This window comes from Plasmodium berghei (assembly GCF_900002375.2).
Source record: "Plasmodium berghei ANKA genome assembly, chromosome: 10".
Lineage (NCBI taxonomy): Eukaryota > Apicomplexa > Aconoidasida > Haemosporida > Plasmodiidae > Plasmodium > Plasmodium berghei.
Window position 1 is genome coordinate 1 of NC_036168.2, and position 111478 is coordinate 111478.

Below are 111478 nucleotides of genomic sequence, written 5' to 3' on the forward strand. Positions count from 1 at the left end.
ACCCTGAACCCTGAACCCTAAACCCTGAACCCTAAACCCTGAACCCTGAACCCTAAACCCTGAACCCTGAACCCTGAACCCTAAACCCTGAACCCTGAACCCTGAAACCCTGAACCCTAAACCCTGAACCCTGAAACCCTGAACCCTAAACCCTGAACCCTGAACCCTAAACCCTGAACCCTAAACCCTGAACCCTGAACCCTAAACCCTGAAACCCTGAACCCTGAACCCTAAACCCTGAACCCTAAACCCTGAACCCTGAACCCTAAACCCTGAACCCTAAACCCTGAACCCTGAACCCTAAACCCTGAACCCTGAACCCTAAACCCTAAACCCTGAACCCTGAACCCTGAACCCTAAACCCTAAACCCTAAACCTAAGTTACCCGAATCAAATAATATTCAGTATTTAATCATCAATATAAATTAAAAAATATATAAAGAAAAATAATTCTAATTTTATATGCTCATTTTAATTCATTATTACAAACAAAATATATTATGAAAAATTACAAATATTCTTATATTATACCCATTTTAAAATATATTAATTTTATATAAATTTACACTTCTCAAACTATATATGTGGGCCTATTAAAATAAAAAAATAATTTTAACAATATAATGTTATACCTTTATGAAAAATAAATTAAACCATATAAACCATTTCTACTTTATTATTCGAAAATTAACAAAAAATTTAAATAATTAAATTAAAAAAAATGTATTAATATAATTAAAATTTCCATTATTTATTATTCATATATTTATAATACATTTTTATTTTAAGATATATAATTAAGTGTAGGCAAAAATATAACAATTACCAATTTGGGGATAATTTATAAAAGTTGTTATATATGATTAACCAAAAATTATCATTAAAATACAATATACCAATATTATACATTAATAATATTTAATTTATATGAGATCATCAAATTTTAATATTAAATTTTATGATATATTTTTTATTTACAGTATTATTTTTATGTTAGTGTTTATACATATTTTATGTGTTCAAAATTTAGTCTTTATCTAGAGGTTAAAAATTCAGGTTGTAAGACATTTTTTTTATATTTTTTACTTATATATTTAAACAATTTATTATTTATATATATTGTTTAATAAATATGAGATCAATAAATATTATCAAACTTTACAAATTTTATTAAAACGAAATTCTACACAAAACCTGGGCAGCATCTTAATCTGTGTTTTATATACATGGCACTAATTATTTATTCTAAAACCGAAACATGGCGAGTTTTTATTTGAATTATATAGTAGTTTTTAATTAAAATCACTATTGAATTTCTGCATGAAAAAAGTGAAATAAAAATGTCTTTATTCCGAATTACTATTTCCCTTTATTTACATATCATTCTAATTTTTTTTAATTCGTGTAAATTTTTTTGGCCTTTTAAATTTTTGTCAGCACACATTTATCTTAAAAAAAGTTATAATGCAATTATTAAATTTTTTATTTATATAAATTTAAAAAAAAATGAAAGTATAATTATTTAATTCCCTTTTTTTTATCTACACACCAACAAATAAGTTGTTAATTTTTAATTATTGGTTATAACTGTAATTTTTAATTTAAAAAATTTATTTAGTGGAAAATAATTTGTTTTATATACTTGCACAAATATTTTTTATTTATATATAAAAATGAAGAATATTATATTTAAATAAAATGATCGAAAAGTAAAAACTTAAAATAATTAATGTAGAACAAAATTAATATAAGAAATAAAATAAAATCAAATAAAAATATCAAAAATATAGAAGAAACATATATATAATATATTTTTTTAACTCAAAAAAATGTATTATATTTAACCATGAAAAAATATATTTATATTATTAGTTTGGCTGCATTTTATATTTTCTCCGGTAATAATAGAGATCTTTAACAAATTATTTCAATTCGTAGGTTTACATATTATATTTAATATATGTGTATGTATTAATTATGCAAATTTGTATATTCCTATACTAATATTATTTAATTTTTTTCACAATTAATATGCAGATATAATATGTGGAACCCAAATTAAGAAAAATAAAAACAAACATGCCCCAAAGTCAAACAATTATAATCCATACCATAATTTAAAAGAAAGTGATTTTAATAATTCAAACTTTTCAAATGAAAAACAATATAATAATAAAAATAATTTCATTAATAATGAAAAATATATACAGCCATATTTAATAAATAATAATTCCCTTCAAAATAAAAAAGACATAAACAATACAAAACTCACATTATATAATGAATATAATAAGACAAATAATCTTGGTGATTTTAGAAATTTTAATCATGAACATGAAAAAACAAATAACAGGCTAATTGAAATTAATAAGTCTTTTTTACAAATAACCTATATATCTCAAATAAATAAAGATACATTAAATACGGTCGATACTATATATGGTGTAAATGATGATGAAAGTGTATTGAGTTTTTTTTATAAACCTCTATATTCTTCTGAATATATTCTAAAAATATTAGATAAATTAAATATACCTCAATCCAGTGATAAAAGTAAATTGAATAATGATCGTAATCTGGTTCTTGATGACGTCATACAAACAAACAACTCGTGCAATGACAAAAAACAGGAATTAATAAATCAAATTGACAATATCCACAATCCTTTATATAATTTTTATAATAATCCTCCAATGGATGACTATAAATTATATACAACATCAAAAACAAACTTTGTAAATTGTTTAAAAAGTGAATTTGAAAAAATAAAAGAAAAACCAAATAATATTATTTCATATGAAGAAGACGTATATAAAAAGAACTGTAAAAATAGCAGCAAACTCAAGAATCGTCCTCAGAATAATTCTGAATGTTTTAAAAATGTGATGTATTTCGGTTCAAATTATAAAAGAGATTGGGAGGTTCCCAAAGATAACGAAACAATTCCATTTATAGATTTTCTAATAAAAGAATTAAAACAAAACAATAATCTAAAGACTCTTGTAACAAAACTAGAATTTATAAAAAAACAAATCGAGGATATTAAAAATAAACACAATAAACACATAGAAATATGTAAAAAAGAAGAGGATTCTGTGAAAAAATGTATCAACACCATTAATAATAATAATAATAATTGTGATAAATATTTTAATGAAATTAAAAAAATAGCCGAGTCATATAGTATTATGCGTTATAATAATACAATTATAGAAAATTTAGAATCAATACGTATTACTTATAAGGATTCCTTAATACACTTTTTTAAATCACTAGGGAATTTATTAATAAACAAAGTAGATTCAGATGGAAATATAATAGAAAACGATGATATTTATAATTTTAGTTTGGTGAAACCCCAATCTACATTTAAATCACTAGAAGATGAATTCCATAAAGTATTTGAAAACAAATGGGAATTTTATAAAAATAACCAAAATCTTGATAAATCCAAAGATATAATGAAAAATACAATATCATTAATTTTACCACTTATGGATAAATTTAAAGGTTTGAATGACTCTATGTTAAAATTAAAAAATAATGGAGTTACAAACAAATTTAATATTACTTATCAAATCAAAAATAAATTAAATGTGTATACTTATGATGAAAGGAAGAAAGGGTTTGAAGATTCTCTCGAATTAGCAAAAACTTGGGAAACGAAAAAAACCGAAATATTAACGAAATTAAACGAAGAAAACGAACAAACTGTTCAATTGGAAAAAGAAATTAGAGATTTATTTAAAAAATATTTAGATGAGGTGGCTGAAAAGAAATATGTAGAAGACTTAAAATTAGAATTAAACAAAAAAATAAAAGACATATCTGAGAAAATTGAATATGTTAAAAAAGCAGTTGACTTAAACAAAGAAATAGAAAAAAATAAGAAATACATTGATGAATTATCTAAGAAATCACCATATCAAATTACCAAATATATAGAAAAAAAAAATCCAATATATAATACAATCAAATCATATTTCGATCAAATTTATGTAGGTGATATTGACCAACTTTATAATGAAATGTCCTCTGTAGTTCAAGAAAATATCATTGATAATATAAAAGACAAAACGAAACTTGAAACTTTAAAACCAAAAATATATCATGTGTATAATAAAATCCAAAACATGGAAACTGAAACAGTTAAATCACATCTAAAGAATATAGAAACTAACAAAAATAAACTATCAGAAACAATTTTGGAGATAAAAAAATATATATATGGAGATATTAGCAAAGATCTAAATAAAACGTTAGAAGACTTTAAAAATAAAGAACAAGAACTATCAAATAAAATAAATGACTACGCTAAGGAAAATGACCAATTAAATGCATATAAATCTAAAATATTAGAAATCAGAAATCATTATAATAGTCAAATTAATATAGACAATACAAAAGAAGAAGAAGCCAAGCAAAACTATGATAAATCCAATGAACATATGAAAACAATATTAACTAACGAAGATGAAATATCAAAACTCATTAACGAGGTAAAAAGTATGAAAAACGAACTCTTAAGTAAAGTAAATAAATATATTGATTTTGACAAAGATTATAAAGAAAATGTCGACTCAGAACACAATAAATTTACTGAATTAACAGATAAAATAAAAGTAGAAGTTTCGGATGAAAAATTAAAAAAATATGAAAAAAAATTTAATGATAGTAAATCTTTAATTAATGAAACAAAAAAATCCATTGAAGAAGAATACCAAAACATTAATACCCTTAAAAAGGTAGATGGGTATATAAAATTATGTGAAAGGACTAAAGAGTCAATAACAAATTTTCGTAGTAAACAAACTACATTAAAAGATAAATTAAATCAAAATATTAATACAATAAAAGAAATTGATTCAATAGAAAAATCTTATAAAGATAAGTTTAAAAATACGTTGATCAATAAAATTAATGAGTTAGATAAAACATTTAAAGATGCCTCTTTAAATGATCACGAATCAAATAACAATGGATTAATGGAATATTTCAATAATTTAAAGGCAAATTTAGGAAAAAATAAAGAAAACATGTTATATCATGAGTTTGATGAAAAAGAAAACGCCATTAATAATATTATACAAAAAATCGAAGACATAAATAAAAATATTTCAAATATCGAAGCAGCAATTTATACATCCATTTATAATATTAGTGAAGAAATAGAAGATGAAATTGGAAAAAATATAGAATTGCTAAATACTCAAGTACTTAAAAAGGTAAATGAAAACGTAACAAATTTGAATGAAATAAAGGGAAAATTAAAACATTATAATTTTCGAGATTTGGGTGAAGAAGAAAATATAAAATATACTAATGAAATTAACAAAATTAAAGATGATATTAAGACTGTAAACCAACAAATCGATAACCACATAAATAAATTAGAGGATATAAAAAAAAAATCAGAAAGCTATGTTGGTGAAATGAAGGCACAAATAAATACATTAGAAAAAGTAAAAGGCACCGCAATATCTAACGATAATGTAGAAGGAATAGAAAATAAACAAAAAATCATAGTAACCAAAATAGACAAAAAAAAAAATATATATAAGGAAATAAATAAATTGTTAAATGAAATATCAGAAATAGAAAAAGATAAAACTTCGTTAGAAGAATTAAAAAATATAAATTTATCATATGGAAAAAGTTTAGGCAAACTATTTTTGGAGCAAATTGATGAAGAAAAGAAAAAGGCTGAACATACGATAAAAACAATGGAAGCATATATAGATGATCTTGATAATATAAAAAAAAAATCAGAAGAAATAGAAAAGGACATGAAGATAAAAATGGACATAAATAAGGAAATGGAAGTGCTTAAAATATCACATGATGACGAAAAAAATTATCACACTAAAAGTAAGAATCATGAAAAAAGTATTTCTGATATCCATGATAAATCTTCAAAAATTATACAAGAGTTTTCTAAGGAATCAGATATAAATGATATTAAAAACAAGTTACAGGAAAATGTTTCAGAATCTCAAAAGCATAATAGTGATATTAATCAATATTTAAGCAAAATTGAGAACATATATAATATTTTAAAATTAAATAAAATCCAAAAGATTATTGATAAAGTAAAAGAATATACTGATGAAATTGAAAAGAATAATAAAAAAATAAATGATGAATTAAATAATTCAAAAACACTAATTAAAAACCTCGAAGAAAATTCAAGTTTAAAAGAATGCCAATCGAAAATAGAGTCAACCGTAGATGATAAAGATATTGATGGATGTATAAAGAATATTACAGATATAAAAACTTATATTTTAAACGAAGAAAATAATATCAACACTTATTTTAAAAATGCCGAAGAGTATAATAAAATTGTATTATTAAACTTTAATAATATAGAAATGGCGGATACTAAATCGCAATACATATTAAACATTAAAACAAATAATGGCACAAATAGCCATGATTATAATATCAATGAATTGAAAGAACACAAACATAAGTCTAATGGATATAAAGATGAGGCTGATAAAAATACACAAACAATCAAAAAAAATAAGGAATTATTTGAAAAATATAAACAAGATGTAACCGTACTTTTAAATAAATATTCTGCATTAGCATTAAAAAATAAATTTGATAAAACAAAAAAAGATTCAGAACAAATCATAAAGGAAATAAAAGAAACACACAAAAATTGTATATCGCAATCAGACAAATCTGAACAAAAAATGAATGAAATAAAAAACGAACAAATTCATATTGAAGATGAAGTCGCTAACAATGATAAATCTAATAAAGCAATAACAGATATTAAAATATCCGTAGAGCCATTCGAAACAAAATTCTTAAAAATAAAGGATATAAGAAAAAAATCAGATGGTTGTTTAAAAGAGACCGAAAATATAGAGAAACAAATATCAACTTTATCTATAGATAGTCAAGAAACAAAACTAAAAGAGAACGGGGATAAATTAAATACCCTTGAGAAACTTTTCGAATCTCTCAAAAACCAAAAAAAAAATATTGAAGACCAAAAAAAAGAATTAGATGAAGTTAATTCCAAAATTGAAAAAATAGAAAGCGATGTAAACCAGCATAAAAAAAATTACGAGATTGGAATTGTAGAAAAAATAAATGAGATCGCCAAAGCAAATAAAGAACAAATTGAATCAACAAAAAAATTAATAGAACCAACAATAAAAAATCTAATATCATCTTTTAACACTAATGATTTAGAAGGTATTGACACTAATGAAAACTTGGAAAAATATAATAAAGAAATGAATAACATATATGAAGAATATATTAAATCATACAATCTAATAACAGATTATTTAGAAACGGTTTCAAAAGAATCCATAACATATAATCAAATTAAAAATACACGAATCACCGCACAAAGTGAACTCTTAAAAAATATAGAAAATGTAAATAAAGCCAAATCCTATTTAGATTATATAAAAGGAAATGAATTTGATAGAATAGTCACATATTTTAAAAACAAATTAAATACAGTGAATGATAAGTTTAAAAACGAATATTTAAAAGTTAACGAAGGGTTTGATAATATTTCAAACTCTATTAATAATGTTAAAAATTCAACTGATGAAAATTCATTATTAGATATACTAAACCAAACAAAAGAAATATATGCAAATATTGTCAGTAAAAAATATTATAGTTATAAATATGAGGCAGAAAACATATTTAGAAATATTTCTAAATTAGCAAATTCTTTAAATATTCAAATAAAAAACAGCTCTGGGATAGATTTACTTGAAAACATTAATATAGCTATATTACCTTACTTGGATTCCCAAAAAGAAGATACGCTAACCTTTATTCCATCTCCCCAAAGCATATCAGAAACATATACAAAAATAAGCGATTCTTACAATATTCTTCTTGATATATTAAAAAAAAGTCAAGAATTGCATAAAAAAGAACAACAAACATTAAATCTTATACTCGAAAACCGACGTTTATATGAAAAAGTCCAAGCAACCAATGAGTTAAAAGACACATTAAGTGATTTAAAAAATAAAAAAGAACAAATATTAAATGAAGTTAAACTACTTTTGCATAAATCTAACGAATTAAACAAATTATCATGTAACTCTCAAAATTATGATACCATTTTAGAATCGTCAAAGTATTATCAAATCAAAGAAAAAAGCAATAATTATAAACAGGAAAAAGAAAAACTTGGGATAGATTTTGATGTAACAGCTATGGAAGAAAAATTTAATAATGATATTAAAGATATAGAAGAGTTAGAAAATAATTACAATTCTTCAGAGGAAAATAATAACAATTCTTTAGAGAAAAATAATAATATTTTACAATCTAAAAAAAAACTAAAAGAACTAACTAACGCATTTAATACTGAAATAAAAAAAATTGAGGATAAAATAATAGAAAAAAATGATTTAATTAATAAATTAATAGAAATGAGAAAGGAATGCCTACTTTTTACATATACAACATTAGTTGAGACTCTTAAAATCAAAATAACTGATTACTCAGAATTCATAACATCTGCAACGAAATTTTCAAAAGAATTTTTAAAATACATTGATGATACTTCCAATACTTTAAATGATGACATAGACGCATTGCAAATAAAATATAATTTAAATCAAACAAACAAATATGTAAAAAGTATGTTTGCAGATGCAACTAATGATAATAATAATTTAATAGAAAAGGAAAAGGAAGCAACTAAGACAATCAACAATTTGACCGACCTATTTACAATAGATTCAAATAATATCGATGCCGATACATTACACAATAATAAAATACAAATGCTTTATTTCAATTCTGAACTTCATAAATCAATTGAATCCATAAAACAACTTTATAAAAAAATGCATGTCTTTAAATTATTAAATATAGGTCACATTAATGAAAAATATTTTGATATATCCAAACAATTTGATAATATTTTACAGCTGCAGGAAAATCAATTAACAGAAAAGTTAAATAGTTTAAAGAAAATTGGTCAAAGCATTTCTGATAAAAAAGATCAATTCCTTCATGCACTAAGTGAAACTCCAATTCCCAACTCCAATACACTTAAAGAGATATATCATGATATTGTTAATTATGAAAGTCATATAGATGAAATAAAAAATATTAGTAATAAAGAAAACGAAAATATAATCTTATATATAGACACAATTACCAAATTAAAGGAAAAAGTCCAAAGCATTTTAAATTTTGTTACAACTTATGAAAATGATAATAATATAATCAAACAACATATCCAAGACAATGATGAAGATAATGTATCAAAAATTAAAGAAACTTTAAAAACCACAATTCAATCATTTCAGGAAATTCTAAATAAAATAGATGAAACCAAAGCTCAATTTTATGGTAATAACAATATAAATAATATTATATCTACCATATCAAAAAATGTAAATGATGTTAAAAAACATCTTTCTAAGGATTTAACTATAGAAAACGAACTCATCCAAATACAAAAGAGTTTAGAAGATATTAAAAATTCTACTTATGAAATCAGAAGCGAACAAATAACCAAATATATCAATACTATAAACAATTATGTTGAGCAACAAACTAAACAAATCCAAAATAATCCAAATAAAGACGAAATAGACGATATAATACAAAAAGTCGTCAATTATAATAAAGAATCAGAAATAAAATTACCCACCATTATAGATAATAAAAATAACGTTACATCAATAATTTCTCATATTAACAAAGTAATTAATTTAATAAAATCAAAATATAATAACAATAATAATGTATCATATAATGTTGCCAAAAAACATGAAGAAGATGCCAATATCATAATTCATGATTTAGATACGAGTCAAAACATGGTTAATAATTTAATACAGAAAAATTCAAAAATTATAAACGATTTAAAAAATAGAAAACAGGAGATGAAAAATCGTAATAATTTACCTACTATTAATAGGCAACAAGAAATAACGCAAACAGAACATATTAACCATACATATCATCATCATATTAATGATACAAACAATATAAACAAAAATCACCAATACTCAAGCTCAGATAGAAAAAACTCTTCCAAAACAAAAGATACAGGAAATTCGGTTAGATATGCCGGAGCAATTACACTAGGTTTAGTAGCATACTATTTAATTATAAGAACAAAAGAAAAAAAGGATAAAGATGAAATGGAATTCGATAAATCTACAAGTTTTTATGATGAAAATGAAAATAAAAATGAAAGTGACCTTTTTAAAAGAGAAGATGAAATTATAGAAATAGATATGAATGAAGATTTATGATTTAATTAAAAACCATTTGTCTATAAAAGTTAATATTATAGGGAATTTACAACTACAAATAACAAAAAGTATTTTATATGAATATTTACCATATTAATGCAACAATTTTATGTTTAAAATATTTTTTGTATTACGCATACAAATGCTAATTGTTGAATGTTATATATTTAAACACATTTATAAATTGTAATTTATAATACCAAATTAATACATCAATGGGTATTATAATTACATACAAAATAAAATCACATAAAAAATTTCCCATTATGTTTTAAATATTTGCAATTTTACATTTTTTTTTGTTTTTGTTTTTTTTGTTTCAATCCTTATTATATAAATATTTGTTTTGCATATAAAAACATATTTTATAATTCACACTAATTTACATAACAAAATGGGTATCAATACTATTAAGGATACATCATTTTTATCAACTTAAGAATTAAATTGCAAACATTTTATTTAGTAAATTTGAAATTAAAAATAATAAAAAATATCACATAAAACAGGATTTATTATAAATTTTATGATGAATTTGTAATATTATTATTGTAGTTGTGCAATTGCAACCATAATAAGCAATTTAACCTCAAATTAGTCTCTTTTAATGCTTAAAATGTAAAGACATGCTTTATACCAAAACTAATGAAAAAAACACCAAAACTATTACTTTTATATAATCTTATTATAATGTATTTCTCCCATAATCGCTTATTCATTGGCATATGTATCCACAAATATCATCATATTCAAATCATATATATCAAATTTTATATTAAAGTTAATATATTTTTTATAATCATTCCTATTTGCATTTTAAATGGTAGTTTTGCTATCAGTTACACACAATTGGTAGTGTATAATATTGCTTTTGTTCGATGTCTTGCAAATATAAGGTATATTAACCCCATATGTATGAATATCTTACAAATTTTAGTTTTTATTTTAGCTTAACGAACCATGATAAAAAGTTTGTGTATTCATAATGCAATATATATAATATTTATATTATTTATTTTTTGATATTCAGTATTGGGGAGACCATTGGTTTTTATTGTTTTCTTATAAAGAACAATTTAAATAAAAAATATATTGAATTTATAAATTCAATTAAGTATGCGCATTAATAATTAAATAGTCGTATTAATCTTTATTTTTTTAAATAAATATTAATTTTTAACGTTTTATTTATCATGTCCAAAATGAATAAAGGATATATTAAAATTTGGGTTTCTCTTTTAACCGTATTCATATATATGAGCCGTAAAACCCTTGCAGCTGAACTTTCTCTAGAAAAAGTTACTCTAGGCAAATTTGTGTAATCAAATAGGACAATATATGTGTTTCATATAAGAGAATATTATATACATATTTATGTAAATACACACCTGTATAACTTTGGATAGTTAGTATACCATTTTACAAATTATTTTTTTTACAAATTATTTTTTTACAAATTATTTTTTTTACAATTAAAAATGTAAATATTAATTAAAAATATATCCATTTTGGCCAATGATGAATCGGATAAAGGACATGAACAAAACACCCCACTATTATGCACAGATCCTGAAGAAATTGAACAAGCAACAAAACGTATGAATATACCTGAGTCACTTTTACAACACCATGGTACAAATACAGATAATTACGATTTAATTACTGATATTGATTTTGATACAAATATATATTTTAAGAAACATGAAAATGCATACATTGAAAAACTTAATTTTAAAATTCGAACCCCCGATAAAATATGAATTAAAGAGAAAAATATTACAATCTATAAAGTTAACCCCAAATAAAAAAATTATTATATATTTTTTCCCATTAGTATAATGATATAGTAAACAAACTATGGAATCCACATGGTGATCAATGTTATGATGAAAACTTTATTAATGGTATACAAAAAAAATAATCATTCTATTTAATGCATGGTTGTTACTCCTTATGTGTCGTTTCTTGCCTTATTATTTCCAATTTTATATGATCCAAAATTGGGGTTTTTATTGTGCTAATTCCATAGTATTTTATTTTTATGTATCCAATTTTATAATTTTTTTAGGAATAATTACTCATGTATATAATCCAAATTTAATAATCATACAACAACGTTACCGAAATCCTACGCAATCATCTCCAAAATATCCTTATCCTTTAGCCACAAAAGTTGAAGTAAAAATTATTTCTGTTCATATTAAATGATTGCACCATAATTTATACAAATGATGTATTTTTATATCCATTTTGTAGATATCAAAAGACACAACTATAATGGTCTGTGGTTCAACAAATATAAATGACCACAACAATGCCAATCAAAAAACATATATAAACACAATCTCCGAATTTTCAAATTCATTAAAAATTGATATTGATTCGGAAGAGGATATTAAAAAGGAAAAATTAGAAAAATATATTTTAACTTATCTGGATTTATAATTAAAAAAAAGACGAATTAATTGATATTACCTATGTTACCTCTGTAAAGCAATATAAACAATTTAATAGCATAATAATCTTATTTCATCATTTATTTTACATTTTTATTGCGTTATTCTCATTTTAACATTTATCAAAAAATATACTCTGAATAAATACACATATTTATAATATATGATATCCATCTTCCAAAAAATTGAAACATTTCTTATATACATTTATCCATTTTTTTCGTAGATGAATGTGAATGCCCCTTTTGTCCCAATGTTTATTAATATACTAAATAAAGCATCAAAATTGATAGTTATTATGCACTTAAAAAATATTTTTTATAATGTATAAACATATATTTCCCATTGTATCTTTTAAACAATTTAATATTCTGATACATATATTAAAAAATTCATTTGTTTTCATGGATGACACCTATTTTAAATTACCATCACAAAACCTCTTTTTTCCGTTTTATGAATTCTTACTTTGTATATAATTTGCTCATATATTCTTTATATAAAGATTCATATGCAGGTATTTAATTTTGTCAACAGACAAATATAAGTGTTATAATTTGTGCAAATATTTTATTTACGCCCATTCTTTCATTTAATGTTCATCATACCTTTTTCTAATATAATGCAAATTTTGGTCAAATCATAGTATTTGAAAATTAAATTACATTGTCCTATTTTCTAAGTGTATATGCATAACTTTTAAATTATTATTAATATATATAATTTTTTTTTTAATTCTCTTCAATAACTTTATTTACATCCAAAATTTTCTCTACACATAAATTTTATTTATATATTTATTTTTTAACTGTTTTAAAATATAATTTATTTATAACTCAAAATTATAATGTTTAAAAATTAATAATGATCAATCTAATATTATACCTTCATAATAAATAATATAAAACTATTTCTATAATTTTAATTTAAAACCTTACCATAAAATTATACTATATATAATCGAAAGTTAAAAGGATACTATCCCTATATCTATAATGTAATTTTTTATTAATATGTATATTTTTATTGTATTATTTAAAATGATTGATGCATAAAACATCTTTTATAGACATCGTTGTGTTGCCAAACCTCGATTGATGTTTTATGAATCTATATTTTATGACTACCTATTCTATATTGGTAATATGTTTAATTAATCTTAAAAACACATTTTAACCTGAATGTATTTATAATGTAGATGAATACTCAAAATGAATTTTATTATAATTAATACCCAACTTCATACATAATAATAATATTGTACTGTTCGATTATCAAAATACAATTTAAATTAAAACAAATAATAAGTTTTACTAAATAAAATGTTTTATTAAATAAAGAAACATATTCTGTTATGCACATTTCAATATAGTTATGATTAACAAGCTCTATATAATAAATAATTATCATGTATCATAATATGAATTAATATAGACATTTTATTTTAATCTTATTAAATCCATATGAACACTCAATTATATATAACTTATGAAAAAAATGGAATGTGGCCCTTTTCATATTAATGGTTATATCCACTTATGGGTTCCATATTTGGTCTTTTGAACTTCTCGAAATTAAACATACGCGTATAGTACATATATTAAATTAGTGTTCAAATTATAAAAAATAAATAAGGATATAAGATTTAACCCTAACCCAATTATGGGGTCCACGACCTGAACCCTGACCCACAATATAAAAACTATATAAAAATTATGCAAAAATTATGACCAAAAATTACTTCTTAATAGACAGTTTCCTAAAATATATAAATAATTATTATTATTCTTAAATTGTCACTCTCTTCGAATCATATACTAATTATCCATTTTCTTCTTAATGATTTTAGCTTTTTTCTTAAATTTTTTTGAACTTTTCTCCGAAATCCAAATAACGAATGCTAATATAAAATGTTAAGAAGCGTACGGTTGTTTGTTAATGTTTACATATATATAGTATTTTTTTTTAATTCCTTATTATTTACCTTATATCCAATTCCTAAAAATAATGCTATTGCACCAAATACCGATAAAACTGTAAATAAGTTGTTTCCTATCGACGACCTTGATGATGCAACTTCAGATGTTTGTGCAGAAGTTTGTTCAGAACTTTTTACAGAAATTTGTGTTGTTTTTATCTCTGGAAGGAGTGGAAACTTGCTATTTTGAACATTTTTACATTTATTTTTTAAATTATTATAATCAGTTGATAAAGTAGACAACATTTTATTATAGGAACTGCTATTAGTGTTATTATAATCTTTGTTAAGGTCTTTATATTTTTCAACAAATTCTTTAGCTTTTCCCGAACAGTTTGTGCAATTTTTATTGTCGTCATCAAATTCAGTATACATTTCACATAATTTTTTAAATGCATCATAAAATTTAGATATATCTTTAATATTCATATTCATCAATTTTATTTTATTTTCTATAACACTCTTATTAATATTAAAATCATTAGTTATATGCTCATTATATTTACTATTTGTGTTTATATGTTCAGTATAAAAATCGTATAATTTGGTGTTTCCATTTTGTGTTTTTTGATTTAGTTTATAACTTAACCATAAAATAGCATATTCAGCAATTTTATCACTCTCTAATTTTTCATTATGATTAATACCATTAAATAAAGTTACTAATGCTATAAAAGTAGAAATAACTTTTTTGACATCAGTATCACAGTTATTATCAGGGCAATAATACTTAAAATAACCAATAGAATTATGTCCTCCCTGGTTTTTCGGATCATTAGCAAAATTATCAATCTCACTAATTATATAACACTACGAATATATTTTACGAATTAAACAAAAAATGTATTAATATAAATGTTACTAAAATTAAAATTAATATAATTTGTAGGAATGCAACATACGAATAATATAAGAAAAAATGTATATACCACTCTAAAAGACATTATAATGAAATTCTGTTATAATTTGGAGATTATGCGGGGTGATGTTGTTTATATATATTGCATAGAATATATGGTATATTTACTCAAGATCTTTACATATAAATTATCTTTCGTTAGACATATTATTCTTAATTTTAACTTCATGTAAAATAATAATACATTAGTATTACTAAAATTATATTATACTTATTTTATGGCAGTTAGCTAAATTACCTTAAATAGAAGGTTGCTTATACACTTTTGCCATATGTATATATGATGAATTTTATACAAAAAATACTATTCTTACTAACACTTGGTATAACTTTATTATAAAAATAGATATACTTTTATAATGAATTTAACAAATATATACTTATACATATGCTTTAATATAGAACACAAACAACGTCATAAAACTCAAATACTACACAAATACAAAAAATTAAGAAAGTTATTATTATTAGAATTCTTAAAATATATAAATAGTGATTTTTTAAATATATTAAATTTGTGTATACTTGTTTCTTATAATATATATTATAGTTTTTTCTAAAATAATAGCATTTTCAAATTTAGTTACATGCCTCATTTTCTATACAAATTATTTAAATTTATATTATTTGTATTTAATATAGATAAATTAAAAAATAATTTTAATGCGTTAAATAACTTTATTTTTATTCCTGCATATCCCAATTTAGAAGTATTCTCTGTTGGATAATTTTATTATATATTTTCCCATCTTTTACATTATTTAAAATAACAATTAGCACTGGACCAGTATTTATAAGCTTAAACAAGTATTTGAATGCATATTATTTTTAAAAAAATGCTTAGTAAATATTAACACATAAATAAGTATTGATGCAAATTTTAAAGTATAATATAAAGTTATGTTTAATTAGGTTGTTATATTGCATTTTAAGAGAAGAGAGATAAGATATATTTTCTCTTTTACTATATAAATTTAGATAAATATTCGCTAAATGTTTTGCACAGTTCATTTTTATTTTATATATTCTATTGTTATAGTTATTAATGCATATACGTTAAACTAATTTATTAAAAATTCTATATGTTATTAATTCTATGGTAAAATAATGTTGTTTTAGATTAAAAAATTATTATTCAATAAAAACTAATAATATAATACAAGTTAATATGGAATAATAAAATGGCAATTAACATGAATTGAGTCTTCATCATTTTCTCCATGGATCCAAATTTTTATAATATAAAACCACATATCTCCAAATTGAATCTTTAACAAAAATATATAACATTGATACCTTTATAATGCATTATTATGTGTTTTTTCGATAATATTAATGTTTAATTATATGAAGGTTTCACAATAAAATAATATTTCAATATTAGTTATTGGTAGAGTATTTTATTAGTTTATATGTATAAGCATATAATAATAACGCATTTTGTCTATCATATTATTTATAATTACTAGAACTATAACATTAAATTTTATTAATATACTTATATTTTTTCAATTTACTATTTATAATATATTTCCAATTTATATATACATCATATCATTAAAACTTACAAATTAATAGTGATTAACATGTTAGTATACCTTATGATAAATAAATTATGGCGTATAAATCAATTTCTATTAATACAAATATAAAGGAATCATAAAAAAGGAATAGTGCACAATTAAAACTTATAAAAATATTGTATATGTAGTGCGATTTTTATTGTATTATTAAACATGTTAGATGCATAAAACATATTTTATAGATATCGTTGTACTGCCGAATCCCAATCGATATTTGATGATTATCTATATTTGATGATTATCTATTATATATTGGTAATATGTTTAATTAATATTAAAAACACACATATTAATATGAATATATATTGTAGTATAGACAATTGTTCCAAATGAATCTAATTATAATTTATACCCTCATATATAAAACTATTATACTATTCGGTTATCAAAATAAGACTTAAATTAAAACAAATGATACAAATAAGTTTTACTAAATAAAATGTTTTTTCAAATAAAGAAGCATATTATGATATCCATAATTCAATATAGCTCTGGGTTATCAAGGATTATATAATAGGCAATTATCATATAGAATAATATGAATTCATATATAGTCAACATCTATATTAATATATTCAATATGCTATTTTAATCATATTAAATCAATATTACACTTTATGGAAAAAATGTTATGCAACCCCTTTCGTATTAATGACTATGCTCCTTTGGGGGTGTATACTTGGACTTAATTTCGAGATTAAACATACGAGTATAGTATATATATATTTAATCATCATTTATAGACAAATAAATATGATCAAATTATAAACAAATTAATAAAAATATAACCCTAACTCAAAGAATAGATTCCGTAGAGCAAAACTATAACCCACAGTACAGGACCATGACCCAAAATACAAGTTTTCCAAAACGCAACTCTAAACATAAATCTGAACCATAAACATTTAACAAATGCCAAATAAATATAAATTTATTATATATTAAATTAAAATTTACATAATAATAAAATTAATAATAAAATATGCAATTAAATAAAATTCCATTATTATATAAAATGTAAAAGTATAACTTTTATACCATAAAATATTAAATATGTTATTTTTAATCATTTAAACAAATATAATAAAACATAATAATAAAAATTGGTTATTTAAATTTAAATTTAATGATTTTCTTCAGTTTAGTAGCTATGTCAGCTGAAATTAGTGTAACTATAACCAAAAATGGTATTGATAACGTCCCTGACAATATTCCCATCATAGAAATTCCAATCAACAACAGTCCTCTCTTCAATATTTTTTTGGCCGCTTTATCTGCCCTTCGATGATTTTCTAATTCATTATTACTACTTAAATCGATCTTATTATTTTCTGTCCCCAAGACATGTTCACAATTTTCCAATTGTCTAAAATTTTCATGCTCTGATACAGAATTATTTTCATCTTTTTTTGTTATTTTTTTATTCTCTATTGATTGTATTGCTAATTCATCATTTCTTTTATTATCAAACTCTTTTTTTACTTCTTCTAATTCTTTTCGAAACTCATTAATTATTTTTTTTGTCTTATTATCTACATTTTTGAAATCAAGTAATGTGTTATTTTCTTTATGCTTCTTTATATGTGAATCTATAAGATTTCGAAGTTGTACTATTTCTTCGTCATCGCCATTGCAGTCATTAACTTGATTTGCAAGATTCAAAGTTGATTGATAAAAATCATACAAATCAAATTCGTTATCTGCATATGCTAATATCCTATTATTTCTAAAGTTTATTACATTCCTTTCAAGGCATATCCCTCTATCGTTTACAAAGTATAGTTCCTGAAAAAAAAATGAGATATTTATTAACATATATATAACTAGTTTTAACTGTTTCTTTAACTAAGTGTTTTACCAATACATGAAACAATAATATAAAATTAATGTAAAACAAATGATACAAAAACTATAATGAAATATTATTAATAATAAAATAATGTGTAACTTACATTTTTGCCATATTCAAAAGAACAAATAACAATTGAAAAAAGAACATATTTTAAAATACTGACTCTCATTTTTAGATTTATTTATGTATTAAATAAATGAAATAATGTTGATAACTTGATATTTATTCCCAAAATATTAATGTTTACTATAGTTTTTTGTTCTAAAATTTATAAATAAATTATATATCTATAAATAACAAATTTTATTTCATTTATTAATTTTTTCTATTTTCTTAGAATTCATTAATTCAATGTTGTAATAAATTTCGTTATATTCATTAAAATTGTTTATGGATATAAATACTATATTTTTTTCAAATCAATATTAACTTTTATCTAAAAAATACACCGTTTTTAATATAATTTATAATACATTGGTGCTTTTAGTGGTACGGTTTTAATATTTTATAAACTTATATTTTTCTATTAATGTTTAATACGAAAAAATTAATAAATATCAATTAAAATAATAAAATATTAGATACATATCTTTTTTTTATATGAATAAATACAAACATATAATGAAAACATTAACAAATCACCATTGATATTTACATTTAAATCGTTTCTAATTTATTATAATATTTCTCCAATTTTAAATATTAATAATTTTCTCCACTTTACCGATTTTGTGGAAAAACATATTTTTTTATTATTTTCTTACTTTTATATTTTTATTTTAAATGATTGATCTTCTATTAGGTAATAACAACATTGTTTTTTTCTATTATATATATGTAATTCCATAGATAATGAAATGCTTTATAAATTTTAGATTTAATTTAGTTAATTATAAAAATATAAAACTTGTGCATTAATAATGCTATATATTAAAAATGTTACTTATATAATTAAAGTTATTTATTTTTATCACAACATTTGATGAACCAAAACCCATAATAGTATGTACATTCGTTATTTATGAAATTTTTGGTTATCCGCTGCTTGCAATCAAACTAATTAAATATAAAATATCTTGAATTTATAAATATAATAAAGTTATACAAAATTGAAATTTAAATATATGTTTTTTAAATAAATCTTATTTTTATTGTTTTTCGAATATTTGTTGCTTCGATTCCAATTTTATTTATATAGTTTTTCTAATTCCTAATTTATAGTTTTTAATCTAAAAAAAATATAATTAAATTTATTAATATTTTGTTTATTAAAATCGAAAATGAGTAAAGGATATATTAAAATCATTTTTTCTCTTTTAATTTCATCCGTATATATGAGCAATAAAACTTTTGCAGCTGAGGCTAATTCAGATATTGAAGCTTTACGAAAATTTGCTCGACCACCTAACATGTAAGAAAATATGACAGTATATATATTCACATCGAATATAATTCGTATTTATGGAAATGTATATCTACATAAGATTGAATAGTAAAAACATCAGTCTATAAATTCATTTATATTTTTTCTTTGCAAATTAAAAGAAGATCGATTTTTCCCAATGATTATTCAGAAGGAGCGATTGAAGAACAATCCTTTAACTCATGTGTATACCCTCAAGAAATTGAAATAGCAGAAAAGGTTATGAATGAAGCTGAACGGTTATTACAATACCATGCTGAAAGTACGGATGATTACAAATTATATCATAAATTCAGTAAGGATTCAATTGCATATTATAAGAAACATGGAAATACATTAATTTTTAAATTTAATCATAAAATCAAATACCCAGACAAGGCATGAATTAACAAGGAAGCATTTTTAAGCCATAATATTAAGTTAAAATTAAAAATAATTATTACATATATATATGCGTTTTCCCTGTTCATTAGTATAATTATATAATAAGCATTTTATGGAATTCAAATGCCAAATATGTTGGTGGTCAAATTGTTAAAGGTATTAACCAAATAATCAATCAATTTAATATACGATTCCCAATATCCAATATTTCATCTTTTATTATTTCCAATATTCTATAATACTGTTTTTTGTCTCTTACTCGTTAATTTTCGTAATATCCTAATTTATATTTATGTAAACATATAATTTTTTTTAGAAAAAGTTGCACGTGCATACTCTCCAAATTTAATGATGATCCAACAGCGTTACAAAAATGATGCTATATCGTTCCATGGATATTACTATGCTTTAGCAAAAAAAGTTCAAGTAAGGAAACATTTGTTTTCGTTCATCCCTCTAAAAATGAAAATTTACACATTATATAGTGTAATTTATGCAAAACATATATATATTTTTGATTCATTTTTAGGTATCAGACGACACAACTATAATTGTCTATGCATCATCTGATGTAAATGACTATAACAGTGTCAATAAAAAAAAATATACAAACACTATTTTAGAAAGTGCAAACTCATTCAAACCAAAAATTTATTCAGAAAAGGATATTAGAAATGGAGAATTGACAAGAATGTTTGTTAACTTATCTGGATTTATAATTCAAAAAAAAGGAATTGCGTTGATATTACCTATCTCAACTCTGTAAGCAATCTAAAAATTTTAATAACTTAATAATTTTATTCCACGATTTATTTTGTTATTTCGTTATCCTATTTTATCACTTATAAAAAATACATACCATTTATATAAATGTAAATATTTATAATATATGATGTTCATCCGCATAAAACTATAATATTTGCTTTTATATATTTATCCGTTTTTGTTTTTTGTTTGCAGATTAATATTAATACCCCTATTTTTGAAGATTTATTAATTATAATAGTTAATTCATCACAAATACTAAATATTATGAGATCAACCACCACAACTTCCAAGAAATTGTGTGCATTCCTCATAATATTTTTGATCATTTTAATGTTGTAATACATTATTAATAAAATAAATATGCTTTCATATATGATGCCTATTTTAATTTATTTCCATAACTACATTTTTTAATACAGTTTGCTTTCTATATAATTTCTTTACATCGTTTTAACATAAAGCTGTATATATTTATTTTGGTGGACATCGTAAATATAACCATTATAATTTGGGAAAAATATTTCTTTATTCTCCCTTTTCATATTAATATTGATAATCCTTTTATATGTAGAAATATATAAATTAGTATTTTTCTGGTACTATTCCCCTTATTTTCATTATGCATATACAACTCCCCATTGTTATTATCAAGCTTAGAAACCATTAAATATATCAATAATCATCCTCTAAATCACCTATTAATGATTTATTTTCTCTTTATTTTTTTCTCATTGGAACTGTTTTCGAAATCCAAATAACGAATACTAATATAAAATGTTAAGAAGCGTATTATTTTTTGTTAACGTTTACATATATATAATTAAAATAATTTTTAAATGTAATATTTTTTAATTCCTTATTATTCACCTTATAAGAAACTCACAAAAAAATGATATTGCACCAAATATCGATACTGGAATTAATTTGTTATCGACGAACTTGATGATGTAACTTCAAAATTTTTTGCAGAATTAGTTGCAGAATCTTGTTCAGAACTTTTTACAGAAATTTGTGTTGTTTATATAGGTGGAAAAAATTGAATATTGCTACATTTATTTTTTAAATTATTATAATCAGTTGATAATGTAGACAATATTTTATTATATGAACTGCCTTTATTATTAAGTTCTTTATATTTATCCGAACATTTTTTGCAATCTTGTTTGTTTGCATTAAATTCATAATACATTTCACATAATGATATAAACGCACCATAAAATTTAGATGTATTTTCAATATTAATATTCAACAAATCCTTTTTTTTATCTATGATTTCCTTATAATTTGCACATCCTGCTTTATTTTTTAATGAATTACTACAATCTTTGTCAGATTTATTACAATTAGTATAATGAATGTTATTCTTTATATGCGCTTCATAAAATCGGTTTAAGTTATTGATGTTATTAACATTCTTTAAGTTTAACATATAACTTAACCATATCATAATGTATTCAACAATATTGATATTACTTTTTTTATATACCACAAAAATGCAGCATTTATTTTATCTAAATCCGTCTTACATTCTTTAGTGTTTTCTGAATCTCCATTAGGGCAATAATTCCTAATACTTCCATTATTATGAAAATCATAATTTGGAGATTTGTCTAATTCATCAGGTAAATACAATCTCAAATGACGAAACCTTCCACACTAACAAAGCATTTAAAAAAGTATAATAAAAATATATGTTAATGAAACTCTTGTAAAATAAAATTTAATGATATTTATAGGTAATATAATATCAACAAATATAAAGAAAAGCAAATTTTCTTAAAAAAATTATATACCAGGCGATAATCCATTGTAATTTTATTTTGTTTATAATATGTAGATTATGTAGCATCATATTATTTTATATATTTTACGCTTAATAAATGATAAAGTTATTGAAATTTAATATAAAATTGTCTGTGGTTAAGCATGTTATTATTTTTAATATTAATTTAAAGATAATATGGAACAAGATAATACTTTTGTGGTAGTTAGATAAATTGCCTTATTTTGAGTGTTGTTTAACACCTTTTTTATCATATGCATATATAATACAATTTTACATAAATAGTTATCCTTAATAACATTCATATGAAAATTATTATAAAAATTAAAGTGACATTAAAATTAATTTAGAATATATCTTCTTATATATGCTTTAATATAGAAAATAAAAAACGTCATATCTTTTGTTTTAATAAATAGTACCCCAAAACTAATATACTGCAAAAATCGAAACAGTTAAGAAATCCATTATTACTATAATCTTAAAAGTATATAAATATATTTAAATATTTATATACTTGTTTCTTATAATATATAATATAGACTTTTCTAAAATTATAACATTTATAAAATAAGTTGCATTGTTCCCTTTTTTAATTGATATACATAATTTTAATATTATTTTTATTCCTATATAATTCAATTTATAAATATATCTTATTATATAATTTTATAATATATTTGCACATCTTTTCTATTCTTTAAAACAATTAGCATTGAGTCCGTATTTATTAAGCTATTTATAAGTTTAAATAACCCTTTAAATGTATATTGTTTTAAAAATAATATATAGTAAATATTAACACATGAATAACTATTGATGTAAATTTTAAAGTATAATAGAAAATTATGTTTGATTAGATTGTTATGCTGCACTTTAAGAGGAGATAGATCAGATATCTTTGCTCTTTTAATATATAAATTTAGATAAATATTCATTAAATGCTCTGAATTGTTCAGTTTTATCTTATATATTCTACTTCTATAGTTATCAATATATATACAATCAAATAATTTATTAAAAATTATATATTTTATTAACTCAGGGTAAAACAATGATAATATAATACGCGTTAATATGGAATAATAAAATGGCATTTAACATTAATTGAGTCTTTAGCCTTTTCTCTATTTATCCAGTTTTTTAGAATATAAAACCACATATCCCAAATTGGATATTTAACAAATATATAAAAATGATACCTTTATAATGTATTATTATGTGTCTTTTCGAAAAAAACATATTTAATTATATGAAATTTTCCCAATAAAACAATATTTCAATATTAATTATTGATAGAATATTTTACTAGTTTATATGTATAGGTATATAATAATAATACATTGTACCTACCATATTATTTATAATTGTTAGAACAAAATATAATATTAAATATTAATATTCTTATATTTTAACTATTTTAAAATATAATTTATTTATACCTCAAAACTATCAAATTTATAAATGAATATCGATTAATCTATTATTATACCTTATGATAAATTAAGGCATATAAAGCAACTTCTATTAATACTAATTAATTTTAATACATATGTAAAATACAAAAAGAGAATAGTAACCACAATTAAAACTTAAAAAAATGTTAGAAGCATAATAATAATTTACAGACTATGTTATATTGTCGATTCTTGATCAATATCTATGAATCTATATTTTATGAATATCTATTATTACAGTTCAGTTGGATAACACGATTTAAATCAAAATAAATATGATATAAATAATGTGTTTTATTAAATAAAATTTTCATCAAATAAAGAAACATATTATGATATCCATAATTCAATATAACTCTGGGTTATCAGGGCTTATATAATAGGCAATTATCATATAGAATAATATGGATTCATATATAATCAATATATATATTAATATATTCAATATGCTATTTTAATCATATTAAATCAATATTACACTTTATGGAAAAAATGTTATGCAACCCCTTTCGTATTAATAGATATGCTCCTTTGGGTGGTACATATTTGGACTTAATTTCAAGATAAAACATATGGGTATAGTATATATATATTTAATCACAATTTATAAACAAATAAATATGATCAAATTATAAACAAATTAATAAAAATATAACCCTAACCCAAAACATAGATTCCATAGACCAAAACTATAACCCACAGTACAGGACCATGACCCAAAATACAAGTTCTCCAAAACGCAACTCTAAACCTAAATCTGAATCATTAATATAGCTTATAATTTTATTAATAGTGTGCTTAAATTTGTTTATTTAAAATAATTATAAATACTGGCTAAAAATTAGTACATTCAAAATCCATTAATATATAACATATGTGCATGGAAATAGACAAATGAGTTTTTAACAAATTGTAATCACAGATAAATTAATTATATAACGTGATTATATATCAAATTAAAATATATAATAATATAACAAACAATTAAATTATATTCAATTATTATATAAAATGTAAAAAGCATAAATTTTATGACATAAAATATTAAGTATATTATTTCTAGTCATTTAAACATGCATAATAAAGCATAATAATAAAAAGTGGTTATTTTTATATTTTTCTTAATTTAATGGAATATTTAATAAGTCTCCAAAGGAAATAGCATATGAAAAATCCAGGCAATATGGGTATTATAATTAAGCACGCAAACAATATTAGTGGTATCGAAGAAACAACTGCTAAAAATGCCAACGCCGACAGGATGAATTTTGTTGCTACTTTTTTAATTGTTTTATTCAATTTTGATTTCATATAACAATTACTTGATACAATTTTATTATTTTCATTTTTTTCCAATTGTTTAAAGTCTTCATGTTCTGATACAGAACTATTTTCATCTTTTTTTATTATTATTTTATCATCTATCGGTTGTATTGCTAATTCACCATTCGTTTTATCAGAAATCTGTTTTTTTAATTCTTCTAATTTTTTTCGAAGTTCATTAATTATTTTTTTTGTCTTACTATCTACATTTTTTAAATCAAGTGATGTGTTACTTCCTTTATGCTCCTTTATATGTGAATCTATAATATTTCGAAGGTGTTCTATTTCTTTTTTACCTTCAACACAATCACCAAGTTGATTTGCAAGATTCAAAGTTGATTGATAAAATCCATTTAAATCAAATTCGTTATCTGCATATGATAATATCCTATTATTTCTAAAGTTTATTACATTCCTTTCAAGCCATATCCCTCTATCGTTTACAAAGTATAATTCCTGCAAAGAAATCAAATATTTATTAACATATATGTAATTAATTTTAATTGTTGGTTTAATTTAACATAAGTGTTTTGCCAATACATGAAACAATAATATAAGGTTAATGTAAAACGATAGATACAAAAACTATAATGAAATATTATTAATAATAAAATAATATGTAACTTACATTTTTGGAATATTCAAAAGAACAAATAACAATTGAAAAAAGAACATATTTTAAAATACTGACTCTCATTTTTAGATTTATTTATGTATTAAATAAATGAAATAATGTTGATAACTTGATATTTATTCCCAAAATATTAATGTTTACTATAGTTTTTTGTTCTAAAATTTATAAATAAATTATATATCTATAAATAACAAATTTTATTTCATTTATTAATTTTTTCTATTTTCTTAGAATTCATTAATTCAATGTTGTAATAAATTTCGTTATATTCATTAAAATTGTTTATGGATATATATATTATGTTTTTTTTCAAAGAAATATTAACTTTTATCTAAAAAATACATAATTTTTAATATTTTAATTATAACAAAATATATGTATATAATAATTTTCCCTAAAATTTATTTTTAGAAAATTTGTTATAAAATAAACTTTTAATTAATTTTTAATACTTTGGTATATTTAGTGATGGGGTTTTAATATTTTGTAAATTTATATATTTTCTATTATCATTTACACACGACCAAATAATAAATATCAATTAAATAATATGATATTAGGTGCATATATATATGTTCTATATGAATAAATACAACCATATAATGAGCACTTTAGTAAAATATCTTTGTTATTTACATTTAAATGATTTTTAATTTATTATATTTTATTGTTATATTTCTCCAATTTTAAATATTAATTAATAATATTTCACATTTTATTTACCATTTTTTTGTAAAAATATTTTTTTCATAGATTGATGTGCACTAATTTTATTTATAAATATATCTATGAATATAAACATCAATTGTACTATTCCTATTAAAGTCATATAAAATATTCAAATTTTCAAGTATACCTTGTATAAATCACAACGAATAATACATGTGAAACCAGAAAATGAAATACAGTTAATAAGAAATGCTTTATTTCTCGATTCATTAAACATATAGTACATTTACTCATATAGAAAATGCATTATTGTATAAGCTTTATATATATAAACATATATTTTATATATATTTTTCAGACCGTAATATTAGAAAATTTATTTTCATGAATGGGATTTATTTATTGTTTTCATTTTTCTTATAAACCAAATAATGTTCATTAAAAATTAATTATCTCCAAATAGGACATATCTTAATTATATCAATTCATGTCATCTGAATAATTTATTAATGATTTATTTCCTCTTTTATTTTTTTTCGATAATAAATAATTTTATAAACTAATATATTTTTAGAGTTATAGAAAAGGAAGTTATAATTGAAATCACATGAATCGATCATAAGACACTGTTTTATATAGATTAATAAAATACACATATTATAATATTACACAAAATGCACTTTTTAATTGTTTATATAAGCCAAATTACTTATATTAATATGCAGTTATTATTTTTAATACTTATATTGAATTTTTAAGTCAGATCCAAAGAATCTGAACACAAAACAAAAACTATTAATTATATTTATTATTCTAAAGAATCTCATTTTCTTCTATAAACATAAAAAATAAACACCAAATACAAAATAATAAATGGTACAGGATCGGTCTCCATAAGTTTATACATATTTAATAATGGATATTTTCCCCAGTAAATGGAATTTATAAACTGTTTAGTTTGTTTTTTTTGAGTAGATGAACTTGTAACCTTTTCATCCTGCTTTTTTTGAGTAGATGGATTTGTAAGCTTTTTATCCTGTTTTTTTTTAGATAAATTTATAATTATTTGTACTTGTTTTTTTCGATCAGTTGGGTTTATAACTCTTTTTGTCTTTTCATTTGCACCAAACATATTTATAACCTTTTTCATGTTTTTTTTTTTCTTCAATTCCTTTCTCCATCCAAATGAAAAATACTAACATAAAATTATGAAAAATATATAGTTATTTGTTTTTTATGCATGCACAAAATATGTAGTAATATGTATTTTTTAATTTTCTATTTAATAATTTTCTTTCTATTTACCTTATACATAAGTGCTAAAATAATGGGTATGCCAATAATTATAACTAAATATACAAATAATTTGTATCCTTTAAATACATCTCCTGGAAATCCTATTTCAAATATTCCTTTTTCTACCTTGATTTCAGGAGGAAGTTGTTTAATTCCTTGATCATGTATTTTATTGATAGAATCCTTTGATGGCTCTTCAGGAGCTGGTGTTGGTATTGGTACTTCATCTTTACTTCCAGTTTCACTTATTTGGTCTTTACCTTCAGTTTTATTTTCTTGGTTTCCAACTTCAGGTTCACTTATTGTATCTTCACTTCCACCTCCATCTTTAGCATTTTCTTGGCTTTTACCTTCAGATTCTTTTTTTGGACTCCCATCTTCAGCTTTTTTGTCACTAGATTGTGTCGGTGAAGGCGAGGGTATTTCTGATGAACTATCAGATGGAGGTAAATTACTTCCTGAATCTTTTGGTTGAATTTTATTATCAGCTGACGATAAATTATCATTTGCTTTATTTGGTTGAGTAATTATATCATTAGCAAAATTATTAAATGCAGAATAACCTTTTGTTAAGCTAGTTGATACACTTTCATATAAACGATGCCCATAATCTGTAAGGTTTTTATAAAAAGATGAAAGATACAGTTTATAGAAATCGTGTAAAAATCCCTTTTCTGTGATTTTTTTTATAGTTTCATGGTTCGTTGATGATTTTTCTTGTGTAGATGCAGGTTGTGTCTCATGTTTTTCATCTTGTGCTTCTGGCGATGGTGGTGTTGGTGATGTTGTTGGTTCTGGCTGTGGTTCTGACTGTAATTCTGGATGTGATTCTGCCTGTGATTCTATCTTTTGTTGTTCTTGTCGTGGTTGCGGTTGTGGTTGTGGTTGCGGCTGTGGTTGTGATTCTGGTTGTGGTTTTGAATCTGTAACAGATTGTTCTTGAACTACTGTTTGATTGTTCGGTTCCGTTGGTAAATTGGTATTTTTTTGTTCTTCAGAGTCTTCTTTTGGGATTTCACTTTTTTCTAGTTCATTTCCTGAAGGTGATGATGCACCTTCTGAATCTGATGGGTTATCACATTGGTTTGATGCTTGATCCATTGTATTTTGTTGTTCGTTGTTTTGATCATTATTCTTCGGTTCGGTTTGTTCACTATCTTCTTCTTCACCTTCTAAATCTGCTTCATCTTCTGAATCTGCTTCATCTTCTGAATCTGCTTCATCTTCTGAATCTGCTTCATCTTCTGAAATTTGTGATGGTTCTTCTGTAACTGGTTGTTTTCCTCCTTGGATTGATCTTTGATGGTTGTTACTCTGTTTTTTATTCTTCGGCGCTTTGACAATTACTTTTTTTATTTTCTTTTTTTTCACTATTCCTCTCTTCTTCATCGCCATTTTTTTTATAATTTTCACAAATTTCTTCAGTATCTGATATTTCTTTTTATTTTTAGAGGAATGTGTTTTTACAATTTCACTAAATTTTCGATCTATTTCATTCGGTAAATTTTGGGAACTCACATCTATAATTCTCCACGAGGTAGTTGCTTTTTTACATGATTGAGCACAATAATTTATTTCATCATTAATTTCTTGAAGATTATCTTTGTTTTTATTACCATTTTTAAATTTCTCATAAGCTTTTTTTAAAGTCAACAACACGTCACAATAATACTTATCTTCAATATACTTAGTTGTTTTATCATCAAATTTATTGTATAGATTATTCCATTTAATAGCAAATTTTGTAAAATAGGAGCATTCTGAAGAATCTTCGGAACAATTAGTAATTACATTACAAAGATCTTTAAGTAACTCATAAAGTTCATACATTTCTTCAATTTTAATTTCCATTATTTCTTTTTTTTCAGCGATTTTATCAAGATATTCATAATAATTGTCATCATCAACATCAGCATCAACATCACCATTTTTTATAAACGTAATATAAAAATCTGACACGCTTCCGTAAGTTCCATCTGTAATTAGTTTCATTTTATTACTTAACCATAGCATAATATACGTGATATATTCGTTATTTTTATTATCAGATTCTATATTATCATCTCCGCTGAATAAATTATTAAATAATAATACATTACCAGCATTAACTCTTTGACTGACAGTTTTACATTCTCTTTTCCCCGTTTCATTGTTAATAGGACAATAAATAGTGTGTATTTCATTAGTGATATCAATGCCCTCAAGAGAAAAATTATTATCCCAGTAATCATCAATTTCTTTAAATGCTTTACACTAAGAACATATTATAAAAATTAATAAAAAATATATTAATGAAATCTTGTTGAAATTTAAGTTAATTTATAAACAATGCAAAACAATAAAATAAAATTCATTTTATTAAAAAATGTGTATACCACATTGAGAGTCATTATTCTGGATTTTATTTTTAATCTGTAAATAATTTGTCATATTTCTATTTTGTACATAAGGAATGTATTGAGACAAAGTAAGTTATTAATTAATTGAGATTTCTATATAATTAATATATGTAGTTAAAGACATTCTTATTAGTTTAATGCTTGAATTAGCATGGAATAATAATAGTATTGAACAGGTATTCGATTTTTGTTTATAACAATTGCTAAATTGTCTTAAGTGGTTATTTGTTTAATATTTTTATCATATCTATATATAATATATTTTATGCATAATACAATTTTTTAAAATAATATTTTAAATAAACCGATTACACAAATTCATGGAATGCCATAACAAAAATAGATGGAATTTATTTTATATAATAATACATTTATGTTATAGGCTTACACATGAAAATAAAATTATATTCACTACTTTTTTAATAAATGAGCTTCAAAACTTATGTTACTATAAATACATAAAGAATAAGAAATATGTTATTACTATGGTTGTTAAAAATGGATTTGGATCTCACTATGTAATCCCATATATTGATATACGCTATTATTCAATAAGGAATATTACACCTTTTTATATTATTTCCAATAAATGAAAGAAAAATTGTTTAAATTATAACATTTAATAAATGAATTAATATTATTTTTTCGAATTAAGTTATATATTGTGTGCATTTACATTTAATCAATATGTAAATTAATGATCCATTTTAAAATGTTTAATAACTTTGTTTATATATTAACACTTCTTTATATATAAATGAAATTAATGAATAGTTTTGAGTGAATATCTCATTTTATTTTTAAAATTAAAAAACATAATGTGCAAATTAGGTTAATTGATCTATTACAATTAAAATAGCTCATGAGCATAAATTAGTTTTGGGGTAATAGTTAGTGTATTTTCTTTTCATTCTTATTATTTAGTATATAAATGATTAAATAATATATTTTAACCATTAAATCATATAAATATGTTAACTTTAATTTTAATATTTTATTTATACTTTGGTTGGAATAATGAATTAATCTGAGAACCAATAGAACATGAATTACCATTTTAACCACATATTTATACTTATAACCTAAACATATTTATGTATTGTATATTTTATAATAAAACGTATTTATTTTTAGATATAAAAACAATATTTTTAAGGGGATTTGTATAATTATTAATAAAATTTATATTCTCTTGCTTGATAATGTTAATACTAATATCACATTAAAAGTGTAATTACCTAGATACCATAATATCCATTTTTCATTTTATCCATTGTCAGTATTATTACAAGTTTAATAATATATATAACTATCGTATATCCATATAATCCAATTAAATAAGCCTAATATATTTATTACTATTTAGTACCATATCAATATTATTCTTACTCCTAAGCATTGTATGTTACAAAAAACTTATTATTGCACTCAATAGAAATACTTTAAATATATGTAAAAAGTTTCCTTATTTCATCGTTTTAGAATAAAATATTTTAAAACATATATATTCTCCTTAGTAAAACGAAATATTTATAATACATATTTATTAATTTATATATGTATAATAGCAAAAAATACTATTAGAGCATATAAGCTCAATAAATATACTTTTATATAATATCTATATTATGTTGACATCATCTAAAAATATTTCAGTGCCTAGTTATTAATACATCGTTTTGTTCATTTATATCTATATCTTTTGTAATAATAACATAATTATATATATAACTTTTGGGAGTTACTAGGAAATTTGCTAACGAAATATATTATAAAACGTATCTATATATATATGTTCATTTTAACTATTATAAAATGTATTATGTCTTATATAAATTATATATTTCGTAATTTATATATATATATATATATATATATATATCAATTATGAAAGAATTATTTATTATATGAAGAATATAAAATTAAACCCAAATCGAAACAAAACATTAACTAATAAAATATAAGTTAATATTAAATGTTTAACTTCGAAAAAAAAAGTTAACTAAATTTATAATTATAAATAATTGTTCTTTTTTATAAAAAAAAAAAAATAAATAAATGGCACAGGATCGACTTGCATAACTTTCTATATCTTTAATAATCCCATTTTCTCATCAACTCAATTTACGACTTTACAATTTCTTCAATTTATAACCCTTTTCACGTGTTCCTATCTCTCTTCATTCTCCCCCAGTTTCTCATATTATGCATTGTAATTATTTAAATTAGCTTTCTCTTATATAACCAAATCTATACTGGGGAGTCATCTTTCTATATCGATCCCAATATTCGATCAATTTCACCATAAACCATTAACCAAAAATTAGCAATAAAGTAAAAAAAATGCATATTTCAACACATTTAACATTAAATTATATTAACACGAAATGAAATTCTTATAATTTATAAAAATATATTTCTTTATTGCTCCTTTTCAGAGTAATATTCATCCTAACTTTTTCTTACATATTTACACTTAATATAAATATTAAAAACTACAACTTATCCTTTACATATTTTAATAATTTATTTCCTATATATATTTAAAACAATTCTTTAAACTAATAAATGTTATCAAATTATAAAAAATTATAAAAAATTAAATGCATTATAATACTTAACCCTAACTTGGGTCCATAACATAAAAACTATATAAAAATTATGGTAAAAAATTACTTCAAAATAGACAATTTCTTAACATATATAAATCATTATTACTATTCCTGAAATAGTCATTACTCTTCGAATCACATATTAATGATCCATTTTCTTCTTTATTTTTTTTAATTTTTTTCGAAATCCAAATAACGAATACTAATATAAAATGTTAAGAAACGTACGATTTGTTTGTTAATGTTTGCATATATATAATGAAAAAAAATTTTTAATTCCTTATTATTCACATTATAAGAAATTCCAAAAATAAATTTATTGCACCAAATATCGATAAAACTGGAATTAATTTGCTTACTATCGACGAAATTGGTGATGTAACTTTAGAACTCGATTCAGAACTTTGTGCAGAATTTTGTACACTTTGTTCAGAATTTTGTGATGTGCTTGTCTCTAGAATGGATGAAATATTGCTACAATTAATTTTTAAATTTTGATAATCAGTAAATAAAGTAGAAAATACTTTACTATATGAACTATTTTTAGTAATACTATAATCTTACTTATGTTCATTACATTTATCAACAAATTTTTGATCTTTTTCTGAAAAAATTGTGCAATCATTCTTGTTTTTATCATATGCAGAATACGTTTCACATAATAATTTTAATACATCATATAATTTAGATATAATATTACTATCTATATCCATATTCAACAAATCCTTTTTTTTATCTATGATTTCCTTATAACTACTATACTCCGTAACACCTTTTATAGAATTTGTATTCTTTTCATTACTATTTATATATGTTTTATTAAAATATTCTAGATTCGTCGTCGATCATAATTGTTCCTTTAGGTTTAACATATAACTTAACCATATAATAATTTATTCAACAATATCGATGTTATTTTTTGCAACAGACTCAAACAAAGAAGAATTCTTAAAGAACGCATCAAACAAATATAAACATCCAGCACTAATTTTTTCGAAATCACTCCCACAATTTTCGTTATCACAATGCTTTTTCAAATGATCTTCATTAATAATTTGATAGTTTTTATTACTCGAATCATATTTTAAATCCATCGTTAGATAAAGGAAGTTACTACACTAAATAAACATTTTAAAAAAATTATTATAAATATGCATTGTTGAAAATTTTATTAAAATAAAGTTTAATGATATATATAATACAATATCAAAAAATGTAAAGGAAATTATTATTATTAAAAAATTCATATATCACATAGTCATCCATTGTAATCGAATTTTATTTGCGATTTGTAAATTGAGTAAGATCATACTGTTTTTATATACAGTGCACCAAATATGTGACGCAAACACTTCGACCTTATATATAACAACTGTTTGTAGTTAAATATATTATAAATTTTTAATAATTAAATTATTATACTTAATAAAACAATATTATTACTAAAAAAAAGTTAGATTCCTCTTTATGATAATTAGCTAAATTACCTTAAATAAAGGGTTTTTTAATAAAATTGTGATTAAATATAGGTTTGATGTATTTTATACAAAAAATACTATTATTAATAAAATATGGTATAACTTTATTATAAAAATTAATATACTTTTATAAAGAATTTAATGTATATTTCCTTATATTTATGCTTGAACATAGAAAAGGAATATATTTATATATTATTTTTTAATGATTGCCTTTCTAAAACTTAAATACTGTATAAATTTAAAAAATATAAAATACTATTATTATTATAATCCTTAAAAGTATATAAATAATCGTTTTTGAAATATATTAAATATTTATATAGTTGTTTCTAATACTATATACCAATATTTTATTAAAACTATAGCATTTACAAAATAAGCTCCATTGTTACCTTTTTTAATTACATATACATAATTTTAATATTATTTTTAATGAATATAGATAAATTATTATCCATTTTAATGCGTTAAATAAATTTATATTTATTCCAATATACTTCAATTTAGAAATATACCTTATTGAGTGATTTTATAATATATTTTGCACATCTTTTCCACGGTTTAAAACGCCAATTAGCACTGAACCGCATTTATTATGCCATTTATAAGCTTAAATAAGTCTTTGAATGTAAATAGTTTTTAAAATAATATATAGTAAATATTAACATATAAATAAGTATTGATGCAAATTTTAAAGTATAATAGAAAACTATGTGTATTAGATTGGTATATTGCACTTTGAGAGGAGAGATAAGGGAAGTATGTTTTTTAAGACAATGATGTAGTCATATAAGATTTACCTATTCTACATAGTTTAATTATACCTTATATTTTTTACCATTCAAACTTTCAATTAATGTATACATTAAAAATAACTTAGAATTATTACTTTCCTAAATATATAGTTTGCTTTAATATTTTATAATAAACTATATTTAGTTTTATGATGAAAAACAATATTTTTAAGAAGACTATAGAATTATTAATATTATTTTGCTTGGCAGTGTTAACTCTAATATTGTCGCATTAAAGCTTGCTTAAATAAATATTATAATATTTCATTTGATCTTGCATGTATACAATTTTAGTCTTATTACAAGTTTAATAATGTGTATAATGAATTTATACCCATACAATGTACCAAATGAACATAACATATTAATCTAATATTACTATTGTTGTTTTGGTTATATCACTGTATAGTACAATGCGATAATTAATGCACTCAAGAGGGATGCTTTAAACCAATTAGTAATTTCTTTGTTTCATTGTTTTAAAGTATAACATTTTAGAACATATTATTTCGTAATAACAATATATTTAAATTATAAATTTAGAGTTTTTATATATTAATAACCTAATAAAAATATTATTAGTTCAAATTAAATTAATTATTACATATTTTTTCTATAAACTTTGCATTAATATATAATCTATATGTTTCCCAAATTTAACATATTCCAGTTTTAATCATTGATACAATATTATATATATTAGAACAATAACGCTATTCAATCTACCATATTATTTATAATTATCAGATCAAATTATAACATTAAATTTTATTATATACTTATATTTTATTTTTTAACTATTTTAAAATATAATTTATTTATACCTCAAAATTATAAAATTTAAAAATTAATAGTGATTAATATAATATTAGATCTTTATAATAAATAAATTAATGTGTATAGAACAATTTCTATCAATATAAATTAGGACTTTAACATAAATGCAAAGTATTGAAATGGAAAAAGTGGATATTATATATATTTTTAATTTATAAATTTATTATACATATATCTATAGTCTATTTTTATTGTATTACTAAAAATGTTAGATGCATAAAACATCTTTTATAGATAATGTTGTATTGTCGAGTCTCGATCGATATTTCACGCATCTATATTTTATGAATATCTATTATTACAGTTCAGTTGGCGTAATATAATTTAAATAAAAACAAATGTGATACAAATCATAAGTTTTACTAAATAAAATGTTTCATCAAATAAAGAAACATATGGTGTTATGTATAATTCGATGTAACCACATATTAACAAATTTTATATAATAGGTAATTATGATATAACATAATATGAATTCATATATATTATAATTTATGAAAAAATGTTATGCGACCCCTTTCAAATTAATAGCAGAACTCCTTTTTTAGTTGCATATTTGGGTTTTATATCAAGATAAAACATACGAGGATAGCACATATATTTAATAAACATTTATAGACCAATAAATATTATCAAATTATAAAAAATTAAATAAAGATACGATTAATAGTCATAATCCAAAACTATAACTCATGGTGCAGAGTCCTGAAACCTTATATATAATAATAAAACACATGTTTAAAAATACCATACAAAATATATAATGTTGCATTTAATTAATCATTTAATTGAGCTTATAATTTTAGGAAAATTGTCGCTAAACTATTAATGTCACATTTTTATAATAAAAAAATATATTATTTCATATTATATAATTATAAAAATAGCATTGAAAAAGGTTGTCCCAAAAATATTAACTTGTTTATTTACTTGGTCTCCCTTTATTATTACTTTACTACTATCTTTTTTTCAATTGCACGAATATAAAAAATTTCAAAACAAAAAGGGATATTTAACTTATTAATTTGTTTAAATTCTTAGAATGATTCATATTAAAACATTTTTACCAAGTAAACTAAATTTAAATAGTAAGAAGTAGACATTACATATTTTCATATAATATGTTGCGTCAATTGTAAACTTTAGTTTCTCTAGGAAATTAAAAAATATAGCTATACTAGCTTCTAAGATTGTTCGACATTGCTAATATTACCTTTCTATTAATAATACCAAATATTGTTTATACTAATTTATTGAATTCTTATTCTAATTATTCAATTTTTTATATTCTTTAATTACTAGTTATAATATTTTTGTTGCGTGTATTTTCATATCGTTTTCTCTTTTTTCCTTTTTATTATTCTCTTTCAGTGGAATTAAAACTTTTAATTAGTGTACCTTTATATATTATAAAAGTTTCATCGCCACTCGTTCTTATACTATTATTTTTCATACTTCCTAAGCAGTGTTTTTTATATTACAATTTCACTATTTAGATCATGATTTCCCAACAATATAATCCTTAAAGAACCAAAATAAAACATTCTACAATATATCTTTCATTTTTAAACTTTATTTGAAGAATTCAAAAAATTAATACTCGTATCGAATTTATGCTAATTCAATCAATTTAAAATGGTTCAACCTAATGTTATTTGGGGTATTAAATTAAAAAAGTAAAATCCTAAAGAAAATACATTTATGATATTTGTATATTTTTGTAATATGCTGAAATATTATTTTAGTTATAAAAACTGTTTTAAAATATAACTTAATTATTTAGGCTGATACTTTGAAGTAACAGGAACATACAGAAAGAGGTAATATAACAGTAATATCGAAAACAACCGCAATATATTTATTGCTTGATATGTGTAATGTGCATAAAAATTTGATAACTTAATATTAATTTTAAATTATATTTTATCTTTATTAATTACATTCTACATTCTTTTTACAATATGACTTTCTAAATATTTTCATAATAAAAATCAAATAAATATAAAACTAATAAAATCCTAAGCAGAAATAATCACAAATTACTAATGAAATAATATCAAACGAAGGTGTGTATTTTTCAAACATTATCCACTTTTAAATTCGTGTGTATTCGAATGTCTTTAACACAAAAATAAATACATATATAAAATATTATACACAACGATCATATATTGATTTACGCATAAGTTATCCTTACATGAGAAATATGATTATTTATTATTATTACTACTATTATTTTCCTTGTTGCTTCATTGTATACCGCAATGACATAATTAATGCACTCAATATAATTTTTAAAAATTATCTATAACATTTACTTTTTTAAGTGCTTAAAATGCGCTATTTATAGTAATATGCATTTCTCCTTATAGAAATGCCATGTTTAAAATATAGATTTATGAGTTTGCATATCTATAATAACAATAAATTATAATTTAAAAAAATTAATTATTATATAATTTCCCTACAAAATTTACATCACACATAAATATGGTATTCAATGAATTAAACATATTCCAGTATTTAACCATTAATATAAATGTTAAACAAAATATAAAGAATATATGACGTCTATTTTATGTCCCTATTTTTTATTAATCATTATAAAATAGTTGCAACCAAAATATATTATTAATTTTTTTTTCATTTTAGAAATTTTAAAATGCATTTATTTTATATATATTAAACTCCCCAATTAATACATATAAAAACTATTATTAAAGCAAATTAATGTTGATAATATGATGTTATACCTTATGGAAATAAATTAAATTGTGTAAAATATTCCTATTTCATGAATTTCAATTTTAACAGAAATTTAAAGTAATGAAATTCCAAAATTGAATTAATATAATTAGCATTTACCTTATTTATTATGTAGATATTTATATTGTAATTTTTTTATTAATATATATAGTTGAATGTAATTTCAAATATAATGATTACAACTTATGATATAATTTATATTAAATCGTTAAAAGTAAGTTTAAATCTATAAAAATTTTTTTATTTACGGTTTTCTTTTAAATTAGTGTTTGTAATTTTTTTGTGTGTTCCAAGTTTAGATTTAATCTAAAAATTAACAAATTTTCGTTATTGCGCATTTTTTTTTTATCATTTTTACTTATATATTTAAGCAGTTAGTTATTTTTGTGTAATGATTGATAAACATGATTCGAGGAATATTATAAAAATTAAATTAAAACAAAACTCTATACGCGGGCCATGTACATTATCTTAAATTATATTTACATACACAACACTAATTATTTATTACAAACGAAGCATTTATTATTATTATTATTATTTAAAATATGAATCTTATTTTAAATTTAAAACGGCATAGCATTTACTCATGCATAAAAAAAAATAAAAAAATGCTGTTAGAAATTTCCATCTTCCTTAATTTATCTAGCTATCATTATATTTTGTGTAAATTAATTATGTGTCCACTAAAGAGAGTATTATCTTATTATTTATTTCCCTTTTTCTTAATTAATTCTTATAATTTTTTTTTATTATTTGAGTTGCAGTATAATTTAATTTTAAACAAATTAGTTGTAATTATAACTTTTTTTATTTGTAGAAGTTTCTTCAAGATGTATGAAATAATAATTAATTTATATTCTTTATTTACACACCATCAATTAATAATTTGTGCATTAGAAATTATCTATTATGGCTATAATTTTTTTACTTAATAATTATTAATTATTAATTATTTGGTCTCTATACACACATTTTTTTAGTTTTACAAAACAAAACGATGTAACTATATATAAGAAATAATATTAAAAGAGGTAATTATAAATAAAAAAAATTAAAATAAAAAACATTGTCATTAAATAGAGAAATAAACATATCTAATACAAATCATTTTATATTCTAAAATATATATTATATTTTAAAGATGAAAAAAATTATTTATATTACAACTACTTATACTGCTCTGTTTGCTTCATTGGGTAATAATAGAGATATTTAACTAATAGTTACAATTCTTATAATACACAAACTTATTTAATATATATTCATATAAATTTGTGCACTTATATATTAACATACTTAATCTTTTTCAACTTTTATATCTAGGGGTAATTTATGGGAAAAAAATTGGGACTGAAAAAAAGAACCATGACGCTCAGTTAAACAATTTTTATTTATACAATAATTTAAAAGGAATAAATTTTAATAATTCAAACTCTTCAAATGAAGAACAATATAATAATAAAAGTAGTGTCATTAATGATAAATTTATACAACCACATTCAATTACCTACTTTGAAAAACAAAAAGACACTGCGAATGATAAAGTCATATTATACAATGACTACACAAATAAAAACGACTTAGATACTTTTAAAAGTTTTAATAATGACAATGAAAAAACAAATAGAAAAGCAACTTTAGTTAAAAATTCTTTTATCCAAAACCCCAATCCAACAACATTCGATGCCTCTGTGTATAATACAATAGACATTATGTATACTGCATCAGGTACCAACGAAAATTTAAAAAATTTTTATGTGAAACTATATTTTTATCAAGAACTTCGAACCTTCCTCAATAATATTTATTCTAATTCAAAAAAGGCAATAAATATCCGACGGAGTACCCCCCTTAAAATAGATAATGATATAAATCGAATAATAAAAGAATGTGAACCTCACAAAACCAAAATAATAAATGAAATGTCAAAATTATATAATCCTTTTTATGAATTTTATAAGAAGTCCACGAAAGATGATTATAATTCATATTCAAATTTCCGAAAAAGCTATGTAAATTGCATGCTTTCCAAGATTCAAAAAACTAGAGTCCAACATAGATTCTGCTATTTCATCGATGAAATCTGAATATGATTATTTATGTTATTATGAATATTGGAATGTAGATGCTCTTTTATAAAAAAGTATGCTGCTAATACAAAAGAATATATATGCCCTAAATTGAACATTATAAACAAATATCCAGTGGCCATTGATGTAGGAATTCGTTCACATGGAAAATCACTAAGTCAAATTTTAGAGTCTGAGGGGGAACAAGGAAGTCTTATAAGTAAACTAAAATTTTTATCAAATCAAATTGAATATAATAAAGACAAATATGATAATTACTACAACGAGTGTGCGAACCTTAGTCAATTCATGCTCAATTATGTATTAAATGATACATATACGCAATATTACTACAATTACTTGAGGGAAATTAAAAAAATAGCACAAAAAAAAAGCTAATTTCGTTTATAATTTAAATAAAATAAAACATTTGGATTTATTATATATACATCAAACAAAAATATTAACAAATTTTTATAAAGCGATAGAAAAAATATTATTAGAGAAACTTGATCCAGATAAAAATAAAGAATCTAAAGATTATATTGGTATTTTTGATTATTCGATACCACAATCGAAATTAACAGCATTAGAAACAAAATTTTTTGAAATATTTAAAGAGAAATGGGATTCTTATGATAATAAAAAAACTATTGACGAAAATAGTAACGAATATAATATTGTGAAATTAATTTTACAACACATGAAGGAATTAAAAGACATAATTGATTTTATGGTAGATTACAAAAAAAAGGACATTAATACAAGATTCGAAATTGGTCATAATATCAAATGGTATATAAAACAAGTAAATTATTCAGACATAGAAGATGGAGTGAAGAAATCTTATAAATCAGTAAAAGATTGGAGAAAATTAAGACTCGAAGAAAAAAAAAAATTAGAGGAAGAAAATGAAAATGTTATTAAATTGGAAACAAAAATTAACGATTTATTTGAAAAATATATGAAAATAAATGCTGAAAACATATATCTAAACACGTTAAGATTAGAATTAAAAGAAAAAATTAAAAATATATCTGACAAAAATGAATATGTTAAAAAAGCAGTTGACTTAAAGAAGGAAATAGACAATAACAATATATACATTGATGAATTAGCTAAAACCTCACCATATCAAGTTACGGAATATGTAAAGAACAAAGATGCAATATATAGTACAATAAAATCAGAGTTATCCAAAATTTATGTAGGTAATATTGACCAACTTTATAATGAATTGTATTATGTAGTTCAAGAAAATGACATTGATAATGCAAAAGACAAAACGAAACTTGAAGATTTAAAATCGAAAATAAATAATGAATATAATAAAATCCAAAACATGGAAATTGGAACAGTTGAATCACATCTAACGAATATAGAAGCTAACAAAAATAAACTATCAGAAACAATTTTGGAGATAAAAAAATATATATATGGAGAGATTAGCAAAGATCTAAATAAAACGTTAGAAGACTTTAAAAATAAAGAACAAGAACTATCAAATAAAATAAATGACTACGCTAAGGAAAATGACCAATTAAATGCATATAAATCTAAAATATTAGAAATCAGAAATCATTATAATGATCAAATTAATATCGAAAATACAAAGGAAGAAGAAGCAAAACAAAACTATGATAAATCCAAAGAATATATCAAGACAATATCTATCAAAGAAGACGAAACATCAAAAGCCATCAATGAAGTAAAAAATTTGAAAGACGAATTCTTAAGTAACGTAGATAAATATATTAATTTTGACAATATTTATAATGGAAATGTTGATTCAGAACACAATAAATTTACTGATTTAACAAATAAAATAAAAGCAGAACTTTCGGATGAAAAATTAACCATATATGAAAAAAAATTTAATGATAGTAAATCTTTAATTAATGAAACAAAAAAATCCATTGAAGAAGAATACCAAAACATTAATACCCTTAAAAAGGTAGATGGGTATATAAAAGTATGTGAAAGGACTAACAAGTCAATAACAAATTTTCGTAGTAAACAAACTACATTAAAAGATAAATTAAATCAAAATATTAATACAATAAAAGAAACTGATTCAATAGAAAAATCTTATAAAGATAAGTTTGAAAATACGTTGATCAATAAAATTAATGAGTTAGATAAAACGTTTAAAGATGCCTCTTTAAATGATCACGAATCAAATAACAATGGATTAATGGAATATTTCAATAATTTAAAGGCAAATTTAGGAAAAAATAAAGAAAACATGTTATATCATGAGTTTGATGAAAAAGAAAACGCCATTAATAATATTATACAAAAAATCGAAGACATAAATAAAAATATTTCAAATATCGAAGCAGCAATTTATACATCCATTTATAATATTAGTGAAGAAATAGAAGATGAAATTGGAAAAAATATAGAATTGCTAAATACTCAAGTACTTAAAAAGGTAAATGAAAACGTAACAAATTTGAATGAAATAAAGGGAAAATTAAAACATTATAATTTTCGAGATTTTGGTGAAGAAGAAAATATAAAATATACTAATGAAATTAACAAAATTAAAGATGATATTAAGACTGTAAACCAACAAATCGATAACCACATAAATAAATTAGAGGATATAAAAAAAAAATCAGAAAGCTATGTTGGTGAAATGAAGGCACAAATAAATACATTAGAAAAAGTAAAAGGCACCGCAATATCTAACGATAATGTAGAAGGAATAGAAAATAAACAAAAAATCATAGTAACCAAAATAGACAAAAAAAAAAATATATATAAGGAAATAAATAAATTGTTAAATGAAATATCAGAAATAGAAAAAGATAAAACTTCATTAGAAGAATTAAAAAGTATAAATTTATCATATGGAAGAAGTTTAGGCAATATATTTTTGGAACAAATTGATGAAGAAAAGAAAAAAGCTGACCATACGATAAAAGCAATGGAAGCATATATGGAAGACCTTGATAATATAAAAAAAAAATCAGAAGAAATAGAAAAGGACATGAAGATAAAAATGGACATAAATAAGGAAATGGAAGTGCTTAAAATTACACATGATGACGACAAAAATTATCACACTATTAGTAAGAATCATGAAAAAAGTATTTCTGATATCCGTGATAAGTCTTCAAAAATAATACAAGATTTTTCTAAGGAATCAGATATAAATAATATTAAAAACGAGTTACAGAAAAATATTTCAGAATCTCAAAAGCATAATAGTGATATTAATCAATATTTAAGCAAAATTGAGAACATATATAATATTTTAAAATTAAATAAAATCCAAAAGATTATTGATAAAGTAAAAGAATATAATGATGAAATTGAAAAGAATAATAAAAAAATAAATGATGAATTAAGTAATTCAAAAACACTAATTAAAAAACTCGAAGAAGATTTAAATTTAAAAGAATGTCAATCAAAAATAAAATCAACTATAGATGATAATTATGTTGGTGAATGTATAAAGAATATTACAGGTTTAAAAACTTATATTTTAAACGAAGAAAATAACATCAACACTTATTTTAAAAATGCCGAAGAGTATAATAAAATTGTATTATTAAACTTTAATAATATAGAAATGGCGGATACTAAATCGCAATACATATTAAACATTAAAACAAATAATGGCACAAATATCCATGATTATAATATCACAGAATTGAAAAAACACAAGGATAAGTCTAATGGTTATAAAGAAGAATCTGATCAAAATACAAAAGCAATCAAACAAAATAAGGAATTATTTGAAAAATATAAACAAGATGTAACTATACTTTTAAATAAATATTATGCGGTAGAGTTAAAAAATAAATTTGATAAAACAAAAAAAGATTCAGAACAAATAATAAAGGAAATAAAAGACGCACATAACAATTGTATATCGCAATCAGACAAATCTGAACAAAAAATGAATGAAATAAAAAATGAACAAATTCATATTGAAGATGAAGTCGCTAACAATGATAAATCTAATAAAGCAATACTAAATATTCAACTATCCGTAGATCCATTCGAAACAAAATTCTTAAAAATAAAGGATATAAGAACAAAATCAGATGATTGTTTAAAAGAAACCGAAAATATAGAGAAACAAATATCAACTTTATCTATAGATAGTCAAGAAACAAAACTAAAAGAGAACGGGGATAAATTAAATACCCTTGAGAAACTTTTCGAATCTCTCAAAAACCCAAAAAAAAATATTGAAGACCAAAAAAAAGAATTAGATGAAGTTAATTCAAAAATTGAAAAAATAGAAAGCGATGTAAACCAGCATAAAAAAAATTACGAGATTGGAATTGTAGAAAAAATAAATGAGATCGCCAAAGCAAATAAAGAACAAATTGAATCAACAAAAAAATTAATAGAACCAACAATAAAAAATCTAATATCTTCTTTTAACACTAATGATTTAGAAGGTATTGACACTAATGAAAACTTGGAAAAATATAATAAAGAAATGAATAACATATATGAAGAATATATTAAATCATACAATCTAATAACAGATTATTTAGAAACGTTATCAAAAGAACCCATAACATATGATCAAATTAAAAATACGCGAATCACCGCACAAAGTGAACTCTTAAAAAATATAGAAAATGTAAATAAAGCCAAATCCTATTTAGATGATATAAAATCAAATGAATTTGATAGAATAGTCACACATTTTAAAAACAAATTAAATACTGTGAATGATAAGTTTAAAAACGAATATTCAAAGGTTAACGAAGGATTTGATAATATTTCAAACTCTATTAATAATGTTAAAAATTCAACGGATGAAAATTTATTATTAAATATACTAAACCAAACAAAAGAAATATATGATAATATTGTCAGTAAAAAATATTATAGTTATAAATATGAGGCAGAAAACATATTTAAAAATATTTCTAAATTAGCAAGTTCTTTAAATATTCAAATACAAAACAGCTCAGGGATAGATTTACATAAAAACATTAATATAGCTATATTATCTTATTTGGACTCACAGACAGAAGATATGTTAACCTTTATTCCATCTCCACAAAAAACATCAGAAACATATACAAAAATAAGCGATTCTTACAATACTCTTCTTGATATATTTAAAAAAAGTCAAGAATTGCAGAAAAAAGAACAACGAACATTAAATCTTATACTCGAAAATCGACGTTTATATGAAAAAATCCAGGCAACCAATGAATTAAAAGGCACATTAAGTGATTTAAAATATAAAAAAGAAAAAATACTAAATGAAGTTAAACTACTTTTGCATAAATCTAACGAATTAAACAAATTATCATGTAACTCTCAAAATTATGATACCATTTTAGAATCGTCAAAGTACAATCAAATCAAAGAAAAAAGCAACAATTATGAACAAGAAAAAAAAAAACTTGGGATCGATTTTGATGTAATAGCTATGGAAAAAAAAATTGATAATGATATTAAAGTTATAGAAGAATTAGAAAATAATTACAATTCTTTAGAGGAAAATAATTACAATTCTTCAGAGGAAAATAATAATATTTTACAATCTAAAAAAAAACTAAAAGAACTAACTAACGCATTTGATACTGAAATAAAAAAAATTGAGGATAAAATAACAGAAAAAAATGATTTAATTAATAAATTAATAGAAATTAGAAAGAAATGTCTACTTTTTACATATACATCGTTAGTCGAGGCTTTTAAAAGCAAAGTAACTAGTTACTCGGAATTCATAACGGCTGCGACTAAATTTTCAAAAGAATTTTTAAAATACATTGATGATACTTCCAATTCTTTAAATGATGATATCGACACATTGCAAATAAAATATAATTTAAATAAAACAAACAAACATGTACCAAGTATATTTGCAGATGCAACTAATGATAATAATAATTTAATAGAAACAGAAAAGAATGCTACTCAGGCAATTAGTAATTTGACCAAGCTATTTTCAATAGATTTACAAAATGTTGATGCCAATACATTATATAATAATAAGCTACAAATGATTTATTTCGATTCTGAACTTCATAAATCAATCGAATCCATAAAACAACTTTATAAAAAAATGCATGTCTTTAAATTATTAAATATAGGCCACATTAATGAAAAATATTTTGATATATCCAAACAATTTGATAATATTTTACAGTTGCAGAAACATAAATTAACAGAAAATTTAAATAATTTAAAGCAAATTGATCAATATATTTCTGATAAAAAAAATAAATTCCTTCACGCACTAAGTGAAACTCCAATTACCAACTTAAATTCGCTTAAAGAGATATATAATGATATTATTAATCTTGAAACACAGATACATGAAATAGAAAATATTAATAACAATGAAAACGACAATATAACCTTATATATGGATACAATTACTAAATTAATGGAAAAAATAAAAAACATCTTAAATTATGTTACAACTCATGAAAATGATCATAATATAATCAAACAACATATCCAAGACAATGATGAAAATAATGTATCAAAAATTAAAGAAACTTTAAAAACCACAATTCAATCATTTCAGGAAATTCTAAATAAAATAGATGAAATCAAAGCTCAATTTTATGGTAATAACAATATAAATAATATTATAACTACCATATTACAAAATGTAAATGATGTTAAAAAACATTTTTCTAGGGATTTAACTATAGAAAATGAGCTCATCCAAATACATAAAAGTTTAGAAGATATTCAAAATTATACTTATGAAATAAGAAGCGAACAAATAACAAAATATGTCAATACTATACACAATTATGTTGAACAGAAAACTAAACAAATTCAAAATAATTCAGATCAAGATGAAATAGACGATATAATACAAAAAATCATCAATTATAATAAAGAATTAGAAATAAAATTACACGCCATTAAAGATAATCAAAATCACGTTATACCAATAATAGCTCGTATTAAACAACTCATTAATTTAATCGAATCAGAATATAGTAACAATAATAATGTATCATATAATGTTGCCATAAAACATGCAGAAAATGCCAATAACATAATTCTTGATTTAAATGCGAGTCAAAATATGCTTAATCAATTAATACACAAAAATTTAAACATTATAAACGATTTAAAAAATAGAAAACAGCAGATACAAAGTCGTAATAATTTACATACTATTAATAGTCAACAAGAAATATCGAAAATAAAATATCCTAGTAATACAAATTATAAGAATCAACACTCAAATTCAGGTAAAAAAGGTTCCTCCAAACCAAAAAATGCAGGAGATTCTATTAAATATGCGGGAGCAATTGTATTTGGTTTAGTAGCGTGCTATGCAATTTCAATTTCCAAAAAACAAGATGATACAAATGAAATGCATTTAGATAATTATGAAAAAAATTATGATGAATCGGAAAATATATATTTTGAAAGAGAAGATGAAATTATAGAAATAGATATAAATGAAGATTTATGATTTAATTAAAAACCATTTGTTTGTAAAATTTAATATTATAGAGAATTTACAACTATAAATAACAAAAAGTATTTTATATGGATATATACCATATTAATGTAACAATTTGTATATTAAAAGTAATTTTTTTATTTACATATATAAATGCTAGTTGTCGAATTTTATATGTGGACACACATTTATAAATTGTAATTTTATAATGATAAATTAACACTTTAATACCCATTATATACATATAAAATAAAAACATTAAAAAGAATTGTCTCATGTTTATTAAAATATTTGCAATTGTTTTTTTTAATTTTTATAGCTTTTTAGATGTTTTTATTATTATTATTTTTATATATAACTTGGTATATATAAAAAACAACTTTATAGATTGCATTAATATGCAAAAAAATGTTTATCAATATTACTAACGATATACACTTTCTATCATCTTATGATTTATACAAATTTCGATTAAAAATACTAAAAAAATCAAACAAGAAATTTACCATAATCCAAAATTCTTATTTTATATAAATTTGATCATGCTATTGTTATTATGAGTAGAATTATTATAGTTATAGCTTCAACCATGTATAAACATAATATAATTCTTAGCTTAAATTATTTTTTTTAATATTAAAAAATATAAAAACATGCTTTATACTCAAAGTAAAAGAAAATCTAAAAAACAACAAAAATAAATGGAAATAAATATGAAAACTATTATTTTTATATAATTATTAATATATTATCCAATCGACCATAACGGTTATTAATTGATATATTTTTACCTATAATTATATTAAAATTGTATATGCAACTTGTATCAATTTAAAAACCGTTGTATTTTTTATAATATTTCTCTAACTTTATATTATATAAAATATTGGGAAAATATGGTAAAACATATATAGTTTTTTTCATGCTTATTCAAATATAATATGACATATACATTTAATTCCATACATTATATATTTTATTTTTAGTTTAATAATATAAAAACAACAAACTTATATATCCATAATAGAAAAAATAATTAAAGTTGTATATTTTTAGATACTATAATATTCGAAAATTTATAAATCATTATTCTTTTATATATTCATTATTTATAAAGATTTTATTATTGGCGTTTCTTTGTATTCAAATTGTTTAAATAAAAAGTATATTAAATTTATAAATCTAATAAAAATACACAATTTTATCGTTTAAATAATTATTTTATGTCTATTTAAATATATACTAGTTTTATAAGTTTCAAAAATTTTTTTTTCTTTGATTATAATTACATTTAAACAACATTTTTGGGATTTTATTATTGTTTTTTAAAATAATACTCATATTTTATTTATCAAACCCAAAATGAATACAGGTTACATCCAGGTTGTCCTTTTTCTTTTAAGCTTCTTCGTATATATGAATAACAATGCCATTGCAAGCGAGCTTTCTCTAAAAAAATCTAAGAATATTTCTTCATCCAAAGATTCTCTGCTTAGTTATATGTAAGAAAATTGTAAAACATATGTATATATGCATTATTTGTTTCATTATGAAAATAATATATACATTCTCATGCAATATGCATATATATAAGTATATGATAATAAAAATACAGTTTTTACAATTAAAAACATAAATACAATTTATTGACTTCATTTCGGTCGATAACAGCCCGGATAAAATTTTTAAACCATCCAACTCCTTAATATGTACCAATCCTGATGAAATTGAAAAAGCAGAAAAAATTATGGGTGAGGCTATAGAACGATTGAAAGAACATGCTATACATTCAAATGATTACAGGTTGTACCACCATTATGATGAAGATGTAAATGTATATCGTAAGAGACATAAATATCTAATCGTTGATAAAATTGATGTTAAAATCCACAATACCGATAAGGTATGTATTAACAAATAAAAATTTTTAAGCCATAAAATTAAGCCCAAATAAAAATTAATATTTATTAATTATGTGCATATATTTTTTTTGTTATATTAGTATGAAGAAATAATAGATACACTATTCAACTTTAATAATGATATATATAGTGGTGGTATCGTGGTTGAAGGTATGTAAAAATATTTAATTAATCAATTTAACATATGATTATCAAATTTATCCATATTTCTTGCTTTATTATTATCTATGTACTTTCTACTATTATATATATAATTATGTTAATTTTCATAATATTTTAATTTATATTTATGCAAAATTATAATTTTCTTTAGGAAAAGTTGTCCGTGAATACAATCCAAATTTAGTAATGATACAAAAACGCTACATAGATGTCCCTAATAAACCTTTTGAAGGATATTTTTATTCTATAGCTACAAAACATCAAGTAAGGAAATATTTTTTCTCTATTTATCTAAAAATCGTATTCTTCATATTATTACTCCATAATTCATCCCAATACATACAATTTTTTATTCATTTTGTAGGTATCTGAAGATACTACTGTAATTGCTTTAACATCGGCAAATATAAATGATTACAACCATATAGACAAAAATTTATTTAGAAACATTATTGTAGAAAGTGCAAATTCATTCGAAACCGACATATGTTCTGAAAATTATATTAGAAGAAGATACTTAAACAAAATGTTTGTTCACTTATCCGGATATATCATTAAAAAAAAAAGTAAATATATTCAAATTACCTGTATTAACGCTGTAAGCAATATAAAAATTTTAATAACATAATACTTTTATTCCACCATTTATTTTATTGTTGCCTTATACTCATTTGCCCATTTATCAAAAATAGGCCCTCTCTCTATAAATCCCATATTTATAATATATGATATTCATTCATCCAATATTTTGAATATTTTATTTTATATATTTATTCATTTCGTTTTTTCGTAGCTTGAAGTAGATAATCGCAATGCTCCAAAATTCGTTGAAGAAAGATTTAAATCAGACAAATTAACGATTCTAGTTAGTACAAGAAACAAATATTCTATGAAATAAGAAAATATTTTGTATGCTAATCTTTTAAAAATTTAATATTTTGGTAAATATATTAATAAATCAATTTATTTAATACATATGTCTATTTTTAATTATCATCATTAAGCGTATTTTTCATTTTATGAAAGTTTGATATGCATATAGTCTGTTCATGAATTTTTAGTGTAATGATGCATATATTTAATTTTGTGAATACTACAAATATAACTGTTATAACTTATGAAGATCTTTTATTTATGATATTCATTTCATATTAATGGCAGTGCCTCCTTTTTCGGTTGCATATTTATATTTCATTTCGAGATTAAACATATGGGCATATTATATATATTTAATCACCATTTATAAACAAATAACTATGATCAAACTATTAACAAATTATTAAAAACATATTCCTAACCCAAAACATCGATTTCATAGAACAAAACTATAACACATAGTATAGAACCATGACCCAAAATACGGGTTCCCCAAAACGCAATTATAAACATATCCTATATATTATCATTGCTTTTTCGTTTCACACCAATCAACATTATAGTTTTTTGCAAACTAAATAAGGTGTATGCAAAACAATATATCGTTAAAAATAATTTTATTGTCTAATAAATTACAAGCAATTATTCACTATTTTCAAATATTCATTATTTAATGTGAAAACTTAATAATACCATATTTATAAAAATAAAAATAATTTATGGGTGCGCAGCGAAAATAATAATTATATTGCCAGCAGCTTTTATATTTTTGATGTAAGTAATCAATATTTATCGATATTAAATGAGTTTGTAAAAAAAAAAAACAGCCCTTTATAATTATTTTATTACTATGTATATAATAATATTGCATATATAATCAAATTATTAAATACTAAAAAATTAGCCAAAACAAAATCAGAGTGCATACTCAAACAAAAAACCATGAACCCTAGAAAAAATAATATGCATAACAAGAGACACACAAATTCAAAAAAGTAAAAATGTTATATATATATATATTTTAATTTATCGAATTATACCATTCTAGTTCTATCTGGAGCTTCAAAGGTATAAACTGATATTTTTCTAAGACGTAATTATAGGATTTTATTGTTTTATCCAGGATGTATGCAAGTGATAATATTATGATAACGACAGATGCTATGTAATATACGATTCCTTTTAAATAAGACAACATTGTTACTAATACAACCCCCATTACCGCAGGAATTATCATTTTATAGAAAAAAGAAATAGTTGAAATCACTTTATTAAACCAATTTCCCAGTTTATATGCTTTATATAATTTTAGGGAACCATTTATCATGATTTTATCATAAATATTATCTATTATTTTAAATAAAAAGGATAATATTGAATATTTTTTTTTGGATATGGAATTTTTTTTATTTTGCTCATTATTTGAAGTACATTCACCATTTACATTTTTATAGACATTATTGAAATAATTTAATACAAAAAGTACCTTTTCCAAATTGTTAGAAGTAAATAACAGTTTAGTTAATTCGGGATCGTCTGAATATTTTAATACAATAATTAAATCATGAAGTCCATTAAAAGCTTGTAATTCGTCAATTAGTTCTTTAATGCTGCGATCTCTTTTTAATTCATTAACTACATAATCAACATGAAGAAACCCTTCTAATTTTCGAATGAGTTTTTTGATATTAATACCATATTTGAAGGCTTTTAACTTTGTTTTTATGTTGTATGGATCCTTTTTGTCTTGTGATGATTGTGCGGCATTGAATAATGCATTGAATAATTTTAGGCTTCCATTCTCCTTCGGTATATCAGATTTATCCTGAATAATATCAACTTGTTGATTATTCAATACGCTTGATTGGGTTGATGACTGACTCAATTCACTTAATACCCTCGTAACTTTAAGTGCGAATGGGATGATGAACTGGTCATTTTTGCTTCGTGAGCTTCTCAAGATAGAGGGCTATAAATTAAAAAAACAATGATAAATTATTGCACAAAAAAGTATTAATAAAATTGTATATATATAAATATGTTGAATTTCCTACAAAACATAGTTTGTAAGAAATTTTTCTAAATAAAAATTGTATATAAATTTTATAAATGCTATATATTAAAAAATATTTTTTATAGTACTTGATTGGAAAAATACGTAATCCATATTAATAAAGTAAATATAAAAATTTTGAATAACGATAGAAAACCATTTATTTTGGCTACCATATTAAAATGTATATTATATACTATACAAATAACTCAGTATATATATTGGTTATATTCCACATAATGCTAATAAATGAGTTTGAATTTGTTTAAGTGTTTTTTTATTTTCTCATTATTATTTTATATATTTTATTTTCGATATTTTGGAAGTATAGTAAAATTATACACAGATTAGGTATATTTATATGTATACATTTTTCGAATATAGAATAAATATAAAATATATAATTAGGCATTTTTATATTATGAACAGCGGATTGAAAAGAAGACGCAATTCTTAAAATATTAAATAGATGAATAGTAGCAATTTTATAATTTTATAGAAAAATTACACAAAAAATTAAAACATTTTTAAAGTATGATATAAATAATAAAAATTATAATATAAACAACGCAGGATATATATACATAAGAAAGTGCTATTTGAATATCGAGATTATATATCTAAAACTAAGCACTAATTTTCTATGTAATTAATATTAAAATTCTTTAAAAAATGTTAAACGTATAAAAAATTACCTTTATATAATATCTTTTTTAAATACCTCAAGGTAACATATTGAAATTTTTTTTTTTTTAAATTAGGATGTCCCTCTTAGCTGTAAAATATTTTAAAAAATAATAATGAATAGCACTAATCATTATACGAAGAATATATTCCTTTAAAACAAAATGCATAATATATTTTATACTAGTATATTTATTATGTGAATATATGCGAAATACTTAATGCTGAAATAAGACAATTATTATAAATAAATATAATATTTTTGTTTTTGAAAAGTTAAAAAGGCAAAAATAATTAAAACATCATTACAGATGTTCAAAAGAAATATTTTTTATAGAATAGATATTATAATTCAAAAAAAAACATTGCTAATTAAATATATGTACATAAATAAAAGGAACGCTATATATATGGACTGGATTATATTCACATAAAAATTACATTTTATCCTTTATTTGAATAAATATTATGTATATAATTCACATAAAAAATGTTTTGTTCTTTCTTAAGTTTATATATCTATGTGTATAATTTTTTTTAAAACAATGTTCCTAATATTGATAATTTGAAAATTGGCACTTATAAAGTTTATGAGTTTATTTTTCACCTTCATTATACAAGTGCATGTAAACAATATGCGTATTTTTGTCACAAATATAAATAAATGTAATGTATTATTAAATTAAAAACGCATGAAAAAATGATATACAAACCAAACTTTCTTAAAAAGAGAAGGAAGCAAAATTATTATGGTAACTTCAAACAAAAACAATGTATAAAAACAATTTTATTTATTAATATGCGATTCAACGCTAAATTGTTAAAAAACTAATGTGTAATATAGTTTATTTAATAATAATGATTTATAATAAACGGATAATAATTCCCAATTTTATGCTCTGCACATTTTAGTAAAAGGATTTTTGGCATTTGAAACATCATAAATCTACGAAAAAAAAATGAGTGAATTATGTAAAATAAAATCTTCGAATTTTGGAGTAGATGGATATCATATATTATAAATTAATACATTTATCCAATGACTGTATATATTAATAAATGTTAAAATTTGTATAATATAAAATAATATAAATGATGAATGTAATTATTATGTTATTAAAATATTTATATTCTTACAGAGCTGACACATGTAAGATCAACATGTTCATCTTCCTTTTTAATGAAAAATCCGAGTAAGTTAATAAACAATTTTTTTAATTCACCACTTCTAATATCGATTTCAGAATTTACTTCAGTTTTAAATAAATTTGCACTTTCTAAGATAGTGTTTTTATAGAATTTTTTATCAGCACGGTTGTGATCGTTTATATTTGCTGACACATAGACAATTACTGTTGTGTTTTCTGATATCTACAAAATTATAAAAAAATATGTGTATTTGCATAAATAATTGGGAAATAATTAATGCGAAAGTGTTATTCATGTAGGAACGAAAAGAAAAAAGGCTTTCTTACTTCAAATTTTGCGGCTAAAGCATAAAAATATTTTTGAGGTAACTCAAAAAGGTTTCTGAAACGTTGTTGTACCATTACTAAATTTGGACTATATACATGAACAACTTTTCCTAAAAAAAATATAATTTTGTATACATACAAATTAAAATATCAAGAGATTTAACAAAATAGTAGCATATAGCATTGATAATAAAGCAAGAAATCATACGTAATGATAATCATATATTAATTGATTGATTAATTAATTATATTTTTATTTACCTGTAAGAACGTTTCCATCGACAATTTTTATACGATTTAAATCACATATCTCCTTTATTATGGTATTATACTGATGACAAAAAATATATAATTAATTTTACTATTTTAACTTAATTTTATGGATTGAAAATGGTTTCTTGCGAATTCATACCTTATTGGAATCAGAGATTTTATTATTTAATTTTTCAATTATTGTATGACCTCCATGATTCTTAAAATATACGCTTCTACCATTATTATAATTAGAAATTAATATGTAATTCTCTGTACTTGTAGCATGATATTGTAAATGTATCACAGCTTCGTTCATAAGTTCTGCTGCTTTCCTAATTTCTTCAGGATCTCTGCATAATAGGGGGTTTTCTGGGTCACTTCCTTGATCCAAACTATTATTGACCGGAATAAATATATTTTATATAGATTTTTATTTTGTAAAAGAAAAATAAATGTATTTATAGATGTTATTTTGACGATCAATGGTTATTTATGTACATATTTGCATGAATATGTATATACTATTATCATAAATGCTCACATATGTATAGTTATATTGATGTAAATATAATTATATATATTGTATTATTTCTTATGTAGAGGCATACGGAGCAGGACTATTTGCAATAGCTTTATTGTTCATATATGCAAATACGATTAAAACACAAAAAAATAATGTTATGTACCATTTGCTCATTTTTGAATTTGATAAACAAAACACTAAAAAATATAGATAAGGGGGTTTTAAATATTAAAAATCAACAAATAGGAAATGTGAGGTATAACCAAAACAAAGGAATTTTCTAAGAAATAATAAAAAACTAATACTCATTTAAAAAAATAAAAATAATTGGTTAAACACTAATTAATGTAATCATTTAATTATTTAATCGATATATATGTTTATCGGGTTTATAAATATTATTTATTTTTTTATTTTAAAAGTCACATTATAAAGCAACATAATAACAAAAGTTTTCGTAAATAATATTAATCCAAAAATATTGGTTCTTAATTTAACTAATATTATAATATCAAAAAACATAATTTAATTTACTATATTGTGGATATACGATTTTTTAATTTTTATAATTCATTAAACTAAATTTATAAAATATTCCATTGTGTGTAGAGTTATATATTATAATATACCTTATATACGCATCAAAGACAATATATATTTTGTGTTATCCAATAGAAAATTTATAATATAAAACATTAATGTAAACAAAATTATATAAAATTAATATATAGTTTTATATAACTATAATTATAATTGTAGATACATATATTAATTGATAAGTTATTATGGTAAAGATATATATTATATTAATAATTATATCAAAATAATAGTTTTATTATTTTTCCATTTAGTTTTCATATTTTTCTAAATACATTATTTTGAGTAAAAAAGTGTCTTTATTTTTAAAAGTTACAAAAAAATTATATAAGGTGGTTATTGCATTATGTATATGCCTGGTTGCAACTATTTATTACTACAATAACAATATACATAATCGGTAATAAAATAACATCATAAATTTGATATTGTGGGAAATTACATTCCTTGTGATATTTATTATTAATTTTGATAAAAATTTACTAAATAATAATTTTATAATATTATACTAAAATGGCATAATTACGTATCGTTAAAGTATTGATGCCTACGTTTTTTTGTAAATTTGTGAATTGTAAAATATTTTTTTATATAGAAAAATAAAAGTATATATATATACAAATATAGGAAATATGTTTATTTTTTAATACTAATATTATTGATGTGGGATGGCCAAGTTTTATGAGGTTCTATATTTTTGATATGGGCTCAGTTCTATAGAATCAATGTTTTGGATTAGGGTTATATTTTTATTAATTTTTATATATATTTTCTTAGTGTGAATTATTTCTTGAAGTTGATAAGTTTTTTAAGGGTAAAATTGTAAGAATTAACAAATTTAATTCTAACATTAATTTATACCATAGTATTGTCGTAATCGAAAATGTAGTAATAATAATGAGCAAAACATTGCTTTGGGTGAGTATTTATTTATGGAATTAAAAAAAAATAGTCGTAACCAGTATTATGACTATTTCACAATGTGACTATAAGTGATAAATTATATAAAATACAAAATAGCAATAAATTTACTCTAAAGGAATTCCATGAAAAGCATTTAGATAAATCAATAGAATATTTTAATTATTGGGAAATTGTAAATAATGGTTTGAAAGATGCTAATCATGGGAACATGCGTGAATTTTACACGTTATTTAATCATATAGGTAATACAATTGCATATTACAAAAAAATGGCAAACGTAAAGAGTTTTCTAAGAATTTTGCCAATGTTTTAATAAATATAGATCCCTTTATGAAAATATTTTTGAATGCAATTCATATCTGCATTTATTGAATAAATTAAAAGTATATATAGTCGATTTCAGAGATTTTGCTGTTAATGAAAATAAAATTAAAAAAATCGAAGGTCGTCTTCAAAAACTTACAGCGACAAATAAAAGCTATTCATATTTTGCGAAAATTTTTGAAACATTTGACTTCAATAATATAAGGTATAAACCCAAAAATAAAGTAAATATCCTGAGTGATAAAAATAAAATAATCATATTAAAGAATACAAACAATTTGGAATTTCAATTATAGTTCTTTTAATACCCATTAGTTTAGCTATTATGCACAAGGTGAATAAAAATAAAATTATGAAGTATACAATTTTTAAAATACTTTCTCACTACAAAATATTATATATTTTTCATAATTTTACGTTAGTATTTGTCATTTGAATGGAGAAAACAACTGAAGACAAAAAATGAAAAGGTTATAAATTGAATTGGATGGAAAAAACCGATGCGAATAATTATAATAAGTTGATACGAGAAAAATGACAAATACGATTATAAGCCCGCTCATGGGAAAAAATATCACTATTAAATATATATACAAACTTATACAGGATGCCCCTGTGCCATTTATTAACTTATTTGTTTTGTTAATTTTTTTTTTTATAAAAGAAAACTAAATTATCTAGAGTGATAAATTTAACTTATATTTGAAGCCGAATTTAAAAAATACATAAATTTAATGAATGATAAATAAAGATATATCTATTATTACAAATAGTTTATTTTATTGTATATAAGAACACGGTTAAAATTCACTTTCTATTTATAAAAAATATAAGAATTAATAGGAATCAGGCTTATGCTTTTATTGAATTTTTCATATTTTATTTACTTGTTTTCGCATGTTTTCTAAATATATTATAGTAAAACGAAAATTCAACGAATATTTTGTGCGCATTTATTAACTATATTATATCCAGTGGAATTTTAAATAACAAATACTAAATTTATTAATAGTTTAAAATATAATTAGTACACATTTTTAATGGAGATAATAATTAGCAATGTTGTTTTATTTCAAAATTGATCCACATAAATCCTTTAAATTTTTAATAGTGCATCCATATTTTTGACCATGAAGAAAATAACTAGGTTTATAACGATAATTAAAAAATACATTTTATGTAACATTTAATACAATTATCAAATGCTACTTTCATGTTATATATAAAGGTGATTATTAAAGGATTCACTTAGTTTCCAATTATAATTTTATTTTCTACAATTCCAATAATAGCATTAGTCACACACATAATGAACTAATTTAAAAAATATATATTTTTTATAAAGTTATGTCTTATTGAAAAAAATACCACTAAAAATATTTTTTAAATGTAAAAAGCGACTCCCTAAATCACCAATGAAATTTGGTTGCATTAATTGTTTGCTGTAAATATTCAGTAATAATTACATAAAAATAAATGTATTGCTTCATAAAATATTTCTATAATTGTTTAACTATATTAATTGCAACAATAAACCAATGATATATATTAATAAAAGCTCCAATATTATATATTTTTTTCATAATATAAAATGTGTATATATATATATACTTCTACATTTTTTACTTAAAATGCTGATAAGTGTGCATAATAACATTATAAAAATATATGTAATGCTTATTGAAGTTTTATTTTTATTATATAATGTTTAATAAATTTTATATATATTAATAAATATTATAAAACCACATAAATAAAAATCAAATTGAAACAAAACCATGAACTTTAAACCATGAAACATATTGAAAAAAAATTTATTCTTCCAAATATATTGTTATCTTATTTGAATAAACATATTAATTTGGAAGAAGTAAAAAAACAAAAAATTAAGATTATTAAAATGAAGAAAGTGAATATGTTATACTATAATTAAATAATGGAAAAATGAATAAATGCTGGAAAATTCAGCATTTCCTCTTCGTTGTTTATGATGAATTTCCTTGATTTTTAATATAGTTCATATAAATGTACATCAATATTGTTAAAGACGTGGAGGTAAAGTTTGCGACTGTAAAGGGGAGAAATAAACAAAGATGTTTATATAAGGGGAAAAATATGATGTAGTACAATATACTATTAATAAGGGGGATATTTCATTTACTTTTGTTGGAAATCATCACCGTGGGATTCATATACATTGCTTCGCTTATGTAATTGCTTAGGATATTTTTAATGTGTTTCATTTTTATGATTATTTTATTATTTCGTGGATTTATTATTTGATTTTTGAATCCAGTTAGTGTCTTATTTTTAACATCAGGCTGTCTGGATTTTTCATTATTTGTAACACTACTAGCACCACATTTACTGATACTGCTATTACTGGAGGTTCTAAAAATATTGTTTATATTACTAATATCAATGCCAATTCCACGCAAGGCCTTTTCCTTATATATATCCCTTACACATTCACTTACGCATACCTTAAATCTTAAACAAATCGAATTTAATAATGGTAAAAGGTTACTTATTATAAAATTTTCGAAATATGTGGATTTAAAAATATATGCACCATACAACATGTCTATCTGTGCAGCATATTTTCCGCTATCGTCTTCACTAGGAACATTGTGTAAAACAGCTGTTACGATGGCGCGAAAAGATTTAAGAAGTGGAATTTTAGATATAAAGTTAATTTGTGTTTGTAAAATTATACAATTATCAAAAAAAAATAATTTAACAGTTTCATTAATATCTGCTCTTGCAGGTAATCCATATACTCTTTTTTTAGCTTTTACCAATGATACATTATATTTAAAATTAAATGAATATCCAGATGGGGTTTTTACATTATCACCTAATTCATTAAACTGGTCATAATTAACACCTTGTGGATCTATTCGTTGATAAAATTTATAAAATGGATTTTTATCATTAATTTTCGAAAATACGTTATAATAAACTTCTTTAAAATCTTTATTTATATATAAACTACTTGCATATTCTAAATCACTATAAAATTCTTTTTCTTCTAATAATTTAATTTCTTCGGGATATAAATTTAGAGGTATCATATGATCAATCTCCTTTATAATTAAAACTTTTTCTGACAATTCGGAAGAAGGTTTTATTTTATTTGGATCTAGATTGTTCTTTTGCTTTTTTGTTTGTGCTTTCTTGCCTGGTGTAGAATTTGCTTCCAATTTTTGTTTTGAATCCATTGCGTATTCTATCATCTTCGATATCGAATCATACGTGTCTTCTTTATCTAATAATGATGTAAACACAAATGATTGGTTTTCATCTGGTTTTATTTTAAGCCATTCAGGAATTATATTCAATTCTTGTGCTCTTTTAGTTGATATGATTGATTCACATTTTACCCTAACAATCGATGAATTTTTTAGTATTTGATTAAACGCTGAAACAAAATAAATGCTATTATTTGATATGAAGCATTTCCCTTCAACTAAAACGGGGCTCTGTAATGAAAGTTTGTCTTCATCTTTTTTTATTATAGCACAATTTCTTTCATGAATTTTTTCCAATGTTGTGCTAGAAGAAGCATTTTTTTCACCATTATCATATAATTGCTCGATTTTTGGAGTTGCCCTTAATTTGTTTACAACTTTGTCATTTGAGTTCAAATTATTCGATAAACTTCCATTGTTTATTTCTTTTGCTAGCAAATTTTCATAAACATAATTTATTATTTCTTGATTAATATTTGCATCAGGAATACCACCTGAAACACTTTCGTCGTCGTTTGGTTCTGTCTCACTTTGACTAGATTCTTCATTCACTCCAACTGTTATATTTTCAATACCATTGTCTTTTATATTAATTTCCAAAATTTTATGTAAACCTAAAGCTTCATTATTATCATTTAATAGTAATTCGCAATTCTGAAGGCTGTTACTAAATACAGGCGATTTTTCGACCTCGGCTACAAAATCACGAAACACTGTTTCTTCCTTCAACTCCGTCATAATTAAATAATGGTATTAAAGTAGGTTATTATTATATATATATATATATATATATATATATACGTATATAACCTTAAAGGCAGCGAGGCTTGAATTTTTATATCAAATATAAACAAACAAAAATAATATACTTTATTAAGGATAAGAAGAATGCATAAATATGTTAATATTTATAAATATAATTTTAAAAAAGGGCAAAAGTACGGAGCGCAAATAATTATACCATTTTATATATTTTTATAATATAAAAATAAGATTATTAAATAAATTAAATATTAGTAAATTAATGAATATATTATTATTATTTTAATTATTATATATTATAGAATAATGAATACGCGGATTAGTATAATAATTAAACTTATAATTATAAAAAAAATAAATACAAGAAATGGAATACGTGTATTAATCGTTCTAAAGATAAATTAAAAAAATAATAAATATATTATATTTTTTCTGTGTTTATTTTCATATAAAACATTAGATGCTGCATGGAAATGTTTTGTTGTATCATTGGAAGAAACAACGATTCGCGATTAACAATGTATGCATTATATCATACAAATATACTATGCATATATTATAAATAAGAACTAAAAGTTCAGAGAGAAATATGATGATATATATCTAATAACTAAATAAAATAAAAATAGTATTTCGCAAAAACGCGTAATATTTGAAATATTTAACTATAAAAAATATATATGTTTAATATTTTTTATAAATTTGGATACAAGTATATTTTTAACCTAATTTATATTAAAAAAAAAATTTTAGTAATATGATCTATGACCCTAAGTGTGTAATAACAAAATGCATATAGTTCAAACAAGTTAATTGATACGTATTTTTTTATAAAATCGACATCCATATATAATTATATGGTGTTATTATTCATATCAACCAATATTTCTTTGTTTAGTCCTTGCTATAATAATCTTTAAGTTTATATGCATTAATAGCATACAATTATGATGATTTAAATGCCTATTTTTTTAATTAATAAACAATTTGTTAAGAAGAAAATATATTTGGAATATTATTGAATATACTTTCATATGTTCATTTTAACTGTTTTAAAATATAATATATATATCAACCATAAATCTTATATATTGATGGATAATAATCTAATATTATATCTTTGTGACAAATAAATAAAAGTTTGAGAAACTTTCTATTAATATAAATTAAAATTATAACAACAATATAGAATAATGAAATAAAAAAAAAAGGTGAAATATTTACAGAAATTAAATAATTTCTTATAATATACCTTTTTATTAATATATTTTTTTGTAGATATTATAAAAAATGCTTTCATAAATATTTACTACGTTATAAATAATATCGATTTGTCGAATCTTGGATTTATAGTTAGTATATCTGCAATTTATGATTGTATATTAAACTATATAAAAATTTATTTCATTCGTATTATAAAATATACGTATTAATCTCCCCATATTATAGAATATACAAATTACTCAAAATGAATATAATATTAATTTTATAACTATATATATATAATGTTTATTACAGTTTTATCAGGAGATATAATTTAAACTCAAAAAATTGACTACAAATATGAGGTTTTGTTAAATAAAAATACTCATAAAATGAACATATTATGATATATATAATTCAATATAACCCTAAACTCTTAAAATTCTAAAACTCAATATAAAATATAAAATATAAAATATAAAATATATATTAAAAATCCATAACAAAAATATATTTTTTATTTCAATCAAAGATACGAAACATTTTATTTAAATAGCTGTTTCGTTTTTAGGTGCATGTAGAAAAGGGGTATAGAATTTTATATAAACTGTATATTTTTCTAAAAATATAATAAAAACGTTTTCTATATTTCCATTTAATTTTTAATTAAATTAATTTATATAAAGTAATAACATATAATAGTTGTTTTTAATTATAAAAAGCATTTTATAATACTATAATTAAAATTTAACAGAATACTGTTCAAATGTTAAAACATAATAATTAAATATTAATTTTATGTAATAATTATATTTCTTTTTTACTTTTATTAGGATTTTATAATATAAATTTTTAAACTTTACCGTTTTTTAATTACCTCAAAAAGTTTATTTAAATCTCTCTCTCTATATATGTATGTATTATATTGTAATATTAATCTTAATTTCAAGTTACTAAAGTATATATGCCGTTTTTTATTTTATTATAGTATATATATATATCATTGATTTTGATCTAAATATCTATATAATAGAATCTTGCAATCTTATATTTAAGTTGGCAATAATACAAAATAAACGTTACCTATATATAATTTCAAATAAGCACTATTGAATATGAAGGTAATATCATTAGGCTTAATTTCCTCAATAATATTTAGTATATTTTTAGCAAAAAAAAATTCGGGGTCAAATTCTACCACGGGCTGCGTAATATAAGAAAAAACGACAAAAATACACCATAATGCATATATATGTCTACTAATTTCTTTAATTAATTTTGTATGCAAATATAGTAATAAATTAACATAGCAATATCTGATATATTTTTAATTTTTTTATTTTTTCAGTTTCCATTCTGTAAAAAGAAAAAAAATGGAGTCGATCATGTATATGAGCTAGCTAAAAGTACGGATTGTGACCCTAAAGGTATCGATTATGACCCTGATCTTCCAAATCTTAAATTTATAGATGAACCCACTTCAGTAGTATTAGAAGTTTGCAACGAACGTAAAAGTAAATTAAGTGAACTCTTTGCATCAGAAATCGATGATACTGTCATTGATCAAGTGAACGGATTTTTAAGAAGAGAAAATAAATCCAGTAAAAAAGGATGGTATGTTAGACCATATGAAGAATATGAAAATATGATTAATATTAAATTTATATCTGTTGATAACGATGCCCAGCCTTTGCAACACAGCCTAAATATTGCACATAAACTCAGTACCTCACCAGAACCACCTAAGGTATTTGAAAAACACAGATCAAGTCCAATAAGTGAAACTGACACAAGTATACCACATGAAAATGACGAAAGTACACTACATGAAGATCAAGAATTAGATGATGAAGTTACATCATATCTCGGGGATGGAGAAAATACAAATGAAGATCAAGAATTAGATGATGAAGTTACATCATATCTCGGGGATGGAGAAAATACAAATGAAGATCAAGAATTAGATGATGAAGTTACATCATATCTCGGGGATGGAGAAAATACAAATGAAGATCAAGAATTAGATGATGAAGTTACATCATATCTCGGGGATGGAGAAAATACAAATGAAGATCAAGAATTAGATGATGAAGTTACATCATATCTCGGGGATGGAGAAAATGCAAATGAATACGAAGCTGAAGAAGATGATGCAGGTGAGGAACAGGAAGATGAAGACGCTGCGCCATATCTCGGAGACAAAGATGAAGAATAAAATAAAAAGATGAAATAAATAATACATAAAGGAAATATGAAGTAACATGTGCCTAAAAATAACTATTAAAAAATTACAATGAGCAAAAAGCAAGCTATTATATATAATATAATGTTTTTATCGAATAATAATAATAAGAAGAAAACTATTGAATCCTTGTAAATGCTTCAAGTTATATACCTTTTTAATTAAAATTATATATATATGCTTGCCTTTTTTAATTTTTAAAAGAGTTTTCTCTTTATACATGCTAAATATATCCATATATATTTTTTTAGTAAAATTTTTTTTTGACATGCAATTTTTTTAATATGCTTAATTTTGTATCATTTTTAATTGCAATTAAATGCTATAAGTATTTAGTGTGATATTCATGTAAAATAGTACAATTAAATATCTTCCGAGTTACCTTTTTAAATTAGTAAACAATAAAACATATAATAGTATCAATTTAATATAGTGATTATGTCTTATTATACAATTTGACAGGATTACTGTTCCCATTTAACTATGAAGAATGCAATTATGAATATGGGAATGTTATATATATTCCTTGATATTATGTTATATGGTAATACAATCGCCGCAATTCTTTCATAGTTATCGATTAATAATATTGTTTCAAAATTAAACAAATATATGATATTTATTTCAAAGTAATTAGCTACTATAAGTGTGCTATACTTTCTATATACTATCATGCCATCCATTTATTTAATAATAAAAAATATTTTAATCGCTATAATTTGGAATTTCGCTCTCATTTTATATATTTACAATGTCAATTCTATATTTTTTTTCTCAACCTTATAATTTTTTTTGACTTCTATATTTTTAATTTTCATACAGAAAATATCAATAGGTACATTTTATAATTTAACTAATTGGCAATAAAACAAATGTGCTTAAAATGTTTCATCATTTCACAAAAACCGTGCGATATATATAACAATGCGCTTACTAAATTACTAAAAAAATTGATAATATCTAAACAGGGAATGAACTAAAATATGACAAAGATAATACTTATGAAACATGGGTGTTGCATAACAATAATCCGTTTTGTCGAGTTCTAGATAATCCACATTTTAATCGAAAGGCTTTTATATTTTTCTATTATTCTTAATTTGTTTTTAATAATCCTTATTGGAAATTAAACAAAATAATAAAATAGACTGCCGTAATTAGATACAAAAAATATATAAAGGAAATTGGTGAAATATAAGAGTAATGTTTAATAATATTTGTTGTAATTTGTTTAGTATATATATAAGTTGTCTAAATGTATATGCATTGGGAATTTATTGATTATATATATGCTTTTAATAAAATATTATTTTTTAAAAACAATTTTGTAAATATATAAAAATATTTCAAAATGAAAGGAACTAATTTCGTTTTATAATTTGATTAAATATTTACTGGCTTTAAATTATATATTGCATGATAAATGGTTATTAAAACAATATTATTTTATATGAATATTTTTTTTTTATATCAAACATCTAAAAACGTTTATTTATAATAAATTTTTAAAATATAAATTTATTTACTAATATTTTTTTTTAGAGGAACAATTAATTCATGTTATATATATTATGTAAGTAATACTTTAAATTTTATTGAAAATACAAAAGCATATCAATAATATACGCATCATTGGTATAAGCGTATTATTTTATACTTATGCTTAAAAAATTAGGAATTAAATTATTTGTTCATAACATAATATCAGGGTTCCGTAGCTCAGTTGGTTAGAGCGTGCGGCTGTTAACCGCAAGGTCGTTGGTTCGATCCCAGCCGGTACCGAATTGGTTTTAAGTTTTTTTTTTTTGCATATCATAAATTTTATAAATAAAACATGCATTTATCTAATTTTTTCATATACATATTTATGTATATTATCAATTTGTATCAATTATATTATACATATGCATAAAAAATATTTCCATTTAGCATATAATAATACTATTAATATATTTAATTTTTATTTTTTTATATTGCATTAGTTTATTATTTTTTGCATATTTTATGGGATTTATGTAATTCAACTATTCCCACTCGAATATCGCATTTTCCCTTGCTCAGTTATTTTGGATTATTTAAAACAACTTTGATTTAATTGAAATATAAAATTATTTATAAGTCTCGTCAAACTCCAAATCCTATATATATTTTGTTTAAAATATACACAAAATTATACATAAAAAATGGAATTGCGACATGAATAAATTGCTATATAATGCATAAATTTGTGCTTTTGAAAAATGGAAAATGAATCACATCATTAATTTTTAATCAAATAAAAAAAATAATTATACAGAATAATAACACAAAAAAGGTTATACTTTCAATGTAACTAAATTATGATAATATATATGGAGATATTATCGAATAAAAATGTTAAATCAAAATAGTGATATGACATAATTAAAAGAAATGATATCGTCTCGTAAGAATTCTCGCTGCACCTCAATCGATGTATTCCCCATCTCAAACTTTCTTTTCTTATTTCGTTTTAATAACAACCGCAGAGTTATTATACTTGGCATTTATATATCTTATATGAGTATAATCTATTGGGCATTTATTTTGCGAAAGTATATGAATAGGGTTGTTTATTATTCCTTTATTTTTAAATGGTGTTATTTGATGCATATTATTGTATCCCCAACCATAAAGTTTGTCATTTAAGTTTAATAAGCAATGTCTATCACCACACGAAAAGTCTTTTATTTTATTATTTGGCAATTTTACAGTCGATAAAGTTTGCTGGTGCTTTCCTAAATGCCTGCCACATTGAAAATACATATTATCACCAAAACAAAATAATTGTTTCCCAAATTTATCATTAGAATATATCATCGAAAATTTTGAACCTGCATTAATTTTATATATTTTATCATATATTTCACAATCATTCATTTTTTTTAATATTTTTTGTGGGCTACTTTGTATATGTCTATCATAAAATGAATAGTTCACTAAATTTTTTGTAATAGTTGAATAACCTCGTTTTAATTGTTCTTTCCATTGTGTTCCAGATAAAGAATTTTTATTAGTTCGGCTTTCCCCTAACCCTAATTGTATTTTACTATCATCTCCAAAACTATATACATTGTCATTATTGTCTAAACATATTGTGTGGTTTAGCCCGCATGACACATCTACAATTTTGGTTTTTTCCCCAAATGATATCTTATTTAGTCTGACATAATTGCTTTTATCGGTATTCATTTCTATTGATTCATCTTCCTCAGTTATATTATCCATTCCTGTAACTTTTTCTTTTATGTCTTTTTCAATTAAGCTCTCTTCTTTCTCAATAAATGCATAATTGTTAACAATATTTTTTCTATGAAATTCATCATTTTCGCTATATAAAGGAGCATTCTCCATTCGATCGCTTATACCTTCCACATTCTCAGAGTTATTAATGTTGCTTGTATCTCCAATATCACTGGTGTTACGTACCATCTTCTGTACTGGCACTTCTCTTTCCATATGATTGTTATTTCTCATATTACTCAATGACGCGTTAAATTTTTTCAAAAACTCAAAATTGTAATTTAAATTAAAGTTATTTTTTAATGATGGATCCAATCCACATTGCCCATAGAAATTATTTCCGGAACAATACAAATTCCCTTTATTTGTAACAAAAGCTAGATGATATTTATTTACACTTAACTTAATTATTTTTTCATTTTCAAAAAATAATTTTTTTTTACATTTGTAAAATTGTTCAATTATAAATTCGTTTTTTTTTAAGCAATCACTATAATTTTGAATAATTTTTAATTCTCCATTTTTGTTAATAATATATATGTCATTGTTTGAAAATTCGATATCTGTAAATTTGTCATTGCTTTTCAATTTTATCGGGTTGACATAAATTATCTCATTTTTATTTTCATCTGTGTATGAACCCCATATATATATTTCATCATTTTCTGTTACACAACTACCGATACAGTTCCCAAATGTTATTTTTTTTACTTTTATTTCATTTTTTTCAAAAAATACAGCTTCACCATTTTCTTTTAGATCTTGCATTAAACATCGTTTATCTCCAAATAAAAACACTTTTTCCTTAAACTTATTATTTTCACAAAAAAATATTTTCTCTTTTCTTTTAAACAATAAGTAACTATTCAATCCAACAACAACAATCCTTGAAATTTTTGGAAGTTTAGAAATCATTATTTTGCTTTACTAATAATTTATACTACTATTTGTAACTGTATATATATAATGAACATCGATTAATCATCCTCACTAAAATTTTTGTCACTATGCGCCTGAGGGATTTTGTTTTTTTCTTTTTTCATTTATTATTTCCGTTTCATTATGTAATTTTTTACCCCAGTTTTTATTATATTTAAAGTATATTTTTTTACTGTATATTTTGAAATTATTGGAGATTTTTTTTAAAACGAAGCATATACTTAAAAAACGACATAATATAAAATGGTCACATTTATTTTCTTATTTCATTATCCTATAGCACATTAAATTATGAATATAAAAATGTAAAAAGGTCTATTTTATATTTCTTGCATAAAGCTTATGAGCCATTCTATTCATATTTTATTTGAAAATAAATAATATTCCACGCAAGTTTATCTAAATTAATTTTTTTTTGCTTTTTATATGCATTAATGAAGAAAAAAGGATACTAATCTATAAAAAATATGCCATAATAATATACATATATACACGTATATATAATAATGTGAATTGATAAAAAAACACGTTAACATGTATACATTATTTTCATAATATAAACAAACACCTTTATTCCAAAATTAATCAATGGATAATGTAGAAAAGAAAATTACTATCATAAAAAACAAAAAAGATACACACGAGCATAGGCAACAAATTGTTTTTCTATTAGATATAATTTCAATGCTATTTATTACGTATAATGTTTATTCGCTCTTTAACTTAATAATATAGTATATATGCTTGTTATAAAAAATAAAAAAGTGAATAATATAAAGATTAACCACATTTAATTCGCAAGGGTTTATTCATAATGGATTAAAAAACGAATAATAAACACATGTAATATCATATTGCATAGTAAAACATTTTTAATAATATTATTGTTCTAAAATAGTTGAACAAAAAATTTGATAAGTTACATATAAGTGATATATCTCTTTCGTTTTTTTATTTCAAATTTTAATTTATACACACAACTATTTTATATATAGTTATGCTTCCAAAACAATGGAGAACCTTTACAATGACATGGAAGAATATGGGAAAATTGCTCAACTGTATGCAGAAAAAAAACAAAGAAAGGAAAAAAGGAAAGAAAAACTCAATGATGGGATATATGAAGATATATTATGGATGTATGAAACAAAAGAAGAACAAGAAATAAAAGAGCAAGAAGAGTTTTTATTAGGTAAAAAAATAGATATGAAGAAATTAATGGAAGAAGAGAAAAAAAAGCAAACTAATAATAACAAAAATAACATAGATCATTTAAGTAAACTAAGAGAGGATCCATTAACTATCATTAAAAAAATGGAAATCCAAAAAAAAAAAATTATAGATGAACAAAAAAGACTATTAGATTTACAAAAATATAAAGAAAATGATAAAATGAAATATTCAAATAAAATATATAAAAAAAGAAGACCCACGTCTTCAATAAGTGAAAGAGAAACGAAATACAGAAAAATGAAAAAAAAAAGAGAAAAACACAAGGGATACGAAACAGAAACAGACACCGAAAAAAAAAAAAAAAATAATAATCCAAGTACAGATATAGATAATGAAAATGAAACAGATGAAGAATATGTAAAAATAAAAAAAAATATGAAAAGGATGGAACGTGAACAAAGAAAAGAAAGATACAAAAGGGATAGAAGATATCATACAGATAGGGATTTGCATAAATATGAACAAAAACATTATAATAAAATTAACGAAAATCGTAAGGAATATTATAGGCACAAAAAGGAAAGAAATAGTAAAAGCAATGAAATGGAACGATATAAGAAGAAATGCCGAGAAAAACATAGGGATATTAGAGATGGCACAATACATAAACATCGAACAAAAAATACAAGCATAGGCCGATATTCGCATAAAAAAAGAGAGTATAAAAGGGAAGGAATAAAAAAAGTAAAAGAATATTTAGGTAGTAAGGATAGTAATAGTAAAAGTGGAAGTATTAGTAAGAGCAGGAGTAGAAGTGCCATGTCCCAAACTATTAGTAGTAGTGATAGTAGAGAAGGAAAATCTGCACGAAAGAAATCACATGAAAAACCTGCAAAATATAGGCGATAACCATATATATAATTTCGTAAATAACGTATTGTATCTAGTTAATTTTCTTAAATTATGTATTTAATATTTTAGCGCATAAAATTTATTAAAATTTAATTAAAATTAACGTTACAAAACATGCATAAATAAGTAACATAAATATGTATAGAAATGCATATATATTTACTTAATCATTTAAACATTATTAACACGTGATAAAAACAAAGAATAATTAAGTATATATTGAAAGTGAAACTTAAAATAAAATGATATAACACTCAATGAACAATTACACATCAATTTAATTAATGAATAAAGCGCCAAAGATATATGACCATTAATGACCATGATATAAAACATGATAAATAGAAACATCGTTTCTGTTTCAAATGTTATTTTATTCTTAAAAAAATATAAGTTATTTTTATTGTGTAAAAAAATTTACTAAAAAATATAATTGTTATTCACTGAAAGTAGTTTTTTGAGGAAACAACAAAATAGTTTCCTTCCTTGTTCATATTTTCGGTGAAAAACTGAATAAAGATAAAGAATAAAAAAATATCACAATTATGAAAATATGAATAATATATATGCATTTTGAAATATTATTTATTTTAAATATATTAAGTATTTCATATTTACCTCCTCATTTATTTCTTCTTTCTCACGAAATGACAGCCGTTTTAATTTGTGTTTAAATTTTTTTTTGCCTAAATTCTTTGATTTTTAAAATAAAACATCATGAAAGTGGTGTTTCGTATTATTTATTTTGTATAACACATGTATGCATAAATTCATGTTTATATATCTTATGTTTTTTCTTTCTTTTATTAATTTATTTTTTTTACTATTTTTATATTTGTCCATTTCATATATGAAAAAAACTCATTTAATTTATTTTCAATACTCTTTATCTAACAAAGCGAAATATAAATATATATAGTAAGAAATTATTATTCCTTTTTTATGGATATGTTTATTTGATCATTTATGATATCTACAACTTTATTTTCTTATGTTTTTTGTTTTTTACCTGTTCATCATTTAAATCTAAAGACATTTTTTTTGAATGAACTATTATTTCCTTTTTTAATTCGCCTCTGTCTATTTTATCAAACACCAAAAACATGATATATATATATATATATATTTATTTAGAAATAAATACAACAAAATTACATTATATATTATTAGGATAATATATGCACATATTTTATCATATATGCATACAATAGACATAGAAACACAGTTTTATATAGGAAATATATATATTTAAATTTCACTTTCATTTATATATTTTTACTTTTAAAATTAATAACATTGTTTATTTTGAGAAATAAGTTATTCACATTTCTATTTTTTGTCCATCTACTTTTTGGAAATATTTTGAGAGATTTGTTTAAAACGTAAGCTTGTATATTGCATATGAAAAATAAACAAGATACTATTTTTATCAATTTTATTTTCATTATTTCTATAATGAAGGGGCATAGTCACAGATAAATGTATTCCAATGCTTATTTTTGTGTTGCCACATAATTTGTTATATAATATTTTATTATTAAAATGACATATTTAAACATGCATATATTATGTTTTTTCTAATCCATAATAATTTCGTGATACAAAAGCATATATAATATATTGAATGACACCATAGAATGACGGAATTGGCTTTTTTAATTTTGTAATTCCCTTTTTTAAACTGTCAAAAGGGACAATATCATACAAAACAAAATAAAACGATATATTATATGCATATTTTAAAGAATAAAAGGATATGAATCATGTCAACCAATTATATTTTGTATATAACAAAAAAACCCAAGTATTCTTCAAAAAATTGTATTATATATTATGATAATAAAACTGTGCATTACAAATAAAAGATTCAAAGATAATTTTAAGGAGGCATTATAAATATGTAATATTAACATAAATAATAGCAAAATAAAGAAATCCGTTTACTATTGCGTGTGAATAGTTATATATATTAAAAAAATATAATTACATTTAATAATCATGATAAAAACACCAAATGAAAAAATTGTGTACCTCTTCAAAAAATCAAAATTTGTCGTATATTGTTATTTACGCATAGATAATTTATACATATTCATGGGTAGAGAAAATCAAATAATAAAAAATATATTTGCACTAATATAATAAATTATCAAAATAAAGAAAAAAAATAAATTACAGACGAAAATAAAATTTTATTTTTATAAAATAAATTAAATAAATATATTAAATGCTCTTTGCTAAATATATTAATATAACCACTTAAATTTTTGTTTTTGTTTTATTTCATACGCATTATATATGTTTCGTATTACTTCATTGTATTATTATCCTCTTTTCATTACTTCGTATTTTGTTGATTTACTCATAGTTGTATTACTCAAAACAACGTCTTTCATTTAAAAAAAATAATTTATATAAATTTATATTGTGCATGAATTTTTAAACATGAATGCTTCCAAATTAACAATTTTTTTCTTTTTTTGGTCTCCCCCATTTGTTGTAGTTTCATTATAGTGTCAGTTTTTCTTTTATAATATACTTTATAAAAATGACACAGCAATTATTTTTTCAATATTCTTAACTATTAAAATTTGGGTTTTCCATCTTGAGAAACCAAGTTGGTGTCTTTTTTTTACCTTTTTTTTACGTGAGATAACCTAGAAATGGACAGAGTTTTGTTAAAATGTATTTTTGACGAACTATGTACAAGTTTCAGTAAAAAGGAAATAAACGGAAGCATAAAAAAAAGTGGAGATAAAAATAAAAACGAAATTAACTATTGCATAACACTGCAAGAATTGTTCGACAATTTGGAAAAAAATAAAAATGTATGCATGGATGTATATATGAAAAGGGAAGTTCTACAAACAATATATTATTGTAAAGATATATCTATTTTGGCCGAAGAAGAAAAAAAAACAACGGGGGAAAAAAATAACAATGATGGTAATGAAGACTATAGCAACTTCCCTCGTGACAAATATAACAACGGATTTGGTGTGAATATTCATAAAAATGACCAAGATACAATAATAAATACCGCCAGCAAATATAATTTATACATAAATAATATATACATATATAATAAGCATAACTTATTTTACTATGAAAGAATAAAAGAATGTAAAGAAAAAATATTTATCCTGTTATATATTATTTCAACTAAATATAATGGAAGTATTCAAAGCTCTTTATCAAAGCATCTCAATATCGATGTTAAAATGATACACTACCATTTAAAGGTTCTAATCCAATATTCGTTAATAAAAAAAATAAACATAAACATAAACGGAACAGAAAAAAATACAAATAATGATAACTGCGATATGAGTAATTCCGCAAACGGTGCAATGATTAAACTAAGTCCCTCTTATATTTTGTATTATAACATATACTTTATATATAATATGCTACCAATATTTGTCAAAAATATTCTATTTTCACAAAATGTTTTGTCAATTAACAAAATAATTATGTACCTTATAAATAAATTTATAATAATACCACAAAAAATATTATCCTTGATTTTTTTTAAACTACTAATTGTATATAATCCGTATTATTTTATGCGAATAAGAAAAGCCTTAAAAATTTTTAATTCCATTTTATCCAATTTAATTAATAGTAATCAAATTATAATGTGCAAAATTAAAATACAATCAAACTATGAAATTTGTTATTTAAATTATAAAAATAAAGAAAAAATAAGCTATGATCGCATAATTAATTTTTTGTTATCTTTTTATTACAATTATGACTATGTCATAAATTTTATTGATAAATCATGCTATTTAATGTGTGAAGATTATGTTAATAATGAAATTCCTATCAAATCTTCGTTTATGAACAATTACTTTATTCATAAAAAATATAAACAAAATTTAACCCAGCAATTTTCAATGTATATGGAACCAACTGGGCAAGATCGCATCAACACTATTGTGTTACAAAATGAAATAGAGTATAATCAACGCAGGGAAAATGGATCATTCAATTTAAATAAATCAGAATTAAACAAACAAGTTAATATTTCTATCAATGAGTTTAAAAACCATGTGCACTTAAATATGGATGACAAGTTTATTGATTCAGATTTATATTCGAGTTCAGAAAATGATAATTCTGCATATAGCTTATCAGATTTTTCTCCCATTTTGGGAAATAACCAAATTGAAGCGACTATAGAAAAAAAAGCAAATTTCAATGTTAAATATACTCATGAAAGAAATTCACAAATTTCTTATTCAGAATCCCCCACACATTCTAGTATTGATAGTGACAATGGAAGCGACAATGCTAATCACCACGGAAATAGCCTAAGTATACGTTCTAGTAATTTATCACTTTATGATGAAATGAAATATATAATAATAAGTAAAGGTATTAGTGGAATAACGGCAAAAGAAATTTCTCAAAGCATACTCCTTTCCATTAAAAAAACTAATACATTTTTAAATAAATTAGTAAAAAACAAAGAGGTTGTTAAAATACCGGAACGAAAAGATAAAAGTTTTATGTACCGATTTGTGGATAATAGAATCTATCAATATATACAGAACAAAAAAAAATATTACACAAATGTTGAGGAGCAAACTGAAGATGTCGTAAGTTATGCTAACAAAAATAAGGATATGAATGAATGTAATGTTAATATGAAAAAAAAAGCAGACCTTCAAATTAATGGGGAATCTTCAACATCCATTAAAGCTAATAGTAATGAACAATATTCAAACGAAATAATGACAGAGTATTCGGCCAAAATAAAAACAGAGCAACTAAATAATCCAATAACAAATAAAAATGTTTTACATTATATCAAAATTAACAACTTAAACGAATCTCTAAATATACTAAACTATACTAATACAATAAACAAGATAGATAAAAATGTTTTGGAACATGTAATACCCCAATATGATGATTCAATTAATAATTTCTCAAATTATAAAGATTTTTTTAATAATTATATAAATAAAATCAAGCAATTTGAGTACAAATACGATTTATTTACATCTAGTTTTCACCTTTTTTATTATGTCAAAAACATTTTACAAAAAAAACAAACAAACAAGAAAAATAATGATAATGCTAATTCATATAAACATTCTGACAACAATATTAAAGTAGAAGAAAATATTCGTCAATTTAATGAGGATAATGCTCGTGAACATTTTGAAGTATTTAATATTAATATAAACAACTTGGATGTTTCTAAAGCAAGTATTGATTTTATAAAACATTTTATGGAAGATACTACTAAACTAAAAAGTAATTTATTTATTAAACGTTTATTTATTTTTACACATTTTCTTTTATGCTCTAAAGTTACTACATTTCGATTTGTACAAGATCTATTTACTATTTTAGAAAATAATGGAAAATTAATAGATCGAAAATCAGTTGAAAGGCTATTTAATTATTCAACAAAAATAAACGCATTTTTTAAAAAATGTATCCTCCAAAACAGTAAAAATATTAAATATTATTTTTATGATTCGAACATATTGACTGAAAAGCAGTCTATTGAACTTCATTCTAAGCTTCAACAAGAGTATGCACATTATTTTTACAAGCATTCAGCATCTACCAAACTTAATGATAAATTACATTTAAATTGTCCCACCAACTTACAAGATTTTCCAAATTATACTAACTTAGGTTCTAAAAATAACGATTTTCCAAATAGTATTAATCCTAATTTTGAAATTATTGTTGATAATGCATCAATTTCACAAATATCTCCATCATCGCACCCAAATAATTATAATAACTTTCTCAAATTAGGAGAAAATAATTGTTTCCAAAACATTGATGCTTCAAATGCTTATAACATGAACCCCCAAATATACGATACAAATGCCCTGTTAGGCAATTACTCCATTACAAATATCACATTGAATGATAAAAATAATAACAATAAAAGATCGATTAATAACACAGAAAATGATAATGCCTCTATTACTTTTGATCATAATAAAAAACACTTGCATATAGATGGCTTATTCACCAACAATAATGCAAATGATGCAAGTGCTGATACCACCAATTTTAATGCAAAAAAAAGAAAAACAGAACAAAATCAAAAAATAAATAAAAAAAACATATACTATAAAAATAGTATTACAGAAAACACTCCTGATAGCTCAAACAATAAAAATAATATACTATATATCGATGTATTTAACGAATCCGCTTTTGCTTGTAATGAAAATAAATTTATCACACCGAAAAATAAAAAAAAACATATTTTCAAAAATTTTAAAATGTTACAGCACACAAGCAACATAAGTTACTTCTATGGATACATATTCTCAAAAATGGAAAGATATAAATATTTCCACAAGTGTTTGATAAGGATAATGAAAAGAAAGATGAAACAAAAAAGGAATAATAGAATCTTGAAGCAATGTAATTCCAATTCCATGTTTTCGAAAACTCAACACGAACACGACGGAGTTGCCACATGCCAAAATAAAATGAAAAAACGAAAAATATCTTTTGCATTTGCAAATATAAAAGGAAAAAATAAAAAAACAGGAAACAAAAAAAACAATGTTAACTATTTAAAAATAAAAGATATACTTAAAAATATGTACCTCGATGAATACTTAAAAATAATTAGTGTTAGGTGTAAATTAAACTACATCGAAAATTATTTACTAAAGAAGAAAAAAAAAAAAATTAAATTAAAAGAATTACCCCCTATGTTATTTGAATATTTAACATCGTATTCTCAACTACATTCTAATAAAAATAATCTGATCAAAAATTTTATATTTAATAAAAGCCAAAATATATATATAAATGAAAATAAACCATTACGATGTTATTATGATCACAATTCCTTACAAATAGAAGATACAAAAACAAATCAACTTTGTTCCTATTTAAACACATGTGAAGAAAATGAATTAAAAATAAAAAAAGATTCTATCTTTTCATCTTTGGCAAAATTCGATAAACTATGTCAACATGATATTGACGTAATAAAAAACAATGATAAAATTTGTATATTTATCTTCTTATATAGAAAATTAAAATTTTTATATAATATGAAATCAATTGATCTTAGGTTTGAAAATGACCAAGAAAATATTAATTCTACACTTGTCAATATTGATGATGATAATATAAATCACACACCTACTTGCAACACAAAAAAAAACCTTTTTAGTAATAGTAGTAACACCGATTTAAATATATCAATTATTGATCTGACAAAAAAAAACTTTAATATTTATATTAAAAAATATGTCACAATAAATTTATTTTCTTCTATAAAACCAAAGAAAAAACACCAAAAAAAAATTTACAATATTATGCGATATAACCACTTCGAGGAATACTACTACATCATATACGTAAGTCATCAAATTATTTTATTGACATTAAAAAAACGAAAAATAATGATGCATTATCGTTATACTATTTATATAATACCTTGTTGAATAATTTATGCCACATCATATTTGCATAACATTGCACACATTCCATGCTTTACGATATACGTTACTTATTTTTATCAATTTTTTACTTTATTTTTTATTTTTATCTTTTAGTTGTTAATCGAACAGTTCAAGAAGCACATTCTTGAAAACATTCCTGACGAATCTTCACGAAAAAAAACGAAACTATCAGATATACCAAAGTTCCTAAAAATTAAAAACAAAAATCTGAAATTCCTACTTTTTCACAATTCATACACAAATCAATTATTATTAACAAGAAAAATAAGGAAGGTTTTTATAAATTTAATTAAAAAAGTGAAAAGAAAAGAAACGAAAAAAAAAAGTAATGTTCAAAAACATAAAATAATGGAAGAATTAATTATATACAAAGAATATAACGTTTTATATAATATATATAATATATCAAAAACAAATATTGAAAAATATTTCTTTATTTTTTATGATTTATATAATAATATTTCAACTAAAAATAATTATGATTTTCCAAATGTCCTTGAAAAAGAAGACAATAATAATATTACCACTCTATCTTATTCTTGCCCCTTTTGTAAAAATATATATTTTTTTAAAAGTGATTTATTAACTCATATTTCAAATGTTCATAATACAAATAAAAACTTTTCAGATATCATATCGTTAATGTCCAATACTAAGCATACCATGCATAAAGCACTGAGTGATATTTTAAAAATTAAAAATCTAATAAACAATGCCTCACCAGCATATGGGCAAATTATGCGAATACATAGAAATAATAACATAAGTACAATGGATGAAAATTTAGATCAAGCATCATTATTTCCGTCTAGTAATTGCATAACTAAAAGAAATGAATTACTATTTCATAATGATACTTCATCCGATAAATTTATTCAAAACACAAAAGAAACTAACAAGTATGAGCAATCTCTTCAATATGAACCAAATAATGCTTCTGATGTTTTACGAGTACAAAATACAGAAATTAAAAAAAATACAGAGTTAAAAAAACAAATAAATATAATAGATCAACTTAATACAAATAAAATATTTTCCAGAAATACACATTTCAGTGTAAAAATCAAATACTCATTACGAACAGTATACCTTTATTTTGTCACGATATTTATTAAGCTTTACATATCTAGAATTAATTTGGAAAAATGTACCAACCACAAAAAAAATATAGGCGATAACAAAGGGAAAAATGAGCAAAAGGTTTTATTCCATAAAAAAATATATAAAAATAGCAAGAATTTATTACCAAAACGAAAGCGGAACAATTTAAATTCCTTACCAAATAAAATTAAATTAATATCCAACCAATTAAATACATTTCGATTAATCTACTACTTAAAAAGCAAAACTAATAGCATACCATATAAGAAAAGTATATGGAACAAGTCCAACAAAGTTATGATAGGAAAATTTAAGTACGCTGTATGTAAATATATTCAGAATAAACTATTTTATTATTTTAAAAAAAACATTGTGAATTATTTTTTTATATTATTAAATGAAAATTTAACTAGGTGTATATTAAATTACTTCCCAACATATATATACAATTGCACATATACAAATATAAATTATTACTTTGATAAGTGTATAAAAAATATTTACGATTTTAGTTTTATATCTCTTATAAATTTAATGAAATTATTTATTATCAATTATGGTAGCAAATTTATGTTATATAAAGAAATAATCAAACCGCTATTTTATCAAAAATTACGAAATATACAAAACGGAATAAAATATTTAAAAAAATATATATACGTTGTTGATACAAGCTATGTTTTGTCTAATTATATAACTAATGATATAGTTTGCGATAATATATATTCGAACCTTATTTACAAATCTATTTTTTATAAAAAAAAACTTTCACTTTTTACAAAAAAAAAAATATTTGACAATGTTATAGATATTATTTACTCATTTGGTAATTGTTACTTTTCAAAAATATTAGAATATTCACATTCAGAAAATTATCAAAATCAATTTCCTACGTTAAATTACCAAATTGATCAATTATTACTGCACATCGATAATGTATACAATCAAGAGCAAAATAAAATTTATATTTCTAACTATGAAAATTTTGATGTAAATAAAAGTACATGCAATGAGTCTAAAAAATACAATTTCAATAAAAAGTTAACAATTTTTGATTTAAATTTTTATGTACACAAATTTTTAAAAGGTGACATCACTTTATATGCATGTAATAAGTATACAATATCAGATGATATGCATATCGATGAAAAAAAAAATACCCCACCCAAATTTAATAACCAAAATAAATATTATACTCCTGATATAGATGTTAAACAAAACAAGATAGTGGATAATACCAAATATAGCAAAGTATTTTTAAATAATAATAATAAAGATAAAAACAAATTTGAGATTGATGAAAATTCTCTAAGCTTTAATTCTTCAAATGATGGCAACTTAGATACATTTGATCAGCTGTCAGATGATTATGAAATTATAAAATTGTTGGAAAATGATAATTATAATAATGAAAAGCTATTAGGAGGGGGTATAAATAAACATATAAATCATTTAACTAAACATGTTAGCGAATATTTTCCGAATTATTACATTCTCAACGGTTTAAAAAAAAAAATATTAAAAAGACTATCAAATATTTTTTCTGATAATAATAACAATTTTATATCTCACAATTTTCAAAATGAAATTTGCCACAATTTTTATTATGACCCAAATTATATAAATAACTATTTTTTTAATTACTTTAAAAAATATTGCATGTATATTTATCAAAACTATAACAATCCTATTCGATCTAAAAAGTTGAAAAACTTCAAAAATTACACATTATTAAACACTAGTAGCACAAACAATTTAAATTTTAGCGATCTTTTTAACAAATTTGTAGAAAAAAATGATTTCCCCAATTCAACAGTTTATAAAAAAAACAAACTACTTATTTATAATATCAACAAAAAAACATTTATCGATTTTGATATATATCCTCAAAATATTCATTTATATAATATTGCATATATTTCAAATATCCAAAAAAATATTGAATCATTTCTAGATATACAAGTGTTAAATTTGAAAAATGGAATTTTTTGGATGCAAAGCGAAAAGAGTACATCAAAAAAAAAATTCACAAATTTATATAAACCAGTCATAAATAATAATAGTATAAATGCAAATAAGTTGGGTATTAACAAAGAAAATATTTTACAAAAACATAACTGTAGTATTCCGAATAAACCAGAAAATGAAACCAAAGGCTCACAAGTGTTGCACTCAAACCGAAGAAAATATATAGCAAAATATAAAAGTTTTATAAGAGAAACACAAATTAAAAAATTCGTAAAAAAAGTTACCATTCGAAATAGAAATAATAGTGATCATGTTGGAACCAGCAAAAGTGATATTAGTAATGATAATGCGCATAAAGAATCCTTCATATTTTTTGTCCAGTTAATGTATCATGTTTTTTGCATGGACAATATACAAAATAACTATGATGACCATGGGAATTACAAGGCGCATATATATGAAGAAAATAAAAAAATAAAAAATGTGGGATATAAAATAAACAATATATACAAATATAAAACTATAAACAATGATGCAATAGGAAATATAAATAAAAATAACTACATCGGCAATAATGCATATCAAACAGATAATAGTCTTTACGAAAATAACATTGTAAACAACCATGATGCTTCCCATATTAGTGATAATGCCAATGTTTCTAAAAATGATACAACAGAAAAGGAGGATTACTTATTTAATCAAATAATGAGCAAAATGTTATATATGTTTTTCATAGTTAAACAAAAAAAAAAAAAAGGATGTTTTATTGATAGCTTAAAAAAAAAATATATAAAAAAATTTATTAATAAGGCATGTTATAATGAATATTTTAATGTAAAAAAGGAATATAACTTTATCCTTTTTCTTTTAAATAAATTAAATCTTATAAAAATATTCCCATTTATTAATACGCATAAGGTATTCTTAGCACAGTATTATAATGGGATTAATATGTGTAAAAGAAAGACCTTATTTTATGAACATAATTTTAAACACCCGTTTTTAAACATGATAAATTATTATTTAAAAAATTTTAAAGTTAAAACACAAAGGTATTCAGATAATGAAAAAAAAACATTTAAAAAGTTTATCAAAAAAAATAAAATACTCAGTCATATGGATGGACAACATACCAACAATAACACTCCATATGAAATCGGTACTATGAAGAATATAAGTAATACCATCAATGTAAAAAATATAAACAACGAAAATAGTAGCAAAAACAATATAATTGATGAAAATGAATTGGCTAATCGATATGCTTACAAAAATGTTACCCAAGAAAAAATAATATATAAAAAGAAGTATATAAATTATAGCGATTATATATACATAAACTTCATAAATAACAATACTTTAAAAAAACCCAATTTTATTCCAAGATTAATACTATTATTCAACCTCCAATGTCATATTATAATTCACGATTACTTTTTTATGTACTTATGTGAAAATTATGAACAAATTCAAAAATTCGAAAAATCTATAAACGATAATTGTAATGATTATACGAATATTTTGTACAATACAAGAATAGGAAATAAAATATTAAATTATATGGGAAATAAAAAATATCCAACTGTCATTAAATATATAAAACGCATTATAAATAACGTATGTATATATTTTGAATACAATATATTGTTGTATATAAACAATAATAAAAGAAATTATTTACAAAAACAAGATAATAACAGCAAATCCAATATTATTTACTATTTCAGGGACAATTACATAATTGCAAATAGCTTCATATATTTAAATGGTAGTGTAAACATAAAATTTATGTTTTTCTACATCCTGAAAATATTTTTTTATATCAAAAATAACCCGTATTCCTCTATATTCGACGTAATAATAATATAACATTTTCGAAACTTATTTTATAACTTATTTATCATTTCCTACTTCAATAAAGTGCACATGCATTCGTATACAGCGAGTATCGTACGCACGCACGTTCATATATATATATATATTTTTTTTTTAGATATGCAAGATGACCGAAATACTAAACCTTTGTGATTTAAACACACTCCTGAGAGCAATGTGTGATGATGGATTCATTTCCTTCAAATTGATGTTCGTGAATAAAAGAAGTGAAATTTATAAGTTGAAAAAAAAATATCAAATAATAAAGGACTTTAACGATTTAATGAGGAATGATAATATAAAAAAAAAAAAAAAATCACAAATAAAAAAGAAAAGAAAAGCTACAGCTTGCTATTTTTTTGATACAACATCAGAAGACGAGTTTTCTACTGACAATGATACTTTTAAAACAATAAATAAATGTAGAAAAGACACTACTATACATGCAAATCATATTATCGCCAAAAATTCCAAAACCTTTGATAAAACGCCCAAAAAAAATAATTTAAAAAATTATAAATTATTTATTGATAGAATACTGTATAAAAAAGTTAAGCTTTATTATGTTCAGGATGAAAATATAATTTTTAAAAAATATGAAGGAACATTATGGAACTGATAAGTGTGTGGTATATATTTATTTATTTTAACGCATGTATATACATTGTTTTTTTGTTTTATTCTTCCCAAAATGTTTATCTTAGCAAACAGTTAAACATATATGCATTCACGTAATCATTCATTATATATATCTTCATACATATTCACATTTTTTAATATTTTTTTATCATTTATTGTTTGTTAAAAAAAAACAAAAGACAGTACAACATTTTATATTTGCTTCATACATTTTATTTTTTTTTGGTGTTGTACATTTAGTTTTTTAAAATTGTAACTCCAATATTTCACAAACGGCATATTACTATTAATGTTTAAAGACTTAGACTTTTTGTAATAACATTTGTGAACTTATAAGTTCATACCTATAAATATTTTTAAAACCACCAAAGAGAAAAAGGAAGATATTGACTTTGTATATTAAAATTTTTATTCCTATATAACTACATTAATATATGTAATGCGATTTCCATCTTCACTGCATTATTTTTTCGTTTTATTTTTTGTAACTAATTTTTTTTTTTTCATCTCATTAATTTATTATTTTTCCTACCTATTTTTAATCAAATTTTTTTTTGTAAATATTTTTAATTTTCAACCTTTTGGGTAAATATAAATTTTTACCTTCATAAGAGATAAATATAAAAATTATAATTATAATTAATTGCGTTGGCCGAATTGTGAAAAGCGCCGCCATAACATATATACATATGTAACAAAATACTCTGCGGTACTTATACGTATATATACATATGTATTATTGTTTTACGTGAAATGAACATATATATATATATATATATATATATATATATATATATATATTTATTTATTTATTTATTTACGAAAAAAAAAGTGAAAATTTTATACACACAAAAGGGGAAAAGAGAAACAGATTATCAATAAAACCCTTCTATAGTATATAAACAAACTTATAATAAAAGAAAAGCTGAAATATCTATTTTAAAGGAGAATAAAAAATTGACTAGCTAAAGTTATACGTAAGTTATGCTTTGGAAAATAAAAACAATAGCAAAATAAAGTTAAGCAGTATAAAATTAAATGAAAAAATAAACCAGAAAAACATATTTCCTCAATAATAGCAATATAAATTATGCAAGATAAACTGCCTAAAATGCACTTAAAATATACTTAGCACAAGTTTGTACTATATATGCAATATATACATGTGAATGTATTTCATTAAGCTAATAAATATAAAAGAGTATTGGGATATGCTTAAAGGAATAACAAAATAAATAACCAATAGTGGCAACAACAGTGGTATTCGTCTCCTTAAATACCCATTCTTTATATTTTATAAAGGCATAACATCACTAAATTTTAAGCAAGGACTCTTGAACACAATCTGCGTATCCCTTTTCACAAAATGTAAAACAAAATGAATATATCATATCACAACTTTATCGATCTATTTAACATAAAAAACTACGAGTATTATGAAAAGTACTACAACTATGAAGAGGCCAAAAGAAGCCACACAGCATTTATCAATAATGGAAATATATGTTATTGCAATGCTTCACTACAACTAATTTTGTCAATTAAACCTCTTTGCATATATATACTAAAAAATTTCGACAAATTTTACCTCAAGACTCAATCTAAATATAAAGGAGATATAATTAAAACAATGTATGAACTGATTCACGAAACTTATAATATTGGAGAAACAAAGAACAATAATGTATTATGTACAAATAAACAAATAAATTTACTTAAAAAAATTAACAAATATAATTTACATTTGGATATTTTTTCACAAAATGATGCTCATGAATTTATGCTACTATTACTAAATTATATTAATATAGAGTGTAATAGATATACAGATAATGAAAAAAATATGGAAATAATATTGGACGAAAACGATGGCAAAGAATTGGCAGGAGATAAATATTGGGTAAAATATCTATATAAAGAAAATAGTATAATAACTGATTTGCTAGGCTTTCAAAATATTTCTACTATTACATGTTTTAATTGTGATCATACACGATACAGTTTTGAATTCTGCTTAGATTTGGGATTAGAATTTCCTGATGAAAATATAAAAAGTACTACACTTATAGAATTACTTAGAAACAACATAAATAAAAGTGATGATATTTGCTCATTAGATTGCAATAATTGTAAACTAAAAAAAACAAGCCGAATAAAAAAAGGGATATATAGAATGCCTAATTTATATATGATAATATATATAAAAAGATTTAAATGGGTATATTACCAAAGTAATAACTGCTATAATAATAAAGTTAAAAAAATAGATACAATTGTATTACTACCCCAAGATGGTATCGTCGATTTTACAAATTTTTTACAACTCTCTAATCACAATTCTTTATATAACGCTAAATATATTATTGAAAGTATTATATGTCATAGTGGAAATAGCTATAATGGTCATTACACATCTATAGTTAAGCATTACGATGGATTTTACAAATGCAACGACGATAAAATATATAAATTAGATACACCATATGATCCTAACAATATCAGTGACATATATTTGCTTTTGTTAAGGAGATTATCCTAGATATTCTGAATCATATATATGATTTGATAAATATGATAAAATATTTTCATAGAAATGGAATTATATTGACATACTCTATTATGCCTATTTTACACAAATTGTACAAATACAAGAATCACGCAATGTAATATTTAATAACAACCCACAATAAGGATTATCATTTCAATATAATATCTATATGCATAACAACAAATGATTATGTAATTTGTATTAGGTGGCTTAATTTGTCAATTCAATTTCCGCATTTAAGGTTATCCCATTCATATTATGCACCCATGCATATCCAATTGCCAAAGTAAGGACCTCTAACAAAATAAAGAAATGTTCCCTTTCTCTTAATTTCACTAAATCGTCACAATTTCACAGAATAATTTTAAAAATTTGGAAAAAATAGTTCAGGCTCACAATTTTGTATATATTCATGTAGAAGGAAGCGATGGCTTTGCCTTTTTTTCGCTTAAATGCAAAATTTGTATGAAACTTCAAAAACATAACTATATAAAAAATCAATGTATCACATTTAAATCAACACGAATTATATATTTCCAGCCTTTCGAACATTTATTTTAGTTTTCATCTTATTAATACACAAATAATTAGTTACTCACACTTATATATCTGTATGTATGTTTACTCTAAAAACTTACACATTGTTAATCCAATTATATATGCATATCATAACCTATGTATTTTACCTTTTTTCGTTTTTTCTTTTAATTAACTAATTAAGTTATCTATTTTCGAAAATTATACATTCTCTCTTTCCTACCATGTAAAACAAGCAGGAATAATAAAGAGTTAAAAGTTGGATATATTTTTAGTAATATTTAATTTTCTTTTGTGTATTAAAAAAGGGTGCATATATTTTCATACACACATACAAAGAGATATGCGAGTATGTATAGATAAATCCAGACATAATGTGTACTTAGTAGAGGTACACATTCCTTGCTAAGGCGTATTATAAGCATTGAAAAAAAACTTTACATATTTTTTTTCGATATTTATTCATTATAATTATTACACTTCAGAAAATAATAATTTTACTCAATTTTTATTAATTGTATTTTTCACAATTTTTTATAAATAGATATTGAATATAAATTTATGTAATTATAAATTTATACCAATAGACCTCGTCAAAATATAGTATATCCTAAATGTTTTGATATAATATATAATTCTGAGTATTACAAGCTCTATATAATATATAATGTGTATTTTTGTGCGCATTTCATAAACCTCATTTCGCTTATTCATTACATTTCATTCTTTATGCATTAAAATTTAAAAAGAACTAAAAAATAATATTCTTTTATTTAATCTAACTATGTATATTTATTTTATTAACGATATTGCGTTGCGTTTATTCTTTTTGTTCATAATATAATTCATAACCATTTAAATTAATATATTTTACCATTACATATTAATTACTAGAAAAAAAATTAATAAAATTGGACATTGTGTAAAATTCACCTCGATGCATTTTATCATCAATAACAATAAACGGTGTGTCGAAAAAAAAAGACCACCTGCAAGTTATCACAAAAATGAAATTAAAAAAAGGAAACATAAAGAGGAAGAAACATATGTTGGTGAAAAAAAAGAAAGCCAAGGGTCTATATATATTAACATCAGAAATGTAAAAAATCAAACAACTACTTTCAATAGCAAATTAACAGGAAAAAATAACCCTAAATGTATGAATTCGGTAAATAAACCTAAAAATGGAAGTAAAAAAAGAAATAAAAAAAATATATTACTTAAAAATTTCAAAAATTCAGTACCCCCGAATAATAACGAAATCAAAGGGAATGAAAACGATAATAGTGAAAACATAGATTTGATAAATTTCAGTGAACATAACAATGAATTATATACGATAAAACGTAACAGAAATCGAAAAAAGTCAATCGATATAATGATTCAAAGAAATAGTAGCCATAGTAATTCATATGAGGATAGTAGCATTGAAGATGATATCACAATAACCGATGTAAGCATAACCACAAATTTGGGGTATAATATGGATAGACAATTTTTAAACATTTTTGAATACCTTAATTGCACAAAGAAACAATTTTTATTCGAAAACTACGAAATTATTAAAAGTTTAGATATATTTAAAAATTTAGTATCATACGAAATTTTTAAAAAGTATAGTAACAAAATTTTTAACGATATGTGTAATGTTAATGCTATAACGAATTGTTCTTACCTTAGATTTGAGAAAAATAATATAATATTTGAAAAAAATAAGAATGGAAAAAAAAACTCATCTATATATTGTGATGCAACCCTATATTTGAAAAAAAAGATAAAAAAACGAATAAAAAAAAACTGGTCTCGAAAGATCCTAATATATTTTCCTTTTTATAGAAAACGCATATTTGTAGAAGCTATTTTGGAACATTTTGAAATAAGAAAAAAAGGGAATCAAAAAAATAAGGGAAATGAAAGTGAAGAAAGTGAAAATAATAATGAGGAAGAAGGCTGTAAAAAAGACGAAGACTTAAAAACCCAATGCTACAATATCATCAAGCGAATCAAAAAACATAAGTGTTTCAGAAGCACCAGTCAGTGTAAAAATAAAAAAATTAGTGAATCATTACTAATCAGTAACTATTTTTGTGAAAAACTATTGGGTAATAAAAATTTCACAAAAATGGAATTGGATTACTATGAATTTGAATTTCTTTCCATTTTCTTTTTAACATACTTTAGATATACTTTATATTTAGCAGGCTTTATAAACTCATTTTTTCTCTACCATTCCAATGAAATATACTTTCATATTTTTGTTCTCAACAGGTATCATTATTTTATTGATAAATTTTATGAACAATGTACCAATATACCTTTTACTGAACAAGACAAAACACAAATTATAATTGCCTATAAAAAATCAATTATTTTAATATTAGATTACCTAGATGCACTATATCCCCTTTTTATACTATTGTATAAAATTGTTAAACGAATTAAACGAAAGGTTTCTTTGATTTTTAATATGAAACGTGCAGAATATATTGTTAGTAACCATATAGAAATTGCTACCACTAAAAGCATAAGTCTCAAAACAACTTCACCCTCGCATCAAAACAATCAAAATAGTAAAAATTCAAACATGGATGATAATTTTATTGGTATCTTTAGCGAAATAAAAAAGATAAACAAAAAAAAAAGAAAATTATTCAAAAAATATTATGACAAATTTATTTTGATGATCATGAATAGTTTGGATAGCTACTGGATTGTTGATTTGGGAAACAATCAAGAAATAAAAAACACCAGCACCAGAAGTAGTAGTAATAGCTGGGAAATAAACACAAGTGATAATAACATGCACATAAATAAATGTATTGAACAAACTATTTTGAACATGAAAAACAATATGTTCATTAAATATATAATATATTCAATAGTTTTAAAATTAATTAGTATAATGTCAAAATTAGAAAATTCAAAATTTACAGAAGAAATAAAAATTTGTAAAAATAATATTCTTCTAATTTCTACATTATTAACCTTCAAATCTTTTAAAAATATGAAAAAAAAAGATAAATGGGTTTTACTTTTAAAACATAACTATTTTTATATTGAAAAAAGTTTATACTTCTTTAAAGAATTACATGAAAAAAAAATCATATATTATCAAATACAAAATATGTTTAGATATATTTTAACATTTAAAATCAACATTGTCTATAACACATTTATCCAGTATTTTTACTGGAGTGATATTCTCAATAGCAACACTATACACACCATTTATAAGTATGTATATTATGTAGAAAATTTTACAGAAAAAACCAGAATCTCTGATACATATAATCATACTCACTTGCAGAATAATCGACCTCCTAAATACTTCATAATTATTCCTTTTTCATATAAAGGACTCGTATATAAACTAAAATTCGATATAAAATCCCATGGATTTGTTTACTCATTATACAACTGCTTAAAATTTATATTTTTAGAAAAATCCAACCTCGATCTAATCGAGAGAAATTCTAAAATTGAGAATGAACTAATACCATTATTTAATAATGTTATTAATTCATTAAGTTTTGAAAAATATAAAAATATACAAAATCCTATAAAAAATCTGACAATAAATTGTTTTTTTCATTTTGAAAATAATATTTTAAAAAATATATTATACAATACTATAACTAAAATAAATCATATGCGTTATAGAGGCCATTTACGCACACTTACATCATTTGCATTAACATATCAGACAAAACTAAACCAAGAATTCTATGAACTATTAGCTAATGGAAAGGATAATCAAATAGAAAAAATTGATAAGGTTTATATATACAAAGAAATTAAACGGCGAATTGAATATGCGAACAAAATAGATACAACTACAAAGGTATATGCTTAAGCGGTATAGTATCATACCCAATATACATATGAATATTCACACATGTTTTTCCGCCTTTATGTACATATAATAAACATAATTTTTTTTAAAAAACAATTATCGCTTCTGAGGCATTTGTTATAATTGATAAATCTTACGTTGATGTTGCTTCTATCATTAATGATAAGAAGATTAACGAATACCCGCTCACTTTATTACAGTTAAATATAATAACTCATTTAATAGCTTATATTTTTTTGAATTAAATATATTTGTTTATATCCGTATTTTTATGTACATATTTAATATGAATAGATAAAAAAATCATAAAATTAAATAAAATAAGTTGAAAATAAAGCAAAAAAATAATATTACAAATTACAGTATCAATATGAGGTGGATACTTAAAATTTCCAACGATACGCACTCATTATTGTATAATATATTCGTTAATGTTTTTTTTAAATATATATGATTTGAATATTCAAAATTATTCTGTAATTCCATTGATAACGCACACTAGACTTAAAATTACTAAAAAAAGGCATAATATAACAGGGAAAACTGCACAAAATTGTAGAAAATCGTTTAAAAAAAATACACAAAGCACATCGGAGCAATATAGTACATGCATAATAAAAATATTAAGCTTGCATTTATACTAATTTCCAGCAACTTGCATCTTATTTATTCTCCTTTCCATCTCATCATTAATATAGTTATGGCATTTTTTTCCCTTTTGAAACTCGCATGCTCCTCTTTGATAATTGATTTTTTTTATAATTGCAATTTTTCGAAGATTTTTTTCCGTTATTTCCATTTTCTATATCATATTCTTCGTTACAGTATTTTCTTTTCCTCTGTTTACCAGCCGAACCATTGTAATATTTATTAGTATTATCGTCTTTTTCTAATTTTCTTCTTTTTATATTATTTTTAAATTCATTTATTATATTATACATAGTATCCAATTTCCCCATTAATTTATTATATGTAGTTTTGTCACTTTTTTTTAGTTTATTTAAAAATACATCATTTCCATTTTCCATCAAATTTGTATATATGTTATCATTAGGTATAAACATATTATATTTTAAAAATTGATATATATTATCTACACTATTTTTATTTTCATTTTCTTTTGAATAATCATCTTTTATATTTTTTTTATAAAAATCTTTATAAACATTAATTTCCTTGTATAATACTTCTTGTATATTTTGTAAATACAAAGATTCTTTATTTTTTGAAATATCATCATAGTTCTGATATATCTCATCACGATTATGAAGTGCTCCAGAATTTATGTTGTCTTCTCCTTGCTCAATATGTACACTAATATCTTCATTCATACCATTAAAACCTCCTTTATATAACTCCTCGTTGAAATTGTTTCTATTTATTGTATTTTCGTATTTTTTTATTGCTAAATCATTTGAATAATTACTAGGGGACAAATAAATTTCATCCTCTTCAATTATAGTATTGAGAGCAACTAAGTTTGACGAAAGATCTACAAACTTATTTTTATCATTATAAATATTTGAATAACTTGTAGCAGTTGTAAATGAACTAGAAATCATATTGCTCGGAAGATTACTATCCCCAGGATCAACTAAAGAAACAGGTTCTATAGTTTTAGCGCTAGTTGTTGCATCTGATTTGTTACTATTCATTTTAATAAAATTCCTATTACTAAGATTAATTTCTTTTACCTCGAAAATTGGAGATTTATCACTTTCGTTAGATTTATTTAAGTTTTCAATATTATCTATACTTTTATTGTTCATTTTTCTAACATTTTTTAAATCGTAAAAATTGTCTAGATTCATATTTTTCTTATTATCATTAAAGTTTGTGTAATAACTATATCCATCGCAATAAAGTTCATTTAAGGGACAAATGTTATTAATGATATTATTTCCATAACATTCACATTCTTTATCATCATCGAATTCTCCTAATTCAGTGTTATATCTTTTCTCTATGTTATTTTTTAGCATTTGGAAAATAATTTTTTCATTTTGTTCTTTAATATGCTCGTCGTTTTTTATATCATCAATAACAAAATCATTTTTAATTTCATAAGATTTACTTATATTTAGTAACAAATTGAAGACATTTTCTTTTAACATATTTTTTTTATTTAAAAAATTATTAATAATACTGTCAATGTCAGAATTATATATATCCATTTCATTATTGTTTATTTTAGTAAATAAATGATTAAAAAATTTTATAGTTAAACTTTCGTAAATACATATAAAATTTAAAACATTGCTTTCTAAATTTGTATTATTTTTTAAACATTCATTATTATTTCCTATATATAGTTTCATATCTTTTGATAAAATGCTCTCATTTTTCAATATTGGAATTTTATTTAAATTTATATAACCTTTATAGTAATCATCGACTGTTAAATTGCTTTCATTGTCTTCAACAAATTTATATAATATACATTCGTATTTAAACAATACATTTAAATCATTACAGTATATTATATTAAAATAATGATTGATAATCTTTATATACGAGCTTTTACTACAACAAATGCGCATGAAAAAGTTAAGGTTGGTAATCAACTTACTTTTCTTCGCGTTTATGTAGTTTGTGTGATTCCTCTTTATGGTGTCTAAACATAGAAAAACATTAAAGGTATAAATTTATTATATAATTAAATTAATCATAAAACAAATACTAACAAATAAAAGATGCACTATACATTGTAATGGCAAGCTCAAATCATATGTGTTTCAAATGTATGTAATTACCTTTACTGTCCAACTTGTTATTATTATTTGTAACATTATTTTTATCACTAATATCTGGATTATCATATATTATATTATCTAAATTATCATAATATTGTTTCTTATTAATTTTATTTGTTTTCTTACGATTTTTCGTATTATTTTGGGTATCTTTTTTCTTATTATGAGTTCCCATATTTTTTTTATCATTTAGTGCTGTATTAAAATCATTTGTATTGGAATTGCTAAGTGTTGTGTTATTAGTATCGATATTTGTGTTACTATTATGTTTATTACTAACTATGTTTACATCTACATGATTACTATCCCTTAATAAACCATTTCTCTTCTTTATTATATAATCAATATTATTTCCTTCATTTCCATATTTGTATTCATATAAAATAGAATCCTTTACTTTATTCACATTGTAACAGTATATCCCTTTTTCTGGATGTGTATGCACCATACTTTATTCAAGAGTTTGCGTGTGGAGAGACAATAAAATAGGAAGAATAACCAGATAAAATAGTTATATAAAATACTAAATAAAAAGGCAAATAAACGAAACATACAATATTTGCATCGATAAATGCGTATATCAAATACAAAAAATTATAATATATATATTCCAATAAGAATAACGATAAGTGTAAAATTGTTTTTAATATATAAAAAGAAACATCAAAAAAGGAAAACATATACAATTAAGAAAATAAAAATAGTGGAATAAAACCGGAATTCATAAGAGCCAAAAATTGACCTTTTGTGCAATTAAAAAAAATACAAAAAAAAAAATATATTTTTTAATATGGTTATGCATAACTAAATAATAGTTATATATATCAATGCGCGCATATATGGCTAGACATATTAGTTATTTTCGTATAGAAATAATGCTTGGTTAATTGATAGAAATAACAGATACACATAAATATTACTATATCTATGATGTAGCTATGTAAAAGTAATAAAATTTTGGTTATATTTATATTTTCCTATTTTTATTAAAAAGTTGCAAAGAGGATAAAAGATAAATGCCTTCCCCCAAAGCAAATGCTCAAATATTCATATACTATATACATATATTATGTAGACAATTGAATGTATTAGTAATACGCACATACATATATATACTACCTTACACATCTATATGTGAACATGTGCTTTAATAATACGCGCATATGCATTTTTACTAATATTCATTAAAAAAATGTGAAAATAGCATTAAGTATTCATATATATATTATATGGATACAAACAAAGTATATATGACCATTTATAAACATATAACATTATCTACATAAAAAAGGCTAATAAAATAAGATGGAAAATAAGAGGGCAATAAATTAAACCATGGATCATGCTAAAACATTATTTTTGACGGATGATGGATACAATTAAAAAATAATTTATTATTTCAAAAAGAATGAAACAAAATAAAAGTTCCAATGTAAATAAAAATAAAGACAAATGGTTAAGCAAATTTGCTAAACTTATCAGCCAGCTTGTACCAGGAAGTTACTTTTTTTTTTCTTTTTTTTACATATAAATTTTATTTAATATACAAAAAAAATATACAGAATGCTTCTTCTCCATTACAAAATTTTTAACTATTTTCACATAGCATGCAATGTCAGTTAGTTAACTAATATAAAAGCAAAAGGGAATAAATCAAAAAACGGAAAGGCGAAGTGTAATAATTAAAATAATAAATTAAAAAAATTAATACACATCTATACATGCCATAACCACATTTGGTTTGATACCAAATCTATATTACGATGCGCTAATATTTATCCTACTTTATAAGCATCATAATAAATATTTCATACACATGTATGTAGGCACTAATATCATATATTTCTATATATTAAACTTCTTGTAAAATAAATAGTTTTATGCATTATTATGAAAAATATACACTATTTAAATATGAAACATAATGTATAAATGGAGAAAAAATGAATAAAAATTTGGCATAACCCCAAAAAATTTATTTATAAAATTTATAAACAGTAACACAAAAAATCGTAGTTAAATAATTGTACTGGATAAAAAATGTATATATGAATATAATAATGTGCGAAAATTAAATAAAAGAGGAGGAACTATTTCTCTCTTTTCTTACACATAAGTCTGCAAAATGTGTATAAATTATGTATACTTAAACATTATAATTCTTTACACTTCTATATATATATAATATTTTTTTATATATACTATATGCATACTTAATACAGATATGCACAAGCGCATATATTAATGCACATGCTTTGTAATAAAAATAAAAAAAAATACAACTGCTGAAAAAAAGCTCAGCGATGCATGATAAAAGGTAAAATCATTAAACCATAGAAAATCCTCATAAATTTATAAAAAATTAAAAGGTTTCGTTTTTTAATACGAAGCGATGATCTCAAAAAAAGAATATATATAATTATTTGTAAATAGTATTTATAAGCATATTTACATGGTACAATTCATATATCTATTCAAGTATTTATATAAATGCTTGTGAAATAAATAATCAATCTGAAATTCTATCACCGCAAAAAAATATAATTCATTGCATTAACTTACAAAAATAGGTAGACAAAACAATATGCTAATTTTATTAAAAAAACATACACACCATAAAAATGGATATAATAAGAACCTTTACTGATACACTTTTTTATTACGCTTTATGTTTTTCTAAAATATTATAAGTGTATTCTTATGCATTATAAAAACATAAATGAAAACTGTTAAAATGGAGAGTTCATACAATCTTTCTCATATCTTATGAATATATGCATGCGTAAATTTTCTCGGTTGTAAATTATAAATTGGGGAAAATTTTTTGCAGCATATTAAATTACCACAAAATTGGTAACATATGCCATATATATTTGTATATTTCTATGTATAATATATATCATAACACTTATTAAATTAAGAAAAAATACAATTTATAAAAATTTTTAACAATGTTATCATACGTTAAAATGGTTATACATAAGCATGTATTAACACACGACAAAAAATTGTCCATAAAATAAATATATTAACTAAATTATATAAACTAAATAAATTATACATAATAACTAGTGTTCTTTTTGTGTATGCATCTAATATAGCTTCAATTACATAATTCTAAAATATAGTGTACGATACAAAAAAAATTATAATACAGTTAATTAAAAGTCCGAATAAGAAATGAGTTCGAATAAATGTAAAAATAATTGAAGAAATAAAAATATAAATTATGTAAAGCTTGTGTATTTTCTCAATCCAACATTTTCTTATATAAAATATCGTATATACACATAATAAAAAAACATGACATATATAAGCAACCAATTATAAATATTCCCAGTAGTGTATTTCTCAATTCGTGCTATAGTCTTATATGCATTTTTATAATATAAAAATATTCAGTCATTTTTACCTATTCATTTTATTTATTTCATTTTTTACTCATATTATCGATCTAAAATTGATATATATATTCGTTGACGATGCACATTTTTTAACATCCGTCAATAAATATAAATTTATGCACATGCTCATTTTTTTTATGAACCAAATTATTATGTCCCTATATATACATAATGCTCAGTTTGTAAATATGCTAAAATTCATAAAATTATATCCTCTTTTGCTTTTCAGTATTATATTTTATTCCATTTTTTTATCCAAGTATATTATACACATTACACCCATGCTTATTTCCATATTAATACATTTATAAAAAAAATAATTATATACACTTTTATAATATAAATGTCCTATGAAATAAATTATATTTCTTAGCCCCAATTACCAAAATAATGGTTATAAAATCAGTATGACGATTTAAAAAAACATCTTTTATTAGGTTTTTTCCTATTAGGCATTCTTAAAAATTTTATATTTACATTATTGTATAATACATTCAGCTATATCATCATTTACTTATTTGCATAATATTTCTTAAAGAATTATCCGTATGCTTATTTTTTATCGATGCTCAATTTTTTTTCATTTTAGATACCTCGATTTTTTTTAATAAATATAATAGTAAACTATATACAGTTAAACAAACGCAAAACACTGTAGCACACAAATATCAATATGTGTAGTATTGTGCATTTTCATATACATTAATACTTAAGCGTTTTTATTATTAATGTATGCATTTGCTATGTCCCAATATCTATCTATAACACGATATCATTTATAGTCATTTTTTTACAAATTACAGAAGAAACTTTCAACCTATGAATTTTTTACAATGCATATTCGAATTTATATATATAACATGCATATACAATATAAATACATATTAGCATGCTCGTATAATCCCCACTATAGTTGATAGTGTGTGTAACTTTGTCAATTTCCTCGCCCTCAAAGCTATATTACCACTTTTTTATAATAAAAAATGTAACAATATATCCAAAAGTGTTAAACATTATTTTTCAAATTTATATTTTCATTTATGTAGTTATTAATTATTTTGTTTTGTGTGCCTCTTTCTAATGGGCTATTATATCATTGAAGGAAACACACAAAAAAAAAAAAATAAACAAATGAATAAATCAAATTTCCGAGCTTCTTTTTTATTCCACAACTTTCCTATAATTTACCAATGGATGAAACTTATATATACATCTTTTTTTCTCATCACATTTAATATACACATCGTTATTTCGCTTTGAGCAAATTAAATAAAATTAATACATTACGGATTTTTGTGCATTTTATTTTGAACGGGAATAAAATTTGGAACTAAACAAAAACTATTTTTTCGTTATTATTTTCTTTGAGTTTAAGTCAAATTTCCGTTAGAAAAACATTAATAATATTGATATCAATACATATTAAGTCGTTTTAATTCTTTTTATTCCTTAGTGCTTTTTAAAAAAACGAAAAAATTCACATTTATATATTTGTTTACACAGCAAATTACTCACATGTGTATATTCATACTATGTAAACATAACAAGCATGTGCAGATTTTTGGAATTGTCGATTTTCTATATTCTACCAATTTTTTACATTGAGAAAGTGCATAAGATAGATATATATATTAATTTCGTATTAAAATTTTTATAATAGTTATTATTTTTTTAATTAGTAATTTTTTATAATGTTGCACATTAATGGTTAGGAAGAATGAAACGCATAACTAAACATAATACCTTTAGGTTTAAAGATATGATAATAATAATAAAGAAACAAATGAAAACATAAAAAATGGATACTGTGCATACACAGCTCTATGAATATGGTCATATACGTATTTATACATGCGCATTTGTACATTAATTAAAAGGGAAAAATAAGAGCATGCATTCACGTAATAAAAAGTAACCCTTTGTGAAAAAGCAAAAAATATATATGCATTTTCGCCTTATTTATTTTCATTAATATTTACAAATATACAAAAAGATTTATACTGGATGAATGTACTTTTCTCTTCGTTTTTATTTTCTTTAACAATTTTATTGTTTACTTTTGATGGATTATATTTCTTGGGACATTTCTTTATCATTTTTTTGTTCATTTTCTACCTTTTCCTTTTCGTGTTGTTCCATCTTCTTTTTCCACTCCATGGCCTTTTGTAATATCTTCATGTTCTGTTGGAGGAAAACAAAAAGTTTATATACAACATGCATGTATATGGGCGCATAATACGATGATGTATCAAATGGTTTATTTTCATGTTTTTGTATGTTTTCTTATATTTTCCCTTTACCTGTGACTGTGTTTTGTCGTCGAGGAAAACGTAAGTGATAAATTCCTCTACCACTTCGTCGTCATTGCTTTTAATTATTTTTTTCTTCTTTACTTTCTTTGGTAACCTTTCTAAGGTTTTCTCTATAATTTCATTATCCCCATGATCCTTTTCAATTTCATATAAAAAGCTTAACAATATTGATCTTTCATTTGTTAGTTCATTTTTTTTGCAAAACTCAATTCCATTCTCCAGTATTTCTCTGCATTTGTTTATATTGTCCAAATATACGTACTGAAACTCTGCATAGCTTTTGTATACCTAGGAAAAGAAAAAAGCAAACAAAAATATATAAAATAATAAAATAGTAAAATATAATACACTGAGGAATAAACAGCTCCACCCATTTTTTTAAGAACTAAGGAACACCATAACAAACTATAAATTACGATATAATAGTAAAAAGATAAGCCTTTTTTCATGCCCCCTTTTATTTCCATTTCCTTTTTCATCGATGATGATTCAATTCACCCTTACCTTATAATGTTGCGTAATATTAAGCAATCTTTCGTAAAGTTTACTTGCATTTTCGTATTCTTGCAAGTTTATTTCAAGATCGATATAGGCTTTCCATATCTGTGAACAAGATATAAAATTTAAACTGAATTTATAACATACTCAAAAAATATTAATTTATTTGAATTTATATAACGATGCAGACAAATTCCATTTTTATTATTCACGCAAAAGTACCAATTCCGGAAGTTTCATATCATCTATATGTATCGCTATTTCAGCTATTTGCCGGGCTCGTTCGATCTCGTCCAATGATAGTTCGAAATTTATCATGGCAATCCAGGCCTGTGATGGAAAATGCAAAAAAATATATATATATAAAAATACAAATATATACGAATCGATAACATGAATGGGCTGTTGATTGATCCATAAAATGATCCTTACCTTTGAGTTAAATGGAAAGGCTTCCACATATTTGGAGTAAATAGTTCTACACTCTTTGACATTACCAAGGCGTAATTCCATGTCACAGTACTCTTGGAATATTTTTTCATTTTTTACATTTTCAATAGCATGATTAAATATAGCTCGAGCTTTATCAATGCCCATTTGTCTGATTTCAAAATTTGCATAAAGTATATACATTTTTTTAAATGTAAAATTTTGCTTGCTAAGTATTTTAAATATATTACTATAAACCTGTCGAGCTCGATCTATATTATCTGCATATAATTCTTCAAAAACGGAATAATTAATCCATAAATATATATAACGTTTCCAATATTTTTTAGTAAATATTTGTGGTATTATACTTATAGCTCTTTCATATAATTCTCTTATCCGTATTATCGATTTTTCTTTATTTATTAAGTTAATATTTTGTTCTTCTAATTTTATATAATTAAACCAAATGTCATAATCATTAGGAGTTTTTTTTAGTGCTTCTTCAAAATGTATCCTTTCATTATATAACAATGTTTGATCTAATTCTTCTTTTTCAGAATATTTTTTTTGAAACTGTAAAAAATTTTTATATAAGATATCACTATTTTCACGTGGTAATCTTTTTAATGCTTCGATATATATTTTTCGGCATCTTTCATATTCATTATTTTCTTCCTCAAATTTAGAAAAATGTATATAAAAATGTTGATCTAAAAATTGAGATGGCAATAATTCAATACACTTTTCATAGCATGCTCTAGCTCTACTAATATTTTTATATTTCTTTTCAAATTTTATAAATCTATAAAAGCATTCTAATTTAGGTATATTAACAATAAGTTGCTCAAAAATTTCTCGGCATTTATTTATTTCCTTACATCGCTCTTCAAAATTTATATAACATAAAAAAGCAGTTTCATCAATTTTCCACTTAACCCAACGCTCATATATATTTCTAGCATTAACAAAATTATTTAAAATTTCTTCTAAATGTGCATATTTTTTCCAAAATATATTTTCTAAAGGTAATAATAAAACCACTCTTTCTAATAAATTTCTAGCACTATTAATATTCTTATTTGTTAATTCTACTTCTATATATTTCAACCATAAATTTTTATTTGTGTAATCAATGTTCAATGCTCTTTCAAAAACAGATCTACATCTTTTTATATCTTTTTGTTTAATTTCCCATAACGCATATTTTATATATGTATTTATTAAATATCTTCTTTTTCTTATTGAGTCTTCAAATTCTTTTCTTTTAGAAATTTTATATTCATTTAGCTCATCTTCATCTATTAAATTGTAATTTACTTTTTTCTCAACCTCTTCAAAATCCAAAGCTTCTTTAATGAGTTGTTCTGCCGTAATTTGTACATCTGCGGCGTTTTTATTCTTGACCTGATGCAAAAAAAGAAGGGTTGTAATATGGGCACACCATTTTTGTGATAAAATGCAATACATAGTCGAAACATGATAAATAAGTTTCTTTTCCTCCCCCCAAAACACAGTATATAACGCAAATAATAATATACGGTATCTTCATGTGATATGCATAAAAATTTATAGGGGATGTGCCCTTTTCATCATTCGTAAGATTTTTCGCTTAACATCTTACCTGAATGTTTTTACTGTTTGTATACATATTGCTCTTAGGGTTCGAAGTAGTGTATGCCCTTACTACATATTTTGTTTCGCTTTTTTAGTTAAAAGAATAGAAAAGGAGAAAAATATTACTATAAAATATATTTTTTCGTATTTTGCAATAAATACATTTTTATTTTCTCCCTCGTCAAATTTCGCAAGTTCAAACTGAACCTTTTTACGAAAAAATTATATATGGGAAACGCCAAAAAAATAGTAAACAAAATCACGAATAAAAACAATAAACAAATTATTAACGCGCCATTTTAAAGGCTATTTTTTTTGTGAGCAAACAAACAAAAAATTATATATAATATTTAGCTGTGCTCAAAATATTTTTCTATTTCATTATTCCTTTTTTTCATCCTTTCATTCTACTAGTTTTCATTTTATGAATTTATCAAAATAATTATTCACTGAAAAAAATATATATACATACATAATATATTTTCCACTGTAACGATAACTTCCATAATATTTTCATCCAATAGAAATTTATTCCAAAAGATATTTATCTATTGGCAAAAAAAACGATACAAAATTTTGAATTCAGCTAAACAGTTATCAGCAATTTTTGCTATAAACTTAATTTTGGAATTTTCTGTTATTATCTATTAATTTTTTTTTTTCACAAATTGCTGTAAAAACTATTTATAATAAAATGACAAAGATGCTCTAATTTGAATAAAATATAAAATTTTAGCTATGTGAAAATAAAAATAAAAAATGGAAAAGAAACATAATTATCCTCTATTCCGCACTATTCATAACATCGTTTCAAGAGGTAATCCATTATGGAATACAACAATTTTTAAGAAAGTTTCGTGATAAATATATCACAATAAAAGTGTGCGTATGTCCATATTTGGAAATATATTACATATATGATTATTGCAATTTCTTATTATTTTATGAATATTTTTATTCTTAAATATGGGCATTATACATTCCATTTAAAATAAACAATATTGATATTATTACCTCAAATATGAATACAATTATTGCATTATTTTTTTTTTTCATATTTCTATTCATTATAGAATATTTATTTCCATAAAAAATAGATATACCTTCCCTATTCCCCCTTCTTACAAATAAGCATTCTTATTATATTAAAGATAAAAAGTTCAATAAAGTATATACATTTTGACACTAAATATATGCAATTATATATGCATACATTTACTTTGCCTTTATATGGCGTCTTTGAGCATTTTATGCTGCCAGCTACTCGCTTACCTTTAACAAATAAAAGTGAAAACGCTTTTAATAAAAGTTGGTTCAAATAATTTATTAAAAAAAGAAAAGAATTAAAAGGAAAATAGCAAAATAAAACATGTAAAACAAAACAATATTAAATTAAATAATGAGATAATGTCGTTTCGTAAAAAAATAACATGCCTGCACCAAAATACATAACCATTATTATTTCCATATAACTATTCATACATATACATATGTATGTATGTGTGAAAAACATATAATGGTATCATTTGACGAGGCATATACAATACTATCCGTCGCTCTATATATGTGCATTAACAAAAAATTTTACATTATATTTTTTAATATAGCGTATAATTGACAAAAAATATTAATAAAAATTTGTATTTTTCTCGAAAAATAGCAAATAAAGAAAAAATCAAATAAAATGCAAATTTTGATAATAATAAACAATACATATCAGGGAGATTAATACACCATCACATACATACACATATGGGTGGTGTAAAAATCAGTTTGTTTTATTTTTAATTTTCAAAAGGGATAACCGGTGATTAGTGATGTGAATACTCGGTGTAAGCAATTATATCTTCCATCATTCGGAATACTGAATCCTTTTACATTTTTATATCTACATTCCCATGCATACTTATATATGCACATACTACGCATTCGCGCTTATATAGCTGTGGTTGTAATTCATTGTTTTCTTTTCAGATTATGTAACTCACTTTCGCATATATTTTGGTGATTTCTTCGTTCCCTTTATTCATACCCACAAGCTCAAATTTGGAAAAAATTATTTCTTTTTTTAACGCTTTTACTCATTAAAATATTTACACTCTTGTAAATATTTATCTCTAAAATTAATAAAATCCATATATTAAGAAAATACAAAAAATTAAAAAAAACATATGCATAAAAAAAACAAACTTTACGAAGCCCGCATTTATATTATAGCTCATTCGATTATCATCAAATTTAATTTATTTAACTTTCTCCATCAGCACATATTTCTAGTAGTACAATTCGTTCTCACATGATCTCATGTATACTAACAATATCGCATGTTCTAATAATTTTCAGTTTCTTTTAACCAATCGTAGAATAGCCCATAAAAAATAAGTACGCGCCTGCGTGTGCTGTCATTACCACTTTCATCAGTTTTGTTTCCATTTCTATAAAAAGAAGAAAACACGTAACTCAAATAAAAGATAATTTTTTCCAATTCTCAAAAGTAAGCATACCACGTAACTATTCACACAATAATCATATCTTAGCATTCAGTTAAAAAAATAAATTATTTTCATATTTGTGTATTTATAATATATATATTTCTCATGCATGTTTAATATTATATCAATTTTTTATTTGAATTAGAATAATTGGAAAAAAGTTTGTTAATACTGTTTACCATGATATTTTTACTAGTAATAGAATCTTTATTAGGGATTTTGAAATTTTATTATTTTTATCAAAATTTCTTATATCATTACTATGCTCTGCATAAATAAAATCATTAACGAATTTATTTTATTATTAATATTTTCTTATAAATTTTTATTTTCTATTTGAATTTCCATTGTAATTAGGCTTTCTCATTCTCAATATACTCTTTGATTACGATCTGATTGTTATTTTTTTATTTTGAAGATTCCGAAGTATTATTTTCTTGAGAAATGTCAAAAAAATTTGTTTCATTATTTGAAGTTTCATAATACTTACTAACGTTATTATTATTTACTTGAATTTTTCCCTTTAATTTATTTATTTCAATTTTATTATTACCCACATTATCACTCAAATAACATTTAAGGGCATCACTCTTCGACGCATCATTTCCACTAATATTACCGCTAGAATTGCTACCACCTTGTTCGTGACTATTATTTCTACTTTGTTTCCCTTTCTTGGCGATGATTTTCTTATCGCTAGTTACAGACATATTACTACTTATATTTGATTCGCTTTTTATATTATAAAAACTTGCTATCCCTTCTCTGCTTGATAATTCATCTCTTTTTATAGAACTCATACTATCACTTGCACCATTTGAGATCAATTTTTCTGAACCTTGTGTATTATAACTTTTTAAATTGCTCTTTGGATTTATATTTCTCTTTGGATTTATATTTCTCTTTGGATTTATATTTCTCTTTGGATTTATATTTCTCTTTGGGCTATATATGTAACTGGAACTTCCACTTTTCGCCCCTTTTTTCGATGCAATACTATTGCTATTTATGTCTAAGTTGCCAGAAGCACTATAAATTATTTTATTTTTACCATTATTGTTTCTGATTTTACTTTCACTTTTACTAGTGTTATTTCTACTTATAAAATTATTGTTATTTGTATTTTGATTTAGATTCCCATGCTTAGTACATTCATTCGAATTGTTATTATTGGAATTTTCTGTATAATTATTATATTTTCTGCATATGTCCATTTGAGATGTGCCATTGATTTTATTTTTACAAGATTGCAGTTTACTATTTTTATTATAATTTTCATTAACAATTTTTTCCCATCTTTTAACTTTATAAAAATGCAGAAGGGATACATTATTATAGAAATACTCTGAAATATCTTCAAGATTCATATCATCACTTTCATAAAATGTTTTATTAGGGATTCCTTCAGTTTTCCATTCTTCTGGTTCGAATATAGTGCTAATACTTGTCACAGATGAATAATGATCGTTCTCTTTACTAATTTTAGTTACATCTTTACTACTTTCTTGGTTTTCTTTAACTGTATTATAATCGTTTTCGTTATTTGAGGTCCGGGACGGGTTTAAATTTGCTCGGTAAAATATGTTATTACGCTTATTTTCAGGTTTAGTTTTATGATTGGATTTTTGAATTTCGTTCATAATACCTTTTAATTTCGTTTTAACACCATCACTATTATTTAATATATATTTATTTCTTAATTTGTGAATACTTAGTTTTGAGATGTCATTTACAATATTATCAATATAACGTGTGTTAGTTTTTAAAATATAAATAAATGTAACTATAGATGAATTCAATTCCTTAAAATAAAATCTTTCTATATCATTATGATCAGCTTCTTCAATAAACGAATAATATGTATTTACTTTTACTCTCTTAAGCATGTCCATTGTTCCATGATATGATATCACTCTATCTTTCATACCATGTATAAATAAAATAGGACAGTTAACAGTATGTATTTTATCTATATTACAAAATAAATCATAGGGTAATGTATGTTTTAATCGAAACATCACTCGATGTATTGACGCTATTGGGCATTGAAGTATTAAACCCTTTATATTTTTTTTTGTAGCTATGTGTACAGAGGCTGTAGAGCCTAAACTTCTACCATATGCTATTATTTTTTCTGATGGAATAGATAATGATTTAATCATATAATCATATACTGCTTCTACATCATTATATATATGCTCTTCATTAGGATATCCTGTACTATGACCATAACCACTATAGTCATACATAAACATATTTACTTTTATATACTTAGAATATCTATCATAATATTCTACAATATCACCTATATCTTCTGCATTCCCATGACTAAACAATATTGTTATATCTGCATGATTGTTTAAATAAAAACCGCATATAATACTTTTATGTTTCGTTTTTATAAAATGTAAATTTTTATTGTTTTTTGCATAACTCGGTGGATGTGGGCGAAAGATAAAATGATTTAGTAGCGCATTACCCATTATACCTTCTCTTAATTACTTATTATCTTTCGTATAACTTGTATAATAACAATTGGAAACTCACGAACTCATAAATTACTGTCTATTTTAATAAACTTCTAATATAATATATTGGTGAATTATTTTTCTTTTCTTTTTTCAAATAAAAAAGGATGTAAATATATACATATAATAATCAAATATTAAATAGTAAAACATAATGAAAATTTACAAAATACAATATGTAGCCATTCTGCGCGTTTATTTTAAACTACATATATAATACAGTATATATATGCACACTAATTCTAATGTACACGCATAATGAATATGCTATCAGTTTTACCATAGAAAATGTAAAAAAAAATTTACGTAAAACTACAAATTTAAAAATACAGTTTCCATACAATATATATATATATATACATACTAAAAAATGGACATTGCGTATATAATATATGCATGCACGTATAAAAATTATAATAATAAATTGTGTACAAATATATAAATGCAATATACATATATGTTAATTAAATTCCGATATACAAAAAAAGCAATGAAAAAAATTAATAATAATAAAGTAAATAAAAAACACGTTTCAATATTTTCCCCCAAAATTAATAATTTACAAACTTTATTATAACATTAAATGCAAACTTACATATATATTTTTTTTAATAAAATTTTAAATATTACAAAGAACAATTTTTATAATAATTTAAAAATGCACAATAATAACACACTGAATATGCATATAATTTAAAGAATTTCTTTACATTGATATAACAATACAAAATAAAGAATATATATATTATCATTTTACAACGCAATTATGTTTTTTCAACAATGAATTTTGCTATTATATACATGTAACAATGTCAATAGTAACTAATTATATATATAACGTTATAAAAATACGAACCACATTCAGTGAAAATGCATCTAAAATAATATATTTTTCCCCCTATTTTATCTTTTATTTTTATTTTTACGCCTACAGATTTTGCTTTCATATTCTCTTATATAAAAATCCTTCGATTATTTTTAAACCTATACATAATATACATTACTTGGAAATGCACACAAAACAATATGAATCGCTTCTATTTTTAGAACTAATTTATAAAAAAAATATATTATATTTGGATACAAATATGTATGTGTTTAGACGTACATGTAATTAAGTTATTTTTTTTAAATGTCTATTTATATAACACAAAGAAAAATATATATTTATTTCAAAGCACTGTACACACAACATAAAAAAAGTAATAATAAGAATATACTATAAATATGTATAAACAAATGCCAAAATATATAAACATACAAAGCATAAAATTTAACAAATTATAATAAATTTACATTAAAAACTAATAACACCACAAAAATTATTGACTATATTTTATCACTATGGCAATATAAAAAAATGCAACTATTCATGCATACATATATATAATTATATTGCTTTACTTTGAGAGTTGTTTTATTCTCAAATATAGGCTTGGAAAATATGCTCACAAAACAGTCAGATATTTTGGAAATGCATGTTACATACATTAATATATGAAATAAACAATTATTAATTCATACACAAATGAAAAGGAAACAAATTAAATACTATATAAAATTTAAAAAATATCACACAATAACATATGCATATACGCACACGTGTACATTATTAAAACCTAGGAGTGTCACAAAAATTAATTAAATATATTATTCCACTACTTATGTATGTCTATGTAACACTAAGCATTTTGATAGGTCTTTTTGCATGTTTTTTAATCCGTGAAAGGAAAAATACAACAGTAAAAATTACATATATTATATACTGTTGTTGTAAATATTTGTTTTATTGTAAAAGAAGAAAATAATGTATAAATTATACATAATATAAGTAGATACATATTTGTGCATTTATTATACATGCATACACACAAGAAAACAAGCAAAAATATCGAGTCTTAAAAGCGTGCATATAAAATGATAAATATAATTCAAAATTTTTATAGAAATATTTGTTCGCTCTTCTTTCATTTTAATTATAAAATAACTAAATAAATATATATACTTCCATAATATATTTTTAAACAGTTTTAGCTTAAATTTAGGGATATATACTTAAAAAATAAATAATCATTAATAATTATGAACAAATATAATAATAATTACTGACTCAAATATACCCGAAAAAACGGTATTAAAGGAATATACATACTTATTTTCACAAAATATATTTTACAACCATGTATATATGTATCAAATATTATTATATACAAATGTACGCGAATAAGTCTACATACCAATGAACTAGTTATACATAAAGATACTTATAGGGTCTAAAAAATATTAAAAGTCATAAAAATAGCATGTAAATATATATGGACATATGCAATAAATATATGTATATTTTTTTAAATATACACTGCAAGCTTCCACTTTAAAAAATTAGCATGAGCCTTTTCCTCGTTTTTTTATTTTTAAAATCTTTAAAAGGAACAAAAATCAAACCATACATAAAAAAATATAAATATTTAAGTTTTTTTAAAGTATAAAAAAATATGCATAATAATTTTAATATGCATTTTTTTGTATATATATATAGTATTTACACAAATAATGCAAGGATATTCAAAATTTAACAACTTACATATAACACTTTATAATACAACTTTTGTTTATATATGTTTTTTCTTTGTTTATTTAGGTATACATTCATATTATCGAATATAATTAAATATATATAATAAATACAGTTCACTCTTGATTTTAATATATATTAATATATGTAAACAAATATATAATA

The 111478-nt window shown here is 22.3% G+C and overlaps 20 protein-coding genes, 1 non-coding gene and 5 pseudogenes across 21 annotated transcripts, besides 5 other annotated features; 12 read left to right on the forward strand and 14 right to left on the reverse strand.

Moving 5' to 3' along the window:
* Positions 1–1846: 1846 nt before the first annotated feature.
* PBANKA_1000011 (reticulocyte binding protein, putative) lies at positions 1847–10268 on the forward strand (the record flags this gene model as incomplete). The annotated part of the gene is made up of 2 exons (XM_034565061.1): positions 1847–1898; positions 2038–10268. 2 exons carry the CDS (start codon positions 1847–1849, stop codon positions 10266–10268), a joined length of 8283 nt encoding a protein of 2760 aa, XP_034421796.1.
* A 1202-nt stretch (positions 10269–11470) lies between these two features.
* On the forward strand, positions 11471–13055 carry PBANKA_1000021 (annotated as a pseudogene).
* Positions 11471–13055: a sequence feature (fam-a protein, pseudogene).
* A 1479-nt stretch (positions 13056–14534) lies between these two features.
* Positions 14535–15646, reverse strand: PBANKA_1000031 (BIR protein; the record flags this gene model as incomplete). Its single annotated transcript, XM_034565062.1, has 3 exons — positions 14535–14624; positions 14709–15512; positions 15632–15646. 3 exons carry the CDS (start codon positions 15644–15646, stop codon positions 14535–14537), a joined length of 909 nt encoding a protein of 302 aa, XP_034421797.1.
* Positions 15647–18311: 2665 nt separating this feature from the next.
* On the reverse strand, positions 18312–19225 carry PBANKA_1000041 (fam-b protein; the record flags this gene model as incomplete). Its single annotated transcript, XM_034565065.1, has 2 exons — positions 18312–18989; positions 19157–19225. The coding sequence occupies 2 exons, from the start codon at positions 19223–19225 to the stop codon at positions 18312–18314; spliced, it is 747 nt and encodes a 248-aa protein (XP_034421798.1).
* A 1111-nt stretch (positions 19226–20336) lies between these two features.
* Positions 20337–21860, forward strand: PBANKA_1000051 (fam-a protein; the record flags this gene model as incomplete). Its single annotated transcript, XM_034565066.1, has 6 exons — positions 20337–20467; positions 20602–20857; positions 20953–21019; positions 21180–21289; positions 21393–21625; positions 21824–21860. 6 exons carry the CDS (start codon positions 20337–20339, stop codon positions 21858–21860), a joined length of 834 nt encoding a protein of 277 aa, XP_034421799.1.
* Positions 21861–22359: 499 nt separating this feature from the next.
* On the reverse strand, positions 22360–23439 carry PBANKA_1000061 (annotated as a pseudogene).
* Positions 22360–23439: a sequence feature (BIR protein, pseudogene;~PIR protein, pseudogene).
* A 2542-nt stretch (positions 23440–25981) lies between these two features.
* On the reverse strand, positions 25982–26891 carry PBANKA_1000071 (fam-b protein; the record flags this gene model as incomplete). Its single annotated transcript, XM_034565067.1, has 2 exons — positions 25982–26650; positions 26823–26891. 2 exons carry the CDS (start codon positions 26889–26891, stop codon positions 25982–25984), a joined length of 738 nt encoding a protein of 245 aa, XP_034421800.1.
* A 1429-nt stretch (positions 26892–28320) lies between these two features.
* Positions 28321–31183, reverse strand: PBANKA_1000081 (BIR protein; the record flags this gene model as incomplete). The annotated part of the gene is made up of 3 exons (XM_034565068.1): positions 28321–28692; positions 28803–31046; positions 31169–31183. The coding sequence occupies 3 exons, from the start codon at positions 31181–31183 to the stop codon at positions 28321–28323; spliced, it is 2631 nt and encodes an 876-aa protein (XP_034421801.1).
* Positions 31184–33946: 2763 nt separating this feature from the next.
* On the reverse strand, positions 33947–35070 carry PBANKA_1000091 (annotated as a pseudogene).
* Positions 33947–35070: a sequence feature (BIR protein, pseudogene;~PIR protein, pseudogene).
* Positions 35071–40826: 5756 nt separating this feature from the next.
* Positions 40827–49186, forward strand: PBANKA_1000100 (annotated as a pseudogene).
* Positions 40827–49186: a sequence feature (reticulocyte binding protein, putative, pseudogene).
* Positions 49187–50539: 1353 nt separating this feature from the next.
* On the forward strand, positions 50540–52159 carry PBANKA_1000200 (fam-a protein; the record flags this gene model as incomplete). The annotated part of the gene is made up of 6 exons (XM_034565069.1): positions 50540–50679; positions 50849–51080; positions 51180–51249; positions 51413–51525; positions 51626–51859; positions 52055–52159. The coding sequence occupies 6 exons, from the start codon at positions 50540–50542 to the stop codon at positions 52157–52159; spliced, it is 894 nt and encodes a 297-aa protein (XP_034421802.1).
* A 999-nt stretch (positions 52160–53158) lies between these two features.
* PBANKA_1000300 (Plasmodium exported protein, unknown function) lies at positions 53159–54366 on the reverse strand (the record flags this gene model as incomplete). Its single annotated transcript, XM_034565070.1, has 2 exons — positions 53159–54106; positions 54280–54366. The coding sequence occupies 2 exons, from the start codon at positions 54364–54366 to the stop codon at positions 53159–53161; spliced, it is 1035 nt and encodes a 344-aa protein (XP_034421803.1).
* A 1400-nt stretch (positions 54367–55766) lies between these two features.
* PBANKA_1000400 (fam-a protein) lies at positions 55767–57301 on the reverse strand (the record flags this gene model as incomplete). The annotated part of the gene is made up of 6 exons (XM_034565071.1): positions 55767–55820; positions 56012–56245; positions 56350–56459; positions 56611–56680; positions 56762–56996; positions 57213–57301. 6 exons carry the CDS (start codon positions 57299–57301, stop codon positions 55767–55769), a joined length of 792 nt encoding a protein of 263 aa, XP_034421804.1.
* Positions 57302–58392: 1091 nt separating this feature from the next.
* On the forward strand, positions 58393–59454 carry PBANKA_1000451 (annotated as a pseudogene).
* Positions 58393–59454: a sequence feature (BIR protein, pseudogene;~PIR protein, pseudogene).
* Positions 59455–60957: 1503 nt separating this feature from the next.
* On the reverse strand, positions 60958–62961 carry PBANKA_1000500 (conserved Plasmodium protein, unknown function; the record flags this gene model as incomplete). Its single annotated transcript, XM_034565072.1, has 2 exons — positions 60958–61040; positions 61134–62961. 2 exons carry the CDS (start codon positions 62959–62961, stop codon positions 60958–60960), a joined length of 1911 nt encoding a protein of 636 aa, XP_034421805.1.
* Positions 62962–65303: 2342 nt separating this feature from the next.
* Positions 65304–66403, forward strand: PBANKA_1000600 (erythrocyte membrane antigen 1; the record flags this gene model as incomplete). The annotated part of the gene is made up of 2 exons (XM_034565073.1): positions 65304–65396; positions 65537–66403. 2 exons carry the CDS (start codon positions 65304–65306, stop codon positions 66401–66403), a joined length of 960 nt encoding a protein of 319 aa, XP_034421806.1.
* A 1735-nt stretch (positions 66404–68138) lies between these two features.
* Positions 68139–68212, forward strand: PBANKA_1000651. The gene has a single exon. It is a non-coding gene; the product is annotated as a tRNA-Asn (tRNA).
* Positions 68213–68911: 699 nt separating this feature from the next.
* PBANKA_1000700 (regulator of chromosome condensation, putative) lies at positions 68912–70606 on the reverse strand (the record flags this gene model as incomplete). The annotated part of the gene is made up of 1 exon (XM_034565074.1): positions 68912–70606. One exon carries the CDS (start codon positions 70604–70606, stop codon positions 68912–68914), a length of 1695 nt encoding a protein of 564 aa, XP_034421807.1.
* A 1035-nt stretch (positions 70607–71641) lies between these two features.
* PBANKA_1000800 (pre-mRNA splicing factor, putative) lies at positions 71642–72712 on the forward strand (the record flags this gene model as incomplete). Its single annotated transcript, XM_034565076.1, has 1 exon — positions 71642–72712. The coding sequence occupies one exon, from the start codon at positions 71642–71644 to the stop codon at positions 72710–72712; it is 1071 nt and encodes a 356-aa protein (XP_034421808.1).
* Positions 72713–73155: 443 nt separating this feature from the next.
* PBANKA_1000900 (conserved Plasmodium protein, unknown function) lies at positions 73156–74160 on the reverse strand (the record flags this gene model as incomplete). Its single annotated transcript, XM_034565077.1, has 5 exons — positions 73156–73224; positions 73334–73408; positions 73540–73605; positions 73725–73795; positions 73995–74160. 5 exons carry the CDS (start codon positions 74158–74160, stop codon positions 73156–73158), a joined length of 447 nt encoding a protein of 148 aa, XP_034421809.1.
* Positions 74161–75378: 1218 nt separating this feature from the next.
* Positions 75379–85747, forward strand: PBANKA_1001000 (conserved Plasmodium protein, unknown function; the record flags this gene model as incomplete). The annotated part of the gene is made up of 3 exons (XM_034565078.1): positions 75379–80076; positions 80275–85107; positions 85247–85747. The coding sequence occupies 3 exons, from the start codon at positions 75379–75381 to the stop codon at positions 85745–85747; spliced, it is 10032 nt and encodes a 3343-aa protein (XP_034421810.1).
* Positions 85748–87145: 1398 nt separating this feature from the next.
* On the forward strand, positions 87146–88306 carry PBANKA_1001100 (ubiquitin specific protease, putative; the record flags this gene model as incomplete). The annotated part of the gene is made up of 1 exon (XM_034565079.1): positions 87146–88306. The coding sequence occupies one exon, from the start codon at positions 87146–87148 to the stop codon at positions 88304–88306; it is 1161 nt and encodes a 386-aa protein (XP_034421811.1).
* Positions 88307–89789: 1483 nt separating this feature from the next.
* Positions 89790–92705, forward strand: PBANKA_1001200 (conserved Plasmodium protein, unknown function; the record flags this gene model as incomplete). Its single annotated transcript, XM_034565080.1, has 1 exon — positions 89790–92705. One exon carries the CDS (start codon positions 89790–89792, stop codon positions 92703–92705), a length of 2916 nt encoding a protein of 971 aa, XP_034421812.1.
* Positions 92706–93403: 698 nt separating this feature from the next.
* On the reverse strand, positions 93404–95906 carry PBANKA_1001300 (conserved Plasmodium protein, unknown function; the record flags this gene model as incomplete). Its single annotated transcript, XM_034565081.1, has 2 exons — positions 93404–95319; positions 95459–95906. 2 exons carry the CDS (start codon positions 95904–95906, stop codon positions 93404–93406), a joined length of 2364 nt encoding a protein of 787 aa, XP_034421813.1.
* A 5023-nt stretch (positions 95907–100929) lies between these two features.
* Positions 100930–103752, reverse strand: PBANKA_1001400 (pre-mRNA-splicing factor CLF1, putative; the record flags this gene model as incomplete). The annotated part of the gene is made up of 6 exons (XM_034565082.1): positions 100930–101043; positions 101163–101462; positions 101679–101777; positions 101895–102002; positions 102105–103508; positions 103726–103752. 6 exons carry the CDS (start codon positions 103750–103752, stop codon positions 100930–100932), a joined length of 2052 nt encoding a protein of 683 aa, XP_034421814.1.
* Positions 103753–106617: 2865 nt separating this feature from the next.
* Positions 106618–108693, reverse strand: PBANKA_1001500 (alpha/beta hydrolase, putative; the record flags this gene model as incomplete). The annotated part of the gene is made up of 1 exon (XM_034565083.1): positions 106618–108693. The coding sequence occupies one exon, from the start codon at positions 108691–108693 to the stop codon at positions 106618–106620; it is 2076 nt and encodes a 691-aa protein (XP_034421815.1).
* Between the last annotated feature and the right edge of the window lie 2785 nt (positions 108694–111478).